Genomic DNA, 123,250 nt, shown 5'->3' with positions numbered 1-123,250 from the left:
CTGCTTTTTTTTCAGCCTACAGAACGAGGCAACTATCTTATTCAAAGCTTAAAATATGAATGAGAAAGTTGTATCAAAGTGATACATGTCCGTTTAAATTTGAGAACCACTTTGAATTAACCTTGAATTCTCACTTTAGTGAATAACCCTGACAATTATACATTTTGTTTGGTTAAAGTTAGATCTTTGACAATGTGCATTAACCTCTTCAATACCAGAATTGAGTATAAACATTTTATTTCCATCGATATTCAGTATAAACTCTTGTCTATAAAGCCTCACTCACCCTCGTTCATTCTCCAGTTATGATTAGCAGCCTGTAGAGGAATGAATTTCTCTGCCAGAAGCTACTAGTCACTGATATAATGAATGTAAAGTTGCTGAAAATGTAAGTTTACCCCTTGCTTTCAAACAGTACAGGAAGTTTCACTGGATGATAGCATTCTTACAGTAAGGGAGGAGGGGGAAGTGAATGAGCTCTACCATTTCACTGTTAGCATTACATTAGTATAACAGAGGTTTATAAATATTGCTATAGTAGTTCTGAGTACCTTTATTTTAGACATATATGATTAAACTGTATTTACTGTATGTGGGCAGCATACTTAAATGCAGACATACTTTTTACACTCTATTGCAATATTTAGTAAACTATACTACTAGTCATGGCTCTACAGGATTGTCCCCTATTTACTGTGGACTATTATCCTGGACTTTATTTGTAATTATTTTATGCATTTATTTTATAACCTTCTGTATTAGAGGTGCACCCTTTCCTTTTGCTTTTTGTCTGTTCTAACTACCTATAGGGGTCTAGATGGTACTCCCCTGTGTATAGGTGTGCTGCCTATTTACTGTATACTCCCAAAGTTGTGGCATTTTTAGTGCTGATCCTATTTTGACTTTACACTACTAGTCATGCCTTCAGGGTCCTTACAAATACTTATAGGCAAGATTTTTGACCATTTCTACTTATATATTTTTTAATCACACATACTGTATCTAAGTAATGTGACCTTTCCACACCTCGTGTGAAATATTGCAAGATGATGGACATTGTATACTGTCTAAAGCTTTTTTATTTCCCAGATATTTTTTTTATAAAGGATGAATTAATAAAAGAAAAAGAAAATTCAGTAATTTTAAATGTTTTTCATTTGTAATTCAGACCCTGTGTGAAATATTGCACGATGAAGGACAATGTGCACTGTCTAAAGTTTTTAATTTCCCAGATATTTTTATAAAGGACAAACGAAAAATAAGATTGTGTAAATTTACAAATGTTACAATTGTGTCTGTAAAGCAATCTATACACAACATTGCTGTGTTTTGATATGTTTATGTGCAATCAATACATCTCTTGCTTCAAATAAATGCTATGCTAATATTTTTTCAATTAAAACGTGCTTGGTAGTGAAGGGTTAGGGTTAAATCACAGGAATGCGCGTAAGTGTCTACAAATGCCACCTTTTAAAACAACATTCTGCTCTTTGTATTGGTAAGTGACTTAGAAAATGTTAACACCTTTTCATTAAATAAGTACAATACTTTACATGTCCCAAAATTATTATAATTTTTTTTATTTTATTATGACTATTAGTACTGAAAATAATGCAAGCTGTTTTACCAGCTGCTATTAGGAATTTAGAGGAACATTACCTGATGCCGCTCCCTGCCTGCACTACTGACAACTGAGAGCTGGAAGCTTCTGAGCAGGAGCTTCCATTAGCTCTTCTGAGCTAATCCCTGCATTGGAGGGACAGTTCAATGACTAAGCGCATCAGCTGTTCAGAGATATTCCAGCTATGTGTTGCCCGTATAGAGGCAAGAAGCTGTGCCTGTCATCGCATGGAAGAAGTCAAACCATTCTAAAATGGTCTAACTACTTACAATATAATGAAGGGGCTCATCAGGGTTTTCCTGACACCATAACTACTATAGTGATTTGTAGTGGCTATGGTGCTTGGAGTGTTCCTTTAACCATGTAGCATGTTAAGTCAGAGCAAAATGACACTAGTGTTAATATACGTATATAATATATGTATACGTATTAATATTTGTATATTTGCACAAAGATTTATATTGTTGGGAACATTGAAATGACCAATTAATTATTTGGAGCATAAAAAATGTGCTGAAAAAGTCGGCTTATACTCGAGTATATGCGGTGTACATATATATATATATATACATTTTTCAAACGGGTTTGACAGTGCCTCTTTGATATCCCAGAATTTGCCAAAACAGCGAATTTCATCCCTCGATAAATATAAATAAACACGTTCTATAAAAATATAATCACTATAAGCAAGGGATGAGATTTATAAGATCCAGTGCACATTTTCAGATGCATTTGTTATTACTATTCATTCATGTAATTGTAGAACAAGTATTCATCTAGACATAGTCAACAGAGATGAATATTTTATTGACCGAGTCAAATTAAATAGGACAAAATAAATACCCATAACGTACATGAAGAAAAATTTGCTGTTTCTGGTTAAATATTTTTATATTATTGTTAAATAATAATACTAATGATAATCCTTAATTACTATAATTTTCACAATAAAAGAGAACCATGGGTGAAAATTACAGCAAAGGAAGAACTTGAATTTTTCATCAATCTCTATACATAGTTTATCATACAAAAATGCTTGAAATTAAAGGAACACTCTGGGCACCAGAACAACCTCATTCAAATGAAGTTGTTATGGTGCACAGATTGATCCTTAATAAGATGAAACTGTTTTTTTATAACCCAAGGACACCTGGACAGAAAATAAAAAATAAATAGCTGTATGCATAAGTAAACCAATGCTCTACTGCCATTACAACGTCTTACTTGAGCTCAATTTAATCATTAACTTCTTGACAGCTATTTTCACGTCTCTGTTTCTCAGACTGTATATAAATGGGTTTAATAGTGGGGCAATAATTGTATACATGACAGCTATCATCCTGTCTTGATCCATTGAATAGCTTGACTTTGGTCTAAAATACATAAAAATGCCAGAACCATAAAATATAGTAACAACTGTAAAATGAGAGGCGCAAGTTGAGAAGGATTTATTTCTCCCGGACGTTGAACGAATTCTCAGAATTGTTGAAATTATATGTGTGTACGAAATCATCGTTAATATGAATGATCCGACAATAACACAGCCGCTTATGAGAAAGATGGCTGTTTCATTGACCCAGGTGTCAATGCATGCAAGTTTCAACAGAGGGGGGATATCACAAAAGAAATGATTGACTGTATTTCGACAAAAGGGCAATGTAAATGTTAGGACAGTGTGTATAAGAGAATTTATCGCACCAACGAGCAAGGACCCACCTATGAGCCGAATGCAAATTCTTCTATTCATATTAATGGTATATAACAGAGGATGACATATGGCGTGGTATCTGTCATAAGCCATGACTGCAAGCATGTAGCACTCTGTGCCCCCCAAAAGAAGAAAGCAGTACATCTGTGTTGCACATCCAGAGAAGGAGATTGTTTTGTGTTTTGACAGAAAGGTTGATAACATCTTGGGTACGGTGGAGGTTATGTAACATATTTCTAGAAATGAGAAGTTGGCAAGATAAAAATACATTGGGGTGTGGAGGTTTGGGCTAATCCTGTATAGAATAATTACAGTGGTGTTTACAAGAACAGTGATAATGTAAATGCATAAAAATATCAGGAACAACAAAAACTGAAGATGAGAATCACCTGAAAGACCCACCAGAATAAATTCTGTTATTATGGTAAGATTTTCTTCGTTCATCATTCTGTTTCTGTAGATGAAAAACATAGATACACATAAATATGCATGTGTCAATCTGTCTGTCAGTCTGTCTGTGAGTGGCTTCTTTTTGCAAATATAGGAAGCAGAACAAAGTGAGCAAAATTAACTACCAGTTGGTGTGATCAGATGGGTTTAATTCATATTTTTACATTGTCACAACGCTTTTAATAATCCAGAAGGTAATCTCTTTGCATGCTGTAGCCTTGACACTTGGACCAACCCAATATCCAGATAGTATAGCTTTCATAATCTAGTGATAATTGGTTACATAGCTGAAAAGAGACTTGCGTCCATCAAGTTCAGCCTTCCTCACATATGTTTTTGCTGTTGATCCAAAAGAAGGTAAAAAGCCCAGTCTAAAGCGCTTCCAATTTTGCAACAAACTAGGAAAAAATTCCTTCTTGACCCCAAAATAGCAGTCAGATGTGTCCTTGGATCAAGCAGTTATTACCCCACTAATTAGAAATTATATCCCTGTATGTTATTTTTTTGCAAGTATTTTATCCAATTGCAGTTTAAACATCTGTAATGACTCTGATAAAACCACCTCTTCAGGCAGAGAATTCCATATCCTTATTGCTCTTATTGTTAAAAAAAACTTTTCTTTGCTTTAGATGAAATCTCCTTTCTTACAGCCTAAATGTGTGACCTCGTGTCCTATGTATAACCCTGTCTATGAATAGATTTCCTAATAATGGTTTGTACTGGCCCCGAATATATTTGTATAATGTTATCATATCCCCTCTGAGGCATTGTTTTTCCAAACTAAAGATTTTTAAAATTTTTAACCTTTCTTTATAACTAAAATGCTCCATTCTTATTATCAATTTTGTAACTCGTCTCTGCACTTTTTCTAGTGCCATGATATCCTTTTTTAGAACAGGTGCCCAAAATTGCACAGCATATTAAAGGTGTGATACAATTAAACGTTTGCTTTTAGTGAACAGATAGCTGTAAAAAATTAGGGGTTTGGGCGTTGCATTCCATATAAATATACAAAACACGGTGATGTCGGAACCCAGACATCAGCTTTGAATAATTATTATAATGCATTCATATTTCCATATACAAAACAGCCTAGTCTTTGTAAACCATGGTGAAATATTGGTATTTGTATCTAAGTTTTAGTTTTTTTTTGTGAACAGTGAGCTGTGGTGTGTTGAGAATCAACATATTAAATGCAGTGAAAATATAGCAGAGTTGAAAGGAAACATTTATCTCAATCAAGAACATTGGCAGCCAGCATTAAAACTACACAAAAACACTGGATATACATACCAAAGAAGGATTAATATATTTTTTTTTTTTTAAAACTGTGATCTATTCAATATTCCAAAGTCCAATTATCCGAATATTTATTTTAAAATATAAAAACATCATAAAGGCAATACATTACCGTATATATCGGATTCAAAAACATTCCAGCTACATATGTTTAAATTTCATTGGAAAACTCAGTTAAAATACATCCATAAAGCAACTGAAAGAAGATAATGTTGAGCCTATACAGATATTCCATGGCTGAATTTACATATAGAACCTTCTAAATATATAACATATTAGATGTCAGACATTGAAAAGTATCTATTAAAAAAAATATACATATTAAATGCTCTGTGTAATAAAATATTTCCAAACATTCAATAGCGAATACTATATTTGATAGCGCGTTTATTCTTCCTTTGACTTCAAACCAACAACAACATTTGCGCAAATATATATATTTTTGCATTAATGACATATTGAATATGTAAGCTATGTAGTTATTTTGTACAAATGCAAAACTGATCAAATAATTGTTGAGGAATTAACTAAAGCAGTTTAAAGGATCAGTCAAGGCTCAAACTTCAAAACAGTTTCATCGAAGTACCTGAGGCTGCACCCATGCTTTAATCTCATCATAACATACACTGGGATGTAGTGGTTATGGTCCCTAGATTGACAGTTTAAAACAACATATCTTCTAAGCAGTGTAAGCAGCTACTTACGGTGTATTTGTTGTTAAGTTCAATAAGGTCAAGATTCTGAGACTGATTATGAACATTCCTATCTGCATTTAGCACTGGTAAAGAAATACAGTATAAGTAACAAACATGTATTCAATGCATTTTTTTAAATAGAAAATTACATTTAAACATCTTGTTGGTGGTGTTAGTTGTAAAATTTTCAGTGGCAGAGTTAGATCAAGCCCATAAATACAGAAACTGTGTTTTTTTCCATTGTGATGTCCTTCGTCATATCAACTTGTTTGTATTTTATTCATAAAATATATATATATATATATATATATATATATATATATATATCTTAAAGACAAACTGCTTCATCAAAAAGGTATACAAACACAGATGTATTGTACCCTCGGCATGTAAAATGCATTTCTTAGTGATGAGCTATAAACAGAGTTAATATTGCCTTATGTTAACTTCTGGGAATGAACCTCTAAAGGCCATATTTTATTATATATCTCCTTCAGTGGGTGATCTTAGCAAGAAATACATTACTCATAACAAATCATTAAAATGTTTTAATTATTCTCTGTCGGGTGTTGTCCTTGGTGAAAACTGAACTTTTAATTATGTGCAAATACAAAAAAATAGTAATTTATTGTTTTGGACAATAATGTGATTATGCAAAAGTAGACTAAATATTGCATAGAACAAACATAGCAGCATTGTTTAAAGGGAAACTCCAGGTATCAGCACAAGTTTTATGTATTTTGGATCTTTTCACCTACATAATTAGTTATTTACATGTAGAGTTGAGCGGACACGTGGATGTTCGGGTCCGGCAGGTTCGGCCGAACTTTGAAAAAAAGTCCAGGTTCGGGCCGAACTTGATCCTGAACCCGAACCCCTTTGAAGTCAATGGGGACCCGAACTTTTGGCCACAAAAATGCCTCTAAAAAACTCCTGGAAAGGGCTAGAGGGCTGGAAAAGTAAGTAAAATGGGGGTAAGAGTAGGACAAGTGCCCTGCAAACAAATGTGGATACCACACATGGAGTCCCTCCCCATAGAGAACCCAAAGTCTCCCCATAAACTCAACTTACACACCACAAGCAGCACCCCCCACACATGCTCCAAGAATAGAGATACATATGCTTCCAGACAGAGAAATAAACATACACACAAGGACAAGGATACATATTCACAGACACAAACACACAGATATCCATGGAAGCACATAAAAACATGTATAGACTCATAGAACTTCCAGATGTACGCACCTGGATACATGTAGATGTAAATGTTTGAATATATCTGTGTCTGTATGCGTGTGCTTGTATTAGTCTGTTTGTCCCTAAGAAGGCAACATGGCTGCAATGCGAGTGTAATATAGTATGAACAATGTCATAGTAATGTGGCAACAAGTTTCATATATATGAGGCTCAATACATAAGGTAAATAAGTGTACATATTGGATAATATATAATTGTGATGATTATAGAATATGTGGGGAAAATGCCACATATTCAGAAATGTTATTTATTCATAGTACTGTGTGCCTATCAGTAATTCGAATATTCAGGATATTAGTTTTTTAAATGTTTCCTGTCCAAGGAAACTATTTGTTTATATTTCCATCAAATAACATACAATCTCTACACACTGAAATAAAAAATACATTTAAACATTACATTCCAACCACCACATCTGATGGTCGCTTTTTAGCAAATCGTTTGGTAGTGAGAGGTTTAATACTGCAATTCTAAAAACACACAACATATTGCATGATAAGCATTTAACAATAACAAAATATAGTAGTATTAAACTGTTAAAATACAGAAAATAATCACAAAACATAAAACATGAGAAATGATATAAATACATTATAAACTGCCTTAACCACACAGGAAGGACGTGTTTACAGTTCATATTTACTCTTCCACTTACATCCAAAATCTTACACTTTTAAGAACAACAAATACAAGATAATACAGCCCTGAATCAGAGAACCCTTCCTGCTAATGACATCACAGCACATCTAGTTTATATAAATAAACCCATACCAGATCTGGGAAGACAGGCAAGAAAGCAGATCCAGATTAAGATTTCTCCTCATTTGTAACCTAAGAAGAGTAAGGTACTTATAGAATTGCAACATTAGTGATTTAAATAATATTTTATTTTATATATTTTAAATATATATTTTTAAATAACAGCAATTATTAATGCCTAGAAAACATGGAAACAATGCATTTTAACATGCAGGGACGTGATTCAAAGATTCTTTTTTATATGAGTCTTATTGTAAATAGAGCTCTTGTATTTTTTTTTTATAATGATTTGAAAAATGTTAGCACTATAGATAAAGTATATCAATTGTCAAAATTAATCAATGTAACTACATACACAGACCTAACAAACAGCTCAAGATTTAAAAGCACGCAAAGATATTTCAACAACAGTATCAAGGATTCACGGATAATACACATTTCGCATAGGCACATGGAAAACTATCAGAAAGTTTTTTATTTTTGCCGTCATTCCGTTGTAATAGTGTAAACAAGTTAGCCTGAATCTGATTAACGCTAAACTGTCGTTTGTGCAAAATGTAGATACTCATGCAAAATGCATCTAAACCTAAACATGTCACTGGAAATACAGTTATATAGAGATCCATAGAATCCATCAACATAGTTCATTTTAAAATCCAGCCCCAGAAAAAAAAATGGCAAAAAAAAAAAAATGGCAAAAAATTTGCAGAAAATAATAAAAACAGAAGAAATAAAAAAAAAAAATAGAAATTCAGAAAAGCTAAGTGTCCAATTGATCCACAACAATTATAAGATACAGATGGTTGACAAGAATCAAAAAAGGAGATATTTCAACCGGATCCTATAGTACATATTTGTAGATATTTAGTGGATTGTCTTAATCTTCAAGTGTACAGCAAGAGTGCAAGCAACTCTTAATTTTTAAGCACCAAGAGATGATACAATGAGGTAAAGATGGCATCAGAATGCCATAAATATAGCCTGCCCACTCTAAACAATGCATTCAATGAATTTTGGGATTTGTGATAAGTAAAAATTATCATTACAGGTTTAATGGAAAAAATACTCTGGGCACCAAAACCACTATATCTAAATTAAATAGTTATGGTGCCAAGAGTCCCCTGGCACAGACGTACCTTCCAGTGATAAACAATTTTTAAGTGATTTAAGACAAAAGGAGTTTCCCCATGCACTCATCAACTGGATCTGTTTTGTTGCCCAGGTTAATGTGAAAGCATTAGTTCAAGTAGCAAAGGGTCAGCCAACACTCTGAGACTATCACTGGCCACCCATAGTGAATATAAGTTCAAAAATGTACATTTAGTTACTCATGATGGGTGGCATGTGATATGCTGAGAGCAGCCCCTTCACTGCTCAAGATAATGTTCCCACATTAGCTGGGCCCCAAAGGAGAGGCAGATGACAGGCGCCTTGGGACACTGCTTCTGTGTTCTAAGTGGTTTTACACTAGAAGGTAAGATGGAACTAGGGAACTCCGGGTATCATAACAACTTTATTGAGTCTTCTTTTAATTGCTCATTATATTAGATTTACACATTTTTGCTAAAATTTGAGAGTTTAACATGTTTGTGACAAGTGTTGTTTTGTACGTTAAAGTGAACCAGACATGACATACAAATATATAATTTAGCACAGAGTTACCAAAAATTATAGGGTCAATTTAGAGACTTACTGCAAATTTTTGCAAAATGTAAATTTTTTAGCTAGTGTAATTTTGCAGCAATGCTGGTGAGTAAAGGTTTCCAACCACAGAAAACCATAGATGTACTCTTTGCTGCTCACTAAATGGTGTTGAGGTTTCAAGGGTTTCAAAAAGCCCTTTTTCCGGCATTAATGCTACACGTCGTGAAACCAGATGTGAGTCTCTTAGGTAAGCTACTCCAGCCAACTTGACCCTTTTCAGAGCACAATGTATTACTCTACCCTCTAGCATTGAAATAAAAAGTATATATTTTTTTTATTTTTTTTTAAAGTTCTATATGCTTCGGAGCAAAAAATTCACATTCCCAGTAATAATAGAGTATTGATCACCACTCACACTGACAGCTAATAGACTATCCACAGTCTTGAAAATTAGACAAATCTGCAGATTGCAGATGTTTTTTTTTTTTTTTTTCAAGGGCCCAGGATGTGCCCAACTTGCTAAGGGAACCAATTTGTATTGTAAGCGTCCAGAAGATGCCCAGTCATCGGGGTTGTTTATTGATTATATATAGGACAATGCATACCTAGTCCCTTGGGCTTTTTTTTTGCAAAATGATCAGAGATCAAGTGCTTATCAAACTTTTTATCTGTTTTCTTACAAGTTCGCTAAACATACTTTAAGTAATCTTTTAGGTTTCCAAATATGTTGCAAATTACAGGGACAACTCAACATATAAATTACACTTGATGATTGACATTCAATTACTTATTTCATTTAAAAATTCTTGTAAGTATCTGACGATGCAAAGAAATTAATTTTGCCAAAAGGGGGTCCAAACACTTGACAAATTTTACAAGAACCCCATTTGTAAAATCCAGATTTTATTTTTGTTTTTAAATATTATTGGAGCTTTATAACTTCTCACCAGCTTATTCTTTAAATTGCATGCCCACCTAAAAATCATTTGTGTCATATCTAGTCAAAACAACTTAAAATAGGATCATCTAATAAAAATGCCAATATTTTGCAACATTTTTAAAGATACTGGCTTCCCTGCTAAAACCAAAACTAATACGACACATAATCTCTTTAGACCTCCTACCTGCAGGTATTACCGTATATACTCGAGTATAAGCATTTTTTGTGCTGAGAAACCCCAACTCGGCTTATACTCGAGTCAATGTCTGTATTATGGCAAATTACATTGCCATAATACAGACTGGGGGCTGGCAGAGAGCTCTTACCTCTCCTGCAGCTCCTGTCAGCTCCCTCCTCCTCCGCGCCGGTCTGTTCAGCACCCCTATCAGCTCCCAGTGTAAGTCTCGCGAGAGCCGCGGGGTAATAGTGCGGCTCTCGCGAGACTTACACTGTAAGCTGACAGGGGAGCTGACCGGACCGGTGCGGAGGAGGAGGGAGCTGACAGGAGCTGCAGGAGAGGTAAGTGTTTCATGCCAGCCCCCTCCACTGAACTGCCAATGCCACTGGACCACCAGGGAATGAGAGCCCCCCTCCCTGCCATGTATCAAAAAAAAATAAAATTAAATAATAATGAAATAATATTAAAAATAATAATAAAATAAAAAATAAATAAATAATATAACAAAAATATTTAAAATAATAATTAAAAAAAATAATAAAAATGCCCACCCCCCACCAAGGCTCTGCAACACATACACAAACACACACACACACTGCACTCATACACACACACTGCACTCATATACACACACTGCACTCACACACACTGCATTCATACACACACACTGCATTCATTATATACACACACTGTAAATAAATATTAAATTAATATAATTATTTTAGGATCTAATTTTATTTAGAAATTTACCAGTAGCTGCTGCATTTCCCACCCTAGTCTTATACTCGAGTCAATACGTTTTCCCAGTTTTTTGGGGTAAAATTAGGGGCTAGTGTTGTCGCGAACCCAAAATTTTCGGGTCGCGAACGGCGAACGCGAACTTCCGCAAATGTTCGCGAACGGGCGAACCGTGCGAGCCGCCATAGACTTCAATGGACAGGCGAATTTTAAAACACACAGGGACTCTTTCTGGCCACAATAGTGATGGAAAAGTTGTTTCAAGGGGACTAACACCTGGACTGTGGCATGCCGGAGGGGGATCCATGGCAAAACTCCCATGGAAAATTACATAGTTGATGCAGAGTCTGGTTTTAATCCATAAAGGGCATAAATCACCTAACATTCCTAAATTGTTTGGAATAACGTGCTTTAAAACATCAGGTATGATGTTGTATCGATCAGGTAGTGTAAGGGTTACGCCCGCTTCACAGTGACAGACCAAACTCCCCGTTTAACGCACCGCAAACAGTCCTCTATATACAGAGTAAACATGGCTCCCTCTATATACAGAGTAACATGGCTCCCTCTGTATACTGTGTAAACATGGCTCCCCTCTATATACAGTGTAAACATGGCTCCCTCTATATACAGAGTAACATGGCTCCCTCTATATACAGTGTAACATGGCTCCCCTCTATATACAGAGTAACATGGCTCCCCTCTATATACAGTGTAAACATGGCTCCTCTCTATATACAGAGTAACATGGCTCCCCTCTATATACAGAGTAACATGGCTCCCCTCTATATACAGTGTAAACATGGCTCCTCTCTATATACAGAGTAACATGGCTTCCCTCTATATACCGTGTAAACATGGCTCCCCTCTGTATATAGAGGGAGCCATGTTACTCTGTATATAGAGGGAGCCATGTTTCCACTGTATATAGTATAACATGGCTCCCCTCTATATACAGAGTAACATGGCTCCCCTCTATATACAGTGTAAACATGGCTCCTCTCTATATACAGTGTAAACATGGCTCCTCTCTATATACAGAGTAACATGGCTCCCCTCTATATACAGAGTAACATTGCTCCCCTCTATATACAGTGTAAACATGGCTCCTCTCTATATACAGAGTAACATGGCTTCCCTCTATATACCGTGTAAACATGGCTCCCTCTATATACAGAATAACATGGCTTCCCTCTATATACCGTGTAAACATGGCTCCCCTCTGTATATAGAGGGAGCCATGTTACTCTGTATATAGAGGGAGCCATGTTTCCACTGTATATAGTGTAACATGGCTCCCCTCTATATACAGAGTAACATGGCTCCCCTCTATATACAGTGTAAACATGGCTCCTCTCTATATACAGTGTAAACATGGCTCCTCTCTATATACAGAGTAACATGGCTCCCCTCTATATACAGAGTAACATGGCTCCCCTCTATATACAGTGTAAACATGGCTCCTCTCTATATACAGAGTAACATGGCTTCCCTCTATATACTGTGTAAACATGGCTCCCTCTATATACAGAATAACATGGCTTCCCTCTATATACCGTGTAAACATGGCTCCCCTCTGTATATAGAGGGAGCCATGTTACTCTGTATATAGAGGTAGCCATGTTTCCACTGTATATAGTGTAACATGGCTCCCCTCTATATACAGTGTAAACATGGCTCCTCTCTATATCCAGAGTAACATGGCTCCCCTCTATACAGGGGCGTACCTGGAGCATTTGGCACCCGGGGCGGATCCTTTATTTGGCACCCCCCTCCCCAACTTTGAAATGTAAAAAACAGCTGCAATTTTTTTTAAATGTATGTTTATGCAGTGTGTGTATAGTGTGTAAAGTGTGTGTATATTGTGTGTATAGTGAGTGTGTATAGTGTGTGTGTATAGTGTGTATAGTGTGTGCAGTGTGTGTATAGAGTGTGTATAGTGTGTGTATGCAGTGTGTGTAGTGTGTGTGTATAGTGTGTGTGTATAGTGTGTGCATAGTGTGTGCAGTGTGTGCATAGTGTGTACAGTGTGTGTGTGTATATTGTGTGTATAGTGTGTGTAGTGTGTGTATAATGTGTGCAGTGTGTGCAGTGTGTATGCAGTGTGTGTAGAGTGTGTATAGTGTATGCAGTGTGTGTATAGTGTGTGCAGTGTGTATAGTGTGTGCAGTGTGTATGCAGTGTCTATAGTGTGTGTATGCAGTGTGTGTAGTGTGTGTGTGTGCATAGTGTGTACAGTGTGTGTATAGTGTGTACAGTGTGTGTGTGTAGTGTGTGTATAGTGTGTATAGTGTGTGCAGTGTGTGTATAGTGTGTATGCAGTGTGTGTATAGTGTATGCAGTGTGTGTATAGTGTGTATAGTGTGTGCAGTGTGTGTATAGTGTGTATGCAGTGTGTATAGTGTATGCAGTGTGTGTATAGTGTGTGCAGTGTGTGTATAGTTAGTGCAGTGTGTGTATAGTGTATGCAGTGTGTGCAGTGTGTATGCAGTGTGTGTAGAGTGTGTATAGTGTATGCAGTGTGTGTATAGTGTGTGTATAGAGTGTGCAGTGTGTGTATAGTGTGTGCAGTGTGTATAGTGTGTGCAGTGTGTATGCAGTGTGTGTAGTGTGTGTATGCAGTGTGTGTAGTGTGTGTGTGCATAGTGTGTACAGTGTGTGTATAGTGTGTACAGTGTGTGTGTATATTGTGTGTATAGTGTGTGTATATTGTGTGTAGTGTGTGTATAGTGTGTGCAGTGTGTGTATAGTGTGTATGCAGTGTGTGTCCCCAAGCCCCTAGTCACACAACCAAATAAAAAAAGCCCCTACCTACCCCCCTCACCCTAAAAAATAGTGAAGGGGGAATAAAATTACTACCCTGTAAAGTAAAATTCAACTTACTATTCAACATCTTCTTCTTCTAAAATCTTCATTTTTTTAGCCCCAAAAAGGACAAATAAAAAGCCATCATACCCGTCGAACTTAAAAATAAAATAAAAAACCCGAGCACAAAAAAAAATTAATCCATCTTCACCCATGGAGGGCTCCGTGTCAGTGTTTATCAGGGATCCTTAGGATAGGTGTCAATCCATATCTGCCAAGTGACCCTATGTAGGGGGAACAGTCCCTATTCTGCTCTGTGTCAGTGTCTGGAGGGAGTATCTGCAGTAACACAGAGTGTCTGGGGGGAGTATCTGCAGTAACACAGGGTGTCTGGAGGGAGTATCTGCAGTAACACAGAGTGTCTGGGGGTAGTATCTACTTGTAACATTTATATGCACTAAAAAAAAAAAAAAAAAATTGAAAAAAAAAAAAATGGTTGCAGCTTCCGAATTAATCTAAAATGGATGCTGTCCAGTAGGTGGGAGGGTCTGCTAGGGAGGGTGTGCTGCTGATTGGCTGTAATGTGTCTGCTGACTGTGAGGTACAGGGTCAAAGTTTACTCAATGATGACGAATAGGGGGCGGACCGAACACCGCATGTGTTCGCCCGCGGTGGCGGACGCGAACATGCTAAGTTCGCCGGGAACTATTCGCCGGCGAACAGTTCGGTACATCACTATTAGGGGCCTCGTCTTATATTATTATTATTATTATTATTTTATTATTTATATAGCGCCAACAAATTTCATAGCGCTGATTTATTATATATTATATATTATTCGGGTCGGCTTATAGTATATACAGTAATCCCTATTTTAATTTCAAACTTTCTCTATAGCTATATCAATTAGAAAATTATTATATTTTTTTGCCTAAAAAAAATAGTTAATATATCTGCCTAAATATTAAATTCCTTTTCTTCTGTAAACTGTATGTGTATTCTTTTCCATTGACCGTAAGGAACATTAAGCAACCAGAACAAATACTGACCGCTAGATAGAATGTAATTATTAACATTAGCATACTTGAAAAAAGTTTTTTAATTAATCCTATAATTTTCTACATATAACTTTAGATCTAAGAACTCTATACGAACCCTATTATATTTGAGAGTTAAATTAATATTACATTTAGTAATGTTAAGATAAGATTACACAAATATCCTTCTTAGCACCCTGCCATATAAAACAGAATCATCAATAAATCTCCTAGATATACCCTTTTCCAAACTTATTAAGCTGGGGCAGTTATATGGGAATAAGGGGATCTATTCTTCTTCATCCTTCCCATAGGTAGTGGGTGTAAGCTCTAATAAATTAATAACCCAGAGGGGACAATGGGTAGCAGGTTGAGCACTAATATAATACATAAGATAACTTTGTGCCATCTATGAGCTCACACCAATGTGCAGTGGGTGGGTGGCTCTAATAGTAATAAAAAAAATGAGGGGAGCTAATGTACCACCTAAGCCTCCACTCATGGGGTGCAGGTGGGAGCAATGATAATATTAATATGTAAGTGAGCTATGTCTCCCCCAAGTCCTCACTCATTGGCAGGGGCTGGGGATTATAATTAAATATATAAAGGGTATGGGCATGCCATTGTACACCTCAACAAAATTGTATCCCCAAGCCCCTTGCCACCGCCCACCCAATTAAAAATAATACATATTCAACCCCCTCGCCATAACAATAGTAAGGGGGTGGCAATAGCATCAATATCTGTAAACTTTAAAAAAAAAAAAATGCTTCTTTCTTCTTAAATCTTATTTACAGCCCTCACCCCCCCCCCCCCCCCCCCAAAAGGCCAACATAAATTGCATAAAGCTATAATGCTACTTAAAGGGACACTCCAGGCATCCAGACCTTTTCTACTCATTGGAGTGGTCTGGGTGCCAACTCCCCCTACTCATAACCCTGCAAGTGTAATTATTGCAGTTTTTTATAAACTTTTCCCGAAGAAGGCTCAATGCAGATCGAGCATTTTCCCATATAAGTCTCAACATAAGGGACACTTGCCAGTCACAGCACTATGATTGGCTTACAAGCTAACCAATCAGAGTGTTCTAAGGGAAATTGAATAGCTTGGGAAAGCCCTTATAAGGGCTTACCCACCATGCAATTGGAGTCTGTGCCAAGTCCTCATGGAATCATGTGGATTATTTTTAATTTATTGTGTTTTTTTGGAATCTGTTATTTATTTTCTATTTTAATAGTGGGCTTGAAACATTATCTTTGTTTGCTCTTTTTGGGGCTAAATAAAATAAGATTTGAGAAGAAAGAAGATACCTAAAGGTAAGTTTAATGTATGTTTTTGAAAATATATTAGTTGTATTGACCCCCAAACTATTATTAAGGTGAGAGGGAGTAGCTAGGATATTTTTTTAATAGCAGTGGGGGAGGGGTGGCTTGGACCTTGAGTATACTTAGCCACCCAGGGAAGAGATAATTTGTATGAGGTGTGGGAATGACATGTCCACCCACCATTGCATATATTTTTTTTCATTTCCTCTTTCCTTCTCTTTCCCCCCCTTTTTTAAAATATCTTTATTTCAAATACAGAGAACATAACTCTTTACAAATCAAATCAAATATAAATCCACGTATTCTACTAAATTAAGATCATCAATCACATTTCTAACATAAATGAATAGAGAACAAAAAATGGTATCAAACATTATATTCTGGGTTGGAAGGGGAGGAAAGGGAAATAAATAAAGGAAAAAAGGGAGAAAAAAGGAGAGAGTAGGGCATGGGAGGACAGAACCTTATTATATATTTATCCCTAACTATCCATAACAGCCTCCCTACCTTGTCCCTCTCCTCTCCGTACTACTATCTAAAAATAAAACACACTCACTCTCTCCCTAATCTGACCCCTACTCATCCCTACCCTAACCCTACTCTAACCCTAATCTATGCTATTCCATCCCTCATAAAGAGTATAGTGGGGAAAAGCAGGAGGGAGAGGGGATCGGTAGGAAACTAAGAGGAAAGAGGGAAGAAGGAGAGAAAGAGAAAAAAACAAAAAAGAGAAAAAAGTGTGCGTTTCGTGACCTGAACGTCCCTACGCAGAGACTACTCTATTCCGGGGCAATTATTGTATTTTTTTATGTATTCTTATAGCTTTAATATTATGGTGTATTACTAAGTTTTGCATTGTGCAATATACCATCTCTTTTATTTTTTGCAATTGATTCTATTCTATTTTATCTATATTTTTTGTACACACTATCTTTATTAATTGCCTGTTCCTTCTTGATTTAGGAACATATAAAACACTAAAAAGCACAACCTAAAAAAAGTACAAAAGGGAGACCAATAGTGCAGACTGAAAATAAAAAAAATCCGTGTATAAAAAGCTAAAAAACACACTCACAAACAAACGTAAAAAGTAGGCAGGGTATAGTTGGTCCTCTTCAAATATTTCTTCGCTTCTCAGTGTAGAAACGGGTACTAAAATGGAGCACAGAGACGGACCATAGTGCAAAATGTATAATATAAAGAAAACAGCTTTATTGGACACACTTACAAAATTATGGTGGTAAAAAGGCACTTCAAATCAAACATAGATGTCTTCCATCAAAGGAACGATTTTATCATCAGACAGTCCCAAAGACATCCGAGATGAAGAAATTGCACAGTAAAAAAATAAATAAATAGTAAGATAAAGCTTGCCACCCTACGCGTTTCGTCTATTCAGACTTCGTCAGGGGCTTGTGGCATCAAAATATACATCATACATACATTACAATACTTAAATACCCTGCCTTACACATAAAAACAGCCAATCCTAGAGGTTTCTTCAATCGGAGCCAGCTGTAGAAAATTCCTTCCATCCGATTTCCTCATTTTCGCGCTCGAAACGGGCGCGTGCGTTCCAAGCCTCTTTTTCGTAAACCCGGAAATCCCATTACGTCTCTGCATGGAACGCAAATGCGTTCCACTTCGTCAAAAAAACAGGAAGTGATTTTTAGTTCATGCGCAGAAGTCTCTACCTGGAACGCAAATGCGTTCCATTTCACTGGTAATCGGCAAATTCTTCCTTCGAGCGCAAATGTGACTCAGTCTCTCTATATCCAGGAAACATAAAATAAAAAATGGAATTAAGTATTAAGTACCGAACTGTTCGCCGGCGAATAGTTCCCGGCGAACTTAGCATGTTCGCGTCCGCCACCGCGGGCGAACACATGCGGTGTTCGGTCCGCCCCCTATTCGTCATCATTTAAGTATTGTAATGTATGTATGATGTATATTTTGATGCCACAAGCCCCTGACGAAGTCTGAATAGACGAAACGCGTAGGGTGGCAAGCTTTATCTTACTATTTATTTATTTTTTTACTGTGCAATTTCTTCATCTCGGATGTCTTTGGGACTGTCTGATGATAAAATCGTTCCTTTGATGGAAGACATCTATGTTTGATTTGAAGTGCCTTTTTACCACCATAATTTTGTAAGTGTGTCCAATAAAGCTGTTTTCTTTATATTATACATTTTGCACTATGGTCCGTCTCTGTGCTCCATTTTAGTACCCGTTTCTACACTGAGAAGCGAAGAAATATTTGAAGAGGACCAACTATACCCTGCCTACTTTTTACGTTTGTTTGTGAGTGTGTTTTTTAGCTTTTTATACACGGATTTTTTTTATTTTCAGTCTGCACTATTGGTCTCCCTTTTGTACTTTTTTTAGGTTGTGCTTTTTAGTGTTTTATATTTTCGATATCAGAGACATTGAGGAGTCTCTTGCACCTCCTGAATTGGGGTATTTATATTTTATATATTTCTTTTTCCCCGTTTGATAGCCACAAGGGTTTTTTTGCAATTTTTGCAAATCACTTTATTGTTATATACTGTATATTCCTCACAATAAACCCTGTTTGGTGACCATGGCACAAAAAAAGAGCATGTTTTCGGAGCTTAAGTCCAGCAGGGAAGCTAGGTTTAACTCTATGTTTTCCAGCCAGACAGAGGGCATTCCTATTACTCAAAATACAAATTCTGATGAATATTTCTTTAAATTGGAAAAAATTGCAATAAAAGAGACTAAAAAATGGTGGGAAATCTCTTTTTTAGAAGCCTATATTAAAGAAAACCTAATCCCAAGGGGCTTAAGGTTGAGAAAAGATCCTGCCAACGGTTTAGAATTTTCATCACATGCTCTAAGATGGGACGTAGCTCTTGAAAAATGCTCTTTAATATTAATGGAAATTATTATAGATTTCGAAAAAGATAATCTAAGTAAATTATCCTCTGACATGGAAAAATTAGAACAAGATTTTTGTCTAGATAAAGATAATGAAGCTTTTAAGAAAAAGGAAAAATTTTTACTTGAAAAAGTAAACAAAATAGATGAAAAAATAGCTGAGACAAAAAATAGGAAATATGTCAGGGATAAGAACGATAAAGAATCAAATTTCCATTCTATCACTAACAAGCCGAATAGGCTTAATCACAATGGTGGCTACAATAATAATAATTTTAGGAACAATTTTAGGGTGGATAGAAAAGGAGAGAAAGGAAATTATAGTCCAAGCTATAAGAGAACAGGTGGGCCCAAAGTTCCATTTAGGAGAAAATCCCCAATGAAAATAAATAAAGATAAACCTGTTGAGAGCCCTTGGAAAGTAGTGAAACCACAAGGTACTATGAACAAACAGAAAAAGTTTCCAATAAAAAATCCTGAACAAAAGAAGGATCTCTCCAGGATCCATTCTGATTCACAAAAGATTTTTGAGGAGATTGATCATTTTTTAGACAAGGGGCGAAACCTAAAGAAAAAGGGACAAATAAATCAGTTTTTCTCCCCCAAACTACCCGAAATAGACCTTACAAACAGATTCGCCCCCCTGGGGGAATGGAATGCCCCAGGGAAAAGGAGGCGAATAAGCGAAGGGACGACCCGCTCGACATAAAGCCATTAGCTTTATCAAAAGGGATTTTTATCATTGGAGATGTCATTTTGACAAAAAAAGAAATTGTAATTTTAGAAAAAGGTCTAAAATTCTCTTCAAACAGTGCTGCTAAACCCTTTGATTTATTTATTGATCTTAATAAATTTATACGGAAGATGTCGATTAAACGCTTTTTTAAAAAGAAAGAACAAGAAGGCTTTTATAATAAGAATGATAAACAAAACATTTCCCCTAAATCTAATTTTAAACCAAAATCAAATTTTTTCCCCAATGAAAGAGGACACCAGATAGAGGCTTTTTTTAAAATGGTTAATAAAGATATGAATAAATTGGACTTCAAAATGAGAAATTTTAATTTAACTAGGGAAGAGAATAGAACCCTCAAATGCCTTAAAGATCGAAGAGATATCACTATTAAGAGTGCGGACAAAGGAGGAGGTACTGTGGTTATGTCCACTGATTATTATCTAAAAGAATCGAATAGACTTTTGGATGACAGCGCCACTTACAAAAAATTATCCTCTAACCCTAACGCAACCTTTAATGGAGAGCTTAAGCTGTTACTTACTAAGTACAAAGAAGAAGGCACTATTGATGGAAAAAACTTCTCATTTCTTTATTCAGACACCCCTAGAATTCCAACTTTTTATTTTTTGCCAAAGGTGCATAAATCAATAACTAGCCCCCCAGGTAGACCAATTATTAGCGGAATAGATTCTTTAACATCAAAATTATCGGAATTTATAGATTTCTACCTTCAAAAATATGCTCAGGGGGCTAGATCCTACCTAAAAGATACAAAAAGTCTTTTGCAAGAATTAGAATGTCTTGAATGGGAAAAAGATTTTCTCTGGGTAACAGTTGATGTTACCTCATTATATACAATTATTAGACACGATTTAGGGCTTACAGCAATTAAGGCAGCACTGGATTTAGATGTAGAGATATCCCAAGATTTTAAACAATTTTTATTAGATAGTATTCATTTTATTCTCACACACAACTTTTTTTCTTTTAATGAAGAGTTTTATTTACAATTACAGGGGACAGCCATGGGTACCAAGTTCGCGCCGAGTTATGCAAATATTTTTTTAGATTATTGGGAAAGGAATTTCATTTGGACAAACAACCCATTCGGCGCGAACTTGGTATTTTGGAGAAGGTATATAGATGATATTCTTTTTATATGGAATGGCTCCGAGAGTACTCTCCTGGATTTTATCAAATACATTAATTCCAATCAAGTTAATTTAATTTTTTCTCCAATTTTTAGTCAAAATGAGATTAATTTTTTAGATTTGACCATTTTTATCGAAGAAGGAAAGATAAAGACGAAAACTTTTTTTAAGCCCACTGATGCTAACAGTTATATTAATACAGAGAGCAACCATCACCCAAATTGGCTCCGGGGTGTTCCACGGAGTCAATTTACAAGGATTAGGAGAAATTGTACGGATGAAAAAACTTTTTTGGATCAGGCCTCGGTTTTAAAAAATAAGTTCTTAGAAAAAGGATATGCAAATAATTTTATCAATAAGGAGATTCTACACTCCTATAATAAAAAAAGAGGAGATCTATTACGAAATAAGGAGAAACAAATCTCATTGATTAACAATAAATTCGCCTTCTCTTTTAACACCCAATACAACACGCATGCTAAAAAAATTAAGAAAATTTTAACAAAACACTGGCCACTTTTATTAGAGGATGATTTTTTAAGAACAGAACTCCCTTCTGTCCCACAAATTATTTTTAGAAAAGGGAAAAGTTTTAAAAACGTGTTGGCACCAAGCACTTTTAGAAAAGGAGATAAACAAGAAGCTAAAAAACCTGCAGGCTTTTTCACGTGTGGTTCATGTAAGAGCTGTAATCACAGAACTTTTAAAACCCAATATTTTTCTAGTACACAGACGAAAAAGAATTTCAAAATTAAAGAATATATCACATGTAATTCCACACATGTGGTTTATCTACTAACATGTGGTTGCGGTATCCAGTATGTTGGACGAACAGTTAGACCAGTGAAAAAAAGATTTTTAGAGCATTTTAATAATATCAAAAATCAATTGCTTACTCACTCAGTCCCCGTTCACTGCAACAGATGTCAGAATTTTAATTTAAATAATTTTTCTTGTATTGGGATCGAAAAGGTGTCTCTAGATGGGAGAGGTGGGGACTTAGTTTTAAAATTAAGACAAAGAGAAGGCTTTTGGATCCATACCTTAAAAACAATGCAACCAGAAGGTATGAATGTAGATTTTGACATGGCATGTTTTCTGTAAATGAATATCTTTTTCCAAATTTTATACTTATATTTTGTATTTTTTATTTTACTATTTTTTACCTTTGATATCATTTTTATTTTCTGAAAATTGGAGATGGTAGATGTGTTCTTAGTCTTTTATGTGTTATTTTTATGTATGGATTCTATGATTACATTTTTTTCCTCTGGAGTGCATTTGCACCTTACAGTTATAGAATTGAGCATCACGGTATTTGGAACGCATATGCGTTCCATTTTTTATTTTATGTTTCCTGGATATAGAGAGACTGAGTCACATTTGCGCTCGAAGGAAGAATTTGCCGATTACCAGTGAAGTGGAACGCATTTGCGTTCCAGGTAGAGACTTCTGCGCATGAACTAAAAATCACTTCCTGTTTTTTCGACGAAGTGGAACGCATTTGCGTTCCATGCAGAGACGTAATGGGATTTCCGGGTTTACGAAAAAGAGGCTTGGAACGCACGCGTCCGTTTCGAGCGCGAAAATGAGGAAATCGGATGGAAGGAATTTTCTACAGCTGGCTCCGATTGAAGAAACCTCTAGGATTGGCTGTTTTTATGTGTAAGGCAGGGTATTTAAGTATTGTAATGTATGTATGATGTATATTTTGATGCCACAAGCCCCTGACGAAGTCTGAATAGACGAAACGCGTAGGGTGGCAAGCTTTATCTTACTATTTATTTATTTTTTTACTGTGCAATTTCTTCATCTCGGATGTCTTTGGGACTGTCTGATGATAAAATCGTTCCTTTGATGGAAGACATCTATGTTTGATTTGAAGTGCCTTTTTACCACCATAATTTTGTAAGTGTGTCCAATAAAGCTGTTTTCTTTATATTATACATTTTGCACTATGGTCCGTCTCTGTGCTCCATTTTAGTACCCGTTTCTACACTGAGAAGCGAAGAAATATTTGAAGAGGACCAACTATACCCTGCCTACTTTTTACGTTTGTTTGTGAGTGTGTTTTTTAGCTTTTTATACACGGATTTTTTTTATTTTCAGTCTGCACTATTGGTCTCCCTTTTGTACTTTTTTTAGGTTGTGCTTTTTAGTGTTTTATATTTTCGATATCAGAGACATTGAGGAGTCTCTTGCACCTCCTGAATTGGGGTATTTATATTTTATATATTTCTTTTTCCCCGTTTGATAGCCACAAGGGTTTTTTTGCAATTTTTGCAAATCACTTTATTGTTATATACTTGATTTAGGAACAGTTTTTCTGTTCCTCTTGCATTGTCTATGCTTTTTTTTTAAACTATTTGCCCACTAGCTGCTAGTGCTGCCAGTGAGCAAATTGTCAAAACAATAATATATCAATAACCTTTTTGGAAAGCGTTTCTAATAATGTTTAATCATTTGCAAAGCTTATTGAATAAAGGTCTAAGTCAGCTGATAGTAAATTGAGGCAAGTACTAACCCACTCTCTGTATGACTTCTGCTCTCTTGAGCCTTAAGAGCTAACTTATCAGGACATTCCACACTGGCTTTAGACTTTTAAAGATGGGATTGTGATGAGGTGTTAAAATTCAAAGTTCCTGTAGCTATACTATTTGCTGAAGAAATAAAAGGATGTCCTGAGCTAAGTAGAGGTGTAGACCCTGTAAGGTATCACATATTCATAAATCCTTTGAATATAGTGAAAACATGGGTTACATTTAATTTACCTTGGCTAGACTGAATCAAACTATAGGAGTATATATCATATTTATAAATAATATAAATAATTGTAAATGTAGTTAATTATAAATAAAAAAAAATCCCCTGGATGTTGGGCAAACGTAACATTCCCAGGACGTAGTTGGAAACGAGAGCAATCTGAATGTACCTTTCCTGGTTAAATACTTTACTATTATTATTTAGTGAATATTTTAATTTGCATTTTCATAAGAAGCAATAATTCTAGTGGAACTCCTTTCTCATGGATTTTGATGACCGCTCCCTGTTATTTTTTGATTTAGGTGGGAATCATGGAAAACATTCAATCAGGAAATAATGTCCTTGAGGTTGTTACTAAGATTATTCAAAGTGGTAATTTGCAGAGGTCATCAGATGGCGTTCATAATATAAAAAACACAACACCAAAGTCTCTCATCAAGTTCTTCAAAGGAAAACCCAAAGCTCTTGGTGTAAGTATATAAATTAAAATAATAACCAACTGCTAAAATGTTTTGCTTTATTACTGCCAATTTCTATTGGTGATGGCAGTGAGCAGAGAGGTTGTTAAAAACTGAGTGCTCTAATACTTTTTGTGTATAATACATGAATAAAGTGATACCACATCCATTGTTGCCCATTTATAGACAATTTTAAGATTTTGTTTCTTGTTTTGTTTTGTTTTTTTGTTTGTATGGGTTTTTTTTTTTTTTTTTAAAGGTGATTGATGTGTTTCAATAATACTTTTAATTGTAGATATGTATGTAGATATCTACTACATAGAAAAGATATTCTTTTCCACTGACAGGATACACCAGGCCAGGAACTTTGATCGTGAGTGCTCCCTATTAGACAAGGAATGGTCTAACATTTTTTACTAGCTCATGTGATCTCTACTCACAATTTAATGCAGGAGATGAATTATAAATGAATCGTACTTTGGTACAGAACTATAATTTTAATTATAGTTATATATAATTTTTATCCCAAAGAATGCTGGAGGTGTAACTGAGAAGAGGGTACTGTGTTTTATATCTGGCGGACTTAAATCTAGCCATATTGGCAAGCAATCCTAAAATTGTGTTCAATAACACAATCCCCTAAATTAACCTCTTTACTGACCATTCTACTCCTTCACATCTCACACAATCCGTTTAAATGTTGTAATGTGTGTCACCTTCTTAAGACAGCAAAGTAGCTCATTTTTGAATCTGTCCACTTCCTGCTACTCTGCAATACTGGATCAATAGAGTGAAATAAACTTAAGTTATGGAGGAGCTAATTGCCTCCTCTTATACTAACCTGCAGATAATTCTGTTCTGGACTTCTGGCATCTTTGGAATACTTATTTAAAACTCTACAGTTAGTGAACTTTGACTGTCACTCTTCATGTGATGCTATACTTCAGGTATTTGTTCCCCCCTGTCATTCGTTCTGCCTATAGACTCTGCATGGTTACCTTGTCAGCCTCAAATACTTACTATACCACCCTCTGTTGGGTTTGGGGATGCAACCTTAATATTCCTTGGCATCTTTTGGCAAATTGTAACCACTGTCAACTTTTCTGGATGGACTGGGGATGCATGCCACTTGCCACTTACCACTTACCCCCAATAAAAATAATATGCCTATCGATGTCCTTGATAAGTGAAACTGAATCACCAAATCCAATATTATCTGTGTAAAATATAAATATTGGATCTGATATCTGAACCAATATTTATCGGCTCCCAATAAGTCCTAGCATTTGTAATTAAATTGATCTGATAAATGGCTTATTGGGAAACAAACTGCCAATAAATTGGATTTGCTCAAATTAAACTGAGGTCTGTGTCAGAGAAACTTTTCAAATGAAATATCTGCAAAAACACCAATAGACTTTAGTGGAGACATCTATAGATAAATCATTTTAAAATTGCTTTCTAACAGAAATGAATACTTTCAGATTCTGACTCAAAGTAATGCAAACTTCTGTAGATAAATCATTTCAAAAGTTTTCCTAACAAATTTTGATCATTTGAAAAGCTTAAGAATTAAATCAAAGCCTTAGTTCTTGTAAACCAAAAGCAGTAAATTAATAAATATCAACGTTTTTTGGTTGTGGCTGTTCAAAATAAAACTACAGATAAATGTACTTCATCTCAAGAGAATAGAGACTTTCTTGTCAGATCATTCTGGTTGGCTTACAAGCTATTACTGAAATTGCCTAGCATGTGAATACCCTTAAAAGGTTTTTTTTCCACCATTCAAGTTCTGTCTATGCAGAGTCCTTCAATAGACAAACTGAGGTTTTTTTAATGTGTTGCATTTTTATTGTTTTTTTATTTAATTGTCTTTTTTATTGTGATCCAGTCCTCCATTTTGTTTTACTATTAAAGTTAGGATAGTGTAGATTCTTTTTTCCCTTTTTTGGTGGTAAAAAATATGTTTTAAGAAGAAAGATGTTTAATGGTAGGTAGACAATTTATTTTTGCAGTAATTAGATTTATTGTGCTTTATGTTTTTGCAAGTATGTATCCAGTTGCTGTTTAAACATCTGTATAGACTCTGATAAAACCACTTCTACAGGCAGTGCATTCCACATCCTTATGGTTCTTACTGTAAAAAAAAAAAAACTTTACTTTGACATAGACTAAATCTCCTTTCTTCCAGTCTACATGTATGGACTCATGTCCTTTGTATAGTCCTGTTTGTGAATAGATTTTCCAAACAATAGTTTGTATTGGCCTCGGATATATTTGTATAATGCCAATATATCCCCTCTGAGGCGCCGTTTTTCTAAACTAAAGAGGATTCAATTTTTTTATCCTTTCTTCATAACTAAAATGTTACATTTCTTTTATTAATTTTGTAGCCCAACTCTGCACTTTTTATAGTGCCATAATATCCTTCTTTAGAACAGGTGCCCAAGATTGTAAAGCATATTTAAGATGTGGTCTTACCAGCAATTTATAAAGAGATCCCGAGAATTGCTAAAATAAAACTAGAAAAGAGAGTGCATAAAATAAACAAATAAAGCTGCATCTTTACAGATCGGCTGTCAGTTAGAGTTATGCAATCCGTAGACAAAGCGGTAAAGTGTAGAATATATACCTTAGGTACAGAATAAATACCAGCAGCTGAAACAAAAAATAATTTCCCAAATCCTCAAAATATAATGCAGATAACAAATACCAGCGCTTAGCCCTCTAGAGTCTTTTCGGGGTATATAGGAACAATTATAAATAATAAAAGATACTAAGATAAAATGAATCAGTCCTTTTGGTAAAACTTAAATATCAAATATAGAAAAAAATTATAATAGTCACTGGGGGGAAGGTGGTCAAAATCTTGTTCTTATCAATTTTAAACCACGTAGTGTACTGGGTATACCTTAAAAACAAGGAGACAAAATATGGTATAACACTGTATATTTAATACCCCAGTACAAAATACCCCCCAGATAAGAAACTCTTACAAGATTAAAATGTGGTACTTATCTCTAAGAACCACTAACTCAGCTTAGTATACAGTAGCTTCTCCCAGGATGGCACAGAGGATACCAGATCCTCCAGAGGAGACCGTGTCTGCCTCGTGCACTGCAGCAGGCTGTTCACTGTCTTTTTCCGGAGGAATGCTGGATGCTAGAGCCTTTCCTGAAGGAGCAAATTTTGACCTTAAAATCAAACACCTTCAACGCTTTGCCCTTCTATCTTGAGAAAGCCCTTTTTGAAAATAAGTACCACATCTGCCTTCCTCCAATCCTTCATTACAATTCCTGAAAGAAAATAATCTTGACAGATTTCCACACTTAGTTCCTTAAGTACTCATGGGCAGGGACGTGTCAGCTGCGAGGCAAACAAGGCATTTGCCTTGGGCGGCATTATCCAGGGGGCGGCAAAAAAAGCCGCCCCCAAATGCCCAGGGCAAATGTCTTGTTAACCTTGCGGCTAACTGACATGCTGGTCGGGCAGGCGGCGGTCTAGTGGGGCTGCCAGTCGGGCTGCTGGGCTGGCTGCTGGGCGGTCGGGGGGCGCGGGCGGGCGGCGAGGGAGCACTTCCTCTGAGCTGTCTGCTCAGCTCCCTGGCACGCCGCAGAGTGAGGCTGGGAGCCGGAATATGATGTCATATTCCGGCTCCCAGCCTCACTCTGCGGCGCATGAGGGAGCTGAGCAGACAGCTCAGAGGAAGTGCTCCCTCGCCGCCCGCCCGCGCCCCCCGAACGCCCAGCAGCCAGCCCAGCAGCCCGACTGGCAGCCCCACTAGACCCCAGGGTAAATTTTAAAAAAAATGTGTTAATGTGAGTGTGTGTGTGTGTGTATATATGTCTGTCTGTTAGTGAGTGTGTCTGTTAGTGTGTGTCAGCATGTTAGTGTGTGAGTGTGTCTGTTAGTGAGTGAGTGTGTGAGTGTGTCTGTTAGTGAGTGAGTGTGTGTGTGTGTGTGTGTGTCTGTGTGTGTGTGTGTGTGTGTGTTTGTCTGTTAGTTAGTGTGAGTGTGTCTGCTAGTGTGTGAGTGTGTGTATGTCTGTTAGTGAGTGTGTGTGTATGTCTGTTAGTGAGTGTGAGTGTGTCTGTTAGTGTGTGTGTCAGTCTGTTAGTGTGTGAGTGTGTATGTCTGTTAGTGAGCCTGAGTGTGTCTGTTAGTGTGTGAGTGTGTCTGTTAGTGTGTGAGTGTGTCTGTTAGTGTGTGAGTGTATGTCTGTTAGTGAGTGTGAGTGTGTCTGTTAGTGTGTGAGTGTGTTTGTGTATGTCTGTTAGTGAGTGTGAGTGTGTGTATATATGTCAGTGAGTGTGAGTGTGTCTGTTAGTGTGTGAGTGTGTGTGTGTGTGTGTGTGTGTGTCTGTTAGTGAGTGTGTCTGTTAGTGAGTGTGAGTGTGTCTGTTAGTGACTGTGTGTGTGTCTGTTAGCTAATGTATTCATTTCTGTCAGTGAATGTGGGTGTGTGTGTGCATTTAGAAGGCGGGGCGGGGGAGGGGGGCGCCTGAGTTTTGTCCTGGGCAGCACAAAACCAGGATACACCACTGCTCATGGGTGGACACTGTTAGACCCTGGAGCTTTGTTTATATTAACTTTCTTTAGTTGCTGCAGCACCTTGTTTTGAGTCATCCACAATTTTTCTGCTAGTTTTTTGCAGCAGTTATTTGCATATATCTAGCCATAGATTCTTCCTTAATATATATTGAGGAGAACAATGGCTAAAATGTCAAAGTATTGTGCATTTTATTCTAAAATGTCAAAGTGAATTTAAAATGTTAGGCCAAAATAGCCAAGTACCTACTTGTATGTGACTTATATGTATATTTTCCAGCATTTCAATTTGCAATTGTGCTGAAGAAATATATCAGTATTGAGGCTGTGATTTGCTGTTGAATGCATTTTGTAAAAATGTTTTTGTTAATTTTTTTTATTATTTTTTTGCATACAGGTGACCCAGATGTTATTAGGAGCATTTCACATTATTTGTGGTATTGTTTTTAGTTTTCTTTTTCCTCGTACAGACTATGAATTTCCCATCATTTTTTTCAGTGGTTTACCTTATTGGTCTGGCGTAATGGTAAGAAAATTAACCAATTTGTATTCCTGATACTAATTCTCAGTTACTTATTAACTTTTCTCATTTATCACTTAATTTTTGAAGCATATTTATAAATATATATGTTTCTTTCTTATCTTTATTTAGTTTGTTTCTCTTGGGAGGGCATTAATGTTTTGGCTGCTTGAATTAAAGCAACATTCTAGATTCCTGTATATCCCCTAAAACAATACGCAAGGCAATTACACTAATACAAAAGAGCAATCCTGAAGAATTCTGGAATAGTAAAATACACACGCTTTTTAAATCAGCTGCTGAAGTCATCAAATAGCAATCCCACAAATACTATTCAAATATAGAGATGTCCCGAACGGTTCGCTGGCGAATAGTTCCTGGCGAACATAGCTTGTTCGCGTTCGCCACGGATGGCGAACATATGCGATGTTCGGTCCGTCCCCTATTCGTCATCATTGAGTAAACTTTGACCCTGTACCTCACAGTCAGCAGACACATTCCAGCCAATCAGCAGCAGACCCTCCCTCCCAGACCCTCCCACCTTCTGGACAGCATCCATTTTAGATTCATTCGGAAGCTGCATTTTTTTTTTTTTTTTAGACAGAAGTGTGTTATATTTGAGCATGCTAGGCTGTACGTGCGTATATCATGACTAGTTACACTGAGGGTATGAGTATATAGCAGTACATTGTTGTGAAAGATGGCTGTCATGTTTAGGGTGTAGCTTGCATGTTATCAACTGTGTATTTATATCAGCAACTCCACCACTAGTTATAAATCAAGTGTGAGTCGCGCCATGAGATGAGACTAGTGAATAACATAATACATGAACGGTTAAGGTAAAGGCATGTAAGGAACTATGACAATAAACTCTTTAGGAGGTGAAATAATGACATGTTTAAACGCTTGCTACTTTACGATTAGTTAATGTGCAGAGAGCAGTTCATGTGATCAAAGGCATGGTGTGGAGGATCGGCTATAGTGGGACATGCTTGGCAGGCTGCTGTTTACTGCTTGTGCTCATCCTAACCCTTCTGGGCACCAGGTGCAGACCCTGGGAGTCCCTGATACCTGGAACAACAAACGCAAGAGTGCCGGGTTCGTGGCTTGAGGTGGTGGAAGCTTGTTTTGTCGGGTGGTCGGATCTGTCCCAGTGGTGCTTCACGTCCGGTGCGGGATTGTGGTTGCTTAAGGTGGAGGCGAGTGCTTGACGTGGGGCAGGCTCTGCATTTCTGTTTGTGCCTCCGGTCCCGTCTTCGACGCCTTTTGCGTTGGTGGATTTTAATGAGGACTGCTTCGCTTAGCTGTGGTGGAGCTTGTTGGGGCTGTGGTGGAGCTTGTTGGGGCTTCCTGCTTGTTAATTGCTTCCAAAATTGGTTTAAGTCTGTCCAGCTTAGACTCAATATCCTGCCATGCTTTGCTGGTACCAGGAGGACACGCGGCTGCCGCCATATTGGGAGAGTCGCAGATGAGTATGTCAGCCTGGGCGGCTGTGCTCTGTGCGTCCATTAGCTCCAGACAGCCTCTCAGGGGTGGACCGGGATAACCCCCACCGGTCCGAGGGGGGGTAACGGAGCTCCTGCCGGGAAGTAGCTGCTCCTGGGCATCCCAGGATCGGGAGATCGGTCGCCTCTCCCGCCTCCCGGTGAGCACCAGGCCACATTTGCCACGCGGAGGTAAGTAAGACTCTGTCGAGTTGCTGACCGCTATTAAGCATGTCGGGTCGGTCAGGTAGGAGCAAAATTGCTGGGTCATCCCCTTCTGGGGTGAAATTCGCTTGTTGATAGCTCCTTAAAGTGAGATATTGAGGGAGCTCACACGAAGTGCGTCTTTCCTCCATGACAGCTAGGCCCCGCCCCCCGGAAGCTGCTTTCTTAGTGAGAGGAGGGACAGTGTAGCTGCTGCTGATTTAAAAGGGAAATCGATAGCTAGGCTAGTGTATTCAGTGTCCACTACAGTCCTGAAGGACTCATCTGATCTCTGTTGTAAGGACAGCACCCCAAAAAGCCCTTTTTAGGGCTAGAACATCAGTCTGCTTTTTTTTTTTCTATGTAATCTAATTGCAGTTGCCTGCCTGCCAGCGTGTGTGTCAGGCTCAAAGCGTGTACTGTGCCCACTTGCCCAGTGCTACCACTCATATCTGGTGTCACAATAGCTTGCATTTAAAAACACAAAATGTTTTTGACTGTAATATAATAGCAGTCAGTTTCCTTCACACGTGTGCGTTTCAGGGCCTGCCAGGGCACAGTGTCACACCAGTGCAACTCATATCTGGTGTAACAGTAATGTACATTTTAAAAAAAATACAGGGGGCTTGTTGTCACCTTTCGGGGACCCTTGGTGTTGTACGTGGCTGGGTGGAGGAAGAGACCTTCAATGACATCAGTGAGGACAAGGAACGGGACATGGCTAGCTGGGTATCCAACCTTGTGCAAATGGGGAGTTTGCGTTTGTGCAAATGGACTGTTTGCGGTTGTATGCGGTGCGTTAAACGGGGAGTTTGGTCTGTCACTGTGAAGCGGGCATAACCCTTACACTACCTGATCGATACAACATCATACCTGATGTTTTAAAGCACGTTATTCCAAACAATTTAGGAATGTTAGGTGATTTATGCCCTTTATGGATTAAAACCAGACTCTGCATCAACTATGTAATTTTCCATGGGAGTTTTGCCATGGATCCCCCTCCGGCATGCCACAGTCCAGGTGTTAGTCCCCTTGAAACAACTTTTCCATCACTATTGTGGCCAGAAAGAGTCCCTGTGGGTTTTAAAATTTGCCAAGCCGGGTTCGCCCGTTCGCGAACATTTGCGGAAGTTTGCGTTTGCCGTTCGCGAACGGAAACGTTTATGTTCGCGACATCTCTATTCAAATACTATCAATAACCAATCATACAATAAGACCAGTGCTACAGATATGTTCCTATATCTCCTATGCTACTAAAGAATAAAACAGTAGCCATTAAATTTAGAAAAAAAAGTATATTAGTTATGTTTGTTAACTTCTGGAAAATCACTCATAAGATTTGTTGTTTTTTTGCTAATTTTTTTGCACCTAATTAATCTATTTACCATTATTGTATGATTAATTAGTGGTCAGTTATGCCCTTTAATTAACATCTCTTTGCATGATATATATTGTAAGACAATTGTCCACAGTTTTAATTGATATTGCACACCAAGTTAGTGGTGGATTAATTTATTTTTATTGGCAATACATATATTGCATGATCAGGGCTGGACTTAGAAAACGCTTCACAGCGCCCCTCCCGGTCACATATAGTGTGTGCATAGGGGTGTAGTGTTTGTAAAGAGAGCTTTATTAAATAAATGATTATTAAAATTATATATATATATATATATATATATATATATATCCCCCCTTACCTGCTGTTACCTTGCAGGAAGGAGGGCATGGTGATCTCTGGTGTTCCAGTGTGTTGGGAATCTGGTCTGTGCCTATGTGTGTATTGACTTTGTGTGATATTTGTGATGGTTATTTAATTCACATTACAAAAAAAAATGCATGTGTGAATGCAGATGTGTATTTTTGTAGTATTACATGTACATAGTTATAGACATATACTGTCAAATACAGCCACATGCACACAGTCCCAGACCATCACACACGCAGTCACAGGCAGACAGTCACACATGCAGTCACAGACACAGTCACAGGCAGACAGACACTTTTTGATGAAAAATAACAAGTTTGTGCTCTTAGAAGGTATATTTGAATAGTATCAGGGTGATAACTGATTGTACATATTGTTGGTTTTAAAGGCACAGCACAACTTATACTGTCATTCATAGTAGCAATGTTGCTCTGGTGAAAACATTAACAATTTAGCAACTTAACCAACGTTTTCCCACTGTCTCTCGGTAATTCATATCTCAGGACTTCAGTTTAAATATGTTGCAATAGTTATACGTTAGGAAGAATAGGTCATGTCCATCACACACGGTGATCCCAAACTTTTAATATCCCTTTGGATTTTTGAGTCTTAGTCCAATACACCTCAAAGAGAACCAGAGAACAGAAATGGGATATATTGTAAGTTTTATTCACCTTCATGGCATGGTGTTTCCTGATGGTAGCAGCCTCTTCAGCAAACTACAAAAATTGTTCAGTAATTATTATTATTATTATTATATTATTTATAGAGCGCCATTGTCATGCCTTAACTACGGTATCCTCTTACTTCCTGGTTCCACAGAGCTTAGCCACACCTCTTTATGACACGGTCTCCCTATTTAATCCGACCGCACCAGCTGATCGAGGCTGGATTATTGAACTACGTTCCGTACTCACGAACCGGCTACAACATCGTTGTGAAAGCCCTATGTTACCGGACCGGACTGGAAGACTTCAAGTTCCCTTCACCTCTCCTCATCCACGACTAAAGCTGAACTCTCTCCATTCAGGATAACCGCCTCTGAGGAGATCTCGGGAACCAGTGTTCTATGTGCCGGAAGCTAAGTAAAACCTCTGTGATAAGCGTTGCATCTCAAAGCTGTTATTTCCGGTCTCCAAAGTCCTTCGATAAAACAAACCCGTTACAGCTAACTTCAACTCATACTTTATCTCAGTTAGCTGCATCTGTCTTGCTTCAGTTAAAGTCTATGGAACAGCTATTGTAACTTCTTATCATCTAATTCATTAATTCTACTAAGAGACTCTTTCTGATTCAGTGTCTGCTAATTACTACCGTTTACTACTTAAAGCTACAGTGCCTATAATTGTGGACTTCAGTTATCGTTTACTACTTAAAGCTACAGTGCCTATAATTGTGGACTTCAGTTATCGTTTACTACTTAAAGCTACAGTGCCTATAATTGTGGACTTCAGTTATCGTTTACTAATTAAAGCTACAGTACCTGTAATTGGACTTAAAGTCAATACCTTTTACTTTTTATAATAAATATTCAAACTATAAGAAATCTGCAGTTGTGTTCCTTCATAACAAATGTTTAGACGTGACAGAATAATCCAGCCATTGTAATGGAACCAGCAGATTTCGATTCTACTATAACTACGCTGAATCAAAGAGTTGATACACTAGCCCAAGGTGTGCAAGACCTGCAAGTTACTAACGAAAGAATTCTCACTTATGTCAGAGATCTACAAACTCATACTCCTCATTCTATTCTGCACTCGGCTAGTGATCCTGCTGTATGTAACCCTGAAAAGTTCTCTGGAGATCGTTCAAAATACAGGGAGTTCCTCAACTCTTGCAAACTATTAATTGCTTTGAAACCTAGATCTTATCCTACAGAAAGAACTAAAGTTTGTTCGGTTATTTCCTTTCTAAGAGGTGAACCTATGTCATGGGCCCATTCCTTTCTGGAAAACGATGACCCCATCTTAGACTCACTGGATGAATTTTTTGAAGCCTCATCATCCTGACCCTTTCCAAAGAAATGTCACTACTTCTCCTGATCCCATATTGGTCCAGGGTGAAGAAGAATACGAAATTCAAAGTATACTGGATTCAAGGATCCATCGTGGCTCTTTACAATACCTCATCAGATGGAAAGGATATGGAATTGATGAAGATACATGGGAAAACTCCTCTGTCGTTCATGCTGACAAATTGATTTCCAAATTTCACAAGCGTTACCCTTCTAAACCAAGTCAATAGCACCCAGAGGTTGCTCATTAAGGAGGGGATACTGTCATGCCTTAACTACGGTATCCTCTTACTTCCTGGTTCCACGGAGCTTAGCCACACCTCTTTATGACACGATCTCCCTATTTAATCCGACCGCACCAGCTGATCGAGGCTGGATTATTGAACTACGTTCCGTACTCACGAACCGGCTACAACATCGTTGTGAAAGCCCTATGTTACCGGACCGGACTGGAAGACTTCAAGTTCCCTTCACCTCTCCTCATCCACGACTAAAGCTGAACTCTCTCCATTCAGGATAACCGCCTCTGAGGAGATCTCGGGAACCAGTGTTCTATGTGCCGGAAGCTAAGTAAAACCTCTTTGATAAGCGTTGCATCTCAAAGCTGTTATTTCCTGTCTCCAAAGTCCTTCGATAAAACAAACCCGTTACAGCTAACTTCAACTCATACTTTATCTCAGTTAGCTGCATCTGTCTTGCTTCAGTTAAAGTCTATGGAACAGCTATTGTAACTTCTTATCATCTAATTCATTAATTCTACTAAGAGACTCTTTCTGATTCAGTGTCTGCTAATTACTACCGTTTACTACTTAAAGCTACAGTGCCTATAATTGTGGACTTCAGTTATCGTTTACTACTTAAAGCTACAGTGCCTATAATTGTGGACTTCAGTTATCGTTTACTACTTAAAGCTACAGTGCCTATAATTGTGGACTTCAGTTATCGTTTACTAATTAAAGCTACAGTACCTGTAATTGGACTTAAAGTCAATACCTTTTACTTTTTATAATAAATATTCAAACTATAAGAAATCTGCAGTTGTGTTCCTTCATAACAAATGTTTAGACGTGACAGCCATCAACTTCCGCAGCGCTTTACAATGGGTGGACGAACAGACATGTAATTGTAACCAGACAAGTTGGACACACAGGAACAGAGGGGTTGAGGGCCCTGCTCAATGAGCTTACATGCTAGAGGGAGTGGGGTAAAATAACACAAAAGGTAAGGATAGTATTAGACTAGTGACAGTTGCAGAAAAGGAATCAGTTGGGAGCTATTAACAGTTTAATTGATACGCTTTTATGAAGAAGTATGTTTTTAACGATTTTTTGAAGTAGTGGAGACTGGGTGAGCATCTAACGGAGGAGGGAAGCGAGTTCCACAGGAACGGTGCAGCCCTCGAGAAATCTCGAAGGCGAGCATCAGAGGTGGGAGTACGCAGACCTTCAGCAGATCGTAAGGGCCTAGACGGGACATACTTGTGTATAAGGGAGGATAGATAGGTGGGAGCAGCATTATGTAGACATTTGAAAGCAAGAACCAGAATTTTAAATTGAGCTCTATATTTTATAGGAAGCCAATGTAGGGACTGACAGAAGGGTGAGGCATGGGAGGTGCCGGGTGGACAGGAAGATGAGCCTCGCCGCCGCATTCATTATGGACTGTAACGGCGCAAGTTGGGAGCACGTAAGACTACTGAGAAGCGGATTACAGTAGTCAAGGCAAGAAAGTACAGTGGAATGGACCAACACCATAGTCGCATCTGGCGTTAAGTAGGGGGGGATGCGCGCAATGTTTTTAAGATGGAAATGACAGGATTTGGCGATAGAGTGAACATGAGGCTTGAAGGAGAGGTCGGAGTCAAAGAGAAAACCTAGGCAGCGAGCCTGCGTGTTGGAGCTGATGGTAGCACCGTTGACCTGGAGGGAGACAGACACAGGAGTAACAACACTTGAGGGAGGAAAGACCAGAATTTCAGTTTTGGTCATGTTTAGTTTAAGGAAGTGGGCAGCCATCCAGTTAGAAACAGCAGAGAGGCAGTCAGAGACGCTAGTCAAGATGGACGGGGAGGGATCAGGAGAGGACAGGTAGATTTGCGTGTCATCTGCATAGAAATTATATTGGAAGCCAAAGGAGCTAATGAGTTTACCAAGGGAGGCAGTATAGATGGAGAACAGTAGGGGACCAAGGACTGAACCTTGGGGGACACCAACAGAGAGGAGTTGGGGAGAAGAAGCAGAGCCAGAGAAAGAAACACTGAAAGAGCGCTGGGAGAGGTAGGAGGAGCACCAGGAGAGAGCAATATCTTGTAGACCGATATTGCTAAGGATGAGAAGAAGCTGTTGATGATCAACAGTGTCAAAAGCCGCAGACAGGTCAAGGAGAATTAGGATAGAGTAGTGACCACGAGATTTTGCAGCGAGTAGATCATTGGATACTTTAGTCAGTGCCGTTTCCACAGAGTGCTTAGCGCGGAAACCAGACTGAAGCGGGTCTAGCAGAGAGTTTGATTCGAGGAAGTCTGTCAATCTCGCATACACAATTCTTTCAAGGATCTTGGATGCAAAAGGCAGTAGTAATGGTTTGAGGAACATGACAAAGACTTTAAATTGTCGCATTGAACTCCAAATTTCTCAGATCTCAATCCCATTGAGCTTCTGTAGCATGTGCTAGAACAGGGGTTCTCAGCCCAGTCCTCAGGACCCCCTACCAGTCCAGGATTTGGGGATTACCTGGGTGTGTCTAAGGTGTTTAGAAAAAGTGAAAAAAACACCTTAGACTCACACCCAGGTAATCCCTAAACCCTGGACTGGTAGGGGGTCCTTGAGGACAAGATTGAGAACCCCTGTGCTAGAACAACAAACCCGATCCATATAGGCTCCACCTTAAAAAACGCAGGAATTAAACGAGCTAATTAGTGATGTCCCGAAAGGTTCGCTGGCGAATAGTTAATGGGGAACATAGCATGTTCGCGTTCGCCACAGCGGGCGAACACATGCGATGTTCGGTCCGCCCCCTATTCTTTATCATTGAGTAAACTTTGACCCTGTACCTCACAGTCAGCAGACACATTCCAGCCAATCAGTAGCACACCCTTCCTAGCAGACCCTCCCACCTACTGGACAGCATCCATTTTAGATTCATTCGGAAGCTGCAACCATTTTATTTTATTTTTTCAATTTATTATTATTATTTTTTTTTTCAGTGCATATAAATGTTACAAGCAGATACTCCCCCAAGACACTCTGTATTACTGCAGATACTCCCCCCAGACACTCTGTGTTACTGCAGATACTCCCTCCAGACACTCTGTGTTACTGCAGATACTGTAACGAGTATATACCCCTACACGCAGGATCCAGCAAAACAGAAGACAGCACAGAGGAGAGATACGTCTACCGGACCTTAGAGTGGCCGGACTCGACGTAAAGGAGAAGTACAGAGTCAGGAGCGATCCGAGGTCAAGGGCACAAAGAGACAGCGTAAACGAGAACTAGCCGGGGTCTGGTACACAGGAATCAGCAAGCCGGCAAACAGTACAGACAAGGATAAAGCGAAAACGAAGTCAGAATACAAAGCCAAGGTCAAGTACGGAGAAACACAACTGAATACAACAAGCACTAAAGGGAACTGTAGCAGAAACCACGATAGGGCAAGGAACTAAGGGAAAAGGGTAAGTATAAGTAGTCTTCAAACTAACGTGATTGGCTCCTGTCACTTCCACTCCCCCAACAGGTAAGTGTATGGGGTGATTGGCGTGACAGGAGCCAATGGGAGCCTTTTTGCAATTTAGGCTCCCACTGTCTCTTTAAGAGCGCGCCCGAGATTCGCGGCGCGCTCTTAGCTGCAGGCGGGACACGTGACCGCTTCTCGCGGTCACTGCCCGCCTTCCTGTTTGAGCAGTCGGATGAGCCGCGCGCGGCTCGTGCAGCCGCAGGACCGCGCGCGGCTTGAAGAGAGGACCGCGGCCGGCCCCCGGATAAGGTAAGTACCGCTACAGTACCCCCCCCTGAGGACACGCCCTCCGGGCGGGCAGGACCAGGTCTGGCAGGAAAACGCGAATGGAAAGAACGTACAAGGCGGGGAGCATGAACAGCATCCGCAGAAATCCAACTGCGCTCCTCAGGCCCATAACCCTTCCAATGTACCAAGTACTGAAGCCGACCCCTGAGGAAACGAGAGTCAATAACAGCAGACACTTCGAACTCCTCATGACCCTCCACAGAGACAGGAGGGGGAGGGGGTGTACTCCGGGTATAGCGGTTGCGTACGTAAGGCTTCAACAACGAGGTGTGAAATACATTGGGTATACGCAGATTTTTAGGCAGACCCAAGGCATAAGAAACGGGATTAACCTTATGTATAATGCGATAAGGACCAATGAAGCGGGGAGCCAATTTCATAGAAGGCACCCGGAGGCGAATATTCCGTGTGGAAAGCAAAACCCTGTCCCCCACAACATAGGAAGGAGCCGCTCTGCGATGCTTGTCAGCCTGAGCCTTCTGGCGGGCAGCAGAGTCCACCAAAGAACGCTGAACCTGCTCCCAAGTATTACGCAAACCAGCCAAATGCTCATCCAGAACTGGCATGCCCTGTGAGGAGAATGCAGCCGGAAGAACAACGGGATGCTGGCCATAGACAACGTAAAAAGGGCTTTTGCCGGAAGAATCATGAGTGGCGTTATTCCGAGCAAATTCAGCCCAAGGGAGCAGGTCAGACCAATTGTCCTGATGGTGAGACACAAAACAACGGAGGTACTGCTCCAGAGACTGGTTGGCACGTTCAGCAGCTCCATTAGACTGGGGATGGTAAGCGGAAGAAAATGAGAGGGAAATACCCATCTCCGAACAAAAGGCTTTCCAGAACCTGGAAATAAATTGGCTACCCCTATCGGATACAATAGATAAGGGAATACCATGTAATCGAAACACTTCTTTAGCGAAGATAAGAGCCAGTTCCTTGGAAGTGGGCAACTTGCGAAGAGACACAAAGTGAGCCATTTTGGAAAACCGATCTACTATCATTAGGATGACTGTGTTACCATTCGAAGGGGGTAATTCAACAATAAAATCCATTGATAGATTAGACCAAGGTCTCTCGGGAACGGGTAACGGATGCAACAGCCCACAAGGAACTCTACGAGAGGTTTTCATACATGCACAAGTAGAACAAGCACTTATATAGTCAGTAACATCCTTACGTAAGGTATCCCACCAGAAATACCGAGAAACGGCTGACACTGTTTTGGAAATACCAGGATGTCCAGCAGTCTTAGTATCGTGATACAGTGACAGAATATCCCGTCTCTCGGGAACGTCAACGAACAATTTATCATTAGGCCTCTCGCCAGGTGCCATGCTCTGTTTCGCTTGTATGGCCTGCAAGAGGGACGAGGAAATAGACAATATAGTAGTTGCTATTATCCTGTCTGGGGGAATGACAGGAGTGACATCAATCTCCTGTTTGTCAATAGTCTCGAATTGTCTGGACAGAGCGTCCGCTTTAGTGTTCCGGTCGCCTGGCCTATAGGTTATTATATAATTAAAATGAGACAAGAACAGTGACCACCTAGCCTGCCTGGAAGACAATCTTTTAGCTTCGCTAAGGTAGGACAGGTTCTTATGATCCGTAAATATGAGGATGGGATCCTTAGTGCCTTCTAACAAATGTCTCCATTCTTTGAGTGCTAAAATGATAGCAAGGAGTTCGCGATTACCCACATCATAATTCCTTTCTGCTTTGGACATTTGTTTAGAAAAGAAGCCACAAGGATGCAATGGCTTGTCAGGAGACTCTCTTTGGGATAAGACAGCACCTACCCCTATATCGGAAGCATCAACCTCAAGTATATATGGCAATGAGGGGACAGGATGCTGTAAAATAGGGGCAGAGGCGAACGTAGTCTTAAGAAAGTCAAAAGCCTGAAGTGCCTCAGTAGACCAGACACGTGTATTGCCATCCTTTTTAGTCATACGAGTAATAGGCGCTACTATAGACGAAAAACCTTTGATAAAACGTCTATAATAATTAGAGAAACCCAGAAAACGCTGGATGGCTTTCAGACCTTGCGGCAGAGGCCATTCTATGACCGCAGCGAGCTTCTGGGGATCCATCCGAAAACCCTCAGCGGAAATCAAATACCCTAAAAACTGGACCTCGGATTGGTCGAATAGACATTTTTCTAATTTGCAATAAAGACCATTAGCAAGAAGGGTCTTCAGAACTGTCGTAACATGTCTGTGATGAGTGTGAATGTCTGTAGAATATATTAAAATGTCATCCAAGTACACAATAACAAATGAGTGAATAAAGTCCCTTAAGACATCATTAATAAATTCTTGGAACACTGCTGGGGCATTGCAAAGCCCAAATGGCATGACGGTATACTCATAATGACCTGACCGAGTGTTAAAGGCTGTCTTCCATTCGTGGTCCTTTTTTATACGTATCAAATTGTATGCTCCTCTAAGATCTAATTTGGTGAATACCGTAGCATGTTTGAGCCTGTCAAACAATTCTGTTATTAACGGTATAGGGTAAGCATTTTTGATGGTGATTTTATTAAGACCTCTATAATCAATAACAAACAGAAAATAGTGCGTAGGCGCTTCACTGAAATTTAGACAGTTCTGTATATAATAAAGATATACAATAAATGGTGTAACCGGTAACCTAGTGCTTCCCCAATGCACTAAATTTACATAAGACAAAAAGAAACATTTACCAGTATATACACCTCCCCAATGTGATCACAGCAAAAATTTGTAATATTACCAATATAGGACCAATATGGGACTGGACTGTATTGCAAACAGCGTGGAGCTGGACTTGGGTATAAACTACAATAGAAAAACAATAAAAAACAACAACATAGTGTAAACTGTATAATAAAAAATGTGTAGTAGGTAAGTATGTGACTCTCACTCACATTCTCCAGAGCCGTACCAGGCTCTGTAAAACAGGCTCAGGGGTGCCAGTACTGGCTAACGATCCAGGTGATCCAGATAGATGCGACTCCAGAATTTGGATGCAAAATATATTTATTGTATAAAATTTTTTAAAAAGGTATAGGCACTAATGGGCACTATGGGGGTGGAACCCAAAACAGACAATAGTATATATAACAAAATTGGAGTTCCACTTACCCCTATCTTTTAGCAGCCCAGAGTGTCAAAAATACACATAAAATAACAAATGTAAATATGCAGTAGATTGAAGCAGACGCGTTTCGGCTAACAGCCTTCCTCCAGTGCTTTAGCACTGGAGGAAGGCTGTTAGCCGAAACGCGTCTGCTTCAATCTACTGCATATTTACATTTGTTATTTTATGTGTATTTTTGACACTCTGGGCTGCTAAAAGATAGGGGTAAGTGGAACTCCAATTTTGTTATATATACTATTGTCTGTTTTGGGTTCCACCCCCATAGTGCCCATTAGTGCCTATACCTTTTTAAAAAATTTTATACAATAAATATATTTTGCATCCAAATTCTGGAGTCGCATCTATCTGGATCACCTGGATCGTTAGCCAGTACTGGCACCCCTGAGCCTGTTTTACAGAGCCTGGTACGGCTCTGGAGAATGTGAGTGAGAGTCACATACTTACCTACTACACATTTTTTATTATACAGTTTACACTATGTTGTTGTTTTTTATTGTTTTTCTATTGTAGTTTATACCCAAGTCCAGCTCCACGCTGTTTGCAATACAGTCCAGTCCCATATTGGTCCTATATTGGTAATATTACAAATTTTTGCTGTGATCACATTGGGGAGGTGTATATACTGGTAAATGTTTCTTTTTGCCTCTATAATCAATGCAAGGTCTTAAATCACCTTCTTTCTTCGATACAAAGAAGAACCCCGCTCCAGCCGGAGAAGAGGATCTCCTAATAAATCCCTTTTCTAATGATTCTTTAATGTACTCCTCCATGACACGGTTTTCTTGAACCGATAGGGGGTACACCCTGCCCTTGGGAGGTATAGTACCAGGCAACAAATCAATAGCACAATCGTAGGGTCTGTGAGGCGGTAATTTGTCAGCCTCTCTTTTATCAAAGACAGTCTTTAAAGTTAAATACTGAGAGGGTATAGCCGTAGATAAAGGAGGAACAGTAGGAACGTTAATAGAATTCACAGGCGTGACTTCAATAGTACATGACTCATGGCAGGCTTCACTCCATGATTTTATCTGCCCTGTCTCCCAGTCAAAAATGGGATTGTGGGCACGTAACCATGGATACCCTAATACCAACTGTGAAGAGGGAGAGGTGATGACCTGGAACCGAATGGTTTCATAGTGTAGAACCCCTGTGTACATGTGTAGCGGTGCAGTCTCGTGAGTAACAACTGGAGATATCAATGGTCTACCATCTATGGCCTCAACGGCCAAGGGTATCTCCTTCTCCCTGATGGGAATATTGTTTTTCTTTACAAAACCAGAGTCTATAAAATTCTCAGCTGCCCCAGAGTCAACCAGGGCGTATATGTTTTCAACTATACAACTCTCTCCCATATGTAAAGAAACAGGGAGAAGCAGTCGGTTAGGAGGCAATGTAGGAGACTTAGAAATCACACCCAAGGCCAGTCCCCTATAAGGTCTTAGGTGCGAGAGTTTTCCGGGAGCAGAGGACACTCCTTTACCATATGTTCTCTCCTACCACAATATAGGCAGAGTCCCTCTCTTCTCCTATGTAATTTTTCATTATCAGAGAGTTTGGCAACCCCTAATTGCATTGGCTCCTCTTCAGATACTTTTACACTCTCCGGTGGATTAACTCTGGGGTGAATAGGCGTAACAAAACTTCTATTCCTGTTCTTGGTATAGAGCCTGTCCCGAATCCTATTATCTATATCGATGAGGTAGTCAATAAGGTCCTCTAAGGCAACAGGAAGTTCCTTAGCCGCTACCTCATCCAATATAGAATCTGATAAGCCTTCCATGAAGGCAGTAGTTAACCCATTATTGGTCCAATCGACCTGTGAGGCAAGGGTACGAAACTGTATAGCGTAATCAGCCACAGACCTAGAACCCTGTTTAACCCTCATTAATGCTCTAGCGGCATTCTTAGACCTTTTCATAGTGTCAAAAGTTCTGCGAAAAGCTGTTAGGAAACTGTGAAAGTTATGCACCATAGGTCCATTAGCCTCCCAAATAGGGTTTGCCCATTCAAGTGCTTTGTCGGTAAGTTGGTGCATAAAGAACCCAACTTTGGACCTCTCTGTGGGAAATGAACGTGGATACATTTCAAAATGAAACTCTATTTGGTTAATGAACCCTCTGCATGTCTTAGAATCCCCTCCATACCTAGGAGGAGGCGTTAAATGTGCTGTAGCATTAGGCATAGTCGATACTTCAGGAAGCAGGGGTGCAGGAGGGTTAGGTGCGGTTGCTGGAATGGTTCTAGCTAAGAGCGTCTGGAGAGCCTGAGCTATTTGATCCATACGGTGATCCTGCTCTACAAATCTAGCCTCATGGGTCGCCATCTGTTGAGCTAAATCTGCGGGGTCCATGGCCCTATCGTAATGTAACGAGTATATACCCCTACACGCAGGATCCAGCAAAACAGAAGACAGCACAGAGGAGAGATACGTCTACCGGACCTTAGAGTGGCCGGACTCGACGTAAAGGAGAAGTACAGAGTCAGGAGCGATCCGAGGTCAAGGGCACAAAGAGACAGCGTAAACGAGAACTAGCCGGGGTCTGGTACACAGGAATCAGCAAGCCGGCAAACAGTACAGACAAGGATAAAGCGAAAACGAAGTCAGAATACAAAGCCAAGGTCAAGTACGGAGAAACACAACTGAATACAACAAGCACTAAAGGGAACTGTAGCAGAAACCACGATAGGGCAAGGAACTAAGGGAAAAGGGTAAGTATAAGTAGTCTTCAAACTAACGTGATTGGCTCCTGTCACTTCCACTCCCCCAACAGGTAAGTGTATGGGGTGATTGGCGTGACAGGAGCCAATGGGAGCCTTTTTGCAATTTAGGCTCCCACTGTCTCTTTAAGAGCGCGCCCGAGATTCGCGGCGCGCTCTTAGCTGCAGGCGGGACACGTGACCGCTTCTCGCGGTCACTGCCCGCCTTCCTGTTTGAGCAGTCGGATGAGCCGCGCGCGGCTCGTGCAGCCGCAGGACCGCGCGCGGCTTGAAGAGAGGACCGCGGCCGGCCCCCGGATAAGGTAAGTACTGCTACAGATACTCCATCCAGACACCCTGTATTACTGCAGATACTCCCTCCAGACACCCTGTGATACTGCAGATACTCCCTCCAGACACTCTGTATTACTGCAGATACTCCCCCCAGACACTGACACAGAGCAGAATAGGGACTGTTTCCCCTACATAGGGTCACTTGGCAGATATGGATTGACACCTATCCTAAGGATCCCTGATACACACTGACACAGAGCAGAATAGGGACTGTCCCCCCTACATAGGGTCATTTGGCAGATATGGATTGACACCTATCCTAAGGATCCCTGATACACACTGACACAGAGCAGAATAGGGACTGTTCCTCCTACATAGGGTCACTTGGCAGATATGGATTGACACCTATCTTAAGGATCCCTGATACACACTGACACAGAGCAGAATAGGGACTGTTCCCCCTACATAGGGTCACTTGGCAGATATGGATTGACACCTATCCTAAGGATCCCTGATACACATTGACACAGAGCAGAATAGGGACTGTTCCCCCTACATAGGGTCACTTGGCAGATATGGATTGACAGCTATCCTAAGGATCCCTGATACACACTGACACAGAGCAGAATTGGGACTGTTCTCCCTACATAGGGTCACTTGGAAGATATGGATTGACACCTGTCCTCAGGGACCCTGATACACACGGGGGGGGACCTACTGTCCTCCCCCCGCCCCCACCCCTGTGCGGTGGGTGGGGGCCATAAATCACAATGGGGGTACCTACTGTCCTCCCCCCCGGTCCCCGCCCCTGCGCGGTGGGTGGGGGCCATAAATCACAATGGGGGAGGACCTACTGTCTTCCCCCCGCCCCCACCCCTGCGTGGTGGGTGGGGGCCATAAAAATAATGAGGGAGGGGACCTACTGTCCTCCCCCCCAGCCCCCACCCCTGCGCGGTGGATGGGGGCCATATATCACAATGGGGGAAGACCTACTGTCCTCCCCCCTCCCCCACCCCTGCGCAGTGGGTGGGGGCCATAAATATTATGAGGGGGGACCTACTGTCCTCCCCCCAGCCCCCACCCCTGCGTGGTGGGTGGGGGCCATAAAAATAATGAGGGGGGACCTACTGTCCTCCCCCCTGGCCCCCACCCCATAGCGGTGGGTGGGGGCCCTAAAAAAAACAATAAGGGGGGACCTACTGTCCCCCCCCCCAGCCCCCACCCCACAGTGGTGGGTGGGGGCCCTAAATAAAAATTCCCCCCCTAATCAAAGGTGACTAGGGGTCCCCAAGCCCCTAGTCACCCACCCCCCCACCCAAAAAAGTTTACCCTACCTACCCCCTCTCACCCTAAAAAATAGTGAAGGGGGAATAAAATAACTAACCTGTAAAGAAAAATTCAACTTACCATTTGACGTCTTCTTTTTTCTAAAATCTTCTTTTTTTCAGATCCAAAAAGGGCCAAATAAAAAGCCATAAGAACCGACGCAATTTAAAAAAATAAATAAACAGCGCAAAGAAAAATAATCCATCTTCACCCATGGAGGGCTCCGCGCAGACTGAGCTCTGCAGGGCGGGGGAAGGCTTATAAAGCCTTGCCACGCCCTGCAATTAGGCTAAGAACACTCTGATTGGCTGGTTTAAGCCAATCAGAGTGCTCTGTCATTTTACACAGCGTGGGAAAATTCCAAAGAACTTCCCACACTGTGTAAAATGACACAGAGCACTCTGATTGGTTAGATTCCAAGCCCACCAATCACAGTGTTCTGTGTCATTTTACACAGCGTGGGAAAGTTCTTTGGAATTTTCCCAAGCTGTGTAAAATGACACAGAGTTAAAACACTTAAACCAGCCAATCAGAGTGTTCTTAGCCTAATTGCAGGGCGTGGCAAGCCTTTATAAGCCTTCCCCCGCCCTGCAGAGCTCAGTCTGCGCGGAGCCCTCCATGGGTGAAGATGGATTTTTTTTTTTATTTTTTTTTTTTTATTGCGTCAGTTCTTATGGCTTTTTATTTGGCCTTTTTTCGGGCTGAAAAAAGAAGATTTTAGAAAAAAGAAGACGTCAAATGGTAAGTTGAATTTTTCATTACAGGTTAGTTATTAGCATCAACTGTGTAATTTTCCATGGGAGTTTTGCCATGGATCCCCCTCCGGCATGCCACAGCCCAGGTGTTAGTCCCCTTGAAACAACTTTTCCATCACTTTTGTGGCCAGAAAGAGTCCCTGTGGGTTTTAAAATTCGCCTGCCCATTGAAGTCAATGGCGGTTCGCCCTGTCCGCCGGTTCGCGAACATTTGCGGCAGTTCTCGTTCGCCGTTCGCGAACCGAAAATTTTGTGTTCGCGACATCACTACTGCTAATGTCTTGGTGACAAATACTACAGGACACATTCACACGTCTTGTGGAGTACATGCCTTGGTAAATCAGAGCTGTTATAGCAGCACGTGGGGGACTTATACAATATAAGGCAGGTGGTTTTAATGTTGTGGCTGATCAGTGTGCTCCCTACACATTGATAGACTAATACATATTAACAAATGATTGCCTTAGCTCATGGTTTTACTTGTCCGATCTTGTACTTGATTTGTTTTAAAAATTGCTAAAATGTGATAACTGTTTTCATTTCTGTATGTTTCTAAATAACTAAAAATGGAATTTATAAAAAAAAGTCTTAAGTAGATATTGCAATGACAATGCATGTATAGCTTTTGAGTTTATAATATTTAGCCTTTGAATTGTAGATTATTAATTCGCAGTCTGGCTTGTTATAAAACACTTTACTGATACATCTGTCTCTTTAAGAGTACGTTTTAGACATATACATCTCTTTTTTAAAAAGCCAGGAAAGCACAGGTATATTCTCTGAGCATATGATAGTGTTATGTTTAAAAAATGATGTCAGATCACCATAAAATTTCTATTATTTTTTTTATTATTTTTTTTTTATTAATATTTATTGACATTTTTTTTTTGATAAATTATAAAAAGACAAACAAATCACACAGCCGAGCAAGATACCACAGACAAAAAAGGCATTTTAACCCGGAAATAACATACAATACCTTACAAACAACAGCTAAGACATTGACACAGATAAGACACAAAATTGCTATTTTTGACTTCATTAAGGAATTTATTTAAAATATATATATATTTTTTTTTTTTTTTTTTAACAAATTCAAGGGAGGCTGAGTGATGATCCTTTCTCATATTTCCGATTGTCCATATGGCAGTATGTGAGGAGACACTCATTATGTAAATTAGTTTTTTTTCTAATCTAGCTACACAGGTGACATCAGGTGGTTAGTGCCCCGGCTGTAGAACTCTTCAGATTTTGGGTCTGCAGGTCCTGTACCTGGCGTAAAAAAGCGTAGTTTTCCTCCTTTAATTAAATGTTGGTTATTGAACTGCATTTTTGGGGGGGCTGGCTAAAAACGTAATTGTTAAACGTAATTATGGAACAGATTGTGTTGACATCCTACAAAAAGCGCATTTCAAACTTTATTTTTACAGTATTTTATATCCGGATTAATATCGGTTATTGCTGCAGTGAAACCAACATTAGGGAAGGTAAGACCACATACTACTAAAGATAAATGTAATAAAAGCAGTTAAATGGGAACTGTCACTTTCCAGAATTTTTATATTATGTTTATTTATCCCTGCATTTAACAAGCATGCATTTGTGACATTGAAAATAAAATACAGAAGTACACACCTCTATATCCTACAACTGAACATCTCCATCTTAGCTCTTGATAATCATAGTCATAAACAGGGCCGGATTAACATAGGGGCTGATGGAGCTGCAGCTCCAGGCCCAGGCCCATGGAATAGGCCCATTGGTTTAAAAAAAAAAAAAAAAAAATTTTTCCTTTTTTTTTTTTTTTTTTTTACACACTACTCTTAGGGTTGCCAGGTATTTCTCATGTATTTCTTAGGGTTGCCAGGTATTTCTCATAAGTATTTCTCAGGTATTTGAGGCTGCCTAGCCGGTGCCGGTATTGCAGTAATACCGGCAATACAAATGTCTGTCTCAGTATAAACATAGATTATTCTGCAATACCAGCGCCGGCCAGTAGGGCCGGTTTGTGTGGAGAGAGGCAGTGATAAGAAGTTACGACATCTCCCTCCCTGCCTCTCTCTACTCACTGATCCGCGGGGGAGCAGCTCAGTCCAGACAGCAGCTCCGAGACATGGGGACGCTGAGACATTGGGACACTGGGGAACATGGGGACCCTGTGCATGGACGTCCACAGGAATTTTTCCGATCGGGGATGCGGGGGGGCATAATTGTAATGACATCCATGCTTGGCCCCTTTTTGACAGTGTCATGAAAGGGAAGGAGCATAGCAATTTTCACATAAAGCAAGGATGAATAGCGTTTTCACAACTATGGTGTCAGGAATATATGTTTGTATTCCTGACACTATAGTGTTGCTTTCACCAAATTACAGGAACATTCTTGTCACCATAACAACTTTATCTAAATGAAAATGCTGTGATGCAAGGAGGCCCCTGGGTGCTCTTTCTTTGAAGGGGTGAAACCGCTCTCAAATGGCTTACCCCCAAAGGCGTCCTTCAGCTCCAGATCTCCAGGTCGCTCAGTGGTATTCAACTTCTGAAACAGAGTGTCAGGAAGTGCAGATTGACGTTGGGCATGGGTGCCGCTGATTGGCTAGAGTGGTCAGCTGACACTCTAAGCCAATCGCTAGTTCCCGATTCATAAAAAGGTTTTACCCATCTAGCCAATCAGCGGCACCCCTACCCAGCGGCCGTCTGTGTTTCCTGACACTCAGTAAATAAAAGTGAACACATTAACACTGATATTGTTTGTTTTTACCTGGGTTTTTACCTTACATGAGAAGGTCCAATGTTTCCTTGCCAGGCCCAGGTACCAACGCCTTATGATGTGGTGTCCAGAATCAAGTGCTCCAATCTCATTTTCTTCTCCTTCATTTGACACAGTCTTCTTTGTATTCTGAGGCTACTTCTGCTCCTTTACCTTTCTGCTACTTTCTGCTTATTTTGCGCCCTTCTGCTCCTTTCTCTTTCTGATCCCTTTCTGATCCTTGATGGCTCTTCCTGCTCCTTGATGGCCCTTCCTGCTTCTTGCAGACCCTTCCTGCTTCTTTCTGCCCCTTCCAGCTTCTTGATCCTTTCTGTTCCTTCTGATTCTTCCTGCCCCTTCCTGCTCCTTGCTGCCCCTTCCTGCTCCTTGCAGACCCTTCCTGCTCCTTGCAGACCCTTCCTGCTCCTTGCAGACCCTTCCTGCTTTTTGCAGACCCTTCCTACTCCTTTCTGCCCCTTCTTTCTCCTTGCTGCCCCTTCCTACTCCTAGCAGACCCTTACTACTCATTGCTGACCCCTCCTGCCCCTTGCAGACCCTTTCTACTCCTTGCTGACACCTCTGGCTCCTTGATGCCTCTTCCTACTCCATGCTGCCCCTTCCTACTCCATCCTGCCCCTTCCTGCTCCTTGCAGACCCGTCCTGCTCCTTGCAGACTCTTCCTGCTCCTTGCAGACTCTTCCTGCTCCTTGCAGACTCTTCCTGCTCCCTCTTCCTACTCCTTGCTGCCTCTTCCTGCTCCTTGCTGCCCCTTCCTGCTCCTTGCTGCCTCTTCCTACTCCTTGCTGCCTCTTCCTACTCCTTGCTGCCTCTTCCTACTCCTTGCTGCCTCTTCCTATTCCTTGCTGACCCCTCTTGCTCCTTGCAGACCCCTCCTGCTCCTTGCAGACCGTCCCTACCCCTTCCAGCTGCCCCTTCCTATTCCTTGCTGACCCCTCTTCTACTCCTTGCTGACCCCTCCTGCTCCTTGCTGACCCCCCCTACTCCTTGCTGCTCCTTCTACTTTACCCTCCTGCTCCTTGAAAACCTTTTGACCCCTTCCTGCTTCTTGCTGCCCCTTTCTATTCCTTGCTGACCCCTCCTGCCCCTTGCAGAACCTTTCTGCTCCTTCTACTTTACCTTCCTCTTTGCGGTCTCCCCCACCCCCCATCCCTCACTTACCTGCTCTGTAGGCTGCCTCTGTGCTGCTCCCCTGCGGTTTTAGTCATGAGAGAGAGGCAGGGATAAGCTGTAGCTTTCTGCCTTTCTCCATTCACAGTGCCACCTTCTGGCCAGCGCTGGTATTGCACTGTATTCTCACACTAAAACGAAAAATAGCAGCACAAGCTGAAAAATCCGGGGGGGGGGGGGAGAGGCCAAGTACCCCCCTTTACCCCCCCCATTCGGACGCCCATGACCCTGAGACACTAGGGACACAGTGGCCCCATTCTCCCAGTGGCCCTTAGTCTGTGTCCCCATGTCTCCCAGCCACTGCCCCTAGTGTCTCAGTGGCCCCATGTCTCCCAGTGTCCCCATGTCTCTAAGTGTCCCCTAGTGTCCTAGTGACATCAGGACACGGGGAGACATGAGGACACAGACTCTAAGGGACACTGGGAGACATGGGGATACAAGCACTAGGGGACACTGGGCGACATGGGGACAATGAGAGGCATGGAGACACAGGGAGACATGGGGACACTGGGCGACTTTGAGACATAGGAGACATGGCAGTGTCCCCATGTCTCCCAGCCAGTGTCCCTAGTATCTCAGTATCCCCATGTGTCCCTGGTGTCTCTCAGTGTCTGTAGTGTGCCAGTGTCCCTAGTGTATCAGTGTCTCAGTGTTCCCTAGACTCCCAAAGTCCCCTAGTCTCCCAATGTCTCTGTGTCCCCATGTCTCTTAGTGTCTCAGTGTCCCCTAGTATAAAAGAAAAAATCTCAGGCACTCACTGTGATAGATTTAGGCAGGTTTATTGGACACCGCAATGTTTCGACCTGTACCCAGGTCTTTATCAAGTCTCCAATGCCCCTTATGTATCAGTGTCCCCTATGTATCAGTGTCTCAGTGCCCATAGTGTCTCTGTGCTCGTAGTGTCTCTGTGCCCGCAGTGTCTCTGTGCCCGTAGTGTCTCAGTGTCCCCTAGTATAAAATAAAAAAATCTCAGGCACTCACTGTGATAGCTTTAAGCAGGTTTATTGGACACCGCAACATTTTGACCTGTACCCAGGTTTTTATCAAGTCTCCAGTGTCCCCTATATATCACAGTGTCTCAGTGCCCCATGTCTCCCCGTGTCCCCTCGTGTCTGTCACCCAGTGTCCCCAAGAGTCTCAGATTTCCCAGATCTCCCAGTGTTCCCTAGTATCTGTGTCCCCATGTCTCCCAGTGTCCCAATGTCTCTCAATGTCCCCTAGTGACATGGGGACACTGGGAGACATGAGGACACAAACACTAAGGGACTGGGAGACATAGGGACACAGACATTCCCCCTTTTTGTGTATGTTCGCCCTTTCGGACGTTCTGGTTATGTGATTTGTGTCAGAAGCCCACCCTTTTACCGCATCCATAGACTTCCTGCTTTACTGGACACTGCTGTTAGGGGGTATGGGTTTACTTGAAAGATGAAAGCATGAGATTAGCAAAGGGTATGTGTTTTCTCATAGTTGCATCCTATGAGTTTCCCTAGAGCATCATCTCCATCAGATACATGACACTTAGGAGGTAGGACTGTTTTAGTGTTTTTGGTCAATAAGATTTTGTAATTAGGCCCATCATAATTATCAGCACCAGGCCCACTGGGCTCTTAATCCGGCCCTGGTCATAAACACAGGCAGTCTGCATAGAGCAGTGGTTCCCAACCTTTTTTTTTACTTGGCACCCCTTGGCAGCTCATTTCCATAAATTGTATCCCTCAAATTAGCAAAATGTTTGTAATTAGTATAGTTGCGGTTATCAAATGTATCTGTTTGTATTTGCCCCATCTCCCCTTTTTCTCAGACCAAGGCTCTCCTTTTTACTCCTTTGCCTAAGGTGTATATATATAATAATAGTTTTTTTTTAAAAAAAAAAAACACCTCACCTGGGAAAAAAAATCATGGGGGTTTAGTTACAGTATATGATCATACATTGCATAAGCCTGCCAAAACATCAATCTACTCCATTCTTGGCAGGTCCTACTCTAGCAAGTTTATGCCTGCTCTTTAGTATTATGCCTGCTCTTTAGATTAATTAACTTACTTGGGAAATGCTTCTTTCTGGGACTTTCTGCAGGTCAAGGCAGTGGCGGATCCAGGGGGGGGCAACGGGGCAATTGCCCCCCCCCCCCCCCCCAAGATTCTCCCCTGTCGGCTAATGCAGGGCTGGCATTGCCAAAGTGCCAGCCCTGCAATGTGCCTGTGGACCGGGGAGGGAGATCTCTCCCTCCTCGGTCTGCAGGCACATTGCTGACAGCCGGCAGGGGAGGGAGTGAGAGAGGACCCAGGAGCTCTTACCAGCAGCTCCTCCGGGTCCTCCTCGCGCGAGATTTGGAGCGTTGCCGCGGTAACCACGGCAACGCTTCAAATCTCGCGAGAGTGAACTCTAGCCCTGTAGCTGGGCTAGAGTTCACCTCACCACCACCGGACCACCAGGGAATCCCACTGGACCAGGGAATCCCAGGGAACGAAATATGTCCCCCCTCCTCATCAATAAAGGTAAGAAGGAAGGGGGGACATAAATATATTAATTTTAATTAAATTAAAAAAAAAAGCCTCCCTACCCTCCTTACCCCCATACACACACTATACACACTGCCCCAGAAACACTGCCCCCCATACACACACTACCACACACTGCCCCAGAAACACTGCCCCCGATACACACACTACAAACACTGCCCCCATACACACACTACAAACACTGCCCCCCATACACACACTGCCCCACTAACACTGCCCCCATACACACACTACACACACTGCCCCAGAAACACTGGCCCCCATACACACACTACAAACACTGCCCCCCATACACACACTACACACACTGCCCCACAAACACTGCCCCCATACACACACTACACACACTGCCCCACAAACACTGGCCCCATACACACACTACACACATTGCCCCCCATACACACACTACACACATTGCCCCACAAACACGGCCCCCATACACACACTACACACACTGCCCTACAAACACTGCCCCATACACACACTGCCCCACAAACACTGCCCCATGCACACACTACACACACTGCCCCACAAACACTGCCCCCATACACACTACACACATTGCCCCACAAACACTGCCCCATACACACTACACACATTGCCCCACAAACACTGCCCCATACACACACTACACACACTGCCAAACAAACACTGCCCCATGCACACACTACACACACTGCCCCACAAACACTGCCCCATACACAGACTACACACACTGCACCACAAACACTGCCCCATGCACACACTACACACACTGCCCCACAAACACTGCCCCCATGCACACACTACACACACTGCCCCCATACACACACTACACACACTGCCCCACAAACACACACTACACACACTGCCCCACAAACACACACTACACACACTGCCCCACAAACACTGACCCACAAACACTGCCCCATACACACACTGCCCCACATACACTGCCCCCATACACACACTGCCCCACAAACACTGCCCCCATACACACACTACACACACAGCCCTACAAACACTGCCCCATACACACACTGCCCCACAAACACTGCCCCCATACACACACTGCCCCATACACACACTACACACACTGCCCCACACACACTGCCCCCATACACACACTGCACACACTGCCCCAAAAACACTGCCCCCATACACATACTACACACATTGCCCCACAACACTGCCCCCCATACACACACTGCACACACTGCCCCACAAACACTGCCCCCATACACACACTACACACACTGCCCCACAAACACTGCCCCCCATACACACACCGCCCCAAACACACACACACTGCCACCCTCATACACACACACACACACACACACACTGCAGCTCTCACACACACACTGCCCCACACATATACTGCCCCCTAACACACACACTGCAACCCTGACATACACTGCCGCCCTCACGCACTTGCACTTCACCACTCACACACACACACCACCTTTCACACACACTTCACCCCTAACACATACCACTGCTCCTATGCCCAGTATCCCAGCAGACCCCAGGTAAGTTGTCAAACTGTTCTTAAACGGTTTGACTACTTACTCTGGGATGGGATCCTGGCACTACTGGCGCCATAACTACTACACTGAGCTGTAGTGGTTATTGTGCATAGATTATTTCTTTAAATAATCTACAAGTGCCCCTCCCGAGATCAGGTTCTGGATCCGCCACTGGGTCAAGGTTAAATAGGGCCCTTGAATGAGGCACAAGGACAGGCCCAAGTTACCAGACGCTAAGGAGCACATAAATGGCTGCTGACTAGTGCCTGGTAGAACTGTCCAGCAATAAAATCAGTCCATACAGCCATGCCTCCCTCCCCCCCCCCCCCCCAAGCATCCACTGCGGCAGTGCAACGGAGCATCATTTGTTCGCTCCCGTCTATTGCCCTGTACATGGGGACAAGTGGGTGGGAACATTGGAGGAAGTGGGCTTAGATGGGGAATAATGGGCCGCCAGACAGCCAGTGGCAGTGAAGTTGCCAGAAACACACAAAATGCAAAGTGATATAAGCAATGAAGGTAAGAGGCTCAATGGGATATCGCAGTATGTGTTTCAGATAATGTGTGTTTCAGATGATGTGTATTAGTCTGCTTCAGTCAGTGTATTTGTTTATGTAAATCTGCATGGGTCTGTGTGTGTGTGTGTTTCTGTATAGGTTAGTGTGTTTGTATGTGAGTGTCTGCATGGGTCAGTGTGCGTGTGTGTCTCTGCATGGAGATCAGTGTGTGTATCTGCATGGGTCAGTGTGTGTCTGTATGGCTCATTGTGTGTGTGTGTGTGTATGTATGTGTGTGTCTGCATGGGTTAGTGTGTGTCTGTATGGGTAAGTCTGTGTCTTTATGGGTCAGTGTGTCTGTCTCTTTTTGGATCAGTGTGTGTCTACATGGGTCAGTGTGTGTGTTTGTTTGTTTGTGTGTGTATGCATCAGTCTACATGGGTGAGTGTATGTGTGTCAGTCTGCATGCATCAGTGTGTGTGTGTGTGTCAGTCTGCATGAGTATGTGGAGCGAATGGAGCTGCAACATATTTTTTTGCCTAGGGCAGAACTATCATTGCACCAGTCCTGAGTCCCTGTCAGCCAACCTCACTACCCACTGCTAACCCTTTCCCTGCCAGTCCATTAGCCAATCTCACTAACCACTATTAACCCCTTCCTTGCCAGTCTCTGTCAGCCAACCTCACTTCCTCTGTAGCCCCTTTTAATCAACCTCCCGAGATAGATAGAGATATAAATAGTGAGATAACGAGAGAGAGAAAACAGAAAGCTTTGTAGGTATTTATGAGTTTGAGATAGCACCTCCTCGTCCCGGGAGCCCAGGAATCCCAGAGAAGGTCTCTAGCCGATTGCAATAATGCCTCGACATTCCAGGCACCCCTGAAAGAGTCCAGGCCACCAGGAGTAGGTGGCCGTCTCCCACTAGGGGATGAGGGTTGCCCCGGGAGTTCGAGAGGAGCATTCGAGAGGACGGTAAAAGAAGAGGATCCTTACAGGAGAGATCCAGGAGCTCCCGAAACCAGGCTTGACTCTGCCATAGCGGAGTCAGCAACACCAAGGACACACGCTGACGTCGAATTTGTAGCAATACCCTGGGAATCATAGCGAATGGAGGAAACGCATAAGCTCCCTGCGAAGGTACAAATACTATTTCTGGTTAAAGAAATGTATGGGTGGATTGGCGCTATTAAAAATGATGTCTAAGGATAAACAGCAACAACCCCCAAGTGCCAAACAAATCACCCAAAGGCACTATACAAATACAATAAGTGATAAAAAACAAAACAGGAGGGGGGTCACTCACGATCCCCGTATTGGGTCACTCACGATCTCCAAAGCCTATTGTAGCAGGCTTATACTGTAACAGCTCCTCATAAAGTCATGCAGACTATGTTTTTCAGTGTATTCAGCTCTTCGAATTTTCCCCGATCACACCAAAAGCTCCATTAGCCAAGTGGATACGAATAAAGGGATTTATTACATAAAATAACAATATAACAAAGTATTCTAAGAAGTAGTATAAAAATATAAAAATACAGGGCACCCTGCGAAGGCCACACCTGGAGAAAAGCGTCCACCTCTGTTCACGCCGGATCCGGGAGCAAACTGAAGTATCTCTGGGTCTGGTGATTCGTCCTGGAGGCGAATAGGTCCAAGGTAAACGGGCCCCTCTGATACTCGAGTTCGAGGAAGATGGATCGCATGAGTTTCCAGTCGCTGGCGTCCCTCCAATGTCTGGAGAACCAGTCCGCCGTCAGATTCGACCGGAAGATATTCCGCTTGTAAGGTGATGTTGCTTTTGAAACAGAACCTGTAAATCTCCTTTGTCACCTCCGATAGTGCTCGAGACCGAGCGCCCCCCAAGCGGTTGATGTACTGCACCGCTGAGACATTGTCCATCCGAAGGAGGACGCAGCAGTCCGACAGGTGGTTGACACACATATATGTACATACACACAGATAAAAACACTGCCACACATGCAGACACATGGATTCAAACACTGACATACATACACACACTGAGACATATAGATACACAGACACCCAGATACAGCATGACACATACATAGATACACACACTGTATGGCTGTGTAGATGGACACACTGACACACACAAATACACAGACATAAAGATACAGACTGATACATCCAGACTTACAAGACACACAAACACTGCCATATACGCAGACACACAGACATACAGTTGCACAGACAAATTGATACACCCACTGACACACATGCAGAAACATACACATACAGGCACACAGATGCACACACTGACACATGCAGATACACTCACATACAAAAACAGACACACAGATTGACACACATGCAAATACACAGATATACAGATGCAAACACTGACACACGTACAATTATACACACTGACACACATACATATACAAACAATGACACATACACAGACATAACAATACACGCACTGACACACGCGGAGATACAGACACACACATACACACACTGAGACATAAAGATACACAAACACATAGATACACAAACACATAAATACACACACTGACACATACACAGAAACACAAACCTACAGATACACAGAGTCACACACATACAGATGAACAAGACACACAAATATAAACGATGACACACACACAGATACATAGACTTACAGATATACAGGCATATGGATAAAGATACAAAGAATTACACACACAGAGATACACAGACATACAGATACACACACTGGCACACATTCAGATACACTGACACACATACAGATACAGGCACAAAGATACTGCCAGGATACACTAATATGCCCAGCACGCATAACTTAAGTAAAAATAATACAGAGTATACGTGAAGGGTTAGGTAATCCAAAGGTCAAGGAATACAGAAGTCAGAATAGTCAGGAAGCAAGCCAAAGTCCAAGGGATACAGAAATCAGAATAGTCAGTAAAAAAGTAAAGGTCAAAATACACAAGAATTGATATCAGAAACGCACTCTCGGATAACCAGAATGGAAACCACGACAGGGCACAGAGAAATGGACAAAAGGTTTAAATAGCGTAAGGTGTTCCTTGATTGGCTGCAGAGGAGCATGTGAAAATGGAACGTGTGTGTGTGATCTTAACAGTGGTTAGGCACTAAAATGGTTAATTAAGAACCTTAAAAGGTTCTTACTTGCAGCGGCCGGTGTCTCTAATGTTTACAGACCTGGCCGCTGTATGAGGGAAGGAGTGCCTATTAGTGAGGCCAGCAGGCGACGCAGGATGAGGGGAGTAATCGTGGCATTCCCATTGCCACATGGGAATGCTGCCGAATTATTAAATGTGTTTGCATCCTAATATTAGAGAGAGGCTGACATTTCAAGTTACACACATTTGTAGCACAGATGTATTAGCCACAAATAAATACAGGCACTTCCCAGCCATTTCAGAAAAAATACTAATTTCTAAACCCCATAGATACTTATTAACCCTTAACAGGGAACACATGGGATGGGCGGCAGCACTGTATCATGGATGTGTGATACAAAAGCAAATACACCAAAATTAGTCATGCGCTCAAAATTGTAGATTATACTAGCTTTAGTGTAACTATAATCTTAATTTTATTAATGACAGGAGACGAATATTTGCTTAAGTCTCTCTTTACTTGAACTCCACAGCAGCACATTAACATAGAGAGATAAACACCAAAGCACCAAAGACAAAAACATAAGGTATCTATATAAGGCTCCTCCTAAGCCACCATTTCCTCTTTCATGCTGCGACAACGTAACGTACACAACAATGACAATAACTAAATAAAGGAAAAATATAACGTAACAATGAATGCCATCTGGAAAAACTTGGGATAACGGATGATCTTGATCTTCATCCTGCCAAACAGCCGATTCTATGAACTGAAGTCGAACCATTAAACTGAAACGAAATAAACAGTCGAAAAACACCGATTAGTGAACGAAATGTACTGATAAAACATAAATCCCACGATCCAGTACTGATAGAATAAAAGACATGAAATCCATCACTAATTACCGTCAATACAATATAACAGACACTTCTGTTATCCGGGGGAATCCGGTCTTGCCGTAAGATCCGTATTATCTCCTTCCGAATGGTCGCTATCTTTGCTAAGGGCAGGCGAAGAACACATTCTTTCGCATCGACCTCGAAACCCAAGAATTCCACCGTCTGGGAAGGCTCCAACGCCGATTTCTTCAGATTGACCACGAACCCCAGGTGTTCCAGTAAGGAGATCGCAGAGCGAGTTTGATATCTGAGTCTTAAGGGGTCCTCGCAAAAGATCAGCAAGTCGTCCAGATATATTATGCAGCGGACACCCTCCGACCTGAATCGGGCGACCACCGGCTTTAGGAGCTTGGTGAAGCACCAAGGAGCCGAGCTGAGGCCGAAGGGGAGGCATGTAAATTGGCATGGAATGCCCTTCCATCGGAAGCGAAGGAATCTGTCACAGTCCTCGTCCACCGGGACGGAGAGGTAGGCGTCCTTCAGGTCCAGTCTCGTGAACCAGTCTCCCGGCCGGAGAAGGTCCCGCAGAAGATGAATGCCCTCCATCTTGAAGTGGTTGTAGACCACGAAGGCGTTCAATTCTCGTAAATTGATCACTGGGCGGAACTCCCCGGACTTTTTCTTCACTAGGAAAATCGAGCTGAAGAAACCCCCCAAATCCGGGGCTCTTTGAACCGCGCCTTTGGCGAACAGTGCCCGAACTTCCGTATCTATCAAGGACTGTTGTTCCCTTGCGATGATGGGGACCCTTAGGGGTCCAACCTGTGTTGGAGGGGAATGGAAATCTATGACATAACCCAGTACCGTCTGAAGGACCCATACATCTGAAGACACCTCCCGCCACCTGTCTCTGCAGTGAAACAGTCTGCCCCCATGCAAAGTAGGGTGCACTCACCTGCAGGAAATCTCGCTTGTCCTCTGGTGCGGTATGCACAACCTCTATCTGTCCTCTGAGCGTAGGGGGTTCTGGAGTGGTACGACGGAAAGAAGGACGGACCACGGGATCTGTGGCAGCCTGAGGACCAGCCGCGGCTGGAGACACGACCCCGCTGTCGTCCAGCCCGTCCAAAAACCCAGGATGTTTGTGGCCGAAAAACCTTCTTAATGGAAGATTGAGCTTTATCCAGGGAGGTAAACAGGTTGACGTGCTTCTGTAGCTCCTTAACCCCTTAAGGACACATGACATGTGTGACATGTCGTGATTCCCTTTTATTCCAGAAGTTTGGTCCTTAAGGGGTTAATGAAGGGTTCCCCGAACAGTAGTCCCTTAGCCATGGGGCCCAATTCTTTGGAGCCCAGTTCCGATAGTTTATTGTCCATACGGAACAGAGACGTCTTCCTGCGCTCAGTGCAGAGGGTCACATAGGCATTGCCTAGTAGGCAAATGGAACGTAGTGCCCAGTCCCGCATGGTGGCCGGATCCAGGCTCGTACCTTCTGTGTAGGCCTCGTCTGCTAAGGCCAACATCCTGCATAAGGGTCCCAGCACGTCCAGCTGCTTATCTTGTGCTGACCGGAGGCTACGCTCCACCCCCTTCTTGGGGTCCCGACCCATACAGGTCAAATACGCGGCCACCAATGGGTCAAACTCCGGGGTCGCTGCCACCTTGTCCGGCAGGACGGGCCTGGGGCATTCCGCCCTCAGTTTCTTGCGGGCCTCCCCTTCAAGCGGTCTGCGGACCCAGTAATGCACGAACTGTGCCAAGTGGTCAGGCAACGACCATTCTGAGGACCTGGGGTGTCAGATAGACCGAGGGTCAAACAGGGGTTCTCCCGTAGCATCCAGAAAGGTGTCGTCTCCCGGCACCGCCGAGGGGGCCTCTGTCCCTGGCGCGTCTTCGTCCTCCCAGCGCCAACTGGGGCTATCCCCACGGTCCTTGTCCCGATCTCCATCTTCATCTGAAGGGGACTGGTCTGCCCGCCACTCATCCAACACGGCCATAGTAGGGGGGGTAAGGAGGCCTCCTCCCCTGCGCCCGATATATGACGGCGCCTGGCCGGCGAGGTTGATAACCTCGAACCATGTCGCTTCGCCGGAGCCTTGCCCTGCCGGGAGCGTGGTTCAGGACCTTCACCCTTCCAATAGCGCATTTATGCACTTGCCTGCTATCTTTCCTGAGAGTCTGACTCAGCTGAGTCGTCTGCCAAAAGGGGGGTTCCTTTCGCACCCCTGTCAGTATGAGGTTGAGGCAGAGCCCTCGCCAGGGCTTTCTCCACAGAGGCGGCCACTGCCGCATTAATCAATGCCTGCAAGTTTTGCTCCTGTGCAGCGGCTTCCATGACGCCTGAGATACGGTACGTGATACCTAAGGAGACAGAGAACAGGTATCAGTAGCAGGCAGTAGGGGCAACACCCCTAGTATGGCAGAGGCAAGTATTAACGCATGCAGGCTCAACAAATCTTGTTCCAGGGGAAGGAGCAGTCAGGTCAATAGCATGCGTAATATGGCACAGACAAAGCAGGCCAATCACGGGGCACTGACAAAGCAGGCCAATCAAGGGGCACAGACAAAGCAGGCCAATCATAAGGGCACAGACAAAGCAGGCCAATACATGGGCATGGGCAGTACCGGCCCAGTGGTATGCAAAGCAGGAGCGGAGGTCTCTGTGGCAGACATGCAGGTATATCTTGACATGCAGTGCGTGTAGGGCAGAGGTGCAACCGGGTGTAATGACAGCACAGTGATGTTAAGCGGGTCCCATGCAGGAAGCTTGTAGTGGAACGACTATAGCCACTTATATCCCAGGGGACATGCAGTAAGGGCGACCACAGCAAAGGCATGCAAATTTATAACATGCATTAAAGAAACAGGCTGCAGGCAGGGGCATAGAACCCTAAACATGCCCAGAGGAAACCAGAAAAACCCAGTAGACAAGACCCCCAAACAGGTGGGCTGAACAGTAAGCCCAACATTAAATAAAGTAAATTAAAATAAATAAATTAATGTGATATTCAATTCCTTTAACCTTTTTAATCACCACAGTAGTAAAAAGTAGAAATGATTAGATGTTCCTACATAAAATAAACAAAATTGGGTACTGCGCCCTTAAGGGATAAACAGTATGTGCGGCAGAGACTGAGCCGCAAGCCGCGCACCCCCGTGGTCGGTCACGGGGAGGAAGGGCGCCCAGCAGCGGAGGCACCCGCGGAAACAAAACCAAACACCCTGCTCCGTCCCCACGCCGCTCGGGAAGCAGTAACAAGCGAGCGGGGACGGGGGCAGGGCAGGGAGGCAATGATAGGATTCCCGCTCGGCGGACGAAGCCGGCAGGCGGGAATCAGTACGAGAAACTCCGCCGGTCCCGACGGCGGCACGGGAAGCGGTCGAAAAAAATGCTTCTCGGCGACCGCAGAAGGAAAAAAACAAACAAACCCCAAAACAAGGGGAAAGCAAAAAAGGGAGGTCAAGGAAAAGAAAATACAGCAATAACACCAAAAAACTGATAATCCAAGGCCAAAGCCCAATTACATAGGAAACATAAGAGAAAAACAAAATATAAATAATAATAACAAACCCACAGCCACGCATGTAAAACAGGAGGCAGTGGTACTCTGCGGAGCAGCAAAGAAAGAGGAAATGGTGGCTTAGGAGGAGCCTTATATAGATACCTTATGTTTTTGTCTTTGGTGTTTATCTCTCTATGTTAATGTGTTAATCTCACCTGCCACATCATGGCCAACCCCTTTTTTGGGTCCTGCACTAACAATTAACCTTGCTTCCTCCATCTTCAGGTAAAAAAAAAATCTCTACTGAGATAGAGAGGGTTATTTTTCTAAACCAACAATTCAGGAAGTAAGGTGAATTGTTAGTCTAGGACCCACCAAAGAGGTTTGCATTGACGTAGCAGGTGGGCTTACATCTAATGGCTATTGGAGTGAAACAAAAAACCTCCATGTGTTTAAAAATGCATAGGGATTTGTGATTGTGAGCAGATAACTCTTTTCTGAGGGTGACCAAGTGTGGAACTACCGACAGTAAAGCTGGTGCAAACGCACCAGGCTACCAGTGCCTAAGCTAGTTGACAGGCATCGTCGGGCTCTTCCTGGCCGTGCTAGCAATGTCAGTAGTCCTGTCATGCAATAGAAGGAAGGAAAAGATGCAGGCAGTTTCACTGGGGCCTGGGGGAGACATTTAAAGTGTGCACCATAGGAGGGAGAGATGAACCCAAAGGATCCAATGTATGGATCTTTGCATGTGTGTCAGTGTTTGTGGATCTGTGCATGTGTGTGTCAATGTTTGTGAATCTGTTTGTGGATCTGTGTATGGTTGTCAGTGTTTGTGGGTCTGTGCATGTGTGTGGCAATGTTTGTATATCTGTGTGTATCTGTCAGTGTTTGTGGATTTGTGCATGTGTGTGTCAGTGGTTGTGAATCTGTTTGTGGATCTGTGCATGGTTGTCAGTGTTTGTGGGTCTGTGCATGTTTGTAAATGTTTGTATATCTATGTGTATCTGTGCATGTGTGTTAGTGATTGTAGATTTGTGCATGTGCGTGTCAGTGTTTGTGGATCTGTACATCTGTGTGTGTCAATGGATCTATGCATATGTTTCACAGACATACACACTCCATACAAAACATACCTACATCCACACACAAACACTGCACACAAATACAACCTTGCAAGGATGGCCAAATAATAAATCCACAGCTATCAATGCATTGTGGGAGGGATACAGCAGATTCTCTATACGGGCGCATTAGACTATTTTGTGCACCAGGACTCACTCTTTATTACTTACACCACTGGCTAGGACATACATAGAATGATGTGTTGATGTATAATCGAGTGTATATAGAATATAGAATGCACACTGTGAAGGACTTTTATGCAATTGCCTATATGCTTCAGTTTAATTCTCTCCCTGCTATTTTAATGTCTATATTGTTGGGTTCCAAATGTCAAGAAGGAATGTATTCGTGTACAGAACGGGACCACACACCCTGGGTAGCAAGTAGCAATTAGAACACAGAGAAAACCGCAACTTAACTGCTACTAGGTGTCGGCCATTCGGCATACGAACACGTGGCGAGAACAAAGGATGGTGGCCATCTTAGAACTCACGAACGCGGTCAGCGGGACTTATGCAGGGATTGCCTGGAACTAATTTTGGCACGGCAACCATGCGAACGCCCGGTCCCCACAGAAGTCCTGGATGAATACGTTCCCCTCCACGAATCAAACTGGCGTTCGGTAGATAGAATCTACCGAATGAGGGGAACATTCACAGGTAACCAGCTGAACCATACGAACTGTAGTTTTCGTGTAGTTGGATGCGAACGGAGACCAGCTCTTGCTACTGATTCTATGGAACTGTAACCCGGATACCCCCACATGGCAAGCCGGTCAAACTTCCACACGATGCGACACGGAAACTACCAAACGGAAATTCGTGAGATTTGGATATGTGACTACCAGTATCCTCAGCTATCCAGGGATGTTATAAGTATAATTGTATGTCTTATAGAAAGTATGTTTCTGAAATTGTTATAAATTGTAATGTTTCTGGCCAGCAGATAATTGAGCTTTGTGTATTGTAGAAACTCAATTATCTCGCCTGGCCCAGAGCAGGAGTTTTGTGTTGCATAAATTGTGAGTTCTGTGTGCCAGTAAATCAGTCTTGTTCCAGCATTAAGCTTTGGCTCATGTGTGGATTATTCGGTGATTCCAGGGATATTTCTACTCGTGGAATATTGGGTGATTTTCTTTATTGGGAAGAAGGGAATGCTTGACGGGGATATTTTCTACTACCGTCACACACACCATAACAATCTCAAAAAAATATTTTTAATTTTATTATGTACAAAAAAGTACCAGAATGAAAACATATAAGAAAAAATGAATATAAACAAAGTAACAGAAGTAACGGCACATACAATCAAATAATAGTCAGTCTAATTTACCAAGAAAGATGGGTTACTCATATTATAAACCTTTCAGCTTATTTATCCAGCTCTGAATGTGAATGCTCTTTGAATTGGTCTTCTTATTAAACCATTTTAATCCTCCTTCCATTCTACACTGGAATAAAATTTGACTCTTCAGGTTTATCGAGCTTATTGAGATCTTTTGATTTCCAGTGTCGTGCTATACAGAGTTTTGTGGCAACAAAAAAATGGGTTGTGGTTAATGCATTTTTTGAGGATAAGACAGGCCATTTTAAATGCAAAATCCCTATTTACGGTTTTTGTTCTATCCTAAATCTACCCAATGTCTAAAGTTTGTCAAATGTGATATCCCAAAGACTAGCCGCTATTTTGCAACCCCACCACCACATATGGAGATTATCACCACACTCTTTGTTACATCTCCAGCATTTACAATTGGAATTGTGTTGCAAATTTTTGAGAATAACTCTTAAAATATTTCAGATAATGTTCATCTGATTTTATCTTAAAAGCTGTTCTGGATAAATTTTTACTCAAGGAAAAAACTTGCTGAAGCTCTTATTTAAAGGTTTTTCAATACAGTCAGCAAGCTATGCCTTTCCATGGCATGTGAGGCTGCCAGTCTGTAGTAGGCCAGATGGGAATAAGAGAATGTTCCCAGCCAGCCCAGAGTACACCAGTGCATGGGGGATGAGGGCAAGGGTGAATGAATGCATCCAGTTGGGTGCAAATTCACAAACTATTGATCATTTTAAGTACTATTTGCCCATGGGAGCACTAGCAGCCAGCAGGCAAACAGTTAAAGGGAAACTGCAGTGCCAGGAAAACGGATTGTTTTCCAGGCATGTGAGGCTGCCAGTCTGTAGTAGGCCAGATGGGAATAAGAGAATGTTCCCAGCCAGCCCAGAGTGCACCAGTGCATGGGGGATGAGGGCAAGGGTGAATGAATGCATCCAGTTGGGCGCAAATTCACAAACTATTGATCATTTTAAGTACTATTTGCCCATGGGAGCACTAGCAGCTAGCAGGCAAACAGTTAAAGGGAAACTCCAGTGCCTGGAAAACAATCCGTTTTCCTGGCACTGCAGGTTCCCTCTCCCTCCCACCCCCAATACCCGGTTGCTGAAGGGGTTAAAACCCCTTCAGTAACTTACCTGAGGCAGCGACGATGTCCCACGTCGCTGCTTCTCCCTCCGCGCCGTTCCTCCCTCTGACTGCATCGGCCAGTGGGCGAGACTGATCCCGCCCACTGGCCGGGGAGACCTAATGCGCATGCGGCAATGCCGCGCATGCGCATTAGCGCTTCCCATAGGAAAGCATTGAAAATGCATTTCAATGCTTTCCTATGGGGAAATGAGCGACGCTGGAGGTCCTCACACAGCGTGAGGACATAGCGACGCTCTAGCACAGGTTGCCAGGAACCAGGAACTGCCCTCTAGTGTCTAGTAGACAGCCACTAGAGGTGGAGTTAACCCTGCAAGGTAATTATTGCAGTTTATAAAAAATGGCAATAATTACACTTGCAGGGTTAAGGGTAGTGGGAGTTGGCAACCAGACCACTCCCATGGGCAGAAGTGGTATGGGTGCCTGGAGTGTCCCTTTAAATAACCCTGGGCAATGTGAGTGCTAATAATTTGGCCACATTACATAGTTTCATAGGCTTAAAAGAGACATGTGTCCATACAGTTCAGCCTTTCTCACATCTGTTTTTGATGCTGATCCAAAAGAAGGCAAAAACTCAGTTGTAAGTGTTTTCCAAGTTTGCTGCAAACTGGGTAAAACTTCTTCTCATTTCCAGAATGGCAGTAAGATCTCTCCTTCGATCAAGAAGCTGTTACCCCATCTTTTAAAAATTATATATCTGAATATTATGTTTTTGCAAGTATACAGCCAGTTGCTTTTTAAACATCTGTACAGACTCTGATGAAACCACCTCTTCAGGCAGGACATTTCACATCCTTATTGTTCTTAATGTAAAAAAAAAAAAAAAAAAAAATACCTTCATTTGCCAAATCTTCTAAAAAAAATTAAAACAATAATCAATAATACTTTATTGCAAGCATGGTTTTTAACTTCCCTATGCCTCCACCTGCTATGCAGCAGGTAGTAGCATATATACTAACTTGTGAAAAAATATCGTTTGGGCAGCCCAATGGCAAATAAAAAAGTTATAAGAATATATTTTTTTTAAGAGGCATTTGTTCTATCACGCCCTCACAGTTATAAAGGTGTGGGGAGTAGGCAGAGTTATTAATTTTTAATAGGGGGTGGCTAAAGGATTGTATACCACTAGCAACTTGGGGTAGAAGAAGGGGTGACATACCAGGTAACCCATATACACACAATACCGCAAACAGCCCAAACATACAACCCCCACAAACATCCCACACATATGCATGCATGTACTGCAAACACCGCCACAAACACACTTGCATAACATCACAGACATCCTACACACACAGATAACACACACACAAACAATATATATGTGTTAATTACTGAAAGGTTTAATTAATTAAAACTAGTTGGGGAGAGCTGTTGAACCATGTGAAGATTTTCATTTCTTAGACTTATATGTACAGTGTGTTAATTCTTATCCTAACGCATAGATCAGCGCACAAAATGGGGGATAAACTGTTTTCTCTACTAAGAGTAGTTACTTGATACCAGAACAAGGGATTAAAATCATTGCTAATAAGTCACCTCCATTTTCTTATATTTCAGGTGAGATCAAACTTGGTTCTGAACATCATAAGCTCAGTTGTTGCAGCTATTGCAATTATATTGCTTGGGAACACAGTGTCTTATTACAGATATCCAGACAGGTGTTATTATACATCACCTCATTGTGAAGAGAATGTGGTAAATAAACTCTCTATTTTTTGCTCTTTAAATTAAGGTATTTAAACAAATGGAGGTTTTTTGTTTAACTCCAACGGCCATTAGATGTAAGTCCATCTGCCATATCAAGGCAAACCTCTTAGGTGGCTCCTATACTAACAATTAACCTTGCTTCCTTCAGCTCCTAGTTTAAAAATCTTTCATTTTTTTAACCCCACAGATACCTATTAACCCTTAATAGGGAACACATGGGATGGGCGGCAGCACTGTATCATGAATGTGTGATACAAAAGCAAATACACAAAAATAAGTCCTGCGCTCAAAATCCCACTACTACTGGACGGCATAGTACACATCAGCCCCAATACATACAATAAAAACCAAAGAAAAAAATATACTTTGTAACTATTCCAAATCCCTGTGCATATTTATATAAATGGAGGTTTTTAGTTCCACTACAATGGCCATTAGATGTAAGCCCCCCTGCCACGTCAATGCAAACCTCTTTGGTGGGTCCTAGACTAACAATTCACCTTACTTCCTGAATTGTTGGTTTAGAAAAATAACCCTCTCTATCTCAGTAGAGATTTTTTTTTTTACCTGAAGATGCAGGACCCAAAAAAGGGGTTGGCCATGATGTGGCAGGTGGGCTTACATCTAATGGCTATTGGAGTGAAACACAAAACCTCCATGTGTTTAAATATGCATAGGGATTTGCGGTTGTGAGCAGGTAACTCTTTTCTGAGGGTGTACTGTCTACTAATCGATACTATTGTTATAAGAAAATAACAAGAAAAAAGGGGTGCTCCTTCAAAGGATAGTATTATCGTAATATAATTGTATTAAGTATCTAAAATAATTTATAGGAGTATATTTGTAAAAATATAAAATTGAAATTGAACAATAAAATAATAAATAATAGTCCAGGTAACTTAGCCCTGGTCCAGACAAGGTAATCCACCAACACTAGGAAAAGTTATTTTTAGGCCAACACATGGGATGGGTGGTCACGAGTGGAGGCTTCTACTCCCATGGAATATGTGGAGAGGAAACAAAAGATAGAGGACTCCAATGGTATAGTATATAAATAAAACACTGGGTATTTAAAGTATAATATAATCACAATATCCAGAGCTTAAATCCAGCTCTGGTGTGGAATACGTGAAGTGGATTAATCCCCACTCAAGGATATACAGGATATACAGGGTTCCTCAGGTTTCCAGGAGTAAAGATACAGTGAGCACTATATTCTATTATCCCTTCTCTTTTGGGTGTACTACTCTGCCATATTTGGTAACCTGAAAAACCCTGTACTCCTGAGGAACCCTGTATATCCTTGAGTGGGGATTAATCCACTTCACGTATTCCACACCAGAGCTGGATTTAAGCCCTGGATATTGTGAGTAGTTCCATATTATACTTTAAGTACCCAGTGTTTTTTATATACTATACCAGGGATAGGCAACCTTCGGCTCTCCAGATGTTGTGGACTACATCCCCCATAATGCTCTTACACACATAATGCTGGCAAAGCATCATGGGAGGTGTAGTCCAAAACATCTGGAGAGCCGAAGGTTCCCCACCCCTGTACTATACCATTGGAGTCCTCTTTCTTTTGTTTCCTCTCCACATATTCCATGGAAGTAGAAGCCTCCACTCGTGACCACCCATCCCATGTGTTGGCCTAAAAATAACTTTTCCTAGTGCTGGTGGATTACCTTGTCTGGACCAGTGCTAAATTACCTGGACCATTATTTATTATTTTATTGTTCAATTTCAATTTTATATTTTTACAAATATACTCCTATAAATTATTTTAGATACTTAATATAATTATATTATGATAATACTATCCTTTGAAGGTGCATCCCTTTTTTCTTGTTATTTTGTGATCACATTTATTTTGGGGGGGATCTCTTTCTACAGGTGTGCTGCCTACATTCTCTTCATGTTATATTTCCTGTGGCGTGTTAGCGCTGACCTTCATTCTGATTTTTTTTCTTGAGTATATACTATTGTTCATCAGTTTTGATTAAAGTTATTGTCTCAGCAGATCAATTTTAGCTTTAAAACCTTGCACAATATGTCCAATAACCCTCTGAATTCCTAGATACCCAAGACATTTCAACAACCAGTACTATTAAGTGAATAAATTTGAGTTCAGTTTTATTTGTAGTATCACTAGATGTGTAGAAATAATTATTACCAAAATTAGGACAAAAAAGTTTTTCCTATTTTTGTCCCCATCCATCAAGTGGTTTGAAGGGTCATGGTGCCTACAGTCTGTATGTGCAGCATGTCAGATGTTTAATATGCATATAGGGTATCAGATGAACGCCCTGTCTGTCCTTTAAAAATAATATTTCCTGATCAATCATGGCAGCATTTACTCTTGGTTAGCTCCTCCCTCACAGCAGAAAGGACAGGAAATAGAACTCTGAAACTGGTATAAATAGATCCTCCCCATTCCCATCAGGCAGTCTTTTTTCCTGTCCTTCACAGCAGTTTGGAAGGAGTCTGCTTAAGCAGGCCTAGATTTTTCTTTTATGCTCACCAGGCAATATTTCTGTAACCCTGCCAGGGTTCAGCCTCTAAGCCCTGAAGACCCAGCAACAGGCCAGCCTTGGTACACCCTCAGGGGATGAATGTGATCTACTGTCTACATGAAGCCAGGCCAGGGTTCAGCCTCTTATCCCTGAAGACCCAGCAAACAGCACATCTGTAAGAGTTGCCAGCCTGGGTACCTACTTCAGCAACCAGGGGTCGTACCTATCTCTCTCTCTGAAGTGATGACGGCAGTCGACTGCATACATGAGGCCCAGCCAAGTCTAAGCCTTTATTCCTGATGACCCAGTAAATATCACTTCCATAAGGTGACTACCTGGGTATGCCTCTTTTATGTATTCCACCTTGTCTGGGGTTTAGTTTAAACCTTCACCCACTGGTGATGACGAACGTCATATGGGGTACAGATGGAAGCCTATAGTTTAAACGGTTTATGCTGTCAGTGGTTCAAATCCCCATTTTGCCGCTGAAACACACGCCTGCAGCTGTTCAGGTAAGTGCATTAGTAATGAAGATAAAAACTAGTAAAGGCACCTGGGTCTCTGTTCTTTCAGTCCCTCCCAGCTGCTTACATTAGGCTTCCTTCTAACAAACAGGTCACATTTAGGAGGTTTGTGTGGTGAGCATTTTGGTAAGTTTATACATGCAAGGAGGCATGGTGAAAAAGAGTGCTGATAATGCAAGGAGGCATTGTGCAAAAGAGTGCTAACAATGGAGATCCTGGCTGTATTAATTCTGCTGGAATTCAACAGTCCTGAAGACAGAGAAATAGCCATGGTAAGAGGAAGCGTTCTTGGATGATTGAATAAAGTACACACATGCATATGACCGGTTTAAAAACTCTAAGTCCGCACAGACACTTGTTTCTATCAAGGCATGTGGCATTAATTGCTGTTATCTGTGCATTATAGCAAATAAGCATGCTCTTCCAGAGAGTGGAAGAAAATTTAGCGCATTTGAAACCACTGGGCCTCAGTATCTGTACATGAACTGGTTTGTGGTACAGCATCAGTATGTTTCCACTATATGCTCTATGTATGAATTGGTCTGAAGACTCAGTCTCAGTGTGTGTGTCCAGAATATGCTCTAGGTATGAGTTTCTATGAGGACACAGCCTCAGTATGACTATCAACTATATGCTCTAAGTATGGGTTACTTTGTTAACACCGCCTCAGTATATGTATGCACTATATGCTCTATGTATGAATTACTATGAGGACACAGCCAAAAGTATATGTATCCACTATATTGTCTATATATGAGTTGGTCTGAAGACTCAGCCTCAGTGTGTGTTCTCTATATGCTCCATTTATGAGTTACTGTGAAAACACACCCTCAGAATGTACCTAGCCCATCGACTAGGTACACATGTGCATCACGGGGTTATTCGGGGTCAAGTTGCAACGCGAATAGCTGTGGCCGTGAGGGCATTCAGCAACAGCTGTTGCAGTGCCCTCGTGAGCTGTCCAGACAGGGGTCCGCGCGGACAGTGCACTGATTGGAGCGCTTGTCCGCGAGGGTACTCTGAAGCAGGAAATAAACTGGTATTGATGGCGCCCTGAGGTAAGTTTTGGCACCAGAAGAAAGAAGAAATTACACTTACTGTTGGAGCTGTTTTTCTTTCTCTCCTCACAGCAAGTCCGTGTTTTATTTCTGTGTGTATTTAACCATGGATCATTTGATTGAGGAAGTTAAGAGGAGGGCATTCAGCAGTGGAGGTGCTGAATGGCTCATGCAGTGCCTTTTGACTGCCCCTTCCTCTCAAATTGATTTATGCCCAAAGGATTCTTCATTGGACATTATTGAGCCTGAGGAGGAGGAAGCTGCAAAAGAAGAAGACTCTGAGGAGGAGCATCAAATGTCTGTTTGCCTGAGTGACAGAAGTTTACTTCATGGAAGAAAGAAGAGGATTTATAAGTCAAGAGTGATTTATTCCCCTTCATCCACCAGAGGGAGCAAGAAGTCTAAAGCTGCAGGGAAAAGGAAGAAGAAATCTGGCAAGTTGCTGAAATGGGGCAAGTACTGGTCTTTGAAGTCGGTGAGCAAGCTGGCACCTCGCATACTACGCCTGCGGAGGGTTTGGACAATTTGACTGGTGAGTTATGCTCTGGGCTTTTCAAACTATGCAAGGTAAAGCTGTTAGTCCAGCTATGGCTTGGTTACAAGATAGTTTAAAGTTATCAAATTCACCTACACCTGTCAGTTTAGCTAATAGGTCTGACAGGAGCAATATGCTTATTGGTGAGTCTTGCTTGAAGAAAGCTTTGGCATGCGAAGCTTCACCCCTTGGTTATCATGTATCTAATTGCATAAAAAATGTGGAATGCTGAATATTCTTCTAAGGAATTTTTGGTAAGGCAAGAAAAAGATGAGGACAGGAAACGACCTGTACCCCGTTCTTTTAATAATTGGCTTCAGGCTTTCTGTATTTTTGCTAGTGTTTACTGTGAGCATTATCCAGATAAAGCTTGCAGTCTTTTTCAACATTTAGATGCTATCTTAGAGGCTTTCAAAAATTTTGGTAGTCTAGCTTGGTTTAATTATGACAAAATATTTAGTCGGAAATTATCAGTGCATAAGAGTTTGAAATGGGGTATGAAGGATGTTCCTGGGTAAGCATTTTGCTTCCAAGCAGGATTCCTCACAATCAGTATAGACCGCAGTCTCAGGTGAGTGGGTTACAATTATGCCCGAAAGGTGTTTGCTGGTCTTTTAAGGAGTCACAGTAAAAATGGCCGAATTCTTGCAGGTTTAGTCATGAATGTTTTAATTGTGCTGGGAATCATCCGTCCTTTCGGTGCTGTTACAACAACCCTACAAACTGTTACAGAAGTACTCCCTTTTGTTCCCCAATACCCTGTTCGGTATTCAGACTGTGCGAACACATTCCACGACCAGTTATAACTATTTATTCGTGTATACGAACGACGGACCACCCAGCCCTTGGCATGTGCCGCCACTTAACCCCGGTCACCTTTGAAAGTACCGAACAACCGACCACCCCACGAGTGGAGCGTGCCGCTAATTGACAACCGGGAAGCTGCGGTCTGCGGTTAACCACAAGCATAATTGACTATCTCCGGCTGCATCCTGGCATGTGTTCCCAATTAAAACGTTGAAGCTGCGGTTAACCGCAAGTTAAGTACCCCCTTTCATGGCGGTCTCCGTTCGGATTACGAAGGGACACGACAACCAGCCTGTGAGCAGTATTCGCGGAATTATTCAGCCGTTACTCGTTCCAGGGTTTTAGGTCCATGTCCCGCTGTCCATCTATCAACCTAAAAACATGTCCGCCATCTCGTGTTCGGGGCAAAAGACACGAATGGACTTTATATTGAGGAAACTAGCCATATCATTCGTGAGTTCTGAGTGCTATTCGTCCATCTGCTGTGCTCAGAACTGGGCTACATAGTGAACGGTGGAATGGTGGTTATGTCTGTTAAAGTATTAAAGTTATGTAATTTTATTCAGTTTTATATGTTGTAATAAAACATGGGATTTTGGGCGCTTGGAGATAATTACATTGTCCCAACCGTTGGACTCATTATCTCCAAGCTGGGCAGTAATAATTTCAAAGGATACATTGTATTACTATTGGTCAACTGCTCGTATTGTCGCTTTATCCCATCAGGTCCAGAGGGTGTTGTCCCTGGACCTGGGGTTTTGCATAAATAGTGATGCCTGTGTGCCATTAAACTCAGTTCGTTTTACCCTCAACTCGCAGAGTCGACTCGTGTTGTAGGGAAACGTGAATCCTAGCTCTGCTATAACTAGTGGGATGTTCTACACTTACAGGTTTTTGCCGATTAAAGCAGCGTTCGACTCTCCAAGTTTGGGAACAAGTGCATCCAAGCGGTCCAACCTCCCGCTAGACAGGAGGCAACCGTAACAGGTGCTTTAAGTGAGAATACAAAATCTGCTCCCCTATTTAAAATGCTATCTGCTAACAAGCAGATAGCGCAGCTAATTAAAGAAGGTTTCTTATTTGGTTTTAGAGTTCCTGTTTGTAGTTCATCTGTTCAATTTGTTAAAAATCTTAGTTCAGCTAAGTTAAATAGTAGTCTAGTTAGAGATAAAATTGATAGAAACATAGCTTTAGGGAGAGTTGAAGGCCTGTTTTCTGTTTCGCCTTTCCCTTATTTTAGGGTGTCTCCGCTTGGTTTAGTCCCTAAGAAAGAAAAAGGTACATATAGACTAATTCACCACCTATCTTACCCAAAGGGTACATCATTGAATGATGAGGTAGATGCCTCCATTATTTCTGTCTCTTATACTTCGTTTGATGATGCGCTGCAGTGGGTTAGGAAGTGTGGGCAGAATACCCTTATGTCAAAGGTCGACATTGAGTCAGCATTTAAGCTATTTCCTATACACCCTGACTGTTTTGGTTCTTTGGGTTTTCAATTTGAGGGAGGATTTTATTTTGATAAATGTATGACTATGGGTTTTTCTGCTTCTTGTTTTTATTTTGAAAGTTTTTCAAGTTTTATGGAATGGGTTCTCAAACAGGTTTCGGATTTACATTCGGTCATTCATTATTTGGATGATTTTCTTTTCATTGGGAAAGCTGAATCTTCAGATTGCTTTCATTTACTGTAGATTTTCATGTCCATTGCTCAGCATTTTGGCATTCTGTTGGCAAAAGAAAAGACAGTTTGGCTTAGTACATGTTTACAGTTTTTAGGTATAATTTTTGATTCTGAGCGAATGGAGTTTCGTTTTCCTGAAGATAAGATTATCAGAATGAAGCGCAAAATTTCTAATTTATTAGATGTTAACAAAATGACAATCTGTGTTAGGTTCACTAAATTTTGCTTCAAGAGTAATTCCTATGGCTAGGGCCTTTTTCAGACATATGTCAAGAGCTATAGCTGGTTTTTAATAATCTGCATCATCATGTTAGAATTTCTAGACAGATCGAAGAAGATTTACATGTATGGAATTAATTTTTATACAACGTTAATGGTTCCATGATTTGGCAAAGTGATTTTGTATCTAATTGGGATTTGGATATTTTCACAGATGCAGCTGGGTCTCAAGGCTTTGGCATATATTTTCATGGTAGATGGGCAGCAGCTGGTTCGCCCCAGTCGTGGTTTGAGTATGGTTGGACAATGATTACTCTTTTGGAATTATTTCCAATAGTTGGAGCCCTTGAAGTTTGGGGTTCCATATTGGCTAACAAGAGGATCATTTTTCATTGTGACAACTTAGGGGTGGTGTGGGTAATCAATTCCCTTAGGGCAAAATGTATCCCAGTGGTGAATCTACTGAGACGTCTGTTTTTTATTTGTTTGGTGAATAATATATGGGTAATATATTATAAATTATATATTTATATATATTAATATTAATGTAATTTGACTCACCCCAGGTGCTGTGTGTTGAAAAATCCTGTGCGCATGTGCAAAGGTAGCTCCGCCCACTATTGTGACGTCACCACGTTAGACTGCCGTCATTACCATAGTAACGTAATGTATTTGTGAGTTGCCATAGAAACATGTAAATATAGAAGTGAACACTCTCTATATGGTGTATCTGGTTCAATAAGGTGCTGGAGACCATGTGTATAGACATAATAGCAGCAAAAACTGTGTCTTAAAACGAAGTGGAAGCGTGGTAAATAGTTGGTAGTTATTGTTGAAGTACCACTTAAATGAGTTAAGTGATCAAAGGACATATCTTTTATATTATGTGAACTGTCATTATATATAAAAAGTGCCATTATTTATAAAGTGCAAGTGGTTTCAAAGTGCTGAAGTGCCAAGAATTAAAGTGACAATGTGTATTGGTTATAGTAAAGTGCAAAACAAATAAAACAGAAGAATAATTACATCTATCTACTAAATCGCTTGCGAAACTAAGAATTGCTAAGGTTACCAAGGGTACAATCGTATTTTGCTTATAGCACCATATACATGTATATATAAATTTATTTTAACAAAAGGAACTGGTGTACCCTCTATGCTTTTTTTTTTACCTCTAAATAACTAGGGTATGTTTATTTTTTTAAACTGTAAGTATCATGTGATAAATATTGGTACCATAAATCCTTTGGTCTAATATATTTGCAATGCTTAGTAGTAAAAAATTAAAATAATAACAATGATAGCTACATAATAAAATTGCAAGAAGGGGCCAAAAATATTTCTTCTAAAGAAATTAATGTAAAGACAAAGATTTGTTTAAACCTCTAGGGGACACTGTATTCAGTTCGTTTATCCAATATGCTTCCTTATTGAGTAGCATCTTCCCCGATCACCACCTCTCCTAGTTACAGGAATATGATCGATAGCCAAGAACTTCAGTGTGACCAAAGGATGTTTTAATTCAAAGAAGTGTTTTGCAACAGGTTTGTCTGAATGACCGTCCCTGTATGCTAGTCGAATGCTGGATCTGTGTCCTCCGATACGTTCGCAGATAGCCGTTTCTGTCTTCCCAATATAACAAAGGCCGCATGGGCAGCTTAATTTATAGATTACATGTGTGGTCTTACATGTAATTGTAAATCTGATGGAATACATTTTATTATTATGGGGATGGCTGAAGGTCCTTGCTGGGATCATGTGGCTGCAAGTAACGCAGCCCAAACATCTGACCGATCCCTTTATCTGTTTCTTCGGGGTTTTTAGATAACTATGCGTAGGGTCAGTACGGACAAGAAGACCCTTCAGACTTCTGTTTCTTTTTTTGAAATTTAAGATTTTTATTTTCATAAGATCAAAAGGGATAGGGGGGTACAGAATAAAGAGAAGGGAAGGGTACAGGGGTGGGGGTATACATCCAAGGCGATAAACCATAACATAATTACAATGTTTTATACAATGTACTCTATATCACGTATTATATACAATGAACCGTAAACAGTGTACTACCCTTGGGTAACCAACCGGGAGTGGTCGTGTTAGGAAGTACATCACAATCATGCACAAGTTCCACAATTAATTGCAAGTTAGACAGTTATTCTTTCTATATTATCGTTTAATACTTCTATTTAGCTATTATGTATCTTGTATGTATCTTGTATGTAAGTACCAGGTCGCATGTGGCAATAATCCAATGGGCGTGATTCAAAACCATGGGGGTATATTGTGGGTGTTATGTCTGTCAAGGAAATCAACCCAGAGGCTCCATATTTGCTCTGTCTGGCTTTTCTTTATGTAAGATTCAGCGGAAAGCAACTCATATTTGAAGTATAGGTTTACCCTCTCTATTAACTCTATTCGGGAGGGGCAAACAGTACTCTTCCAGTGTTGGGCCAGTAAATGGCGGGCCGCTAAAAGTACAATGGAAGCTATCTTTTTATCTGTCTGTTTCCAATGTGTTGGGAAGAGGAGCAAAAGTGCTAGTTCAGGTGTGATGGGTGTTGTGTGTCGCATTGTTTGGTGCAGTATTCGCTGGACTCTTGTCCATAATGGCTAATTCCTGTACACTCCCACCAAATATGCATCATGGTACCTATGGCAGTCGAACATCTCCAGCATATGGGACTTGTACTAGGGTATATTTGGTGTAGCCTCTGGGGGGTGAGGTATTATCTGTAAAGCACTTTTTGATGTGCTTCTACGTGGGAGAAGCAAGATGGAAGACCTTTTAGGGCGTTTATAGCTAGGAGCCATTGTTAATTCGGTAAGGTAGGGACGCCCTCTTTTTCCCATTGTTGTATGAAACTAAAAGAACGGGGGGTATGATAGTCTAGTATAGTTTTATAACCTAGTGAAAGGGATTTAGGTTTTAGTGGTGCACTTTGACACCTGGAAATAATAGCAAATGTACCGTTTGCCCGCTGGGGTAAGATCGAATGATGCCATGAAACTTGGGTGGCTATGATACTTTTCAATTGGAGGTATTGGAATATATGGGAGTTCGGTAGATTAAATTGTTTCTGTAGATCTGGGAACGCTTTGATGGTCTGTAACGAGCATAAGTCTTTGACGTGTCTAAAACCATATGTGGCCCATGATTTCAGCGACAACCATGGAGTTAGGTGCACTAACGCCTCGATAGGGGCCTCAATGCAATACTTCCCCTTCTCCGATGCGGTGGTTAACAATTTGTCCCAGTATTTCAATGTTAACACAGAGGTCGGGTATAGCGAGAGTTTTGGAGGACGATGTATTTTAGGCGACCACATGATGTGTAACAGCGAGTGTGGCTGGGTTTTTTTCAGATTCCATGTCTGCCCATTCGAATGTGTATCTGTTGGCCTGGAGACGGATAGCAGATTCCAATATTGCAGCTTTGTAATAGGCGTATATTTTAGGTACTCCTAGTCCTCCCTCAGATTGGGTCTGTTGGAGTAAGGACATGGATAGGCGCGGTTTTGTCTTGTCCCAAATGTATCTAGATATTATGGATTGAAGGGTTTTAAGTGTTCGTGGCATTACTTGGAGTGGTAACATGCGAAATACATAAAGGATTTTAGGCAACAGGATCATTTTTATTACGTTGATACGACCAGACCAAGATAAGTGGATATGTTTCCAAGCCTGGAAAAAGGAGGTGCATTCTTGTGATAACGGTCCATAATTTAGGGATATGGTAGTGTGGGAATGTAGTGCAAGTTTCACTCCAAGGTATGTGATGTGTTTCTGTCTCCAGTCAAACTGGTATGCCTGGCGTAACTTGTCAACTTTTGGAGTGGGTATGTGGATTGGCAATGCTTGCGTTTTGTTTTGATTGAGCTTGTAATATGATATCTCGCCGTATTCCCGTAGGAGATGCATAAGGCGTGGAATAGAAGCCTCTGGGTTGCTGATGGTAACTAAAATATCATCAGCAAACATCGAGAGTTTGAAATGTGAGTTCCCTATGGGTATCCCTGAGATAAGTGGATCGTTTCTAATTTTGAGTGCTAGAGGTTCTAATGCTAGGATGAAAAGGAGAGGGGACAACGGGCATCCCTGCCTGGTGCCATTTGAGAGGTCAACGGCAGTGAAGTAAATCCTGAGTTGGACACTTGAGCCGTCGGCCCGTTGTATAGCACCATAATACCTCAAGCTATCTCTTGTGGAAATCCGTATTTAAGTAGGACTGATGTCATATACACCCAGTTAAGCCTGTCAAATGCCTTTTCCGCATCTAAAGCTAACAATAGGCTTTTTGTTTTTGCCGTGGTAATGTGGGATAGTATGTTAAGAATTTTCCTAGTATTGTCGGTGCCTTGCCTGCCTTTGACAAAGCCTGCCTGATCGTTATGTATTATATGGTTCAAAAGGGGCTTAATCCTATTCACTAACAATTTAGCATACATTTTGGTGTCGCAATTTAATAATGATATTGGTCGGAAATTGGAAAACTGGGTTGGGGATTTCCCAGGTTTCGGTAGGGTTGAAATATAGGCTTGTAACATATCGCTGGGCATGGTCCCTGTCTGAAAGCAATGGTTAAACAGTTTTGACAGGTGGGGTACTAGGAGGTCTTGAAAGGTATAATAGTACAGGTTCGTAAACCCATCAGGGCCAGGTGATTTATGTTTCGGTAATTGCTTGAGGATGTGTATTATTTCTTGAGCCGTAAAGGGCTGAAGTAAAGTGTGCCTTTCTTCCAGGGTGAGAGTGGGTAGGTGGATGTCGTTCAGATATAGATCTATGTCGGCTTGTGTAGGTGTGGGGCATTCGGGCATCCTTGCTAGGTTATAGAGGCCGCTATAATAGCGGCTAAATTCCTCCACGATTGCTTGTGGGTCAGTAATTTTATCACCTTGTCCTGTGGTGAGAAATGCGATTTTAGACGACAGCGATTTAGCTTTGAGTTGTGCTGCCAGCGTTTTCCCTGCTCTATTCCCTTCTTTAAAGAATTTGTGTTTCGATTTTGATAATAGATAAGTTGTTTTTGCCATTTCCATATCTTTCAATTTAGATTGTAGTTTGTGGATCTGCTTTGCTATGGCGTATGAGGGTGAGTGTTTGTTTGTATGGGTAAGTGTAGCTAGTTCTTTGTGCGTGTCAATGTAGGCTTTTATCCATAGTTTTTTATTGTGGCTAGCATGTTTAATAAATTGGCCCCGTAGGACCGCTTTATGAGCTTGCCATAGAGTCTCTATTCCTATCTCTTCCGTATCGTTTAAGATGAAGTATGCGTCTAAGTCCTTAGTGATTTGTGCCACCAGTTTGTGGTCAGCTAGGAGAGTGTCATTCAGTCGCCAGGTGCGATTACCACTTGTGGGATGTTGCGTTGTGAGTGCCATTGTGATAGGGGCATGGTCGGTCCATGTGATGATGCCTATGTCGGTCTTAGCTATCTGTGGTGTAAGTGAGGACGGGATGATGAAGCGGTCAATTCTGGAGTATGTGCCATGAACTAGGGATTAGTGTGTGTAATCTCTGTCTAAGGAGTGTAGAGTTCTCCATATATCGATGTAACCATGCATTTGTAGGGTATTTTCTAGAAGCGAGATGGAGCGTGTCCTTTGCTTTGTAGTTTTAAGTGAGATCTTGGAGGAAGAAGTCGTGTCTAAATTTTGGTCCAAGATGAAGTTCGTGTCACCCCCAATTATAACAGCTCCAAATTTGTGAGCAGTCGTTAAGGTTAGGATTTGGTCCAGAAAGATATGGTGATTATCATGTGGGCCATATATGTTGACCAACGTATAATGAGCGTTATTAATTATACATTGTAATAAAAGGTAGCGACCTTTTCTATCGCTTACTTTTTTTATCAACTGAAATGAAATTTCCTTACTTAGCAGAATAGAGACGCCTCGTTTTTTTTTTCTTGTAGGTGCAGTGATACCCTATCGGAAAGTGTCTGGAGAAAAACTTGGAGTAGATGTTTGAAAGTGTGTTTCTTGGTAGAATGCTATGTGAATTGTCTGCTTTTTTGCTTCCATTAATGCCATACGGCGTTTATGAGGTGAGTTGAGCCCTTTGGCGTTTATTGAGAGCAAGTTAAGAGTCATGTGAGATCAGATGGAGGACTATTATAAGAAGCTAGCGGCATATTTCAAAATTATCTGAGTAGTGAAGGTTAGTGTTAGTTGTAGCATTAGGCCCAAGTGAGCCCGTGCAGGGCAACCAAGGCTCACCATGGTAGACCTGCGTGTGGTAGACCCATGTTGGCAGCGAACAGAGGTATGGGGCGAAGACCACTGTAGTGTGGTAATATGGAATCGCCTTGGAAGGGGAGGGTGAGACGTAAGGGGAAGGTAACGAAAATGAATGTAACCAACTATATACATAAAGGAGGTCCTTAGTGTGGGACCTGATTTTCCTGTTGTTCTTGGGCACTGAAGCCCGTACAGGGGGGTTGAAAGAACCCGCTAGCCGAGGGGGGAGAGATCAACCTTTGTGGATTGAGAAGATGTAGTCAGTCCTAGACCACGGTAGGGGGTGCATATCATGGAGAATGATGGAGTGTTGTCCGGTGTAAGAGCACACTGGTGAAGCCTTATCAGCGGTGAGCGGCTATACATAGAGAGTCCTATGGTCAGGCAACTGTTTTAGAAATACAGGGAGTGCAGAATTATTAGGCAAATGAGTATTTTGACCACATCATCCTCTTTATGCATGTTGTCTTACTCCAAGCTGTATAGGCTCGAAAGCCTACTACCAATTAAGCATATTAGGTGATGTGCATCTCTGTAATGAGAAGGGGTGTGTTCTAATGACATCAACACCCTCTATCAGGTGTGCATAATTATTAGGCAACTTCCTTTCCTTTGGCAAAATGGGTCAAAAGAAGGACTTGACAGGCTCAGAAAAGTCAAAAATAGTGAGATATCTTGCAGAGGGATGCAGCACTCTTAAAATTGCAAAGCTTCTGAAGCGTGATCATCGAACAATCAAGTGTTTCATTCAAAATAGTCAACAGGGTCGCAAAAAGCGTGTGGAAAAACCAAGGCGCAAAATAACTGCCCATGAACTGAGAAAAGTCAAGCGTGCAGCTGCCAAGATGCCACTTGCCACCAGTTTGGCCATATTTCAGAGCTGCAACATCACTGGAGTGCCCAAAAGCACAAGGTGTGCAATACTCAGAGACATGGCCAAGGTAAGAAAGGCTGAAAGACGACCACCACTGAACAAGACACACAAGCTGAAACGTCAAGACTGGGCCAAGAAATATCTCAAGACTGATTTTTCTAAGGTTTTATGGACTGATGAAATGAGAGTGAGTCTTGATGGGCCAGATGGATGGGCCCGGGGCTGGATTGGTAAAGGGCAGAGAGCTCCAGTCCGACTCAGATGCCAGCAAGGTGGAGGTGGAGTACTGGTTTGGGCTGGTATCATCAAAGATGAGCTTGTGGGGCCTTTTCGGGTTGAGGATGGAGTCAAGCTCAACTCCCAGTCCTACTGCCAGTTTCTGGAAGACACCTTCTTCAAGCAGTGGTACAGGAAGAAATCTGCATCCTTCAAGAAAAACATGATTTTCATGCAGGACAATGCTCCATCACACACGTCCAAGTACTCCACAGCGTGGCTGGCAAGAAAGGGTATAAAAGAAGAAAATCTAATGACATGGCCTCCTTGTTCACCTGATCTGAACCCCATTGAGAACCTGTGGTCCATCATCAAATGTGAGATTTACAAGGAGGGAAAACAGTACACCTCTCGGAACAGTGTCTGGGAGGCTGTGGTTGCTGCTGCACGCAATGTTGATGGTGAACAGATCAAAACACTGACAGAATCCATGGATGGCAGGCTTTTGAGTGTCCTTGCAAAGAAAGGTGGCTATATTGGTCACTGATTTGTTTTTGTTATGTTTTTGAATGTCAGAAATGTATATTTGTGAATGTTGAGATGTTATATTGGTTTCACTGGTAAAAATAAATAATTGAAATGGGTATATATTTGTTTTTTGTTAAGTTGCCTAATAATTATGCACAGTAATAGTCACCTGCACACACAGATATCCCCCTAAAATAGCTATAACTAAAAACAAACTAAAAACTACTTCCAAAAATATTCAGCTTTGATATTAATGAGTTTTTTGGGTTCATTGAGAACATGGTTGTTGTTCAATAATAAAATTAATCCTCAAAAATACAACTTGCCTAATAATTCTGCACTCCCTGTATATAAGGGACCTCTATTGCAGACTCTATAGTCCGCAGCACAGCATAACACAGTGTATGATGTCAGGGCCGGATTAACATAGGGGCTGATGGAGCTGCAGCTCCAGGCCTAGGCCCATGGAATAGGCCTATTGATTTAAAAAAAAAAAAAGTTTTTTTTGTTTTTTTTTTACACACTACTCTTAGGGTTGTTCACCTGGCCGATATTTATTTATTTGAGACTGCCTGGCCAGTGCCGATATTCCAGTAATACCGGCAATACAAATGCCTGTATTTTTCTCAGTATAAACAGAGATTATTCTGCAATACCATTACCGGCCAGTAGGGGTCGCTGTGTGTGTGTGTGGAGAGAGGCAGGGATAGAAAGTTACAGCATATACCTGCATTGCTCTACTCACTGATCCGCGGGGGAGCAGCTACACAGCACAAAGAGTCCAGACAGCAGCTACCAGCCTGCAGAGATACTAAGACACTAGGGGACACTATGAGACATGGGAACACATGGAGACCTCTGGGGATGCTGAGACACTTGGGGACACAGACACACATGGGGACACTGAGACAAGGGCAAACACACACATGGGGACACTGAAACACTAGGGGACACTGAGACACTAGGGGACATGGGGACAAAGACACACATGGGGACACTGAGACACCGGGAGACATGGGGACATAGACACTAGGAAAACAATGTCCCCAAATGTCTCATTGTCCCCATGTCTCCAAGCCAGTTTCCTTGGTGTCTCAGTGTCCCCATGTCTCCCAGTGTCCCTAGTTTCTCAGTGTTCCCATGTCTCCCAGTGTCCCTAGTGTCTGTATGTCCATAGTCTCCCAGTGTCCCTAGTGTCTCAGTGTCCCTAGTCTCCCAGGTGTCTCGGTGTCCCCATGTCAACCAGTGTCTGTGTCCCCATGTCTCTCAGTGTCCCCATGTCTCTCAGTGTCCCCATGTCTCTCAGTGTCCCTGGGAGACATGGGGACACAGAGACATGGGGATACAGAGATATTGTGATGCAAAGTCTCAGTGTCCCCATATCTCACAGTGTCCGCTCGTGATATGGGGACACTGGGAGACATGGGGACACATACACTAGGGGACACTGGGCAACATGAGGAGACTGGGAGCAATCCATCTATACAGCAGAATCAAACTAAGTAGTTTTTTCGTGATTTCACAGAATTTTCTCTGTCACTCCTTGTGATTTACACCATGTGAAGTCAAGCATACACAATTAGTTATGCAAATTAGCAAGGCCTGTAATTTTTTTCCAAGAAAGGTGGCAGCCCTAATTACTCTTCACATACTCTTGCTTAAGTATGGAAACTTAAGAGAGATATAGATGAACAAAACTTGTGGGGACTAGCTGAAATGAAATGAGTTAAGGTAATGCTGACTTTGGTCTCTCTAACACTGTGCCATGTTTCCTTTCTTCTACACTCACTACATCCACCTTTTCTCTGTCTCAGACTGTATACCAGGAGCTTCTTCCTTCTAGTAAGTAGGTTAGGATAGAAGTGGACCAGCGAGTACTAGGGGACAGTCCTTAGAAAGCATAGAGATAGCACATCATTAGATGCATTTATGCCAAGTTCAGGAAGCTGTTGGCCAGCATGCATGATTGGCAGGCAGCCTGACATGAATTCATGCTAGACTAGCCTTCCAATTCTTTGGGCAGACACACCTCCTTTTGGGGCATTTTCGGCCCTTTTGGAAGTTCTGGTTACATGATCCACGTCACTGGCCCACCCTTTTACCCCGCCCATTGATTTCCTGCTTCACTGGACACTGCTGTTAGGGAGTATGGATTTACTTGAAAGATGAAAGCATAATTTAGAGAGAGATTAGCATATTTTAAGAGAGTTTTTTTTATAGCTGCATCCTCTAAGTTTCCCTCCGGCAACATCTCCACCAGATACATAATGCTTGAGAGGTGTGTCTGTTTCAGTGTTTTTGATCGATAAGATTCTGTACTTAGGCCCCTCATAATTGTCAGCACCAGGCCCACTAAGCTCTTAATCCGGCCCTGTATGATGTACATTGTAAAGGCATTATAAAATATATGGAAACCTATGTCTTAAAATAGAAGTAACCCTATGTCTTAAAATAAAAGAAAAGAAAATTACAAATTACACCATAAATTAGATTCACTATTTCAATGATTTCCCGTCAGGAGTAGGTAAGTTATGGTATCTTTACGGGGGTTTCAATATGTTCCGGGGGTGTTGCACACCTCATCATAAAGAAGGGTACCGTATATACTCGAGTATAAGCCGACCCGAATATAAGCCAAGGCCCCTAATTTTACCCCAAAAAACTGGGAAAACTTATTGACTCGAGTATAAGACTAGGGCGGGAAATGCAGCAGCTACTGGTAAATTTCTACATAAATTTAGATCCTAAAAAAATTATATTAATTGAATATTTATTTACAGTGTGTGTATATAATGAATGCAGTGTGTGCGTATGAGTGCAGTGTGTGCGTATGAGTGCAGTGTATGAGTGCAGTGCATGTATGAATGCAGTCTGTGTATGAGTGCAGTGTGTGTGTATGAGTGCAGTGTGTGTGTATGAGTGCAGTGTGTGTGTGTGAGTGCAGTGTGTGTGTGAGTGCAGTGTGTGTGTATGAGTGCAGTGTGTGTGTGAGTGCAGTGTGTGTATATGAATGAAGTGTGAGTGTGTGTGATGCAGTGTGTGTGTATGAGTGCAGTGTGTGTGTATGAGTGCAGTGTGTGTGTATGAGTGCAGTGTGTGTATGAGTGCAGTGTGTGTGTGAGTGCAGTGTGTGTATGAGTGCAGTGTGAGTATGAGTGCAGTGTGTGTGTGTGTATGAGTGCAGTGTGTGTGTGTGTGTGAGTGCAGTGTGTGTGTGTGTGTGTGAGTGAGTGCAGTGTGTGTGTGAGTGCAGTGTGTGTGTGAGTGCAGTGTGTGTATATGAATGAAGTGTGAGTGTGTGTGATGCAGTGTGTGTTTGTGTATGTGTTGGCGGGGGTGGGCATTTTGATATATTATTAATTATTTTATTAATTATTTTTTATTTTTTAATATTATTATATTTTTTTATTATTATTTATTATTTAATTGAATTATTTTTTTTATTTTTTTTTTATTATATATTTTTTTCGTCCCCCCTCCCTGCTTGATACATAGCAGGGAGGGGGGCTCCTTCCCTGGTGGTCCAGTGTCATTGGCAGTTCAGTGGGGGGGAGAGGGGGGCTGGCAGAGCTGTACTTACCTGTCCTGCAGCTCCTGTCAGCTCCCTCCTCCTCCGCGCGGTCTTGCAGCTCCCTCTGTCAGCTCCCAGTGTAAGTCTCGCGAGAGCCGCGCTCTTGCGAGACTTACACTGGGAGCTGATCGAGGTGCTGAACGGACGGCGCGGAGGAGGAGAGAGCTGATAGGAGCTGCGGGACAGGTAAGTACAGCTCTGCCAGCCCCCCTCTCCCCCGGTCTGTATTATGGCAATGCAAATTGCCGTAATACAGACTCTGACTCGAGTATAAGCCGAGTTGTTTTTTTTCAGCACAAAAAATGTGCTGAAAAACTCGGCTTATACTCGAGTATATACGGTAACCTATTAGCATGGACTACATTAGGCACACTGAGGTGCTCATAAGATTGGCAACATACCGGTGAGCCTCTTCGGTACGCTCACAGTAAGTATCTTGGGTCAAGTGGGGATACATTGTGTCAATGACCGGACTCGTATGGGGGTTGCCGAACCTAAGGGATGGTGAATGTAAACCTGGCTGTTGCTGTTATCGTAACCCCTTAAGGACACATGACATGTGTGACATGTCATGATTCCCTTTTATTCCAGAAGTTTGGTCCTTAAGGGGTTAATATCGACCATAATGCTTAACAATCGGTATGTGTCAATTATAGCCTGCACCTCGCGAGCCATAAAGGCTGTGTGCGACAACAACTACCCCTGATAACATGGGGAGAAGGTGGTATAATGGCCATAGGTGTTTGTAACTCTGATGGGCATATAACAGGTAAACCCGTGTACTAATCACATACATCTAACAGGGTCTACCCCGTTTCACAAACTTAGTGACATCAACTTAGAGCGAAAATAAATATAGACGAAAAGGAAAAAGAACATAAGACAAAGTACTTGTTAACGGTGCCTGTCTTCCTCTTGTTGTGGAAGTATTCCAGTAAGTCTATCATACAAAGTCCCAGAGGGCAAATTTATATGGAGTCACTTAATCTTAGCTCGTGTTTCCCATTCATGCGTGACTTTCATCGGTGAGGTGACCGCGGTGGATGCTGATGGTGTGGTGGATGCTGATGGAGTGGCCACCATGTCTTCAGCTAACGGTATGTTCCAATCCGCCAAGGCTCGTTTCCCATCTTCCAGATCGATGATGTGCATTTCGATGCCATTTCTTCTGACGATAAGGCGTGCAGGGAAGCCCCATTTATAAGGTATGTTCGCCATTGCAGATTGTGGCCTTCGCTCGTCTGACTGTAGGGATATTCAGAATCTGTATGTCAGGGTACCTGTAGTCTCTACATCAGAGGAGGTGAGAGACTTAGACGTTTATCCTTCCAGAGGGGTTGTTTCTTCCGTTCCTCGCGTTTCCCTCGGCCATTTACAAGCCGACCGCGAGGGATCCACTTCCTTATATGACGCGACGCTCAGTAGTCGACGTCATGACGCCAACCCGGGACGACCTGTCAGTCAAGTCCCGAGCACTAATCAGGACTCGTCGGGGGCGTGATTACCCTCTAGAATCAGGTATAAAGTAAGGCTTTCGGCATCTGCTCATTGCCCTGTCGTGGTTCTAGCCTGTCTAGTCACTCAGTGCTCTTGTATTCTCGTTGTCTCTTTGGTTCTGACCCGGCTTGTTTGTACTACCCTGTTTATCTCTGTTACCCTTTGACTCGGCTTGTCTCTCGTTTACCTGTCCTCTCGTTCCCTCGACCTCGGCTTGTTCCTAGACCATTCTCTACTTACTCATTACGTTAAGTCCGGCCATTCCAAGGTCCGGTATACGTACCTACCACCTGTTTGTACTCTGCGTGTTGGATCCCTGTCCCGATCCTGACATTACGACAGGGCCAATGGATCCTGCAGGTACAAACACTCAGGTTGGTCCTTCTGACTCTAGGTTCGACGCCATGGATCACAGAATGGACCAGATGGCTCTAGCACTACAGGCGTTACTATCTCGTTCTAGTAATCAACCAGAAGAGATGGTGGTTCTCCAGAGAAGTGTCGTGGTTTCTTAAACCAAATAGGTATCCATTTCGAATTACAACCCTGCTCCTATCCCACAGATAGGGCGAAGGTTGGATTTATTATCACATTACTTATTGAGAGAGCTCTGAGATGGGCCAATCCATTGTGGGAGAATGATAATCCGTTAGTATATAATTATAATGCCTTTGTAGCTGCTTTCAGAAGAACTTTTGACCCTCCAGGTAGAAAGGTCAATGCAGCTAGATTACTGTTGCGCCTTAGACAAGATAACCGAACACTTGTGGATTATGCACTAGAGTTCAGGTCCTTGGCGGCAGAAGTTAAGTGGAATGAACAGGCTTATATAGATGTATTTTTAAACGGGTTATCAGACGTAATCCTTGACGAGGTTGCTACTAGAGAGCTTCCTGAAAATTTGGAGGATTTAATTTCTTTTATTTCTCGCATTGATGAACGTTTAAGAGAGAGGCAGAACACTCGAGAGAGAGACCGTAGACCTTCCTTTAAACTAGCTCCTTCATTTCAAAGTTCTGAATCCACAATCTCACTTTTTCCAGAACCTATGCAGATAGGCAATACTCGCCTCTCAGAAGAGGAGAGACAGTACAGGAGAAGGGAGGGGTTGTGTATGTACTGTGGAGTTAGAGGTCATTTACACCTAAATTGTCCTAATCGCTCGGGAAACGCTCGCACCTAAGTTTCTCTAGAGGACAGGCCTTGGGTGTTTCTATTTTGTCCTCTAATCATAATTATAAAGATCACAGGCTTCTGCTACCCGTTTCTTTAACTTAGGAGAGTGGAGTACTAGAAACTATGGCATTGATAGATTCCGGAGCTGCTGAGAGCTTTATCGACCAAGTTTTTGTTACCAAACACGCTATCCCATCCCAGTTAAGGGAAACACCCTTGGCCGTTGAGGCCATAGATGGTAGACCTTTAGTTGAGCCTGTTATTTTTCGTGAAACCATACCCGTTAAATTAACTGTTGGTATCTTACACGAGGAGGATCTATCTTTATTGCTTATTTCGTCTCCTTCTGTTCCCATAGTCCTGGGGTATCCTTGGTTAAAGAAACATAACCCTATTATTGATTGGGAATTAGGGGAGATAGTCTCATGGGGCCAGAGTTGTCAGGACAGGTGTTTACGGACAGTGTCACCGCTTTGCACAGTTAACACACCGATTAATTCTACCTACTCTACAGAGGTACAAATACCGCCCCTGTACCTGGATTTAAAGGCAGTATTTGACAAAAAGAATGCTGATACTTTACCTCCACACAGGTCTTTTGATTGTAAGATTAATCTACTACCTGGTACTATGCCTCCCAGGGGTAATGTATATCCTTTGTCTACTAAAGAGAACTTAGTCTTAGAGGAGTATATTCGTGAGAACCTTGAAAAAGGATTCATTAGGAGATCCTCCTCTCCTGCCGGGGCTGGGATTTTTTTTGTTAAGAAGAAGGATGGTACTCTAAGACCTTGCATTGATTATCGAGGTTTGAACAAAATAACCATTAGAAATGCCTACCCTATTCCTTTGATTACCGAGCTCTTTGATCGTCTAAAAGGCTCCAAAATTTTCACCAAGTTAGATCTCAGAGGGGCGTATAACTTGGTGAGAATTCAGCAGGGACACGAGTGGATGACGACGTTCAATACCCGTTATGGGCACTATGAATACACAGTAATGCCTTTTGGTCTCTGTAATGCACCGGCAGTATTTCAAGACCTGATCAATGAAGTTCTTAGGGAGTTTCAACATGACTGCGTTATTGTATATCTGGATGATATACTTATACACTCTAGAGAGATTGAGACTCACCACAGACAAGTCAGAAGGGTATTGCGCAAGCTTCTTCAACATGGCCTATACTGCAAATTGGAGAAATGCAGCTTTGACCAATCCCAGATAAACTTTCTTGGTTATGTGATTTCTGGGGAAGGGTTTAAGATGGACCCGGATAAGCTCCAGTCCATTTTAGATTGGCCTTTACCCAAGGGTCTCAAGGCCATTCAGAGGTTTATCGGATTCTCCAACTATTATAGGCGCTTCATTAAGGGATATTCTTCAATTATAGCTCCTATTACCAATATGACCAGACAGGGGGCTGACACTAAGAACTGGTCTACTGCAGCCCTTCTTGCCTTCAAAACACTCAAGGAACTCTTTGCTTCCGCACCAATTTTAGTTCACCCCAATACGACTCTGCCTTTCCTACTCGAGGTAGACGCCTCAGAGACAGGTATAGGTGCTATCCTGTCCCAAAGGTTAGGTGTGGATAAGCCCTTGCATTCGTGTGGTTTTTTCTCCAAGAAACTATCAGGTCCTGAGAGCAGATATGACATTGGTGACAGGGAACTACTAGCAGTTATCATGGCTTTGAAGGAGTGGAGACATTTATTGGAGGGTACCTTACATCCTGTTACTATTTTGACAGACCACAAGAACTTGTCCTATATTGGGGAAGCCAAGCGCTTGTCCTCCAGGCAAGCTCGTTGGTCTTTATTCCTCACGCATTTCAATTACGTGCTCACTTATAGACCTGGTTCTAAGAATTCTAAAGCCGATGCTTTGTCTCGCCAATATGAACCTTCTGCGATATCTGAGCCGGTTTTGTCTTCTATAGTACCCAGGTGCAATATTATCGCCAACACGAGTCTCAAGATTCACTCTCCGTTGCTTGATCAGATCATGAAGTTGCAGCATCTGGCGCCTAGACAGACTCCTGGGGCAAGGCATTTCGTTCCCCCTGAACTCCAACTGGAACTCTTACAGTGTTTTCACAACAGTAAGGCAGCTGGGCATCCGGGTATTCGCAAGACATGTTCCTTGATCTCTAAAGATTTCTGGTGGCCTTCTTTACGGAAGGATATTAGGGATTTCATCGGAGCATGTGAGGTCTGTATGAAGACTAAGCAACCTCATACGCTTCCATGGGGTTTGTTACATCCCTTGAACATTCCAGAGAGACCATGGTCCTGTTTGGCTATGGACTTCATTGTTGATTTGCCTGTTTCTAAAAAACAGACTGTAATCCTCACGGTGGTTGATAGGTTTACTAAGATGGCTCATTTCGTGCCCTTAACTAAACTCCCGACTTCTCCTGAATTGGCGGAGATATTCGCGAGAGAGATTTTTCGCTTACATGGGATACCTTCCGAAATTGTTTCCGATAGAGGTTCCCAATTTGTTTCACGTTTTTGGAGATCCTTCTGTTCTCAACTGGGCATCAAATTGAATTTCTCTTCTGCCTATCACCCTCAGTCTAACGGAGCTGCTGAACGTACCAATCAAAAGATTGAACAATATTTGCGTTGTTTTGTTTCTGAACACCAGGATGATTGGGTCGGTTTGATTCCTTGGGCGGAGTTTGCACACAATAATCTTGTTTGTGATTCTACTCGTTCCAGACCCTTTTTCATGAATTATGGCTTTCATCCTTCCATTCTTCCCTCGGTCTCTCCTTCCCAAGGGGTACCGTCGGTTGATGTTCATGTTGCCAATTTGAGGAAGTTGTGGGATCAGACTCGACAAATTCTCCTGCATAATTCCATGTTGTTCAAGAAACACGCTGATAAACACAGAAGGGCGGCTCCGGTTTTTGTTCCAGGTGATAGGGTATGGTTGAGTACAAGAAACATTCGTTTAAAGGTGCCTTCTATGAAATTCGCTCCTCGTTACATTGGTCCCTACAGGGTTCTGACTCGAATCAACCCAGTTGCGTATCGCCTAGCTCTTCCAGCTGCCTTACGCATCCCTAACTCCTTTCATGTTTCCCTACTGAAACCGCTAGTCTGCAACAGATTTTCCTCCACTATATCCTCTCCTCGCTCTGTTCAGGTTGAGGGTCAGGAGGAGTATGAAATCAACTCCATCATCGATTCTCGAATCTCCCGGGGGAAGTTACATTATCTTATTGACTGGAAGGGATATGGCCCTGAGGAGAGGACTTGGGTACCTCAAGAGGATGTACATGCTCCCCGCCTCCGCAGGGCTTTTCACTCCCGTTTTCCATCTCGTCCCGGTTCCTTCCGCCCGGTGGGCGTTTCTGAGAGGGGGGGTACTGTCAGGGTACCTGTAGTCTCTACCTCAGAGGAGGTGAGAGACTTAACGTTTATCCTTGCAGAGGGGTTGTTTCTTCCGTTCCTCGCGTTTCCCTCGGCCATTTACAAGCTGACCGCGAGGGATCCACTTCCTTATATGACGCGACGCTCAGTAGTCGACGTCATGACGCCAACCCGGGACGACCTGTCAGTCAAGTCCCGAGCACTAATCAGGACTCGTCGGGGGCGTGATTACCCTCTAGAATCAGGTATAAAGTAAGGCTTTCGGCATCTGCTCATTGCCCTGTCGTCGTTCTAGCCTGTCTAGTCACTCAGTGCTCTTGTATTCTCGTTGTCTCTTTGGTTCTGACCCGGCTTGTTTGTACTACCCTGTTTATCTCTGTTACCCTTTGACTCGGCTTGTCTCTCGTTTACCTGTCCTCTCGTTCCCTCGACCTCGGCTTGTTCCTAGACCATTCTCTACTTACTCATTACGTTAAGTCCGGCCATTCTAAGGTCCGGTATACGTACCTACCACCTGTTTGTACTCTGCGTGTTGGATCCCTGTCCCGATCCTGACACTGTACACCAACGCGTATTTGTTCATCTATGAAGAAGAGCACTTGTTGGAGAGGTACACATGCAGTATATTAGTTTACTACAGATTTATAGATGACCTGGTTATCGTATGGGACAACACAGTCGAAGAAGCACAGAGAATGGTCCAGGACCTCAATCAACTCCAGACGCCTATTAAATTCACAGCATACATCAGCACAGAGAAAGTGCATTATCTGGATTTACAAATAACTGTGGGGTCCTCAGGTCTTCAATACTCATTATATACCAAACCTACGGACAGAAATACAATTCTCCATTACCAGAGCGCACATCCAATGGGCTCTAAAGAACTCGTTACCAAAGGAACAGTTTCTAAGAGTCATTAGAAACAACTCAGACGTGGCAACCAGGGAAACTCAGATCCTTGAGATGAATGCAAAATTCCTACAAATGGGATATAAACGACAAATCCTCAAGAAAGCGCTAAAATAAGCCCGATGTGCACGCGCTATTGAAAATAGAAAAAAGCCTTCAAGTTTAGTGTTTTTTACCATGGTATTCCACCAATTATCCCCACAAGTGGCATCGTCTTTTAGGAAGAATTGGAAGATACTATCCAGTGACGATACACTCCAAAAGTGTTTAAAGAAGCACCGTTAGTTTGTTTTAAAAGAAACAGAAGTCTGAAGGATCTTCTTGTCCGTACTGACCCTACGTATAGTTATCTGAAAACCACTAAGGAACAGATAAAGGGATCGGTCAGATGTTTGGGCTGCGTTACTTGCAGCCACATGACCCCAGCAAGGACGTTCAGCCATCCCCATAATAATAACATGTATTCCATCAGATTTACGATTACATGTAAGACCACACATGTAATCTATAAATTAAGCTGCCCATGCGGCCTTTGTTATATTGGGAAGACAGAAACGGCTATCTGCGAACGTATCGGAGGACACAGATCCAGCATTCGACTAGCATACAGAGACGGTCATTCAGACAAACCTGTTGCAAAACACTTCTTTGAATTAGAACATCCTTTGGTCACATTGAAGTTCTTGGCTATCGATCATATTCCTGTACCTAGGAGAGGTGGTGATCGGGGGAAGATGCTACTCAATAAGGAAGCATATTGGATACACAAACTAAATACAGTGTCCCCTAGAGGTCTAAACGAATCTTTGTCTTTACATTTATTTCTGTAGAATAAATCTTTTTGGCCCCTTCTTGCAATTTTATTATGTAGCTATCATTGTTATTATTTTAATTTTTTACTACTAAGCATTGCAAATATATTAGACCAAGGGATTTATGGTACCAATATTTATCACATGATACTTACAGTTTAAAAAAATATATAGAGGGTACCCTAGTTATTTAGAGTTTAAAAAAAAACATAGAGGGTACACTAGTTCCTTTTGGTAAAATAAATTTATATATACATGTATATGGTGCTATAAGCAAAATACGATTGTACCCTTGGTAATCTTAGCAATGCTTAGTTTTGCAAGCAATTTAGTAGATAGATGTAATTATTCTTCTGTTTTATTTGTTTTGCACTTTACTATAGCCAATACACATTGTCACTTTAATTCTTTGCACTTCAGCACTTTGAAAACACTGGCACTTTATAAATAATGGCACTTTTTATATATAATTACAGTTTACATAATATAAAAGATATGTCCTTTGATCACTTGACTCATTTAAAGCAGCACTGACATGGCCGAATCCTGTTTTTTTTTAACCCCCCTCTCGCCTCCACTACATCTAACTGACCCCCTAGTCACCCCCAAATGCCCCTAAGCCCCCCATATTACCTATTTTTTATTCTTTATTTTCTGCCCCGATCTATATTCAGGGCGCCGCTATCTTTGTGTGGGTAGACACGTCATCTGCCCACAATAGACAGACTGTGAGATTCCCGCACATGCCCAGTGAAACACTTGGACATGCGAATGGGAATTTCATCTATTCATTCATTCATTCATCAGAAAGACGAATGAATGAATGGAAAATTAAGACGAACAAACAAACACTGAATATCAGTGTTCGTTAGTTCGTTTAGTTTATTACAAGGAGGGAGCTACCGTTGCGCAGCTCCCTCCTTGTAATATGTAAAGATAGAAGCGGCAGGGAGCAGTGCTTGAAATTTAACCAATCATAGTGCTCTGTGTCATTTTACACAGCGTGGGAAAGTTCTTTGGAATTTTCCCACGCTGTGTGAAATGACAAAGAGCACTCTGATTGGCTTAAACCAACCAATCAAGAGTGTTCTTAGCCTAATTGCAGGGCGGGGCAAGCTTTATAAGCCTTGCCCCGCCCTGCATAGCTCAGTCTGCGCGGAGCCCTCCATGGGTGAAGATGGATGAATTTATTTTTGCGTCGATTTTTTTCTTTTTCGTCTGGATATTTTTTGTGCGCTCTGGTTTTTTATTTTATTTTAAGTTCGACGGATATGATGGCTTTTTATTTGCCCTTTTGTGGGGCTGAAAATTGAAGATTTTGGAAAAATAAGATGTCAAATGGTAAGTTTAATTTTTCTTTACAGGTTAGTTATTTTATTCCCCCTCACTATTTTTAGGGTGAGGGGGGTAGGTAGGGGACCCGCTCAGGGGTGGGGGCTGGGGGAGGACAGCAGATCCCCCCTTATTGTTTTTTAGGGCCCCCACCCACCGCTCAGGGGTGGGGGCCTGGGGGGAGGACAGTAGGTCCCCCCCCACCATTCTTATTTAGGGCCTCACCCACCTCTCAGGGTGGGGGCAGGGGGAGAGGACAGTAGGAATTTCGAATGAAATTCCGATACGAACAAAGTCCCGAATTGCGTTCTAACACAAATGGAGAAACTGTTAGAACACAATTCGGCAGTTTTGCCGGCGTCCTGTCTAAGTGACAGGAAGCATCGCGGGAACAGGGAGGAAGGTAAGGATTGTGGGAAAATTGCTGTGACCACCGGAAACAAAGCACACTTTGCTCCTCCACTGGTCACCGCTGGTCACCGCATAGGAAACCTCCATAATAGAAATAGTCCCTACTTTTTCTTAAGTTTTAAAGAAAACTAGAGCAGATAGGAAGAAATAAATAACAGATCCTGAGAGAGGGAGAGAAGAGGAATCGATTGGGGAAAGGTAAATTGGGCATGACAGTGCCACTTTAAGTGGTACTTCAACAATAACTACCAACTATTTACCACACTTCAACTTTGTTTTAAGACACCGTTTTTGCTGCTATTATGTCCAGCACCTTATTGAACCAGATACACGATATAGAGGGTGTTCACTTCTATATTTACATGTTTCTATGGCAACTCACAAATACACCACGTTACTATGGTACCGACGGCAGTCTAACGTGGTGACGTCATGATAGTGGACGGAGCTACCTTTGCACATGCGCACAGGATTTTTCAACACACAGCACATGGGGTGAGTCAAATAAAATTTTATTGCATCCTATATATTCACTGTCATTTCTATGCTTGTATGATCCTGATGAAAGTCCACAAGGGGGACTGAAACGTTGATCTTGTCTTAAAGGACCACTCTAGTGCCAGGAAAGCATACTCGTTTTCCTGGCACTAGAGTGCCCTGAGGGTGCCCCCACCCTCAGGGACCCCCTCCCGCCCGGCTCTGGAAAGGAGAAAGGGGTAAAAACTTACCTTTTTCCAGCACTGGGCGGGGAGCTCTCCTCCTCCTCTCCGCCTCCGTTCCTCCCCGTCGGCTGAATGCGCACGCGCGGCAAGAGCTGCGCGCGCATTCAGCCAGTCACATAGGAAAGCATTTACAATGCTTTCCTATGGACGCTTGCGTGCTCTCACTGTGATTTTCACAGTGAGAATCACGCAAGCGCCTCTAGCGGCTGTCAGTGAGACAGCCACTAGAGGAAATAGGGGAAGGCTTAACTAATTGATAAACATAGCAGTTTCTCTGAAACTGCTATGTTTATAAAACAATTAGTTAACCCTAGCTGGACCTGGCACCCAGACCACTTCATTAAGCTGAAGTGGTCTGGGTGCCTAGAGTGGTCCTTTAAACACTATAATACAAGTTACGTTTTATGAAAATCCGTGAGTGCAGCCAACTACTTCAATTACCTGGATACTGGAGCCCTGGTAGTGTACCCGGTTATGCAATTTTGAAGCCAGAGTGCAAGGTACAGTTATTTTTTTATATCTGTTGGAAGGCCATTTGGCCTGAATTTGTGGGAGGAGTTATGATCCTATATAAACCCGACCCCCTACTTACCTTTGCCGTTTAAGCTGTTTTGACTTCCATAGTTACTTGCACTTCCGGTCCGTTGTTCCCGCCAGTTTTGACTCAAACAAGCAGTCAGTCTTCTGCAGCTCCAGCCGTCGACCTCCGGGCTCGTCCACCGGCTGCCCCGCGGTATTCCCTACTCGCTACCTGACTATCAGGCTTCCGGTCACGAGGCCGGCACGCACAAGTAAGCATCAACGTGGGAAATAGCGTTCGGCTATTTCCCACGTTCGGGCCTAAAAGTGCGGGGATAGGCTCCATATATATATATATACAGTCCTGATGAAAGTCTGTGGTTAACAGACTGAAACGTCGACCTCTTGCCGATTGATTAAAAGTTAAGTTTTATATTTACTTACAAGTCCTGGGAGTGCTATCTCTTCTTCGTTTTTTATATATATATATATATATATATATATATATCTTACCCGTTCAAGTAATTCCGCCGTTTGTGTACTTCTGCGTTCATGCAGCTTTTTAGCCGAACACAGAGTACACACGCTTTCGTTCTTCTTTCATTAGAATATTTTACCGAACGCTTATACTCACCTTACGTTCGCTTGTTTCTCACTTTCGTTTAGATGAAAAACGTACGAACGGCTTTGTTACTAGCATTTCGTTTAAAAAAAATCTCTCATGCGGTCCTACTATACTCCTCTTGCACTTTTGTTAGCCGAATGCATGAGGTTTTAAGCATTTTAATTTTAAGATTTAAGTATGTTCCTTTATATATTCTTTTATGACATATGTTCACGGTTCTCCCTACGTTTTCCCTTAATCTAAGTGGCACTATTCGCCACTCATTGTCACAATTAATTATGCATATATTCTTAAAGAACAGTTAACCCCTTTACGGTTTGTTTTTTCCTCTCGCAATGGGCTAAGCCCCATCAAACCTCTTAAATTTATCAAGCTCCATACTCAAATTTTTCAGTAGCTCTTATTTCTTAATCTCTGTTTATATTGAAACACTATACTCTTGTTCCTTATTCTTACTAAATGAAAATGTTTTAGGTTGTACTACTCTTTCTTCAAGAAGGCTCCAGGAGGTGGTTCCAGTATCCCGTTTCACGGTATCAGGTAAAAAAGTTTCATGTTTCTCCTGAGGCCTCATTTCAGCCTCCACAGCCTTTTTTACAATACCCTCCCACCTCCCAAGGTGGGTTCAAATCTTTGAACACACCAGGTTTAAAGATGCCTCACTCTCCAATTCTGTTTTAATTTCTACATATCATTACTTAGACCTGCACCATTGGAGTTTGGCAATCCCTTTCATATAGGTCAGGAGTAGCATGCTTTTGGTTCTCAAGGGGTTAAGGATCAGACTTTCCCACATTTTCCCCTGTTGTAAAGGGGAACATTATAATTTCCTTTCTACAATAAAAGGTATTATTTTAGGCTCATATGCTCCATGTAACTTTGATGCTGGGTATTGCAAGTATTTTTGACTTTAAAAGGTCTTTTTTAGTCCCCAGACAATTCTACCAGGTTTACTATTTCAGGTAAAATTCACTTGCAACCAGAACAATATAGGAAATCCCTGAACATGAAGTTCCATTACGGACCTCTTTTCTGATATTCATGGGAATTCTTCTAGGTGTCCTTATATCTGGAATTTGCAACCAATGTGTGGCCTTAAGTGGTTGATTCATCCTGCATAATATAATGTAATGCAGCTTGTTGATGACAAACATTTGGCTGATATGTTTTACATGGTCTCTGTACCTAGATCGGTATAAGTTATGGTCACTCCTAACATTGCATTGATTTAATACTTGTGGATTATATGCTTGGATTGGTGTTGATATTTTTACAGATAAAACAAGCTGCAAAATGATCTTGTTATCACCATAGTCTCTGCCATAAGTACTTCATCACTAACTGAATATAAGGTAAGAGTAAGTATACGGTTGTTTGTTCTCACAAGGATAACTGAATATCTTCTATCCTGCTTACGTGTCTGTTGCCACAATGGATCATTTGCCTCTGGTTACCACCTTCTCATCAGTATCCTGCCTATTGCATATCTCCTACTTACATCGCACAACAGTCTCTAATCATTTTGATTCTACTGTTTGGCATAATCTGTACTATTTACAATTAGTGTTGTCGCGAACCCGGAATTTTCGGTTCGCGAACGGCGAACGCGAACTTCCGCAAATGTTCGCGAACCGGCGAACCGCGCAAACCGCCATTGACTTCAATGGGCAGGCGAATTTTAAAAACAACAGGGACTCTTTCTGGCCACAATAGTGATGGAAAAGTTGTTTCAAGGGGACTAACACCTGGACTGTGGCATGCCAGAGGGGGATCCATGGCAAAACTCCCATGGAAAATTGCACAGTTGATGCAGAGTCTGCTTTTAATCCATAAAGGGCAGAAATCACCTAACATTGACACCTGTCCTCAAAGCCCAGCCCTGATACACACTGACACAGAGCAGAATAGAGACTGTTCCCCCTACATAGGGTCACTTGGCAGATATGGATTGACACCTGTCCTCAAAACCCCTGATACACACTGACACAGAGCAGAATAGAGACTGTTCCCCCTACATAGGGTCACTTGGCAGATATGGATTGACACCTGTCTTCAAAACCCCTGATACACACTGACACAGAGCAGAATAGAGACTGTTCCCTGTCCACAGAGACCATGATACACACTGACACAGAGCAGAATAGAGACTGTTCACCGTCCACAGAGACCATGATACACACTGACACAGAGCAGAATAGAGACTGTTCCCCCTACATAGGGTCACTTGGCAGATATGGATTGACACCTATCCTAATGATCCCTGATACACACTGACACAGAGCAGAATAGAGACTGTTCCCCCTACATAGGGTCACTTGGCAGATATGGATTGACACCTATCCTAATGATCCCTGATACACAGTGACACAGAGCAGAATAGGGACTGTTCCTCCTACATAGGGTCACTTGGCAGATATGGATTGACACCTATCCTAATGATCCCTGATACACACTGACACAGAGCAGAATAGAGACTGTTCCCCCTACATAGGGTCACTTGGCAGATATGGACTGACACCTATCCTAATGATCCCTGATACACACTGACACAGAGCAGAATAGAGACTGTTCCCCCTACATAGGGTCACTTGGCAGATATGGATTGACAAATCCCTGACAAACAGCTACCACATGCAAGGAAGGCAGCAGGGGCGCAAATGACCCACTCCCGACGCGGGAAGGTAGTGACGACAAATAACAATACAGGACTCTTTAGATTTTCCAGACCCTGGGGTTGACATTAGTCCAGATTTACATCTTGTGACCCATGAGGATGTTCCAGGCACTACTTGTGAAATAAAGACAGATAATAAAGTGAATGATCCTTCTCCTTGGGACTTGCACCCTGTCGTTGAAGGTGGAGTAGGCAATGGCAAGAGCATGCTGTGGGTAGTCAGTGCAAACACTCTCTTCCCGGTGAATAATGAGGAGACTAACTATGATGACGTTATTTGCGTTGAAAATAATGATGCCAGAGATCTTTTGAAACCATATGGAAGGAACGAATTGGTTAAAAGAAAGGCAAGAGACCACCTGCATATAGACAAGAATACGCATAAGAGAAAGAAGAGAACAGGTGAAAAAGAGAAGCTGCAGACTGCCTATATGCAAATAGTTGAGTTATGTCCTGAAGATGTCCGTGTTACCACAGTGCAGACTCTGTTTGATACACTACTGAGGAGAGTCAGAGAAACCCCAGATCTTCACGTATTGGATGAGTCGGTGCGTGGAGTTGCAGAGAACGTAGAACAAGAAATATTTAAACTTTTCCTGTGTACTGACAGCAGATATACATAGGGTCACTTGACAGATATGGATTGACACCTGTCCTCAAAACCCCTGATACACACTGACACAGAGCAGAATAGAGACTGTTCCCTGTCCACAGAGACCATGATACACACTGACACAGAGCAGAATAGGGACTGTTACCCCTACATAGGGTCACTTGGCAGATATGGATTGACAAATCCCTGACAAACAGCTACCACATGCAAGGAAGGCAGCAGGGGCGCAAATGACCCACTCCCGACACGGGAAGGTAGTGACAACAAATAACAATACAGGACTCTTTAGAGGCCCTGTAATTGTAATCAGTCCACTTGAAATCCTTTAACTTTGATCAATTGGAGGGAAGTCTGGTGCAGAGCCACTGACCCATGCGCAGGGCCAGCCTTAGGCCTTTGGGCGCCCTGTGCAAGAAATCTTCCCGACGCGGGAAGGTAGTGACGACAAATAACAATACAGGACTCTTTAGAGGCCCTGTAATTGAAATCAGTCCACTTGAAATCCTTTAACTTTGATCAATTGGAGGGAAGTCTGGTGCAGAGCCACTGATCCATGCGCAGGGCCAGCCTTAGGCCTTTGGGCGCCCTGTGCAAGAAATCTTCCCGACGCGGGAAGGTAGTGACGACAAATAACAATACAGGACTCTTTAGAGGCCCTGTAATTGTAATCAGTCCACTTGAAATACTTTAACTTTGATCAATTGGAGGGAAGTCTGGTGCAGAGCCACTGACCCATGCGCAGGGCCAGCCTTAGGCCTTTGGGCGCCCTGTGCAAGAAATCTTCCCGACGCGGGAAGGTAGTGACGACAAATAACAATACAGGACTCTTTAGAGGCCCTGTAATTGTAATCAGTCCACTTGAAATCCTTTAACTTTGATCAATTGGAGGGAAGTCTGGTGCAGAGCCACTGACCCATGCGCGGGGCCAGCCTTAGGCCTTTGGGCGCCCTGTGCAAGAAATCTTCCCGACGCGGGAAGGTAGTGACGACAAATAACAATACAGGACTCTTTAGAGGCCCTGTAATTGTAATCAGTCCACTTGCAACATTGGGGCTAAAAATTAGGCATGTACACATGCCTGAAAAATTTGGTATTGTTGCAGCCGCTGCTGTAGCAGCGGCCAGAAAAATTGATGTTTGTTTCACAGGCAGAAAGTGCCCTAAAACATGGCGGCTTGAACCCTAGTTGGTGGCGGATAAGTCACGCAAGTCAAACGTCATTCAGTGCTAAAATACAGCAGTGGACCATTTTTAGCCCAAGGCAGCTCATCTCATCAGGCCTTTTTTAATCGAATGTATCGCCCAGTGTCAGTCCCTTCGGGATCCATCCCTCATTCATCTTAATAAAGGTGAGGTAATCTAGACTTTTTTGACCTAGGCGACTTCTCTTCTCAGTGACAATACCTCCTGCTGCACTGAAGGTCCTTTCTGACAGGACACTTGAAGCGGGGCAGGCCAGAAGTTCTATCGCAAATTGGGATAGCTCAGGCCACAGGTCAAGCCTGCACACCCAGTAGTCAAGGGGTTCATCGCTCCTCAGAGTGTCGATATCTGCAGTTAAGGCGAGGTAGTCTGCTACCTGTTGTCAGGGTACCTGAGGCCTCTACCTCTAAGGGAGGTAGAGACTTGGTGGTTTATCCGTCCAGGCGAGCTGTTTCCTCCGTTCCTCGCGGTTCATCCAGCCACTTAAACACCGGCCGCGAGGAATCCACGTCCTTTTCTAGCAGGACGCTCAATACGTGACGTCATGACGCTATCACGAGCGACCTGTCACTCAAGTGTCCGATATCCAATCGGCACTTGTCAGAGGCGTGCTTACCATCCGGAGCCAGGGTATTTAAGCTTACTTCTCTCTTCAGCTCATTGCCCTGTCGTGGTTCTAGCTTGTCTAGTCACTCAGTGCTCTGGTATTCTAGTTTGCTCTATTTGGTTTTGACTCGGCTTGTTGTACTTCCCTGCTTCTCTGTTCTCCCTTGACCCGGCTTGTCTCTCGCTCATCTGTCTTCTCGTTCCCTCGACCTCGGCTTGTCTCTGACTATTCTCTATTACTCTCGGTACGTTAGTCCGGCCATTCTAAGGCCCGGTATACGTACCTTTCCACTCTTTGTACTCTGCGTGTTGGATCCCTGTCCCGATCCTGACATTACGACAGGGCCAATGGATCCTGCAGGTACAAACAGTCAGCTTGGTTCTTCTGATCCCAGGTTTGACGCCATGGAACATAGGATGGATCAGATGGCATTAGCACTACAGGCACTTTTGTCTCGTGCTAGTAACCCACCTGAGGAGACACGTACTCCTTCTATTTCTCCTGCAGTCTCAGGTCTAGAGGTAGCCACTGTAGGTGCTTCTTCCCGTATTACCCCACCAGTACGCTATGGCGGGTCACCGGAGAAGTGCCGTGGTTTTCTGAACCAGATTAGCATCCATTTCGAATTACAACCCCGCTCTTATCCTACAGATAGAGCGAAGGTTGGATTTGTTATTACTTTACTCATTGAGAAAGCTCTGAGATGGGCCAATCCTTTATGGGAGAATGATAATCCACTAGTCTATAATTATAATGCCTTTGTAGCTGCGTTTAGAAGAACTTTTGACCCTCCTGGTAGAAAGGTCAATGCAGCTAGATTACTGTTGCGCCTTAGACAGGACAATCGAACACTTGTGGACTATGCACTAGAGTTCAGGTCCTTGGCGGCAGAAGTTAAGTGGAACGAACAGGCTTATATAGATGTGTTTCTGAATGGGTTATCAGATGTAATTCTTGACGAGGTCGCTACTAGAGAACTCCCTGAGAATTTGGAGGATTTAATTTCTTTTATATCTCGTATTGATGAACGCATAAGAGAGAGGCAGAACACTCGAGATAGGAACCGTAGACCCTCCTTTAAACTAGCGCCTACCTTTCAAAATTCTGAGTTCGAGGACTTACGTATTTCTGAACCTATGCAGATAGGCAGTACTCATCTCACAGAGAGAGAGAGACAGTACAGAAGAAGGGAGGGTTTATGTATGTATTGTGGAGTCAGAGGACATTTACGCCTAAATTGTCCTAATCGTTCGGGAAACGCTCGCACCTAAGTTTCTCTAGAGGACAGGCCTTGGGTGTTTCTACTTTGTCCTCTATTCACAACTACAAAGAGTTCAGGCTTCTGTTACCCGTTTCTTTGAGGTGGGAGAAGGGAGTAGTAAAGACTATGGCACTAATCGATTCTGGAGCTGCTGAGAGCTTTATAGATCAGGGTTTTGTTGCCAAGCATGCTATCCCATCCCAGTTAAAAGAGACACCACTGGCTGTTGAGGCCATCGATGGTAGACCGTTACTTGAGCCTGTTATTTTCCATGAGACCATACCGATTAACTTAACTGTTGGCATCCTACATAAAGAGGATATATCCTTAATGCTCATTTCTTCTCCGTCTATTCCCATAGTCCTGGGGTACTCCTGGTTGAGGAGACACAACCCTATTATTAATTGGGAGTCTGGGGAGATAGTTTCGTGGGGAAAGAATTGTCAAGAAAAATGCTTGCGGAAGGTCTTACCTCTCGGATTAACTAACACATCGACTACCTCTGACAATCCTACAGAGACACAAATTCCGCCTCAGTATCTAGATTTAAAGGCAGTATTTGACAAAAAGAAAGCCGATACCTTACCCCCACACAGGTCCTTTGATTGTAAAATTAACCTACTCCCTGGTACCATGCCTCCCAGAGGTCATGTATACCCATTATCTACTAAAGAGAACTCAGTTCTAGAGGAGTATATTCACGAGAATTTAGACAAGGGATTCATCAGGAGGTCCTCCTCCCCTGCCGGGGCTGGATTTTTTTTTGTTAAAAAGAAAGATGGTTCTTTGAGACCTTGTATTGATTATCGAGGCTTGAATAAGATAACCATTAAAAATGCCTACCCGATTCCCTTGATCACCGAACTCTTCGATCGTTTGAAGGGCTCTACAATTTTCACCAAGTTAGACCTCAGAGGGGCATATAACTTGGTGAGAATCCAGCAGGGACATGAGTGGATGACGGCATTCAATACTCGATATGGTCACTATGAATATACTGTTATGCCTTTTGGGTTATGCAATGCGCCAGCTGTATTCCAGGATCTGATAAATGAGGTTCTTAGGGAATTTCAGCAAGATTGCGTCATTGTATACCTAGATGATATACTCATTCATTCTAGTGAGATTGAGACTCATCACAAGCAAGTCAGGAGGGTTTTGCACAAGCTTCTCCAGCATGGCTTGTACTGCAAGTTGGAGAAATGTAGCTTTGATCAAACCCAGGTAACCTTTCTCGGCTATGTGATCTCTGGGGAGGGATTTAAGATGGATCCGGATAAGCTCCAATCCATTCTAGAGTGGCCTTTACCCAAAGGTCTTAAAGCCGTACAGAGATTTATTGGTTTTTCTAATTATTATAGGCGCTTTATTAAGGGCTATTCTTCCATTATCGCACCTATCACTAATATGACCAAACAGGGGGCTGATACTAAGAATTGGACTACTGAAGCTCTCCTTGCGTTCAAGACCCTCAAGGAGCTTTTCGCTTCCGCTCCAATTTTAGTTCACCCCGACACTTCTCTGCCTTTTCTACTTGAGGTTGACGCATCAGAGACTGGTTTAGGTGCTGTTCTATCTCAAAGGTTGGGGGTTGATAAACCATTACATCCATGTGGATTTTTCTCTAAAAAATTGACCGGTACTGAAAGCAGATATGACATTGGTGACAGAGAATTACTAGCGGTTATCAAGGCTTTGAAAGAGTGGAGACATTTATTGGAAGGTACATTACATCCTGTTACCATTCTAACTGACCACAAAAATTTGTCTTATATCGGAGAGGCTAAGCGGTTGTCCTCCAGGCAGGCTCGTTGGTCGTTGTTTCTTACCCATTTCAATTACGTTCTGACTTACAGACCTGGGTCAAAGAATTCTAAAGCCGATGCGCTATCTCGCCAATATGAGCCCTCTGCTTCAGTTGAACCACTTATGTCCTCCATTGTACCCAAATGCAATATTATTGCTAATACCAGTCTCAAAATTCATTCTCCGCTACTTGACCAGATCTTGAAGTCACAACATCTAGCTCCCGGAAACACTCCTGAGGGAAGAAACTTTGTTCCTCCTGAACTTCAACTGGAGCTCTTACAATGTTTTCACGAAAGTAAAATAGCTGGTCATCCTGGTATTCGCAAGACATACTCTTTGATATCCAAGGATTTCTGGTGGTCTTCACTGCGAAAAGATATTGAGGAGTTCGTCGCAGCTTGTGAAACTTGTGCCAAGACTAAACTACCTCATGCATCTCCATGTGGTCTGTTACACCCCTTGGACATTCCTGAGAAACCTTGGTCCTGTTTGTCCATAGACTTTATCGTTGATTTGCCTGCTTCCAAGAGACAGACTGTTATTCTCACGGTGGTGGATAGATTTACTAAGATGGCCCATTTCGTGCCATTACCTAAACTTCCGACTTCTCCTGAATTGGCGGAGATTTTTGCAAGAGAGGTTTTTCGCCTACATGGGATTCCTTCGGAGATTGTCTCTGATAGAGGCTCTCAATTTGTCTCACGTTTCTGGAGATCCTTTTGTTCTCAAATGGGCATCAAATTGAACTTCTCCTCGGCCTATCACCCTCAGTCTAACGGAGCTGCTGAACGTACCAATCAAAAGATCGAACAGTATCTGCGTTGCTTTGTTTCCGAACACCAGGACGATTGGGTCGGTCTGATTCCTTGGGCGGAGTTCGCACACAATAACCTTGTTTGCGATTCAACTCGCTCTAGCCCTTTCTTCATGAACTATGGCTTTCATCCTTCGATTTTTCCTTCGGTTTCCTCTTCTCAGGGGATACCGTCGGTTGATGATCATGTCGCCAACCTGAAGAAATTATGGGATCAGACTCGGCAAATTCTGTTACATAGTTCCTCGTTGTTCAAGAAACACGCTGACAAGCATAGAAGAGCGGCTCCTGTTTTTGTTCCTGGGGATAGGGTATGGTTAAGTACTAAGAACATTCGACTAAAAGTTCCATCTATGAAATTTGCTCCTTGCTACATAGGTCCTTACAGGGTTCTCACTCGTATCAATCCGGTTGCGTATCGCCTTGCTCTGCCACCTGCCTTACGCATTCCTAACTCTTTTCATGTCTCCTTGTTGAAACCTCTTATTTGCAACAAATTCTCCTCTAAGGTCTCCTCGCCTCGTCCTGTTCAGGTGGAGGGTCGGGAGGAGTACGAGGTCAGCTCCATCGTTGATTCCAGAATTTCAAGGGGAAAATTGCAATATCTGGTCAACTGGAGGGGATATGGTCCTGAGGAGAGGAGTTGGGTACCTCAGGAGGACGTTCATGCTTCTCGCCTTCGCAGAGCATTTCACCTCCGCTTCCCATCTCGCCCCGGTTCCTTCCGCCCGGTGGGCGTATCTGAGAGGGGGGGTACTGTCAGGGTACCTGAGGCCTCTACCTCTAAGGGAGGTAGAGACTTGGTGGTTTATCCGTCCAGGCGAGCTGTTTCCTCCGTTCCTCGCGGTTCATCCAGCCACTTAAACACCGGCCGCGAGGAATCCACGTCCTTTTCTAGCAGGACGCTCAATACGTGACGTCATGACGCTATCACGAGCGACCTGTCACTCAAGTGTCCGATATCCAATCGGCACTTGTCAGAGGCGTGCTTACCATCCGGAGCCAGGGTATTTAAGCTTACTTCTCTCTTCAGCTCATTGCCCTGTCGTGGTTCTAGCTTGTCTAGTCACTCAGTGCTCTGGTATTCTAGTTTGCTCTATTTGGTTTTGACTCGGCTTGTTGTACTTCCCTGCTTCTCTGTTCTCCCTTGACCCGGCTTGTCTCTCGCTCATCTGTCTTCTCGTTCCCTCGACCTCGGCTTGTCTCTGACTATTCTCTATTACTCTCGGTACGTTAGTCCGGCCATTCTAAGGCCCGGTATACGTACCTTTCCACTCTTTGTACTCTGCGTGTTGGATCCCTGTCCCGATCCTGACACCTGTCGGTCGAGTCGCTCTCTGAGGGTGGATCCCGAAGGGCTGTGGCGATGCATAGGACTTAAAAAGGTCCGGATGTCCTCCATCAACAACACGTCTTTAAAGCGTCCTGTCCTTTCCGGCGTGGTCGTGGGAGGAGGAGGAGGAGGATGACTTCCACCTCTCCCCCTGTTAGATTCCCGTTGTGCTGTGACATCACCCTTATACGCTGTGTAAAGCATACTTTTTAATTTATTTTGCAAATGCTGCATCCTTTCCGACTTGTTGTAATTCGGTAACATTTCCGCCACTTTCTGCTTATACCGGGGGTCTAGTAGCGTGGATACCCAGTACAGGTCGTTCTCCTTCAGCCTTTTTATACGAGGGTCCCTCAACAGGCAGGACAGCATGAAAGACCCCATTTGCACAAGGTTGGATGCCGAGCTACTCATTTCCCGTTCCTCCTCCTCACTGATGTCATTGAAGGTATGTTCTTCCCCCCAGCCACGTACAACACCACGGGTACCAGATAGGTGACAACAAGCACCCTGGGATGCCTGTTGTGTTTGGTCTTGCTCCTCCTCCTCAAAGCTACAATCCTCCTCTGACTCCTCTTCCTCACAATCCTCTTCCAGCGTTGCGCAGGTCCAGCAAGCGATGCTGATAAGGCTGTTTCTGGTGGTGATGGTGACCACAACTCTTCCTCTTCCTCTTCACGCTCATCTACAGCCTGATCCAGCACTCTTCGCAGGGCACGCTCCATGAAGAAAACAAATGGTATGATGTCGCTGATGGTGCCTTCGTTGCGACTGACTAGGTTTGTCACCTCCTCAAAAGTACGCATGAGCCTACAGGCATTGCGCATGAGCGTCCAGTAACGTGGCAAAAAAATTCCCAGCTCCCCAGAGGCTGTCCTAGCATCCCGGTCATACAAATATTCATTAACAGCTTTTTCTTGTTGGAGCAGGCGGTCGAACATTAGGAGTGTTGAATTCCAACGTGTAGGGCTGTCGCAAATCAAGCGCCTCACTGGCATGTTGTTTCACCGCTGGATATCGGCAAAGTGAGCCATGGCCGTGTAGGAACGCCTGAAATGGCCACACACCTTCCTGGCCTGCTTCAGGACGTCCTGTAAGCCTGTGTACTTATGCACAAAGCGTTGTACGATCAGATTACACACATGTGCCATGCACGGCACATGTGTCAACTTGCCCAACTTCAATGCCGCTATCAAATTTTTTCCGTTGTCACACACCACTTTGCCGATATCCAGTTGCTGCGGAGTCAGACACTTTTCCACCTGTGCGTTCAGGGCGGACAGGAGTGCTTGTCCGGTGTGACTCTCTGCTTTCAAGCAAGTCAAACCCAAGACGGCGTGACACTGCCGTATCTGGGATGTGGAATAGTACCTGGGGAGCTGGGGGGGTGCCGTTGATGTGGAGCAAGAAGCAGCGGCACAAGAGGACTCAGCCGAGGAGGTTATGGAAGAGGATGGAGTAGGAGGAGTAGAGGAGGTGGCAGCAGGACTGCCTGCAATTCGTGGCGGTGTCACCAACTCCTCTGCAATGCCACGCATTCCTTGCTTGTCAGCCGTCAGCAGGTTTACCCAATGCGCAGTGTAGGTGATATACCTGCCCTGACCATGCTTTGCAGACCAGGTATCAGTGGTCAGATGGACCCTTGCCCCAACACTGTGTGCCAGACATGCCATGACTTCCTTTTGCACAATCGAGTACAAGTTGGGGATTGCCTTTTGTGAAAAGAAATTACGGCCGGGTACCTTCCACTGTGGTGTCCCAATAGCTACAAATTTTTTGAACGCCTCAGACTCAACCAGATTGTATGGTAAAAGCTGGCGGGCTAATAGTTCGGACAAGCCAGCTGTCAGACGCTGGGCAAGGGGGTGACTTGGTGACATTGGCTTCTTACGCTCAAACATGTCCTTGACAGACACATGACTGTGGGCAGATGAGCGGGAACTGCTCAAGGCGGGAGACGGAGTGGCGGATGGTTGAGAGGGGGCAAGAAGGACAGCAGTGGTTGACGTGGCTGAAGATGCTGGACCAGGAGGAGGATGGCGGCTTAGAGTAGGCGTGCTGCTTGTACTCATGTGTTGATCCCATTGGCGTTTGTAATGTGAGATCATGTGCCTTCGCAAAGCAGTTGTACCTAGGTGGGTGTTGGACCTCCCACGACTCAGTTTCCTTTGGCACAGGTTGCAAATGGCATCGCTGTTGTCAGAGGCAGACACACAAAAAAAATGCCACACTGCTGAGCTCTGCAATGACGGCATTCTGGTGGTGGACACAGCATGCGTTGATTGGCGTGCTGTCGGGCTGACCCCGGGTGCCGATGCATGCTGTCTGACTGTGCCACTAGCTCCTTGCGACGAACCCCCCTGCTTCCAACTGGTCTCCTCCTCCTCCTCTCTGTCTCCCCATCTGAACTTTCGCCCTGTTCTTCTTCTCTTCTAGCGGGCACCCACGTGACATCCATGGACGCATCATCATCATCAACCGCTTCGCTTGTATCTGACAACTCAGAAAAGGAAGCAGCAGCTGGTACAACATCATCATCATCACACCGTACCTCCATGTGTTTAATGCTGCCTGCCTGAGACATATCCTTGTTATCTACATCCTCTAGCAATAATGGTTGCGCATCACTCATTTCTTCAAACGGGTGTGTGAATAACTCCTCTGACATACCAAGTAAAGCGGCTGTGGTGCTAGTTTTGGTGGTGGCGGCAGGCGGGTGAGTGCTATCTTGAGAGGTGTCTGAAGCTAAGCTGGAGGAGGATGGTGCGTCAAGGTTCCGAGCGGAGGCTGTACAAGATTGGGTGTCCTGTGTTAGCCAGTCAACTAAGTCCTCAGAACTTTTCAAGTTCAGGGTACGTGGCTTCTGAAAACTGGGCATTATTCTAGGGCAAAAGGGAATCACAGCACCACGACCACGACGGCCCCTGCGGGGTGGCCTGCCTCTGCCTGTCATTTTTTGGGGGATTTGTGGTACTATGCGTGCAAGCTACTGTGAGACCAGATATGATTGGCAATGTGCACTGGAACAGTTCTGCAGAGCACACACTGTAGGCCTGAGACACCCGCTTGAAGACAAGTAACTGCTATTCAATCTATAACAGTGAAAAACAAATTTTGTTTTTAAAAGCACGCTATAGAGACACCAGATATGATTGGCAATGTGCACTGGAACAGTGCTGCAGAGCACACACTGTAGGCCTGAGACACCCGCTTGAAGACAAGTAACTGCTATTCAATCTATAACAGTGAAAAACAAATTTTGGTTGTAAAAGCACGCTATAGAGACACAAGATATGAGTGGCAACTGTCAAAGCACGCTGGCACAGGTCTGCAGAGCACACGCTGAAGTAGGCCTGACACCAAGATGCTTGCAGACAACTAACTGCTCTTCTATTACAGTGAAAAATAATTATTTCTTTTAAATCTAAAGCTTAACCAATTGTTAAAACAGATATGAGTGGTGGCACTGGGCAAATAGGCACAGTATCCAATGTGAACCTCGCACAGAAGCTGGCAGGCAGGCAACTGCTCTTCTATTACAGTGGAAACAAAATTTTGGTTGTAAAAGCACGCTAAAGAGACACCAGATATGATTGGCAACTGTCAAAGCACGCTGGCACAGGTCTGCAGAGCACACGCTGAAGTAGGCCTGAAACACAGACGCTTGCAGACAACTAACTGCTCTTCTATTACAGTGAAAAAAAAATATTTATTTTAAATTTAAAGCTTAACCTATTGTTAAAACAGATATGAGTGGTGGCACTGGGCAAATAGGCACAGTATCCAATGTGAACCTCACACAGAAGCTGGCAGGCAGGCAACTGCTCTTCTATTACAGTGGAAACAAAATTTTGGTTGTAAAAGCACGCTATAGAGACACCAGATATGATTGGCAACTGTCAAAGCACGCTGGCACAGGTCTGCAGAGCACACGCTGAAGTAGGCCTGATACACAGACGCTTGCAGACAACTAACTGCTCTTCTATTACAGTGAAAAAAAAATATTTATTTTAAATGTAAAGCTTAACCTATTGTTAAAACAGATATGAGTGGTGGCACTGGGCAAATAGGCACAGTATCCAATGTGAACCTCACACAGAAGCTGGCAGGCAGGCAACTGCTCTTCTATTACAGTGAAAAAAAAAAAATATTTTAAATGTAAAGCTTAACCTATTGTTAAAACAGATATGAGTGGTGGCACTGGGCAAATTGGCACAGTATCCAATGTGAACCTCACACAGAAGCTGGCAGGCAGGCACCTGCAATTACATTACACAGGGAAAAAAAAAAAAAAAAGCAGCCTGATGTTATAGCCCTAAAAAGGGCTTTTTGGGGTGCTGTCCTTACAGCAGAGATCAGATGAGTCCTTCAGGATTGTAGTGGACACTGAATACCCTAGCCTAGCTATCAATTTCCCTATGTAATCAGCAGCAGCTAAACTTTCCCTCCTCTCACTAAGCATGCATCTTCCGAATGAATCGAAAATGGATGCTGGGAGGGAGGTTGGAGGGTGTGGAAGAGAGGGAGTGCTGCTGATTGGCTGTAATGTGTCTGCTGACCGAGAGGCACAGGGTCAAAGTTTGCCCAATGATGACGAATAGGGGGCGGATCGAACTGCGCATGTGTCCGCCCGCCGTGGCGAACGCGAACACGCTAATTTCGCCGGGAACTGTTCGCCGGCGGACAGTTCGGTACATCACTATTTACAATATGTTTATATTTGAATATAGGTACTGACATGGTTGAGCTACATTGCCTACTTTAGTAGTTGCCACAAATGTTATGGTTCATACCGATATATATATATATATATATATATATATATATATTTTAATCTGTATGATTTCTTCTTTCCTTTGCCTAGTAATATGTTATTGGCTTCTACCACTCCTGTAACTGATCATTACTGTATCAATTAATTCACAGTGTGAGGTATGGTTGTGCGATTCTTGCAATATATAGTCATTGTTGCAGTGTTTTAATAACAGATTCTTATTTCTCTACTATGCTCTGCCTCTTTCTGACAGGCAGATATTGATTGGTTTCCTGTATCTACAGGTAAGTAGTTCACAAGGCAAGAGGAAGCAGTGTGAATCGTCTTTAATATCACTCTGTTTAATAGCATGGTGTGGCTGTTCTCATCCAACAGTATCTGCTTGTTTCAGTATGATCTCTGGAAGTTATGCCTTTGTCAAGGTTCTAATTTTATGAAGCCATCCATTTGGTTTATAATTTTATATCAGAGGAGGACATTATCTTCTACTGTTGACATAATTGATCTGTAATTTCTCGACCGTGTCTGAGTTTCATGGAGGTTCTCTAAATTCTTCTTTTTTTTTTATCCATTACAAGATGTGTTTCTTATTACTTACGAGAGTTTGTCTTGTATTGGTCTAGCCTTGTTCATTCTCTAGGTTTGGCTATCATGTCCTTAATTCCTATCTGACTCTATATCTATTCAGGATATTTCAGACATTTGAATGCCAGGGGGTTGCTGACCTAGCAGCCTCTAGGGTACATTAACTTGTAACAGATTTTATGACAATATCCTATTGATTACTTGTTTGGCTTTTTTAAAGTCTTCTAAGGTTTATGCAGCTCAATAATGGTTTTAAGAACTATTGGCTGTTTTTGAACTCTGTCCCTCCCTCTATATATACTGCTTGGGTATTCCCCATGAGTAAATACTGCCATGAATGATCAGGAATAAGGAAAATTGTTTCATACTTACCGTTATTTTCTTTTCCTGATCATTATTCATGGCAGCATTACGTTCCCACCCGTATACTATAAGCGTTGTGAAGCTAGTTACAAAGACTGCCTGATGGGAAGGGGGAGGATCTATTTATCTATTTATACCAGTTTCAGAGTTCTATTTCCTGTCCTTTCTGCTGTAAGGGGAGGAGCTAACCCGATGAGTAAATGCTGCCATGAATAATGAAAATTACGGTAAGTATGAAACAATTTTCCTTAATATGTACAAGTACACCAAATGAGAAGTGTTAAATAAAAGTGGGACAAATCAAAAGTGCTAAAAAGGCCTTTGTCATGAATACACAGATTCTCAAAAAACATTGGTCATTAAAGGGTTAACGCATGCAAAATATATGATCTTTTTCATTCTCTCTCTTTTTTTTATTAATATTTAGTGACAAAGTAGGGCAAGGATAGAGATATATTTTGATTTTAAATATTTCTTTCTCATTGCAGAGAATAAATTTCAAAATCGTGATATTCATTTTCATAATGACAGTAACAGAGTTTTGTATCACAATATCCACATCTGTTTTTGGATGTAAAACGGTGTGCCGAACATCATATAATGAAACGGTAAGTTAAAAGTATGAAGATTTATTTCACGCAGGTTGAAATTAGAGAGAACAAAATAATAAATATTGGAATTACACTTATGGATAGAGCAGAAAAACAGTTAAATAAAGTAATAGTTAATAAGTCCCAAATTAGATAAATGTGCAAAAATTAAAGTGTTGTGAAAAGGATAAAACACTACATAATACTATACCTAAGCAAAACCAATGCTTTATTGTGAGGAATTCCTTTATTGTTGCTTGGACATAAATTGTGTGGTATGTCTACTAAATATTAAAAAAAGGGGGGGGGGAAATAACATACAATGAAAAATAACACTGCTAAAGGGGGACCAAAGAGAGTCCTCAGAGACACTTGTATAAAGGCTTGAAATTAGCTCTTCCTATGATATCTCACAGTTAGGAGTGGATATCTCCACTAGGAGTGACTAAATAAATCTATTTCTTAGAGTAACCAAGTAACTCTTTGGTCCCTCTTTAGCAGTGTTGTTTTCAAAAAATTGATTTCCAGGATATTATGCTGCGGCGGCTCCATAAGAAAACTGCACGCACTATCCCGTGAGGGAGCTCCGCCTCCACACGTTCTGTGTTGGAGCGCCTGGTGTCATGTGACTACCCAGCACTCAGTCGAACAGTGTGCCGCTGCCCACTGACGCCAGGGATAGGATACCCAGCAGGTACCAACTTGGAGCAAAGCTGGTGTTCTGGAAGGCAGCGGAATGCTGCTTGTACAGGAAGGAGGCAAGGGGAGGTATGAAAGGGAGGTGGGTGGGAGATATTGGGGGAAGATATGAGGGGGGGGAATATTGGGGAAGATATGAGGGGGTGGTAAATATTGGGGAAACTATGAGGGGTGAGAGATATTGAAGTAAGATATAGATGGAAAGAGGGAGTGGGAAGTATTTGGAGATGGATGGAATGTGGGGTACTGGTGCCCCTATCCCTACCACTACAGCCTTGATCACCTCACGTGCAGCCCTTCTCTCCTAGTACAGCCTCTTTTAGACCGCATAACCATCAAATATTCCCTGACTACAGTCCATACCCCCACTACAGTCCATATTCCCATACTACAGTCCATACCCCTCACTAGAGCCCTATTCACCTACTTCAGTCCCTAACCACTCTACTACAGCACTTATCCTGCACTACATTTTCTAGCCCCCAAATGACAGCCACTACCCACCTTTACAGCCCATATCCCCCCACTACCAGTGCCCCTCCCGAGATTGGGGGGCACAGTAGTTGGAATGAGGTGGCCACCCCTTAAATGAGTTTTTCGATGCTGGGATGTCTGGGGAGGGGAATAAAAAAAACACAAAAAGAGGGAGTAAGTGACACAAAAAGAAAGTTAAGAAACAAATGTGGGGTAAGAGACACAAACATTGGAATAAAGGTAGTAAGAATGCACAAAAGGGGCATTAGAGAGACAAGTGGGGGATAAGGGGGACTAAAGAGTCACAAGAGAGTAGTAAGATACACAAAAGTGGCAGAAAGTGGGACAAAAGGGTTGATACATGTGATGGTAGTCACCATCACTGTAGTCGAAAGATAGACACTTTATGCAGGTCCTCAGATTATCCTTCTGTGGTCCTCAACCTTTGTTATTGTGTGTCCCCACCTCTCCTTGAAAACACACTACTGCATTCACACTTAGGTAATTAAGACATGTAATGTAAATGGATACTAGCCCTAATCCATGCTGCTATTTGTTGACTTGGGATTTGAAGTGTAATTGGTTACTATCCCAAGTCCATACTGCTATTGTCTGACTTTGGCTGACTGTGTTGTTTGGGAGGGGGTACAGTGGAAGACCTGAAGTGGAACTTTATGTACCGTTATAACCCTATGGTATGTAAATGAGGCTGTGGGGGTATATATAGATGTACTGTTTTCAATAAAGTGTGTGTTAGTTCCTTTTGGAACTTTGCATCCTGTTTGGATTTGTTCAGGGACCCCAGAAAAAGAGCCTTCAGATTTGTTGGCTGGCAGCATGGTCCCTGTAGCACATGACAATTGAGAAAGAGCTAAGCCTGAGAGCCTTTATAACGGTGGTAGCTAAAAGTTCTGAACTCACTATAGGCAGATACCAGCTTGGAAGAGGAACTGAAGAGGCAGAGTGGGTGATACCTGTTTGGAAGGAGTGAGCTGCAGCCTGGTGCAGGGTGGAAAATACCCTAGTCAAGCTTCGGCTTGGGTCCTGGATAGCGGCAAGGAAGCAGACTTGGCAGAGGTACTCGGTCAGAGTATGGAGCTCTGTCACAATACGCAAAAGAGAGAAAAAAAGGGGGTATAAGAGACACAAAGGGGTAAGAGAGGTTAAGACACACAAGGGTTTAAAGGGAATTTAAGAGACACAAAAAGAGGGTTAAAAGACATGGAAGGAGATAAAGGGTGATATGGAAAAACACATAGGAAGGGTCAAGAGATGCACAAAGGTGAAGAATTATGCTGGTAAACACACACAAGTATTTTTGTGTGGGACACCAACATACAGTTTTACTTTGGATGCTGAGTAACCAGATGTGATTCTGATCTCACTCCTTGGTTTTATTGTTAGTCTATTGTAACAAATTCCTAAATCCAGGTTTTGGGAGAACTGCTTTCATAGCTAGAATATGCCATTAACAAGACTGGTAAATTGGCAAAAGTAGCAAACAGTACGAACCTTATATCACTGACACCCACCTAAAGGATAAGAATACTGGGTCAAGACAGATAACTTGTGATTGGATGACTCGAGACAAGGTGCTACAGCTGTTAAAGAAAATTAATGTAGATAAAGCTCCAGGGCCTAACAGCATTCACCCACAAGTACTTAAGGAGCTATGTGGGGAAATAAGTGAACCTCTGTATTTAATTTTTCAAGGTTTTTTTGTTTCAGGTATTGTACCGGATGATTGGAGGAAGGCAGATGTTGTTCCTATATTTAAAAAGGGTTCAAAATCTGGAAATTATAGACCTGTGAGCTTAACTTCTGTCACTGGGAAAATATTTGAAGGGCTATTAAGGGATAATATTCAGGAATTCATTGGGAAGAACTTTGTTATTAGCAAGAATCAGCATGGTTTTATGAAACATAGGTCATGTCAAACTAACCTAATTGCATTCTACGAGGAAGTAAGTAGAAGCATAGATCAGGGTGTTGCAGTGGATGTGATCTACTTGGATTTTGCCAAGGCATTTGATACGGTTTCTCACAATAGGTTAGTCTTCAAACTAAAGGAAATTGGTCTAGGTGATTATTCTTGTTCTTGGGTAGAACATTGACAGGATACAGTACAACGAGTAGTCATTAATGGTAAATTTTCAGGCTGGACAAGGTGGTAAGTGGTGTCCCTCAGGGTTCTGTTTTGGGACCGCTTCTATTTAACATATTTATAAATGATCTTGAAATAGGCATTGAAAGCTATATTTCAGTGTTTGCAGATGACACAAAACTTTGTAAAGTAATACAATGTGAGAAGAATATTGCTTTGCTGCGGAGGGATTTGGATAGATTGGGGGACTGGGCACTAAAATGGCAGATTAAATTTAATGTAGAGAAATGCAAAGTTATGCACTTCGGGGTCAAGAATGCACAAGCAACTTACACCCTAAATGGTAGTGAATTAGGGATAACCACACACGAGAATGATTTGGGAATTGTTATAGACAACAAATTAGGCAGCAATATCCAATGTCAAACTGCAGTTGCTAAGGCCAGTAAGGTTTTGTCATGTATAAATAGGGGCATAAATTCTCGGGATGAAAATATAATTTTCCCTGTTTATAAATCGCTGGTAAGACCACACCTTGAATATGCTGTGCAATTTTAGGCACCTGTTCTAAAGAAGGATATCATGGCAGTAGAAAAAGTGCAGAGACGAGCTACAAAATTGATAAAAGGAATGGAGCATTTTATTTATGAAGAAAGGTTAAAAAATTTAAATCTCTTTAGTTTGGAAAAACGGCGCCTAAGAGGGGATATGAGAACATTATAAAAATATATTCGAGGCCAGTACAAACCATTATCTGAGAATCCATTCATAAACAGAGCTATATATGGGACACGAGGTCACACATTTAGGCTAGAATAAAGATTTCATCTAAGACAAAGAAAAGGTTTTTTTACAGTAAGAGCAATAAGGATATGGAATTATCTGCATGAAGAGGTGGTTTTATCAGAGTCCATACATGTGTTTAAACAGCAATTAGATAAATACTTGCAAAAACATAACCTACATGGATATAATTTCTAATTAGTGGGGTAATAGCTGCTTGATCCAAGGATACATCTGACTGCTATTTAGGGGTCAAGAAGGAATTTTTTCCTAGTTTGTATCAAATTTGAAAGCGCTTCAGACTAGGTTTTTTGCCTTCTTTTGGATGAACAGCATAAACATTTGTGAGGAAGCCTGAACTTGATGGACACAAGTCTCTTTTCAGCTATGTAACTATGTAACCCCGCCAAACTGCTGTCAGCTGAAAATGATATTGATAAAGCTGATCTTTAAAATTTCACATTATCAATGCGGACAAGAAAGGGACTGTCTCTGGGTATCCGTGAGAACCCTGATTTTTTGGCAAACCTCTTCCATATGGTTTGACAATGAAGCTTCAAATTAATGCTTATATAGCTTCTGCACTTAGATGCAGTAATTATGTGGCTTAGAAAGCCCCTTTAAATATGAATATTCTTAGATAATTTCATTCTTGAAAAATTTTGAAATGTTAATGATTTAACAGAATATATTATATACTGCATTGCAACTAACAGAATTTTGTTTATATTTCATTTTAGACAATAATAATTTATCAAACCCCAGTGGTAAATTCTGGAGAAAAAACTGCTGCTTATCCTACTGCCTTAACCAGAGATGGTATCTAGGGAAAGCAAAATTTTAAAAATAATTAACATTTTTGTACTAATGTTTTAAGAAATATGTAAAGGAGCTTTTATATGTTAAATATGACCCCTTTTAATTTTATGTGCACTTTTTACCTTTTCATCATTACTTTGCAATTGTTTAAATAGCTTTGTGACGAATTAAATATAAATACCTTTTTTTACCATTTGTTTTTCTGCAAACTTGCAGCTCCTCAGCTGATAAAGCAGAATCCATTTACTCTTTAGATTGAATCTGTTTCATTTTTGGAGCCAATCAATGTGAAGCAATGATTCTGCATTCAAATAATTATTATAGTATATTACAAATCTAATGTAATGAAAGACATATAGCCCCTCACACAAACACCTTCTGCAAACTGAATCACTCCCAGATCAGTGGACCCATTCTACTTCAGAACTGTAACCTTAACATCAGCATCAAGTACCACATTTCCCTTCTCCTGACATCCCTAGTAAATGTTATAATTTAAGTGGGGCATATCTCACCAATGTCTTGTTGAAAAGGATAAATGCGCACTAGTCGTGGCAGGGAAAAACACAAAGACGACTAACACACAGAGACTGAAAGGGTTAACTAGTTTACCATTTATCCTCTAATATCAGGCATTTCCACATGGGGAAAAATCTACCATATGATCATATTATAATTAGTAAATTCTCCTCTGGATCCCTAAACTAAGATAAAGGAAAATACAAACATTAGGAATACAAACCTATTTTCCCAATGCTTTAGTGTCACTGTCCCTAGTTATGGAAGTTAAATCCCCTTTTCCTAATAATACTTAATCAAATAAAAAGGTTTTCACTTACCTTTTTCCAGCAACAAGGTACCATCAGCACTGGTCATCACTCCTCCTCCCATGACGTCATGGAGGAGGCATGTCCTCTGGCACGACGATCCAATCCAATTATCCTCACAGAGGAGCACCAGAGACCTGATGTACATGTGTAATGCACATCCCAGCTTTCTCATAGTAAAGCATTGAATCAATGCTTTAATATGGGGGCTTCTGCATCATGTAAACGAGTGTTATTTGGTCAGTGCTTGGGAGACACCTAGTGGCTGGAAGAAGGCCACTAGAAGTGGACTTAACCATGCTATGTAAACCACTTCGGTTTCCAAAAAAAACCAAACTGATGGTACAATACAGGGATTGGATTGCACCCAGCATATCTCTTTAAAGGAAATTGGGTTATAGCGTTAGACGTCTTTGGAATTAAATGCAGCAGGAGAAGGATGGAGTCATTGCCTACATGCAGGGATTTGAAAAAAGAAAAAAAAAAAAGCATAATACAAAACAAGAGGAAAGACAGACAGCAAGATAGACATACACCCCTGCCTCTCTCACTACCCTCTCCTCCAGGCTATGTCTCTCTGCAGCTAATGTTGCTCTCAGTGGCTCAGTATAAACCGAGAGACAAATTGCCTCCCAGGAACACATTGACTGAAATGTGTGTGTGACTAAGCAGGATGGTTTATCCTACAGAAAGCTGCAAAAGCTTCATTTTATCAAGACTAAATAGAAATCAGCGCAGGTTGTGTTGATGCGCATTGTGTCCCTAAACTTCAGCTATTGATTATATAAATCTCATCATTATTCTTAAAGGACCACTCTAGGCACCCAGACCACTTCAGCTTAATGAAGTGGTCTGGGTGCCAGGTCCAGCTAGGGTTAACTAATTGTTTTATAAACATAGCAGTTTCAGAGAAACTGCTATGTTTATCAATTAGTTAAGCCTTCCCCCTAATTCTCTAGTGGCTGTCTCATTGACAGCCGCTAGAGGCGCTTGCGTGATTCTCACTGTGAAAATCACAGTGAGAGCACGCAAGCGTCCATAGGAAAGCATTATGAATGCTTTCCTATGTGACCGGCTGAATGCGCGCGCAGCTCTTGCCGCGCGTGCGCATTCAGCCGACGGGGAGGAACGGAGGCGGAGAGGAGGAGGAGAGCTCCCCGCCCAGCGCTGGAAAAAGGTAAGTTTTTACCCCTTTCCCCTTTCCAGAGCCGTGCGGGAGTGGGTCCCTGAGGGTGGGGGCACCCTCAGGGCACTCTAGTGCCAGGAAAACGAGTATGCTTTCCTGGCACTAGAGTGGTCCTTTAAGCAAGTATACGATCCTGTAACAGTGGCTGCCCAGGCTGCAGGACCAACTTTACAACCTATTAGGTTCTGGTTTTCTACTGGTTTTGTAATATTTATAAAGCTTACATGTTATATTGTTATACAGACTGTTTTTATAATTTTTCTTACAAATTATCACTTTTAATATAGTTGTATTCTAAAAGCATGTGTTTGTATTATATGGAACATTTTAAAAGCTTACTTAATTAAATAAATGCAGAGCTGTTTATTATTTCTGTTAAAAAATATCACGGTCACTGAACTTCTGTTTTACTGTTGTTCTATATCTTTCCCAATAAAGAACATTTGTGTACTTGCAAATCTTAATTAAATGTATCAGTAACCGATATCTGACTGTGGTTTGTGACAGCCACAAATAGACTAAGTCGGGACTGGGGAGGAGAACCATAGATTTCTTATGATCAAGGAGATATGTGTTTGGGTTGGAAACTCGTCTTACAATAAGTGAGCAATGTACATTTAAAGCGGCACTGTCATGCCGAACTTACCTTTCCTCAATCTCTTCCTCTTCTCCCCCTCTCTCAGGATCTGTTATTCTTTTCTTCCTGTCTTCTTTAGTTTTCTTTAAAACCATAAGACAAAGTAGGGACTCTTTGTCTTATGGGATTCCTCCGCTTGACCAGCTCTGACCAGCGGAGGAGCAAAGTGTGCTTCATTTCTGGTCAGAGCAATTTTCCCATGATCCCTAGCTTTCCTCCCAGTTCCCACAATACTTCCTGTCAGTATTGCCGAAAGTCCTGTCACTTAGACAGAACGCCGGCAAAACTGCCGAATTGCATCCTAACAGAATGAGCACCGTTTCTCCATTGGTGTTAGGATGCAATTCGGTACTTTGTTCGGATCGGAATTTCATTCAAATGAATGAAACTCCGATCCTATTCATTGCTGTGGCTGCATCTTGCAGCCGCTTAGTAGATAACTCCCTAATTCCCACGGTATCAGGGAGCTATCTACTAAAAGGCTGAAAGACCTAAATTGGTCTTTCAGCCAAATTTACTAACACCAAGTA

At 42.3% G+C, this 123,250-nt stretch overlaps 1 protein-coding gene and 1 long non-coding RNA gene across 2 annotated transcripts; one reads left to right on the top strand and one right to left on the bottom strand.

Moving 5' to 3' along the window:
* Nucleotides 1-2,831: 2,831 nt before the first annotated feature.
* Nucleotides 2,832-7,842, bottom strand: LOC134577274 (olfactory receptor 5AR1-like). Its single transcript, XM_063435968.1, has 2 exons — nucleotides 7,805-7,842; nucleotides 2,832-3,783 (listed from the first exon to the last, which is right to left on the bottom strand). Exon 2 carries the CDS (start codon nucleotides 3,774-3,776, stop codon nucleotides 2,832-2,834), a length of 945 nt encoding a protein of 314 aa, XP_063292038.1. The 5' UTR covers nucleotides 3,777-3,783; nucleotides 7,805-7,842.
* Nucleotides 7,843-29,487: 21,645 nt separating this feature from the next.
* Nucleotides 29,488-68,330, top strand: LOC134577952 (uncharacterized). Its single transcript, XR_010086065.1, has 3 exons — nucleotides 29,488-29,541; nucleotides 48,612-48,668; nucleotides 68,263-68,330. It is a non-coding gene; the product is annotated as an uncharacterized LOC134577952 (long non-coding RNA).
* Nucleotides 68,331-123,250: the final 54,920 nt, after the last annotated feature.

This window comes from Pelobates fuscus, chromosome 11 (genome assembly GCF_036172605.1).
Source record: "Pelobates fuscus isolate aPelFus1 chromosome 11, aPelFus1.pri, whole genome shotgun sequence".
NCBI lineage: Eukaryota > Metazoa > Chordata > Amphibia > Anura > Pelobatidae > Pelobates > Pelobates fuscus.
This window is presented reverse-complemented; position numbering and strand designations above follow the sequence as displayed.

Excerpts from the sequence above, each read along its gene's own strand:
- LOC134577274 (XM_063435968.1), bottom strand. The coding sequence starts at position 3,776 with ATGATGAACGAAGAAAATCTTACCATAATAACAGAATTTATTCTGGTG.